General features: G+C 37.9%; 2 long non-coding RNA genes across 2 annotated transcripts; both read right to left on the minus strand.

The window, feature by feature from the left end:
- Positions 1-18061: 18061 nt before the first annotated feature.
- Positions 18062-20374, minus strand: LOC110742524. Its single transcript, XR_002520287.2, has 2 exons — positions 19736-20374; positions 18062-18224 (listed from the first exon to the last, which is right to left on the minus strand). It is a non-coding gene; the product is annotated as an uncharacterized LOC110742524 (long non-coding RNA).
- A 9842-nt stretch (positions 20375-30216) lies between these two features.
- LOC110742523 lies at positions 30217-80808 on the minus strand. Its single transcript, XR_002520286.2, has 2 exons — positions 80678-80808; positions 30217-30378 (listed from the first exon to the last, which is right to left on the minus strand). It is a non-coding gene; the product is annotated as an uncharacterized LOC110742523 (long non-coding RNA).
- Between the last annotated feature and the right edge of the window lie 63371 nt (positions 80809-144179).

Consider the following 144179-nt stretch of genomic DNA (forward strand, 5'->3'; position numbering starts at 1 on the left):
TTTACTCTTAGGCCTCATTTTACTGATAGCCCCATGGAGTTGATATTTATACCTGGGGACATTTCTTACTTTAAAACATTTTGCTAGCTGGAGATGTAAGAAATGAGAAACAGTTGTATTGTCTAACCCAGAAAGTCTTGAGCTGGAAATACTTCCTTTAAATTCTGTTAGAAAACTCAATAGTACTCTAGCTTCTCTCCATTTTTCTTGCAATATCTTATCACAGATAACTTAAAACACCAGTTGACACATTCAGTGTTTTGCTTGGAAATCTCTTTAGCTAAAATTTCAAGTTACTAGTTATATTCTTTTATCTTGCCTTCTATGTTACTGCAGGTGACAATCTCCTTCATTTTTCTACTAATATATAACACAGGTTCCTTTTTCTCTAGCTTTCAGTAGAAATTTTACTGTTCTTCCAGCCTCTACCCATCATTTTCTCATTTTTCAGGCCTCCTTCTTCTGTCTAGTCCCAAATCCTGTATTAATCATGTCTTTCATATTTTGTATTTGATGATGCTTTGACATCTTGAGGGACTTGCTCACATGGGAGAGACCGCCCCTTCCAGAGCTAGCTAATTCCTAGAGATAGCAAGAAATTCCCCCAAGAGCACACTTTTTCTATGCAAAAGAACTTTCTTCGTCTGCTTGGGCTACTCTAACAAAAGATCACAGACTAAATGGCTAAAACAACAAACATTTATTTTTCACATGGGAGGCTGGGAAATCCAAGATCAGGGTTCCAGCATGGTCCGATTGTTGGCAAGTCTTCTCTTCCTGGCTTGCAGATGGCTGTCTTCTCACACAGCCTGTCTTGGCAGAGACAGGGAAAGGTCTGGTCTTCTCTTCTTCTTCTTAAGTGGTCACTAATTCCATCTGGGAGGCCCCACACTTATGACCTCATCTAAACCTAATTACCTCCCAAAGGCCCAAACTCCAAATTCCCTCACATTGTGGGTTAGGGCTTCAACATATGAATTCTGGGTGTGACACAAGCATTCAACCTAAAATACCAATCAGTCTAGAGCCCACTCCCCAATTACCTCTTTTATGAAGATTTCACCTGTCATCTACTGCCCTAATCACCCCAGGGATAAATATGAGACAACTCAGGACAGCTCCTACATCCCAGAGCCCCCTAAAATCTTTCAAATTCTGCAATCCTAAACCTGCTTAGCCTAATTAGCCTGCCTCATTCATTGAGTACTATGAAAACCGTAATAAGGACTTTTGCCCATGCTTTACCCTCACTTCTTTTGCTTCCTGACAGACCCTGGTGCTTCCCCAGGTGGCCCTGGGTAGCATGGCATGCCATCTCCTCTTGACAACAGTGGGTAACCAATTGTCTTTTCCTGACATCTCTGTTGTCTTTCATTTAGACTTGAATTACAAAACAAACAAACAAAAAACATATCTTGAAACAAACAACAACAAAAGTATATTGAAAGACAATTCAGTGCCATTTGCTTTAGGTTTTTGTAGGTAATTGCTCTGTTAATTATTTGTTGCTACATAACAATTGTCCCAAACCCAATGGCTTAAAACATTAATGATTTATTATTTCTCAAAATTCTGTGGGTTGACTGGTTCAGCTGAGCATTCTTGTGCTTCATGTAGGAGAGCTTAGGTCACTTAAGTGACTGCATTCAGCTGGGAGTCAGCTGGGGCTGGATGTCCAAGGTGGTGCTTCAGGGCCCCTATCTACTTGTCTTCTCATTATTCATTGTCAAAATCAAGCTTCTTTAAAATGTGGTAGCTGGTTTTCAAAAGCAAATGTTCCAAAAGACAAGCTCAATCTGCAAATATTAGGCCTCTGCTTGAGTCATGCTTGCTAATGTCTCATTTTCTAAACTGTTGGGTTTCCAACTCCATGTAGGCAGGAACTACTGAAGGGCTGAATATTAAGAGGTGTGGGTCCTTGGGGCCCACCAATGTTGTTACAGTCCACCACACTGCTATACATAATGCTATTCCAAGTTTCTTTTTGCTTTGGGGGATAGCCCATGGACAATAGCAGAAAATGTATACACGCAAGGATGTAGTGAAGACAAAAGACCTGTGAAATAAGGATGTAGACAAAGTAACCCTAGTGGCTTGGTTTTTTACTACTCGACTGGGCATTTTGGCATCCTAAAGACACAACTTTGCATTTTGGTAGAATGTACCTTCATTTAGGAGTAATTGGTATTGCACTGCTGGTAAGCTTTTATTTAATTGATATCCCCATCACTATTAAATAGGCCTACTGTGGCTAACTATATTTGGGACTACCAGGTTTTCCTTCTAGTTATAAAAATGTTTTTCATTATTGTCATTTGTTTCTGTTCCCCTTTCCTACATAGATTCCTTTCGTTACATTGACATTCTGAGAAGAGATAGGCCTCAGCAATTATCCACATGGAAACATGCACTACTTATGGCAGGCTGCTCTTGCTTGTTTCCTGTCTTGCTAATTTTGTGAAGTTGGTTATTTATGAAGAGTTACTTGATTACGGAAATAACTTGCCTAAGCCTAGAATTGTGGTAAAGACTTGGACAATTAAGGTCATCTACATGAGTCTGAATCATTGAGATGAATAGAGGAAAATCCAGGCTACCATCTGACTATCAAACATCTAGATACTTGGGGATAGCTTTAGGGTTTTAGTCACATAGTGAAAGTCAAACTGATAGCTGCTTTATTGAGAGGATGAAAAATAGGAGGGCCTCTGTTCATCAGACAACTCACTCCAGAGGTAGTCTTGAGTCAGGCCTCTCTTAAACATAATTACTACTATACTCTGTACATTAACCTCTGCTTACACCTTCTATTTACGATGCATCGCCACTTCTATGTCTCAGATTAATTTACATAACCTCTGTCTTGGAGTCCTCTGCAAGTTTTGCAAAGTAGGATCTAGCAATAACATGCATGAAAATTACTTGAATTGCCATTTTAAAACATAGATCCCTGGGCCTTACCTCAGATTCGCAACATCAGAGTCTCTTAGGTTTGAATTCTGTAAACTGTGTTGTAACACGTGTCCATATTTGCTTTTATATATACTAAAGTTCAAGAATCACCATTCTTAGGGAAAAGACAAAAATAGAGCATGAAACCCAACCTGAGTGAAGTAATGTCTATGTTTGACTCTGAGAGGAGGGACAAGATCTGGTTTTGGCAAAATCCAGAATTGAGATTTGTCTGTGGGGACCTTCTCGTCTCCCTTTCATCTTTGCTCCCTTTCATTTTTCAACAGTTCATCAGTACTACGATTTGTCTTGCTTCCACTATGAGGTAGACACTGGGTCTTGGGCTTCACTAAATCCTGTGGGATGAGCAACAGTGTCATCCCTCCATTTTGCAAGTGAGGCTAGTTGAGCATTTGTTTAAGACCAGGAGCTAAGAAAAGGTAGAGCTGGGATTTAAACTGAAATCTGCTCCCTAGTCACCTGCTTGAGAAACTAATACACATCAGTGTGTTAGTGGCATTAGGTTTTCAGGTCCTTGAGTGTCCCCCCATCTGCCCTCTGGCTAACCCCCGTTTACCAGGACCTTCAACGGCAGCACCCCTCAGAAGTACCTTTCTCTCCTTTTTTTTTAAGCCTCTCTCCAGTTTCTTTTGTGTAAATATTTCCCAATTCTTTATACCAAAGGATTAGAGGTTCCCCTCCTCAGCCCTTTCTGGAATGTTTGTAGGCCAAATGCAGCCTCTTTGGTTAAACAACTAGCTAAATATCTCCAGGAAAAAAAAATGAGTACAGGGAGTCTTACTGCAGAAGCCCTGTCTTGTCCATACATGACTCCAAACAGCATAAACTCCATGTTTATGTTTCAGTCATTATTCTGGCTCCAGCACCCAGAAGAGTGTTTGGTGTATCAGGACTCACTAAATATTAATTGAATAAATGAATGAGCAAACCCATTTTAACTTTATGGCTCTCACCAGAAACTCAGAAGGTAGAATAACTCAGATCTGGATTTAAAGTTCTGGCAAGGGAAAGTTGACCTTCTAGACAGGGCAACCCTTGCCCTATGCATTTACCTCAGTAAGCAACAAGCTGTAGCTGTAACCCAATGTGTGGCCAAGGAATGGGAATTTCAATTGTTTCACTAGGAATATTTGGCCAAATGCTGATGGGTGTCTGTATTAAAGCTAAGCTATGCATTTTCTGATAAATGTATACATTTATTCTTTCCCTTATTAAACAAAAGTTTATTGAGCACCTGCTATGTACCAGGCACAGTTCCATGCACTGGGAATACATCAACTAACAAAATAATCGAAATTCCTAGCTTTCATGGAGTTTATTATATTCTATTTGGGGAGTGGGAATGAGGTAGCAGTTGGTGGAATGGAAACAGAGACCATGACTAGTCTGGTTAACAGAAAACTACAGAAGAACCAACACTCAGACTATGCACTGAGGAGGGAGGAAAAACCACTCGAGCATGATATCTGAGAGAGTTGTGCAGTGCATGGTCCCTTCTGCACAGGGCTATCACTCCAGAAAGGACTGGGCTCTTGGGGATGGGCTTGGTCTGAGGGAAAAAATGATGCCAGGAAGGTAGTTACCATGGTGATACTCTCCAGTTTCCCGTCCTCCTGTCTTCCCAACCCCTCTTCCTTTGCAGCCTGCATTTCTATGTTGAAAATGCAAGGGTAGAAAGACTGTTTCCTGTCCACTACGAAGCTTGTAGTGTAGGTTGATCTGCTTTGAATGCTACAGAAATCCCGAGCTTGTACATCAGGGTCTGCTGTAGAATGGGTGACATGCGCAGACAGAAAGGCTGTGCCTGCTTATCCTGGGCTGGTGGGGTGCATGAGGTGACTTTGCTGGGGAAGACTATGCTTCATCTTACACCCTCTCCTGGGCCCAGCCCTGCCTTATCTGGGCCTTGGCGACACAGAAAAGTTTTTGTTGCTCAAATAACAGAAATATTTTCCATTTTGAGACCCAGATATGCTTATTTGGGCAATCTCACACAGAATCAGCCTGGGCTCTCCTTCCTCCTCTGATGCATATGCATCTGAGATTACTCTGAACGTTTGAGTTTTTCTGTTCACCTGTTCTGTGAAAAGAACTGGGATTTATGGTTCCCGAATTATCATTTTGTCTTCTTCCAGAAAATATCCTGACCCACTCCTGCTTGAAGGACTGGTACATTTTTATCAGTGTCTCACTCTTTATTTCCTTTTAAAATGCAAATAGTCTAAGGAAAGTTAAATTATTAAATTCTTAACACATGCTCATGAATTAATTTCTCAGGTAGGTGACAAGAGAATTAAGAATAAGAAAACAGTTAGGATAGGTAAAAGGTGTATATGAGTGCAAAGAATTGGGAGACTGGGAGCAAGAGATTGAAAATAGAATAAAAATAAGCATGCATTCACTCACAGAGACACACACATGCACACAACCTGAGATCGCCAAAGCCAAACTTCTCTTTTGCTATTCTTGCTTGACATGCCCAAAGTGTGGCAGTTCAACAGTAAGCTGTAGGGATAAGTGCTTGAGCTCTGGAGTTAGAGAAAATGGGTTCTCACCCTAATTCATTTCTTTGTATCTATATTACCTGCTACAAGTTATTGAATCTTTCTGACCCTAAACTTCCTTATCTGCAAAAAGGGATAATAACACTTATTTCTTAGGAGTGTGGTGAAGATTACATAAGATGATGCATACTGAGTGATTGCCACAGTGCCTAATACATAATAAATCAAATTAAAGGGCAATGAGCTTCAGTATACATTTGGGAGGACTCTTGGCTTTTAGAAAAGAAGTCAGAAGACCCCAAGTCCCTCCCATTGCCTCTGTTGCATTATTTTACTGGAAGGGATTAGGGAGGGGGTGGCAAGAAAGAATAGATGATGTTGCTCTGCTATTCATTCTGGCCTAACCAGAATCTGCAAATATTTCTCTTCAAACTGGGCAGCACTGAGGCATTTACTTCATCGCACAGTGACTTTCTTCTCTAGCTACTGCTTCTCCAGCCAGCATGCAATTAGCATGATTGCTAGTTCTCCCTGGGGCCCTGCGCTCCAGGAGGTGTTAGGGTGAGGACAGGGCAGCCTTGCGGGAGATGCTTTCTCAAGGCCAGCCAGGCGCTTTCCTAGCTGGGAAATGCTGACACTCCAACAACAAATATACCGCCCCTCCCCCTTCAGTCTATTCTCTTCTTCTTCCTGTTTCCGCACAATATGCAGGCACACATTCTCTGGGGTTCTATTTCTAAATCTCATTTCACCTTTTGCTCTCAGCCTCAGGCTTTGCTAGAGAATTTTGGAGAATGAGAGCAGAATTTGGATTCACCTTTATAAACAGAAGCCAAGATTCTCAGAATCAGCTGCTGGCTCCCCAAATTCCCCAGCTTTGGCTTCAAACTTTGTCCTCAAGTGGCCTGGTTCATTGACCAGGGAACTTCCACTGAATCCATGGCAATGAAGAGAATGTGAGGCAGTCCCTTTGGGCTTTGAGCAGGAAGAGAGCAGTTGAAGTAGTAATTCCTCAGCTTGTTACCAAGGGTGGCTAATGGATTAATCAGTGCCTTTGTAGCAAGCCTTGAATATTAGTGTGAAATTAGCTTGGTTAAATACCCAAGGCAGGAATGTGCATGTTCATGCATACATGAAGGAAAGGGATTTAGTGAGTCTTCTGAGAAATGCTCTTTTTTCCAAGGCTTACCTTCTCCATCCACTTCTGCCCGACTCCAACCCCAGCAAGGTGCTTGGCTTTTAACCCCATGCTGACCCCAAGTGTAGATCTGGTCATCATTAGGAGAATGAGCAGGGTTTGTTCTTGTCCATCTGTAGACAATGGTCATTCAGCCATTTGGCAACTTCCATAACAATTGATGAGAAAAATGATTATGTGAGGACTGTAGAATATGGTTGCTCAAGTCTGAAATCTCTTTGGGACAATTACTTTTATGCAAATAGTTGAGGTAAAGCTGAGTTTCCTCCTCAATAAAATGTTGATAGCAGCATCTACCTTGGAGGGTTGCAGAAGAGTTAACTAAGCTAATGAATATAAACTGCCAGCACAATGCCTGGCACATCATAAGTACTTAATAAATGTCAGATGCTATTAATAATCCTCTACGTCTTTATAGCACTTAATTATTTTCAAAGTACTTTCACACAGTCTCACATGACTCTCCTAACCAACCCATGGGGCATAAGATGCAAAGTACATAGTATTATCCTCATTTTTACAATTAGAAAATTAAGTTAGCACAGGATTAAGTATCATAGCTGTAATTAATGAGAATCCATTCCTGTCGCACGCCCTTTCCACCCCCTACAGCTGCCTTAAGAAACCAGACTAGGAGAAATTCACTATTTACATCAGAAAAAGCAGTTGACCTGAATTATAACGTGTGCTTCTCATCAAATAACAATCTCTCTGAGTCTGACTTTTGCATTTGTGATGTTAGAGGGCTCCTTCCAGGGCTGATCATCTGTTGCCTTCAACTCTCTCTTAATAATGGGGCTGGGTCCAGAGATAAGCAGCAAGGAGAGAGAGCCACCGCTCACTGGTCCCCATCCTCTACCACTCCCATGACCCTGAGAATGTATTGCCTGTATCGCAGCTACTTCTGTGAATATATTATCTTCCCAAGTAAAGCTGAGCTCCAGGAGAGCAGGAGAACAATTTTATTTAATTATGCTTCCCCTAAAGCAGCTAGCACAATACTTTCCACACAGTTAGGACTCAGTAACTACTTGTAGATTGATGATTTTGTAATTTGGGGCTCTAATTCAGGACTAACTAATGCCTGTGTGAAGGTCAGCCTCGTTATCCCATCAAGTATTTGGCATTCTTATGATTCTAACCATTTCGGTTTGAAAACTGTAGCTTTAAATGCTGTGTGTGGTGTTGTGTGAAGGGCTGTGTGATTGTGAAGTTACCATTTTCTCCTTGTGTTAACAAAGTCTGTAAAGAGAGATTTTGAGGTTACATAAATATCCTGTTTCTTACCGAACTTTCAGCAATTGTTATAGTACCCATTGATGATTCTTACCTGATTGCCATGGATAACTAAAATGGTTTTACCAAAAGGGTAGAAGGGGAACACATCTCTATAATCTAATATATTGTTTAAAAAATGTGAGCTGCTCCACAGGTCCCAGAGATACCCATCATAATCCTTGTTAGTGAAAAGAACCAAAAGTAAAGTTTTCCTGTATATAGCAGCATTAATCTTTCAAGATATTAGTTAAAAATGTGCCCCGAGACATGTACTAGACAAAGTAAGAACACCCTCAATTAGGGGTAGCTGAAAATCATCTGTTACATGTGAGGGCAGGGATTGCAAAGAGGTGACACACTGCCATGCTCCATCAGGGCTCTTTACTCTACAGTACTCAAGTAGCCTCACAATCTTTTGCAACACAGAGTCTTAAGCAGCCATAATAAATGAACTGAAACTGACATGTCAGATCAAATCTATTTGGCATCTCTGATGTGAGGAACACGTTTATAAGGAAAAGCAACCGTATCAGTGGCATTTCTCCCCTTACGTGGACTTGGATTCCAAAGCAAATCACTTTGCAACTTTCAAATAAATTAGGTAACTTTCTCTGGACTATGATCATGAGTAATTGAAGGCCTGGGTTATTGTATATTCTATAGTCAACTTGTCTTTACTTTAAAATTGAACTTTAGCATGACAGCAAAGTTGAACAGTCAACTAATGAGAAGATGGTATACAAAAATAATAAACTACTTGAAGGAATACAAACAGATATATGCTAAAGAAATATAAATACATGATATAATAAGACACCAATATGTAACTCTTAACTATTATCGATGTATGTTTAATTTAATTCCAATTCTAGCCCTGGATAATTGTAAAACAATTCATCCTGAAATTTTTTTGAGGGATAAAATTTATATACAGCTTCTGCTTTTCCATGTTTGGCTTGCCATCAAAGACCTTTGAAAAAACTTTACTCCATTTTGCTTGGCACCCATACTATTTAATATTTCCATTGTTCTGTTTTCTCTTCAAATTCTTTAAATTTCAAAATGGTGATTTTTTTTGTTCATAATTCTGAAAGAATATTATAAAATAGTCATACAACATGACTGCAAAGATATATGTAAAATCCTTTTTCCAAATAATTTCCATCTAACAACTTTCCTCTACATAAGAACTTCTTTTGAAACCTTGGGCTGAACTTTAACTTAGAAATTAAATTTATTTATTTATTACTTCTTAACTACAAATTTCCAGGTTGGCCTCTATCAAAACCCATTGGCAAAAATGCTTCAAAAATTATTTTGAAAATACATTCAAACAGAGTACACCTAGGTTTTAAAAAAATTTTAACTCATTATTTTGAAATAATTTCAAATACAAAAAAGTTTCAAAAATAATAAAAGTAGCTCTGGTATTTTATTAATTCAAATATACTGATTGTTAACATTTTGCCACATATCCCTTTTCTCTTTCAAAGTATGTGAAAATAAGTTGCATAAATCAAGCCTTTTACTCCTAGATACTTCCATATCTCTTAAGAATAAGGACATGCTTTTACATAAACATTTAACTGAGAACATTTGATATTTATTCAGTACTATTATCTGTTATAAGAGTCACTGTATGAACTTTCACTATTAGGGTAATCCTTTCTGTCCCACTCCCAATTTAGAATCCAATCCAAGATAATACATTTCAATTAGTTGTCATAAGTTTTTAGTCTCCTTTAATCTGGAATAGTTTTTCAGCCTTTGTCTTTTATGATATTGGCTTTGTTAGAAAAGTACAGGCTAGCTGTTTGGAGCTTGATATTTCTTCATGTTCTCATGCAGGTGATGCATTTTCAGCAGCTACAGTGTGTAAGAAATGCTGTGTCCTTCCCAGTGCATGACATGAAGAGGGACATGATATCAGACTGTCCCATTGCTGGTGATGTAAACTGTGATTGCTTGGTTGAGGTGCTGTGTGTCAGCTATTTCATTGTAAGGTTACCATTTTCTCCTTCATGTTAACAAAGTCTGTGGAGAGATATTTTGAGATTATATAAATATCCTTTTTCTAACCAAACTTTCAGCAATTTTTATAGCACCCATTGATGATTCTTACCTAATTTCCATGGATGACTGAAAAACGGTGATTTTTAAATGCCATCATTCTTTCTACATTTATGATGTAACATGCTATCGTAAGGGTTTTCCTTTCTCCCCTCTTGTTTATTTATATATTTCCTTATTATCAATATGAACTCATTGGTTCTTATTCAATGGGCTATAATAAATTACCATAATTATGCCTTTCAATGCACAAATCATCACAGATTTGATCAGAGAGAACCCTTTCAAGTTGGTCATTGTGTCCTTTTAACAGGTGTACATCTTTCATTTAAAAAAAATTACTTCTTTACTTTGTAGCACTGTAAGATATTCTAAATTCATCTTGTATTTTCTCTGCCCCAACCCTAGAAACAGTCGTGTGTGTGTGTGTGTGTGTGTGTGTGTGTGTGTGTGTGTGTGTTTTAAATGAGAGAATGGTATTTACAAACCCAAATCTAGACATAAAATTAGATTTTAAAAGATATTTAGTGTTTCTTCTGTTGTGGCTAAGTGCCAGTTTGGACAAATTTAATTGTCCATATAGTCAAACAGTGGGTGATCTATATTGGCAGACCTAGTATTATAAATCTTAACAAAAATGTAAAATACTATGGCATTTCTTCTATTTTAAGATACTAAGATGCACCATAGTTTTAATAATAGCTTCTTGGAGGGTGGAAGGAGAGTAAAAAAACTCTACATTAAATGGTTCACATTGATTATAAGCATCTACTGGTTTCAAAAACATCAGGACGTGAAGAAATTTGCATCTAAGAATCAAGAAAATAAGCAATTTGTTTCAAAGAAAATCATATCATTATGGCTTCATGTAGAATCATTCAAATGATTTAAGGAAAGCATTGAATAATATTATAAATAGATTTATTTATGTTAATTCTTTCTCTTTTATCCTTAACTGTACATTCTTTCATATTTGGTAGGTTGTAACAAAAATTTAGGGGATAGGTCAAAAGAATCTATTTTATTTTTTAAAGATATATGAAAGATAAGAAGAAGCTACAGTCAGGTCTACCCCTCAATGACTGATCTTAAAGAAGATATTACTGGAAACATGTTGATTTGTTTTATATATTCTCATGTGTCTACATTTTAATGGGTCTGTTGTATCATCTCAATGGCTTGGAAAACTAAATGTATAGTAATAATAATAACAAGAATACTTTACATATAAATAGGACTTTATGTTAAACACATTACAAAGGCAATGGTATTAAGGGTAGCATAGTGCATTAACTAACTAGAATTTTATTGCCTAGGACAAGTTCCTACTCTGCTACTTACTAGATTTGTACCCTTAGGCAAATTACTTATCCTTTCTAAGCCTCAGTTTTCTCATCTGTCAGAAGAAAACAATATCCTAAAGGAAACATATCCTAAAAGGTCATTGTGAGGATAAAATGAGACAATTCAGGGAAAATGCACAGACTAGTACAGTGGTTGGTATTCAGTAAGCCTCTCAGTCAATATTAGGTAATGAAAAGTAGTTCAAAGACAGAGGTTTGTATCATTCCAATATCTCAAATGAATATTTTCTTTTTACATCCCTTATAAGACAATTTAGTACATTTTTCTATTTATGAACCCAAGTAGCGTCAATAGTGTCATGGCGCAACGGGTTCTCCTTGCCTACTGCCTAGACAGAGCTAATTTATCAAAGCAGGGGAATTGCAATAGAGAGTTTAATTCACACAGAGCTGGCTATACAGGAGACTGGAGTTTTATTATTACTCAAATCAGTCTCCCAGGGAATTCAGGGATCAGAGTTTTTAAGGATAATTAGGCAGACAGGACTGGTGAGTTGGGAGTGCTGATTGGTTGGGTCGGTGATGAAATCACAGGGAGTTGAACCTGTCCTCTTGCACCGAGTCAGTTCCCAGGTGGGGACAACAATACCAGCCAGTTTACAGATCTGGGTGGTGCCAGCTGATCCACTGCGTACAGGGTCTGCAAAATAACTCACTCACTGACCTTAGGTTTTACAATAGTGATGTTATCCACAGGGGCAATTTGGAGAGGTTCAGAATTTTGCAGCCTCCGGCTGCATGATTCCTAAACCATAATTTCTAATCTCATGCCTAATTTGTTAGTCCTTCGAAGGCAGTCTAGTCCTTAGGCAAGAAGGGGGTTTGTTTTGGGAAAGGGCTGTTATCATCTTTGTTTCAAAGTTAAACTATAAACTAAGTTCCTCCCAAAGTTAGTTAGGCCTATGCCCAGGGGTAAACAAGGGTAGCTTGGAGGTTAGAAGCAAGTTGGAGTCAGTTAGGTCAGATATCTTTCACTGTCATGGTTTTCTCAGTTATAATTTTTGCAAAAACAGTTTCAATAGGAAGAATCTTCTTAAGTTCTAAGACAGGAATATGAATTAGGAAGCCTCACCAAGGTGAACAAGTACGCTTACCTATGATGGTTTAATTATCTAGCTCTTTGTTTTACTCACCAGCAGCAGGTCCTAGGCTGACAAACCTATCCTGTGTTCTCATCTACTACTCTCCCATCTATAGGAAAACAATGATTCACAGAAGCCACTGGTTTAAAAGACCAAGCAAACATATTTGAGACACAGATAAGCAGAGAAAAGAAAAAAAGAGCACATACACAACAAGTTTAGATTGCCCTGTCTCCCTCTCGGGTTTAGATTGCCCTGTCTCTCTCTCGAGTTGTGTCGCTCTGGCTGACTCCCACTCTGTCATAGTGCTACTCATAAACAGTCCTGAGGGTACTTAACCCAGGACAATACCACACAGATGATTAACATCAAAGAAAGAAGAGAGACACTCTTTATCATCCATAATAAGAGATTCACCATTTCCCTTTTAATTCTTTAATTGGCCTTCTAATTAGAGGGATTTGCTGCTTTACTTGGCAGTAGTTGGCTATGATCTGTATGCTTTCTGCAACACTAAGCTTGATTGTTTGCATCTTAAAGGGATTCTGGGGACTCCCTACCCTTTCAGGGGTTCCTTTGATGCTCTTCGAGGGTTTTAGAGAACTGAGGTCAAGCATGATCCATTAGCATGCAGAAGGAAACTGGGACTCCACCACTTTTTCAGAGCAGTTACATCACTCACTCTGGCTCAGCTCCCATATTGTCAAGTGAAGCAGTGGATGAAGCAATAAGTGTGATCAGGCTGTCACAGGTCCCCTGCCATTTGCACAGGTCCTGTCCCAGGAAGTTTTAACATTGGATTTTTCAAAGTTTTCACCTAACTAAAAGCTGACAAAGAAAATAAATTGTTTGGAAAATGTTACAGCATGCGGAGGTATGTGGGAAATCAGCATGAAACATAGTTTACTAGGGGTTGTACTATAATGCTCCTTAAATACATAAGGATAGAACAGAAAATGTAATTATACAATCATCATAAGAAGTAATTTGTAACAATTAACTCTTCAGGGAGGCCTGTTTCCACCTCGCCCTGTGGAAGCCTCAGGTCTTTTTTCCGAGGGACCAAACCCACAAATGGCCAAAGTCCTTTTAAAACTGGGGAGCCAACAGCACTGAGTTTTGCACTTTACTGCTCAGGCATTTCTTGTCTGTTAACGCCCATCCTGCCCCCTCTTTCCCAGGCCCCCATCACCCAGCGTTCACTAAAGTTAGACTCAGAAGTGTCTCAAGTCCCATTTTTCTCTCATGCTTTGCACAGAAGCTTAATGCTTTGTAGAAGCTGGACATGTGGCTTCCTTTTCCCCTCTAGCTACCAGTTTACTGACCATGATCTGTTTGACCTTTGGCTATCAGCCTATATCCCTTCAGCCTCAGGGGTTTTCATGGCTATTCCTGGTCTCAGATTTTCATCTTTGAGTTCAGTGGCTTACCAAAGATCTAATTCAGCAGACTGTCTGCCTCTGGCTCCTTAATGAGCTCCCGGGAGGCTTTTCTTGAAAGTCTTTCTGGAACATTTTGAAAGGGGCATTTCCTGTGTCTAAAGCTCCCTCCCCATCAGGAGGTATAGCCTAAAGCTCAGCTTACTCACCCTAGACACAGCTCACCAAGGCCCCTGATTATAAAAACATGCTATGAGAAGGATCAAGGATGAAATAATTTTTCTCTTTATGCCTTTGTTTCCTCAAAGGATGTTACTTGGCCACCTCTTATATTTAATACACTGAAAAGGCTACAGTGATGAATGTATTTTGGTTCCTGCCTTAGAAGATGTACAGTGGTTCTTTAACTTCATTGTACATAAGAACCACCTGGAGAGCCTATTAAAAACAAGACACTCAATCTCCATAACTCAGATATTATGATTGCACTGTCTCAGTGTAGAAGGTGTAGATGGTGGCCTGAGAATCTGTTTTATTTTGTTTTGTTTGAAACAGAGTCCAGGCTGCAATGCAATGGCTCCATCACAGGCTCACTGCTGCCCTGACCTCCTGCGCTGGAGTGATCCTCCCACCAGTCCTACAAGTAGCTGGGACTACAGGCACAGGCTACCACACCGGGCTAATTTTTAAAATTTTTTTTGTAGGGAAGGGGTCTTACTCTATTGCCCAGGCTGGAGAATCTGTGTTTTGAATAAGCACCCCAAAGAACTGACATGGGATCCTGTGGATATTTAAACACAACTCTGTCAAAGAGGTATTTCAAGCTTACATTATCCACTCTCAGGTACACAGTTCTGGAAACCAATAGACAAAACATGGCCTATCTGTTTGGTTTTCCTAAATAAAATGTGGAACTTGTGTTCTATCTGTATTGTTTATTCCCTCCAAAATACTCATATTGCTTTATATCCTTTTACTTTCCTTTGTCACTGAAGTGAGCATGGTGTGTCTCTATTTTAGAGATGGGGAAGAAGTTACAAACTATCACTTGATCTACCCCCATTGCACAGCAAGTTGTAGCAAGTTCAGGTCTCCAGCAAGTAAACCCACCACCTTCACAACATAACAAGACAGCATTCTTTTTAACTTCAGAAAATACAGTGGCCACCCTAAGCTCCTGTGTGCATTGATTACTCAATGATGCAAAAATAAGAAACAATTTGACTTTCTCAGGTTCACCAAGCTATGGGTGTTGCCTAGGAATCTGAAATTTTTAGGAGGTCTCCAGTGAAGCATGCTGCTGGGAATGTATAGAGGGTTATGGAGGAGGAATGCATAGAGGGTTCAGAACAGAGTAGGTTGAGTCTCCTCACCTGCAAGTCCCACAGTGCTGTTCAACTTGTGGCCATTGACCTTTGTGCTCATGTCTATTCTTATTCTTTTCTGGGCTCCTTAACCTAAACCTTTCTTGTTTTTATTTCCCTTTAGAAATAAGCTTTCTTGTTTTTATTTCCCTTTAGAAAAATATTCAGGGCACAATTACCTCTGTCTATTTGGAGCAACAATTGTGGTCTTTCCATATGTGATTGCCCAAGTCCATTTATCTCTAGTGTGAATGAAGCCTGTGGATTCTCTGGTGTAATCTAAATTATTCTGGTATTAAAAGATAAACTTGGGAGTATAGAAAATTATAAATAAGGTAAATATGCATATATGTGTAAATATACGTGTGTGTGTGTGCGCGCGCGCATTTTGAGATCGGAGCTTGCTCTGTCACCCAGGCTTGAGTGCAGTGGTGCCATCACTGCTAGCTAACTGCAACCTCTGCCTCCAGGGCTCACACGATCATCCCACCGTGGCCACCTGAGCAGCTAGAACTACAGTTGTATGCCACCATGCCTGGATAATTTTTGTACTTTTTGTCAAAACAAAGTTTTGCCATGTTGCTCAGGCTGGTCTCAAACTCCTGGACTCAAGGGAACCACCCACCTAGGCCTCCCACAGTGCTGGGATTATGGCCGTGAGCCACAGCTTCTGGCCAAGTATGCACATGTTAAATAGATGTATATACCTATATATAATAGGTACACATTTCAATAACCTTTTGAAAGGTCCATTTGCCATCAGTTCTTTTATTGCAACCCCTTTTCCACCTTCAACTTCAAACATTATATGAAGCTTTTCTCAAAACAATTTGTAATGGAAACACAAGGATTTATTTGCTGGCTCTCATCCCAGTCAGAGAAATGCTTTGTAGATGGCCATGTCAAACTCATGTCAGGCATTCTAAAACTCTGGAGAAAGGCAGTGGAAAAAAAATCTCCAAGTATCCTCATCTGTATAATCTCTGCTTGCAAGACTGGTTCACAGTAAAACCATGAAGAGCACCAACATTCTACCGGGTTCCAGCTTCTCCTCTTCCTCTCAGCTCTGCAAATATTTCCCTGTTAACAATTCCTTTGGTCTATCTCAAGCATCAGCATCCTCTACCTTGATGAAAGCATAGATTTTTGTGTTTTCTTTGTAAAATGTAAATGATCACTTGAGGGGAATTGGAAAGTTCTTGATAAATGCAAAAAGGTTTCAGAATCTATAGACCTTCCTCTAGATCTTGCTTTTTTCCCCTGCTTTTCTCTTGAGCTTGGACAAATTGTGTGGCCTCTCTTAGCCTCAGTTTCTTCAGCTATAAAATGAGGTTAATAATAGTGCCTCCTTCAGAGGGGTGTTGTAATGAATAAATGAGAAAGGCACACAAAATGCTTAACATAGCATGGGTTCATAATATGCATTCATTAAAGGTTTAATAATTATTATTTGTCTTGGGAACATCTGTGTGTTTATTATCAGAACTTTAAGAAAAATAAAACTTTATTAAGATTATCAACAAGCAAATTGATGAGTATTTGTTGGGGGTGAGGGGACTCAATAAATGTTCTTGCTTGAAATAATACCGTTAGCTTTTTTCTTTTTTTCTTGACAGAGTCTGGCTCCATAGCCCAGGCTGGAGTGCAGTGGTGCAATCTCAGCTCACTGTAACCTCTGCCTCTAGAGTTCAAGCCATTCTCCTGCCTCAGTCTCCTGAGTAGCTGGGATTACAGGCATGCACCACCACGCCCAACTAATTTTTGGTACTTTTAGTAGAGATGGGGTTTCTCTATGTTGGCCAGGCTTGTTTCAAACTCCTGGCCTCCAGTGATCTGCCCACCTCGGCCTCCCAAAGTGCGGGGATTATAGTCGTGGGCCATCATGCCCAGAGCCACTGCTAGCATTTGATAATCTGGCTGCTGGATGTCTGAGGAAGTCATTGTTTCCTTCAGATCTATTTGTTCAGCAAAACTGTACCATGCATATGGTACATGAACTACATGTCAACAAGTTAAACACACACACCACAAACACAGAACTGTACTGTGCACTCTTCTATATGCAGAGTACTGAGATAAGTGCAAAGGATATTAAGATAAAGAAAGCATAGTTCCTGCCCCCTGGATGTGAATGGGAGATCATCAGAGTTTTGTTCATATCTTCACTCTCCATTTAATACATCCCTAGAGCACGCTTCAGCACTCAAAGGAGAATGTACCTGAATGAGTCAATGTTGAAGATGGTACACAAGGTCCCCCACTCTGAATCACCTAACAGCTTCTGTAGTCACCATGGGAGTCAAGAGAAGTCCTTTCTCATTTCACTTTCTTTCCTTGCCCAACCTGGTGTCGGAGTGACCTCTGTCAAGAGTCTCCTCAATAAGGAATTGGGAAGTGGTTATTATGGGAATGGAGATGGTAAGGACCAGATGATCAAAACGGGATTTCTACAAGTGCCATGGCAGGTTGGAGCAGTGGCATAAAAAGCAAAAAACATACATTTCCTGTCACTTTGAGTCTCAGACTTCACACAGTACGAGTTCTCCATTGCTACCAGGCTGCAGAGTGCTCCAGCTAATATTCCCTTGCCAGTGTGAAGCCACTTCTACCTCTCCTCTCCCTTGCCTCAGGGTTTAGAAATGCTGAAGTTATGAGTAGAAGTTTTCCATTGCTTTGCCGTTTTTCTTTTTTTCCCCCAAAGAAAGAAAAATGTTAGTTTTCAGGGCAAGATAAAATGAAAAACAGTTTGGTAAATCAGCCAGGCCAGCAAAGAATAGTTTTGGACCAGAAATTATTCTGGCTTTATGAAACGGAAATTAAACAAAAAAAAAAGATGATGACTCCTTGGCCAGAATGAGATGTCTTTTTTTCAGTAGCAGGGGAATGTTCTATAATACAGCAGAGGAGCCCTGAGCCGGGAGTTAGTTGAGAAGCATGGGTCTTATCCTGGCTATCAGTGGTTTCTGTGATCTTAGATAAGTTGTATCACCTCTCTTGCCTCAGACTCATCATCTAGAAAAGAAAACAATATGATCCTTGAGGTCTCTTCCATCTTAGACACACCATCTGTCTGTGAAGTATAAGAGTATAACATCACGCTCATGGAGCTATTTAGATTATTTGGTGGATTTTCTTCCCAAGTCTCATCACAATATAGACATGCAGTTATAACAGAATGTTGGATGCATACTTCTAACTCTAAATCTTGCCTTTTCAAACCCTCAGCCTAAATGATTCCTAAGACTGGCATTAAATTTCCCCCAGCCAACTATGTGTTGGCGGCTCACAAATCAATTTTCTATACATTGTTTTATGTAACTTTTATCACCACCCTGTGAGGTATTATCTTTCCATTTTACAGATGAGAAAAAAAATGAGCTCAAACAAGTGAAATACTCTATCTTCCACAGATGATAAGTGGCATAACTGGGACTCAGGTAAATATTTTGATTTTCATGTTAGTTCTCTTACGCTATGTCTTTGTGGTAATCCTGGTTAATGTGGAAAGAGCTATGAAGCCTTGGTTAAATAAAGTTTCAAGTTGAAATATTTTTGTCATCTGTTAACTGAGGTCCTGCCTATATCACTTCTAATAGAATGAATTAGCTGCCACTCATCCATATGAGACACTGACTGCGAAAGACCTAGAGACATTACTTTAATAATACCACTACATCAGATTATGGCAAATTATTCTTGTCCTCTTCTACTTCTCATCTTGTTAATATGTTATCACCATTTGTGCATTACCCAAGCCCAAACCTCCAGGATCCTTTCACTTCTTTTATTTTATCTGCTATGTCTAACAGGTCACTACATCTTGTACTTTTTTTCCCTTGGAAATATGTTAAATCCATCTCTCCCACCTATACCACTGCCAATTCCCAGGGTCAGCTCAAATCACCCAATCTCCTTGACTCAAGCTCTCCTGTCACTAGTCCATTTAGAACCCACAAACAATTATTTTTCAGAATCATAACTTTATGCTACTCCTGTTCTTAAGTACGTTTCATCCATACCCACCATGACCCCTGACCTCCAAATTAGACTCTATATCATGGCATTAACATCTTTCCTCAATCAGCTTCCAACTTAAATGTTCTGGCCTTATCTCTTCATTCTTCCCAATGTTCACCTTATACTTAGTCTCCAGTTCCCTCAGGAGAGATGATATAAACTGAGAAGAATAAAATTAAATGGTCTAATTCTAGAATCATCAACATTTAAATGTTAATTGAAAGAAGAGGAATCAGTGGAACTGAGATAAAGCAGCCCCAGAGGTAAAAGGTCCTGCATTCATTAAACAACAATGTGTAAGGTCTTTTTCAGAAAAGATCTGAACATAGCTACAATATTCTTGGTAAGAAAACAGGAGCTTCAGAGGGCACAAAGAACAGAGAACAGGAGGAAATGGGCCCAAAAAAGGAAGGGGCTGAACTGAGCAGAAACGGGAGAGTCAGAACAGACAGCTCAGTACATCTCAGGGATAGTAAAGGAACAAAAGCACTGTGACTGGATCCCACCTTAACACAAAAGTGTGGTTGCATTCTAACTACTTCCCATAATTAAATTATCCTCAACTGGTGATTCATCCATTCAACGAGTACTTTCTGTGTGCTTGGCATAAGAATAGGAAGTTCAGTTAAGCAATGTGACCCAGAAATCTAAAAGGAAAATGAAAAAACAGAAGAAAAGAGAAGTATGAAAAATTCCACAATCCTTCTATGAAGGAGCCTGTAACCCAGTGTTTGGGACTATTTTACGACTTTATCATAAAACAATGATGAATACAAACACAGGATTTGGGGATAGATAGAGACCTGAGGGATCCAGGAAGTTTTCTTTTTATGGAAGATGTTGTGGAACTGATTTCGGAAGCTTTACCTTCATTTCCTGGGTTTTGAAAGAGTTTGACTAGTTCACCTGTACTAAAGAAGGTAAGGAATGACATCCTATGACACTGACAGGGGGGCTGAGAATCATCATAATTGAGGTACTTAGGTTACTATAAATTTCTACTTTCAGACTTTCTTTCAACATATTCCATAAGAAGAAAACTTCCTGGATCTCTCAGGGCTCAAGCTACCCGAAAATCTGGTGTTTGCCTTTATGATTGTTCTATTTACTTGACAGTCCAAAAACACTGGGTCATAGGCTCCTTAAATATAAGCATTGTGGAATTTTTTAAACTTCTTCTCTTAGTCTGAAAGTATGGGCACATTTATAGCAACCTAAGTACCTCAATTATGATGGTTCTCAGCACCACCTGTCAGTGTAATAGGATGTCAGTCCTTACCCTTCCTCACCTAGTCCTCTCCTCCCCTAGTGTCCAGGATGGTGCTGTGCAACCAGGATCCTTTGTCATTCTGGGCCTCTGCCTCTTTTCCTAATCATTAGTGCTCTGGACTTACCAATTCTACACTTATCTATAGGCCTATTGCACATCTGCTGATTTCCTCCTGTGATCTGGGAAACCTGACCTCCCTGGTGAATTCTGCAACCATCCCACTAACCTTGGAGTGAGATGGAGATGGGGCCAGAGGCTGCCTTCCTGTATGACATTTCATTGAATAGATGGAATGCACCCTTTTCTTCACTTCCTATAGCAGAGTAGAGCCCAGGCTGTGTCTTTTAATAGGACTTTATTGAAGTTCCTCATCGACAAAAGGGAATCACAACTCATAGGGTAACACAACTGCTTCTGGATGTGGTTGTACTCAGAGCTCAAGGGCCAGTCATTGCACACCCAAATATTCCTTAGATAGTTCCTGATGAGTTGTGAGGCTCCCTCCCTTCTAAGCCTTCCTGTGAGGTAGAGACCAGCATAACCCTATCACCAGAAACCTACTCAAGCATCTCTAGAATTCTGGTTCCAAGGGTCAGAAGGCTCAGAGAAAAATAAAAACCTAGACTTGGTGATATGTTTATGTCATATATTCCAAGATCTCGTTACCTCTCCAAAGTCAGTGGCTTGCCAGGTTGATTGCTAATAGGAATAATGACCTTCCCTAAGAGAATTATCACCTTCTACTCTCTGGGGTGTGATCCTGTTCTCAGGTCCCAACAAGGTAACACATCAGTAAAGCTGATAATGATAATAATAGTAAATGGTTTTATTGTGCAAAGTGCAGGGTACTGTTCTGAGCACTTATGTTATTAATTAATCTTCAAGGATATCTCAAGAGGTGTGTACAATTATCCACCCCTTTTAAAGATGAAGAAATTGGGGCACAAAGTAGTCAAGTAACTTGCCCAAGATCACATAGCTTGTAAGTGGCAAAGTTGTACTCAAATCCAGGCGGTCTGATTCCAGAACCCATACTGTTACCCGGTGCATCATACTAGCTTACATCCAGGGGAAGTACTTTTCCTAAATTCTGAGTGGTTCATTTTTTTAAACTTGAGATTTAATTCACATACCTTATGATTAATCCATTTAAAATGTTTAGTTAAGAGGTTTTTGGTATATTTTCAAAGTTGCATGACCATCATCACAATCTAATTCTAAAATATTTTCATCACCCTCTCAAAAGCACTCATAACCATCAGCAGTTATTCTTCATTTATCCTCTGCCTCACATACCCCGTGGCAACTATCACTTTGTCTCTGTAGGTTTCCTTATTCTGGATATTTCATATAAATGGAAACATACACAATGTGGTCCTCTGGGATGGGCTTAATTCATATACCACAATATTTTTGAGATTCATCCATGTTGAGCAGATGTCAGAACTTCATTATTTTTCACTGCTAAATTATATTCCACTGTATTGATATGCCACATTTTAAATATCCATTCATCAGCAGGTGGACATGCTGATTGTTTCCACTTTCAGGTTGATATGATTAGGCTTTGTGTCTCCACCAAAATCTTATCTTGAATTATAATCTGAATTGTAATTCCCACATGTTAGGGGACAGACCCTGTGGGAGGTGATTGGATCATGAGGCATGGGGGAGGGGGTTCCCCCATGCTGTTCTTGTAATAGTGAGTGAGTTCTCACAAGATTTGATGGTTTTATAAGGGGCTCTTCCCCCTTTACTCTGCATTTCTCTTTCCTGCTGCCTTGTGAAGAAGGATGTGTTTGCTTCCCCTTCTGTCATGATTATAAGTTTCCTGAGGCCTCCCAGCCATGCTAAACTGTGACTGTATTAAACCTCTTTCCTTTATAAATTACCTAGTCTCAGGTATTTATTTATAGCAGTGTGAAAACAAGCTAATACAGGGGTATTATGCATAACACTGCTGTGAACATTCATGTACAATGTTTTGTTTGGCTATATGTTTTTATTTTTCTTGGGTGTATATTAGAAGAATTATTGGTAACTCTGTGCTACCAACAATTACTGGTAACTGTGTTTATTTGTTTTAAATTGTTCAAAATATAGGTCAACAGGAGCACAATCTAATAAAATTTACACTGGTTCGCTATTATTATTTACTTTCTTAAAATAGTTCTTACAGTGAGAAGTAAAAAATTCCACATGCTGATCTTCTGTTAGCTTCTGGGACTCAGCTCAGTGACTCAGGAATCCAAGAACACATTCACACACACACCTACATTCACACACACACACTTTTATATATACACATATCCTGCCATTTAAAGTGCAAAGTCAACTTTTCTATAATTGAAGGAAAATCGGGGATATAAAGTCTATGTACTAATAAGTAGACCTGGTAGTTTAACTATTTAGTCATGTGTTTCTTAGGCTTTATACTTGTGTTCCTCCCACATTAGATGGCTCATTCCTTTAATTTTCCCTTATCTTTGCATTCCTGTGGCACCAGTGCCACCCTGCAGCTTGAGGTCAGTGTTACTTTCCTCAAAGCCACCTGAACATGGCCCACGTTGGCTCCCTGCAATTCTGGTTGGCAAGCATCTCTTCCTCTGGAGATTTTCCTGAGGATTGAAAAATACAGGTTTGAAAATGGCCTACTGAACCTTCAGGTATTTTGTGCAAGGTAGGGAGAGTCTTGGAGAAAAACAAAGAATGAAAATTCCCCTCACAGCAATGATTTCCAGAGACAGGATATCAGTTTAAACATGATTCCCAAAGTCACAACCTCAAAATTTTTGAAGATTGTTGGGTGGATGCCATCTGATTTTGGTGATTTATCTGAATTTATCATCAAACAGGCTTTGGTTCTACATCTACCTTGAGCTGCTACCTCTTCTTTTCTTCTTTTCAGTCTGGTGACTGACCTCTCTCCCCAAATCTGCGAGTTCTAGGCTGTTCACATTAAGGATTTCTTTCCCAATCTGCAAGAAATTTCTGGATGAGATAGAATGATGCTGCACCAATAAAAGACTAATAGTTCCCTGGTTGCTGGGTATATATTTTTTTATTTTAATTTTTAAAATTTAAAATAATAACGGTACATATTCACAGGGTGCATAGTAATGTTTTGATACATATAATATACGGTGATCAGAGCAAAGTGATTGGCATATGCATCATCTCAAATATTTATCATTTCCTTGTGTTGGAAACATTCTATTTCCTCCTTCTAGTTATTCAAAACTATGTATTATTGTTAACTACAGTCATCTTAAGGTAGCATGGAGCGCTAAAATCTGTTCCTCCTATTTCGCTGTAATTTTGTATCCTTTAACAAATTTCTCCCCATTCCTCCTTTCCCACTATACTTCCCAGCCTATAATATCCTCTGTTCTACTTTTTACTTCTGGGAGATCACATTTTTTTTTAGATTCTGCATATAAATGGGAACATACAGTGGTTAACTCTTTGTTCCTGTCTTATTTCACTCAACATAACATCTTTCAATTCCATCCATGTTGCCATGAATGACAGGATTTCACTCTTTATTATGGCCTAATAGAATTCCATTGTATATATATGTCACATTTTCTTTATCCATTCATATGTTATTGGACACCTGGACTGATTCCATATCTTGGCTATTGTGAATAGTATTGCAATAAACATGGGGGTGCAGATGTTTCTGACAGAATGATTTCCTTTCCTTTGGATAAATTCCCAGTAGTAGAATTGCTGGATTATGTGGTCATTCTATTTGTAGTTTTTTGAGTAACCTCCATACTGTTCTCCATAGTAGCTGTACTAGTTTACATTCCCACCAACAGTGTTATAAAAATACTCTTTTCTTCACATCCTTACCAGCATTTGTTCTTGTTGTTGTGTCTGTTTGGAAATAGCCATCCTAACCGAGGTGAGATGATATCTCATTGTGGTTTTGATTTGCATGTCCTTGATGATTAATGATGTTGAGCATTTAAAAAATATATTTCTTATCCATTCGTATGTCTTCTTTTGGGAAATATCTATTCAGATCATTTGCCCATTTTAAAATCGGGTTTTTTTTACTGTTGAGATTTTGAGTTACTTGTCTATTCTAGATACTAATCCCCCACTGGATGAGTAGTTTGCATATATTTCCTCCTATTCTGTAGGTTATCTTTTCACTCCTTTGATTATTTCCTTTGCTGTGCAAAAGCTTTTTAGTTTGATATAATCCTACCTTATTTTTGCTTTTTTTGCCTGTGCTTTTAAGATCTTATTCATGCAATATTTTCCCACACCAATATCCTGAAGCATTTCCCCTATATTTTCTTCTAGTATCATTCTATTTCTTCTAGTATATTTTCTTCCTTTTATCACTTCAGGTCTTACATTTCAGCCTTTGATCCAACTTGAGTTGATTTTTGTTTAGGGTGAGAGGTAGAGATCTAGTTTTATTCTTCTTGCATATGGATATCCAGTTTTCCCAGCATCATTTATTAAACAGACTATCCTTTCTCCAGTGAGAATTCTTGGCACCTTTGTAAAAAATCAATTGGTTGAAAATATGTGGATTTCTGAGTTCTCTATTCTGTTCTATTGGTCTATGTGTCTGTTTTATGGCAGTATCCTGCTATTTTGGTTACTATACACCTTTGCAGTACATTTTGAGGTCTTTGTTATTTTTGCTCAGGATTGCTTTGGCTCTTTGGGGTCTTTTGTAATTTCCTACAAATTTTATAATTTTTTTCTATTTCTGTGAGGAATGTCATTGGTATCTTGATAGAGATTGGCTTGAATCTATAGATAGCTTTGGGTAGTATTGTCATTTTAACAATATTAATTCTTCCAACTGTAAGCATGGGATGCTTTTTCCATTTGTTTTGTATTCTCTTTAATTTCCTTTATCTGTATGAGTCTGTTTTCATACTGTTGATAAAAACATACCTGAGACTGAGTAACTTATAAAGAAAAAGAAGTTTAATGGACTCACAGTTCCATGTGGCTGGGGAAGCCTCACAATCATGGCTGAAGGTGAAAGGCATGTCTTACATGGTGGCAGGCAAGAGAGAAAATGAGAATCAAGTGCAAGGGGTTTCCCTTTATCAAACCATCAGATCTCATGAGACTTATTCACTACCATGAGAACAATACGGGGGAAACTGACCCTATAATTTAATTATCTCCCACCAGCTCCCTCCCACAACATATGAGAATTATGGGAACTACAATTCAAGAGGAAATTTGGGTGGTGACACAGCCAAACCATCTGACATCACTGTTTTTGTAGTTTTCCTTGTAGAGGTCTTTCACTTCCTTGGTTACATTTATTGTTGGGTACTTGTTTTTGTTTTTGTTTTGGTAGCTATTATAAATTGAACTACCTTCTTGATTTATTATTGATTGTTGTTCATGTATAGAAGCACTACTGATTTATACATGTTAATTGTGTGTTCTGCAACTTCACTGAATGTGTTTATCAGTCCTAAGAACTTTTTGGTAAAGCCTTTAGTTTTTTCTATATGTAAGATCATATCATCTGCAAACAGGAAGAGTTTGACTCCCCCTTTCCAATTTGGATGTCCCTTATTTCTTTATTTTGCCTAAATGTGCTGGCTAGCCCTTCCAGTTTTATGCTGAATAGGCGTAATGAGAGTAGGCATCCTTACCTTGTTCTAGTTCCTAGAGAAAAGCTTTCCCTTTCAGTAAGATGTTAGCTGTGGCTTTGTCATATATGGCCTTTATTGTGTTGAGGTACTTACCTTCTATACCTAATTTATTGAGAGTTTTTTGTTTGTTTGTTTGTTTTTTGAGACAGAGTTTTGCTCTTTCACCCAGGCTGGAGTGCAGTGGCATGACCTCGGCTCACTGCAACCTCCGCCTTCCACTTTCAAGCTATTCTCCTGCCTCAGCCTCCCTAGTAGCTGGGATTACAGGTGTCTGGCACCATGCCCGGCTAATTTTTGTATCTTTAGTGGAGACAGGGTTTTACCATGTAGGCCAGGCTGGTCTCGAACTCCTGACCTCGTGATCCACCCGCCTCAACCTCCCAAAGTGTTGGGATTACAGGCATGAGCCACCGTGCCCTACCTATTGAGAGTTTTTATCATGAATTTTGTAATACTGAATTTTATAAAATACTTTTTCTGCCTCTATTGAAATGATCACATGGTTTTTGTCCTTCATTCTATTGATGAGATATACAGCATTTATTGATTTACATATATTGATTATCTTTGAATTCCTGGGATACATCTCATTTGGACATGGTTTATCATCTTTTTGATGTGTTGTGGATTCAGTTTGCTAGTATTTGGTTGTGAAGATTTTTGTGTCTATGTTCATCAAAGATATTGGCCTGTAGTTTTCTTTTAAGGTTGTGTACTTGCTTGGTTTTGGTGTCAGGGTTATGCTGGCCTCATAGAATGAGTTAAGAAAAATTCACTCTGCTTTAATTTTTTTGGAATAGTTTGAGAAACATTGGTATTAAACATTTAATAGAATTCAATAGTAAATATTGCTTTTTGCTTATTTGACTTTTTTTTTTTTTTTTTTTTTTTTGAGACAGAGTCTTGCTCAGTCTCCCAGGCGGGAGTGCAGTGGCACGATCTCGGCTCACTGCAAGCTCCACCTCCTGGGTTCGCGCCATTCTCCTGTCTCAGCCTCCTGAGTAGCTGGGACTACAGGTGCCCGCCACTATGCCCGGCTAATTTTTTTTTTTGTATTTTTAGTAGAGATGGGGTTTCGCCATGTTAGCCAGGATGGTCTCAATCCCCTGACCTCGTGATCCACCCACCTCGGCCTCCCAAAGTGCTGAGATTACAAGTGTAAGCCACCGTGCCCAGCCACTTATTTGACTTCTTTACCCACTTCTTAGCCTGCTTCTCTCTTGGGTTCTTCACACCTGCTGCCTGCCTGAATATGTGGTTATGATTCATTTAATTTACTAGCCATCATTATGCTCTGCCCTTCTTTTCTGGTATTGAGGGTCCAGTCTCCTTCATCTCCTTCATCACTCAACTGCTGATGGTCTATTGTCATGTAGAAACATCACTACCCTTGTGGTCTGTTCACCATCCTGTGGGCTGTCCCCTGCTCTCCTTGTTCAAATATCCTCCTTTATCCTCTGGCTCTACTGCTGTTGATGGTGCCAGCATGACCTAGAACATTTACTCCTATTTTATCAAGTATCTGACCTCTGCTCTGCATTAAAAGATACTTGACCAAGATGAATTCAATTCTATTCCTTTTTCTATTCTGTTTCCACTTCAATAAAATCCATATAGGTTACCACAAAAAAAGAAAAAAGAGACAGAAAAGAAAATAGCAAAGGAATATCACAGGCAGCATTTTAAGGTGATTCAAAAATTTTCAGTGAATGTGTAATGAACCATCATTTGATTAAAAAGATACTGTTTCTCTAAGTCTAGCATAACTTAAATTCACGGAATTAAATAAATTTGAATACTATTTTTAAAAGGGAAACATCCAAGGGAAAATAGAAGAAAAATAATTTAAGCCTATGATTGCCTAACACTTTAATATTAATAGACTGATTCTGAAAGCATCAGCAAACCTAGTTTTACATATGAGGTAGTATCAGATGTACTATCAGACAAAGAATTGGAATGAGACATTTACTCCATTTTGTTCAACATAGCTGCCCGATCTAGACGTTAAACTAATAATGAATTCCATTGGGTTTCAAAATTAGATTGATTAGTCAAGTATTTTGACAATTATAAAATATAGTAACTAAGATTCCTTTATGTGCCAAGAACTGTGTTGAAAGTTTCACATGAACTTCCTGATTTAATTCTAACAATAACCATATGAGGTGGGTATTGTTTTTATCACCATTTTAAAGACAGAAATGCTGTTGCCTGGACAAATTAATTTCCTCTCTCAAGGCCACTCATCTGTTAAAAACTAGATTTGTGATTCCTGCACAGGCTACCGGACTCCAGAATAAGTGCAATTAACCACTAAGTGCAACAGTGAGATAATTCTTTTTTTGTTTGTTTGTTTTTGAGACAGGGTTTTCCTCTTGTTGCCCAAGCTAGAGTGCAATGGTGCGATCTTGGCTCACCGCAACCTCTGCCTCCCAGGTTCAAGCAATTCTCCCGCCTCAGCCTCCCAAGTAGCTCAGATTATAGGCATGTGCCACTACACTCGGCTAATTTTATATTTTTGGTAGAGATGTGGTTTCTCCATGTTGGTCAGGTTGGTCTTGAACTCCCAACCTTAGGTGATCTGTCTGCCTTGGCCTCCCAAAGTGTTGGGATTACAGACATGAGCCACAGTGCCCGGCCCAAGAATTCTTTGATTGTTCCTTTTTATTCTTCATGTTCCTATGCTATGTGTTCTGACCTTAACATGAAGGAAAACTACCTTTTTGATTTATTTGGGCTATGCTGCTTATGTCAATGGAGGGAGCAAAAGGTTAGGTCAGTGAGCATGTTCTTAAAATAAATAAAATGTCTTTTCCCAAGATATTTATTCCTCAGTACCTGAAGTGGCTATTAGTACTGGAGGACAAAAAGCAAGTTACATGTACATTTTTCTAGTCTTCAGAAGGAATTCATCACTCAGAATGTTCACAAGCTATAATGTGGCCACTGCAAAATGTATCATATTAAAATAACACTTCTCAGCACGCTTCATGATAACTATCACATGTTTAGTACACATGTTTAGTGTAATTTTTCTTCAGTTGAATTACTCATAGTAGGCACTCTCTTTCCTTTGATAGTTTTGGAATAGCATCTTTATCTAGTCTGACTTCCTCGTCTTTCCTTTTCCTGTTTTACCTTTACATAATCTTGCTCATCTGTCTCTCAGACTCCACCCAGCCCTCACCCTCACTATGTTTTCTCAGCATTCGTTTCCCCTGCATACTTTTTAGGCTAAACACATTTTCTTTCATGCCTTCTTTTCTTCTGAATCTATTCTCAGCATAAATTCAACAAATGGTTGGATTCAACTATCTTAAAAAGAAATCCATTTTGTTCTAAAATCTACTTTTTAAGTGAATTAAACTGTAATTTTTTTCCTTGTCAAATTCTGACCTCTCTGCTCACATGTTCCACTAATAGGTCCTTATGGTTTTGTTACCTACATCTCCCTCTGTTTATCATGTTCACATAAAGCCCCTTTCACCCATTCCTGAGTGTCTAAGCCATCCCATCTTTGGCAGTAGGCCCATCTGTATTCCAGCTGCCTTGTCCATCTAAGACTGTTATAGCCATTTCCATTTATGTCTGTCCCTGCAGCCATCTTGTACATTTTCCCTAAATGGTGCTCCCAGCCCAGCTGACCTTTCTTTCCTAGTTGCCCCCTTTCCCTTGTCTTCTAGAAAAGAACACTGACAGATGAGATCCATTTACAGTCCCTCCACGTTTTCTCTGCAGATCACAGGCATGATGTGTTTCAGAACATTCAAGGGATACAGAGTAGCTGTTGGACATGGCTGCCCGAAGAGGACCATGTGCCTGACATAAATCTAAAGGAAAGGGTCCTGATTCTTGATCTCTTGCCCCTTTCTTTCAGACTTTATATTAACACTGAATGCCTTTTTTCAATGTATTGCTCTGACACTAAATCAATGTATACAATAACCTGAAACTTCTACATATTAAAACTCACTATTAAGTTATGTGTGCAAAGGTAAGCTATTTTTAAAAGAAGGATTAATACTTTCCTTGCTGATAGTCATGCCAATAATTATGTTGCAAAGCATTCTTCTATTAAGTCGATTTCTTTGTATAATGCATTTAGAAGGATTAGAATGAAAAGATTTGGTCAAGTTCGGTATCCACTGCAGCCATTACCAGTGGTTTGTGACCTGCCCACACCAGCATCTCCAGGGACACAGTGGATTTCAGCTGCTGCATCACCAACCTGTTGCCAAGGAAACAAGAGAGGGCAAAAAAATCCTCAATGACATTCACTTTCAAGGCAGTCAAGATACCCCTGAAAAGGATTTCAGTAGTGCTATGAAGGAAGCTGAAATAGGCTTCTAATTATAAATTCTAAGCTATCTCCTCTTATATCAAGTATGCTGTTTGCTTAGATTTCAATCTTTCAGTCATTCTCTATTTACCAAGTCATATACTCCAGACTTCAGAATAGCAAGGATATTTCCTAAAGAAAGGAAGAAGCAGAGGGAGAAAAGAGAGAGAAGCTAGGGGGCAAACAGGTAATAGTAAAGCAGTTAAATGCTATAAGACACACTTACAAAGCAAGTGAAGTTGTAAGTCCTCACCAAAGTAGGGCTGGCATAAATTTCTCTATATTTTTAGGATTTTAAATGCATTCATAAGTATATTTGTGTAAAAGCAGTTGAGAAATTTTATACACATTTATGCCCATATTAGAAAGTGTAAACCCGGTCCAGTATTTTGAGTTTTCAACTTTTATTCAGGTACAAAATACACAGGGCAGAATGTTTATGTTACTGCTTTGTATGAGAGGCGTCCCCTTCTCTTCTCAATATACAGAAAACAGTATATTTAACTTATTAGTTTCATTAATGCTTGTAACTTTCAATGTTTGGGGACATATATATAATTGTGTAGAAGAGTGTGTAGATATGTAACATACATCTTTGTGAAGACATTGATGAATTCATCACTGTGTAAGCTAGTGGATATTGATGTCCTGCCCAGATACCCACACTGGCCCCTTTTTAATGTTCTCTCCTGGGCTTCTGGTCAGCTTCGTTCTCCCCAGCAGCACTTACCCATGCCTACCAACTTCCTGACCTCAGGCACTTGTCCTTGTAGAATTTGACTCTCAAATTCATGGGGCTCAGAATAATGTTCTTTGAAGATAGTAGCTATGAAATGCCCTACACTAGTGCTTCTTAACCTTTCACTTACATACGAATCATTTAGATTCTGATTCAGTAGTTCTGGGTTTCCCATAATCTCCCAGGTGATGCTGTAGATGATGGTTCAAGATAGTAGACCATAAATTTCCTGAAGATAGCAGCTGATTCTGGTTGATGTCTAATACAATGACTGCCAAGATGAATGTACTTAATACATCTCTTCTGAATGAAGTTAACCTTATTATACCTCCAGACCCCATCTCACTCTCATTGCTACCCCTGGAAAGGGGTGGAAAGCTTTCACACTTTGAGAAATTCATGGTCCAATAGCACTCTGGATGTACCTCTTGTGGTAGAATCTGGCTAACTGATTACCACATCCATCCTCTTTCTGAGTAAAGAGCATAACTACACTTCCTGGCTTCTCTTTCAGTACGATGTGGCCATATGATGGAGTTATAGCCAATGGGATGTGACTACAAGTGATGTGTGTATATCTATTTCCTCTTCTGTTTCTAACCACTACACCCAGGAGTAGAATAGCCTAAAAGAGGGAAGGATCCTGGATCCCTGAACTCTGTCTTGGAGAAAATTTACACACTGATCAATCATCCATTTTAAAGTATGAAATATTATGAATGAGAAATATTTACTATCATATTTGAACCATTATGTGATTTTTTTGTTACAGCAGCTAAAATTAGCTTAAATTGTGTATCTTTCTTATAGATTTTACATTTTATTGTAACTGTTTCTCACATTGAAATGTGAGCTTTCAAAGGGACTTAAATTTTTTATCATCCTATGCATATTACAATGACTGATTACAGTAGGAGATCAAATTTCCTTTATTAATTAGTAAATAAAGACGATGTTTTTATTTCATCATTCACCTTTCAAATTATAGAGCACCTGCTGTAAATATCATTTTACTCTCTTGTTCCATAAAAAAGAGAACTGGAGAAAGAATAAAGCTAATTTAATTATGCTTAGACTTTAGTTTCTTTCTTTGGGGCATATATGGTAATGAGTAGGGGAGAGGGAAAGATATGCTTCAAGGGTGTCTTTAGCTTTATTCTGTGGTTATGTGTGACCTTTCCATGACAGATTTGATGTCCATGAGAAATACGATTGTACCGAATGAAATAGGGGTGAGAAAAAGGGTGTAGAGAGTGGAGGAGAAACTTCAGTGAAGGTGAATGGGCACTGAGCATGATGAAATAGAAAATTATCAGGTAAATTAAGGCATTAAAGGGAAAAACATGTGAATACATATATAGGAATCATATATTATATGTTGCAATAGCTGGCTATACAATCTACCTTCTATATAGGCTTAGTCTTGTGTGGCACTGTGTTAGACTTTCCATACATTATTCATAATCTTTATAACAATTTTCATAAAGTATTATCTTCATTTTACAGTCCAGAAATTAAGTCTCAGAGAGGATAGATGAACTATCTGATGATTTGAACTCACATTCATCTGGTTTTGAAGCTCAGTTTTTTCCTGTTTCATTACATAGTGCAAAAAATGTGTTTAGGGAGACTTTGTGATGAAATATTTAAAACACAATTATCCTGAAAAATCCAGGCCTTGTGGTTGTTGTAGGTACTCTGTGGAACTTTATAAGCAAGCATACTAGAGAACTACATTGCTTGGATTACCTGCCTCTATGAGAGGCAGTCACACTGGATGTGTGAAATTCTTTGGGAATGGATGGAGGAGTAAGGGGCACTGTTTGGGAATCATCATATGCTTGCTGAAACAGAGGCAGAAATAACATTATTTGTTTTTTTTTTTTTACCAGTAAGGGAGGAGAGGGCTGTGATGGACATTATGACATCAAAACTTAGACAAGGTATTAAGAAGCAAAACCTTAGGTTTCTTGACTTCTAAACCCCTGCCTTTCCAAAGGACTAGCCCTTCCTACACTTGGAGATGTGGGTCAGATACTTGCATGGCCTGTGTGAAGAAGTGGCTTAATGGCCATTTTATATTCCTTTAAATGTTAAACCCTTTTACAGTATACTCCTTTGAAACTGCAATCTGGGTACAGGTTCCTCAGTGCATTTTCTAATAGATCTCACTGTATATATTTTTATAAGGAAACTCAATGGATCCCAAATTCTGAATCTAGCTTCATTATGTTATTTTATAATTTTATTTTCTACATAATCCATTTGGAAATAGTTCGTTCCTGAGTCCACCATGAATTTCCCTTGTATTTTTCAATAGCCATTGCAGGTCTCATTCTGAACTGTAATCTAATGAGTTCTTTAAGTAATATTCTTTCCCTCTTTCCAATTGCAACATTATTCCTACTTCACATAACACGATTATATTTGTATTATTCCCAAAATGCTTGGTGTATGTAAATCTTGTTGGCCTCATTGAATTGTAGGAGCTGGAAACATGTCTTGGTACTAGATGTAAACTTCTTAAGGGCAGAGCTCTTACTTCTATAAATCCCTGTAGCTCTAGAGTACATAAAAATATTTGGCTAAATGAATTTTACTTCTTTTGCAGTCTCATATTGCTTGGTACAATGCTAGGTCCATAGCAAAGTATCTACACAACTGTAATCCCCATATACACAGAGTCTTAATTTTTCTTTGCTGTGCCCTAGCTCTTAGCACAGTGAATGGCCCATAGAAGGCACCCAATAAATACAAGTTGAGTAAATGAATAGATGTTATGAATATTTATTGCATGGTTTCCCTGCATTCCCTTTCCATTCCTCTATAGCTACAAAGGAAATCTCATAGATCAAAGCTTCTCCATTTCTAGTGTGCATACATACAAATCGCCTGGGGAGCTTGATAAAACACAGATTCTGTCTTAGTAGATGTAGAATGAGTCTGGATTTCATAAGTGTGGGCAAGGCATCTCTAACTAGATCCCAGGTGATGCCCCAGGAGTCTACAGATCACATTCTCAGTAGCAAGGATATCAACAAGCTCCCAAAAGATGCAGCCTTCCACATTTAAGTTGAACACTATCACTGAAATTCAGCACATGTATTTCATAAAATATGTTTAAAGATCCTTACTTTTCAGCCTCTTGGGAAAGAGACTCTGGGGCACTAAATCTGAATGCACCAAGATGAGAATTATACAGTTATTGAAATATCACCATCAACAACCAGTCATCCAGATCTGCTACATAAGTATCGATCAAATTTAATTCTCCTCAGTGTTAGGCTGATGAAAATATAGCCATAAATGTAAGGGGAAAGCCCAGAGAGGCTGACATTTGAAGACTAACTAATGATGTTGCCACAAATTTTATGTGTATGACAAAGAAACAGTAACAATGCTGGGAGAAATTATACAGGAAGATTATCAATGAGAATGAAGATTTCTAGCTATTGAAAAAGGAAAGAAAAAAGTCTTCCGGTGCTGTGTGAGAGATCAGCTCAGCTTAGTATTCATTTTTGAATTTGTCTTACACCTGATACCAAAGAATGTCAAACTAATTGAATTGAGTTAAAGTCTTGGAACCAAGAAGAATTTGAATGTAAATGTTTAGCCATAATTGTGCTACAGAGTAGATAACAATTTAAAAATATATCTTGTTTTTTAGATACTTTATTTCAGGTGCAAATGTCTATAATTTACCACACCCAGAACTTAAAGAAGTGTATTTATTAGCTGTCATTTGATGACCTCTTATCTCCTCTCATAAAATAATCTTTTACAATTAGGGCTGCTGTCTATCCTCTAAATATTTTTAAATGCAAGTTGACAAGCTCCATGGTATGCAAGGTAAGGTAGAGAATAATAGGTTCTGCTGGTTATTAAGCAGTGCTATGTTGTAGTCAAAAGTCAAAGGGCTCAATTCGGTCATAAAAGGAGCTGATTTTTTATTTGTTGTTATTGCAGTAGAAACCATAGTAGTCATCATTATTGCTACTATTCTGTAGAAAGACATTCATTTGAGAAGCTCTGAGTACATTTTCAGAATGTGCAATCAAATTTACTTCACTCATTTGTACATATCATAGAATATTTTGAATCTATTCAGGTAACGCCTTGATATTGAGTCTCATGCATGCAACTTTACACCATGCCCAAGATGTAAATATATCAAGACCATGTCGGAACAGAGTTTAATGGATAGTTGAGTAGAACAGATCTTAGGAGGTGATAAAAATTGGATATGTCAGCCCCATTTTCCTCTCATATTTTTTGTCTCTGGCCCTAAATCTCTTTCTGGTCTTGATCATCCCAAACTTCACTCTCCCATTAATGAAACTTGAGCTATGGGAGAGAGATTATGGATAAAAAGAAGCAAAGACAGCATTAGTGTATTAGAAGAGGTGGTGGCAAAAGGAAAAGTGCAGGTGAGGGGGAAAGCAAAAGGTAGGGAAATTTAAGGTTTGAGAGAAGGATATCTCGACCTTGAAGAATCAGGGTAGGGGAAAGAAAGTAATCTGGATAAGGAAAGAAATAAAGCCAGTTTTAGTGTATTCCAAAAATCTCAAGACAGATTAAGACTTATTAAAAAAAACACACACAATAGCAACTTTTATTCTCTTCCACTCACTTTAACTTCAAAAACAAGTTCCGTGGAGATTTTGGTTATTGGATTAGTCATTATCCTAGACACTACTCGTATTGTAATTCTTGACAATTTCAATATCTATGTAGACGATCCTTCCAAATCCTTCACCCCCATGCCTTGACCATTTTTCAGTCTTAAGCCTCTTCCTCTTAGACTGTCATCATCATCTCTCCAGCTCATACTGCTAGAACCATGACTGCAAGGTTCCTTGGATATCACCAGATCATGTGACTTCATCACTGCCTTTTACCTCTGTCAAGTCAATAGTTGCCTCCTTATACAGCTTAATTCCATTGTCTATTGTTAGAATACATTCATACACTAGCCAAGCATTCTTCATTCCCTTTTCCCTCTCTTTCTTTGTAATACTAGTAATTTAACAAAACTTCATCTCTGGTTAATTCTAACTCTGCACTTACTCTTTATCTGCACTCCTGAGGTGAATAGAGAAAAATACACAAAAGCTTCACTATTATTCTCAAACAGCCCCTATTTCCCTGATCTGTTTATTCTTTCACTCTCCAAGATGGTCATTTCATTACTTTTTCTCTATCTAAAACTTCTGCCACCTCCTATCCAATCTTCCATCTCATCTCATGACTTTGCTTCCCTATTCACTGAGAAAATAGAAATAATCAGAAGAGAACTTCCATAAGCTTGCATCAGTGTGTTTAAGTAACCTACTAAAACCTGTGCCCACAAACGCTGCCTTTCTTTTTGTAACTGTGGTCCGTATTCCTAAGATTAACCTTCCACTTGTACTTTAGATACAGCATTTTCTTCTCTAATGGAAGATCTCATTTTTCCTTGCTATTAAATTATTCCTACCAGCTTAGAAAAATGATGATATTCCTTCAATTAAAAAAACAACAACAAAAATTTCTTGGCCTTGCTTCTCTCTCTAGCTACCTTCCTCTCTTAAATTCATTCCAAGTAAAATTAGTTTTCTTATAAAAGAGACCCCAGAGAGTTTCCTTGCTCCTTCTACTATGTGAGGTCACAGCGGGAAAGCAGCTGACTCTGAACCAGAAGAGGGTCCTCACCAGACACCAAATCTGCCAGTGCCTAGATCTTGGACTTCCCAGCCTCCAGAACTGTGAAAAATAAATTTCTGTTATTTTTTAAGCCACCCAGTTTATGGTATTTTGTTACAACAGCCTGAAAGACCAAGACAGTCTCTTAACTCTGACCTCCCTGTTTCATTCATTTTCCCACTGTGTTTGACTCTCAACAGCAAAGTTATTATTTAAAAATATAAATCGGGTGATATTACCCTGTTCATAACCTTCTGATTGCTTCTAATCTCATTCTAAATAAAAGAAAAATTCTATAATGTTTACAAGGCCCCTTGATACTTCTTTGACTTTCTTTCTTACTATTTTCTGCATTGCTTTGCTCTATTATTCCTCGAATATTCCAGGCTTATCTCACCTTAGGGCATTTACACTGTTTGTTTCTTCTGCATGGAATAGACCTCCTTCTAGATAGCCACATGATTTACTTTTTCACCTCTTTTTCATCTTATTTCCCAAGCCACCTTCTTATGACTTCTCTGACCAATCTCAAATTCTAACCCCTGACCTCTCCATTTCCATCTCCTGCTTTTATTTTCCTTCACGGTATTTATCATCATCTGATACTATTTGTTATTATTTGCTTTGTTTATTATCCCTCCTCTAGAATGTAAGTATTTTCTATTTGTGAACTATTGTAAGCCCAGGAATACAATTCTAGGTCCCCAATGAATGTTTATCAAATGAACCAGTAAAGTACAATTCTGGTGTTTTTCCTTGTGAGTAGCATATAGTATAAGGAAAATCTTAACCCCAGGTACTTTTGCAGGAAGATTCTAAGGTTATTCATCTAACACAGCACTAAACCATCCTAATTAAATAAGAACTATCCAGCTGGTTATCCAGCTGTTTTCATGGCTCACAGTAACCCACTATTTCCAATCTCTCCCTTTAGTTACTAGAATGGTTTTAGGATCACTGGATTCCTGGTAACTAAGCCTGGGTCACAATTTCACTGCACAGGCTGAAAAATCATAAGACCAAAGATTTCATTTAAAAGTAGAAACCAGTAGAAAATGGGATCCAAGATTAAAATTCACTTTCAGTTCATTGTAATCAATTGAGTAAACAGTAGTCAATTGAAATCAATCAATTACCTATCAGGTTATATATATAGTAGTCAGTAAAAACACAAATAGGTTCAGTCCCTCAACACAAGAAATACCTATGTGCTCAATTTCTATTTGAATCTCACTTTCTTCTACATAAATTTGGGAATATTTATGTAGATATTTATGTAGAAAATATTTACATTATATTTTGACTGAAAATGTATGAATAATTTATAAGCATACCTAATGCACTGTCAGGAATTTAGGTTATCTTTCCTCCTTCCTATTTTTATTGTTTGCAATGATTTTAACACTGCTTGTGCAGCAAAGTAGTTCTGTTTTCTGTCAGAATTTCAGCCAATATCAGTCAGGTGAGAGAGGCTTTTGGTTTGTGTTGTTTTCAATGGGAAGCTACTTCTTGCCTCTAAGCTGATATCAGACTTGGAGACTCATGTTAGTGACCTAGAAGAGGCCTGGTTACTACTTTATTTGTCCAAGGTAACAAACAGTAATCTTCCTACTTTTTAACCTTCCTAGGATGAAAAAAAGCAGGAAAATCCTAGATTCACAGAGCTTCACATGGAATGTAAAGGAAGGGAAGGAAGGGAAGAGGGAAAGGAGATGCTGGAGTCTTTCAGGACAGTTTTATCATTCTGAAGATTTCATTGAGATATTGACACTATTTATCTTCTTATGCAAATAGAATTTGGGCTCATGGGTATCTCTCTCTTGAGGAACTCAACATACTTGTATTTTTAGTGGCTGCTGTGTGTTTCACCTGGTATAGAATTGATTGATTCTAGTACAATCAACTAGAAAATGAATTTTCATGTTAATAACATGATGGCCAAATCCTCCCTCTCCATCTCTCCTTTACCTTAGCTCCTTGTGGGTTTGACCATTGCCTCAAGATGTCCTGAGGTAGAGGATATCCTTCCCCCTCTTACTGTGGTCTGTCCTCTCCCCTAGGCCATCTTAGACTTGGATCTCCCATTCCCTAGTTTCTCTCTAAGGATCAGACTTTTCCCCATAGCCTTTAACCTCAGCTTTCGCAGCCACTCTGCATTGTTCAGCAGTTCAGCTGCATACCTGTGGAAAAAAGTGGCCGAATATAGCCTCAGGTAGGAGGTGAGAGGCAGGGGAGGCATGGCAGACTGGGCTGGGCAGGAAGACAAGGGCAGGAATCCTGGTGCAGAGTTGGTCCAAACAAAAGGTAATCCAAGAAAAGTAAGATGAGTACTTATACTTTCAAAGTTTATGAGAGTCATTATTTTTTAGTAATAAATGATGAATAACAAAAAAATGCTCTCAGAGAAAAGTGTTATGGAACATACATATATGGGCACTAACAAGTGAGAAGAGAAACTAAATTTTACTTGCCTATTTAATTGTAATCTTGAGGGTTCACTGTGGTGTGCTCTACTTCTATGGGACGGTTAGCTTTCAGTGAATTTTCTGGACATGTGTACTTCTTACAAACATTTTAGCTAATTATTTCTATCTCTCTTGTTTGTGCATATCTTGGCTAACATTATAGAAAACATCATTTCTAAGGAGAAATTGAGATTTGTATTTTTTTCCTGTTTTTAAGATTGTGTGAAGGAATAAATGTCTAATTTTCTCTTGCAATGCTATAGCATGTGGGTTTTTAAAAGACCTTCACACAGTATGAATGAAAAACCAGAATGTTAGAAACTTGCTAATAATATAGTACTAATCAGAGTTAATTATGTGTTGAATGAATAATTGGTATGTTAGATAAATAATATATATTAGTTTGAAATCAGTATCCATTCCAAAAACATCTTTTGAGCATGTCCTGTGTGTTAAGTGGTAGAGAAAGAGAAGCATTAGATAGGGCCCTGCCCTTGAAAAAACCCACTGCAGTGATTCTTGGAGCTTAGTATATATAACAATCACTTGAAGAGTTGATTAAAGCAGAGATTCTCAGGCTCCACTCAGAAAGATTCTGATGCAAAGAGAATGAGAATGAGCCAGGAATCTACATTTTTAATAAATATCTCAGGAGATTCTAATGCAAGTGGTCTTATTATCATGCTTGGAGAAATGCAGGTCTAACAAGATAAACAGACGTATGAACTGGCAAATTACAAAATGCAGTAAATGCTCTAGCAGAGAGATGGTAATTGATAGCCATCAAGTCACCCTATCTAAAGAAGTCAAGGAGGGTCCCTTAAGAAGAAAACATTGGACCAGGGTCCTGAAAGGTGAGTCAGAGTTTTCCAGGTGCAGAAGAAGATGAAGAACATTCCAGGTCTTGGGCAAAAAAAAAAAAAAAAAAAGTATGGGAAATATGATGGTGGCATCAAGAGAATGGCATGACATTCATTGTGAAAGGAACAACCCAGGGTATGGAGGGCAGCAGCAGAGTGACGCCAGAAAATAGGTTGAATCCCAATCCAACATGTTTGTATATTTAAAACTATAAGCATTGGGTAATCAAAAAGGACTTTTGAATAGGAGCCAGAAAGAATCAAATTATGTCTGAGCGCCAAATCTCTCTTTCTGCATGATGAAAGATGGACTGGAGAGATAAAAGCCTAGTGACCAGTAGAAAAATACAGAACTGTGGCAATAATTCATGAAGTAGATTACCTTCAAACTCTGAAATGACACCAATACACACCCATTTTCTCAAGCAAGATACTTATGAATCATTTCTGATTCCTCCATTTTTCCCAACTACCACACACCATCCAACAATATCGAGTCCTATTGCTTATGCTGAAACATTCATATCAAATCCACTGGCTTCCATTCACATCTGCTGCCATCAGCTAGTTCAGTTATGCATCCCTCATTTGAACTCCAACAGCCTCTTAAGGGATCACTAATTCCACTTTCTTCTAAGTAGCAAGAGTAATAATAAAGAAGTGAATTACATTGCATCAATCCTTTGCTTAGAATAATTCAGTTCCTTTTAAATCTACCCAAAAGGGAATCCAAATTATTTTTCAGGACTTCAAGATCCTGCATTATCTCACTATTATGTTTTTCTCCAAACTAGTCTTACAATACCCTCTCCCAAGTTCATTTTCATCCATTTACCGAGGTCAGCAACATTTCCCCCCCTCAGCACCTTAGCATAAGCTTATGCTATTCCCTTCACTTAGAATGGTCTTAACTCTGAAGACTCTCACTAAGCTGTTTTATGTGTATCATTTAATTTATGCCCAAATGTTCCTTCCACAGAGTCCATCCTGACCATCCTATCTGATAGCAGATTTCATATGTTCTTATTCTTCTCCCCTTGTTTGTTTCATGCATGAAAATTGTTAAATTGTGAAAATTGCTAAAATGTGTTATTATTTTCATTCCTTTTCTTGTTCAGTTGTTCAGTTGTTTTTTGTCTGTCTCCTCCATTAGACTGTAATCTCCATGAGGGCAAAGATCATGTCCTTTTTACATATTCTTGAATTCCCCAGGGTAGTGGTTAGAAAAGAGTAAATGCTTGTATATATTTATTAAAGGAATAAATAAATGGATTATTGTGATATGATGGAGAGATAGAGTTATTAGGACATTAATGACAGTTAGAGACTCAGAAAGTCAGTGAGATCACAAATAAAGCATGTGGATCTAAGAGGACTGTGGACAAAATATAGAAGGAAAATCCTAATAAGTATGGAGCAGACAGAAAAGAAGGGGCTTGCTAAAGAGGGAGAGGAGGCCATCAGTGGCTTGAGAAAAGAGAGGACTGAGAAGATAAGGGGGTAGCTACAACATGCCACATACTCTGCTGAATCCCCAGCACCCAGCACAATGCCTGGAGTTTAGTAAGTACTCCCCAAACATTTGCCCATCTATGAGATGAAAGATAAAATAAGAATAGGCGCAACAATACCTCATGCTCAGAGGAAACCAAGAAAGGTAAGGTGTTGGTAATTAAGATGCTACCGGCCACCTTAACAAAAACATTTACTTCCCAGCATACTATAAAATGAATTTGTTTAATCCATTTATTTCTATTGTTTGCTTCCTCTTCTAGAATGTACACCCCATGAAGTCAGGAAATCTTTCATTGTTTACTGATGATACCAAGCTCCCAGAATAATTTCCGAAAAAGGCATGGAAATGAGTATCGACCTTTTCTTTAAAGCCTCAGTGTATATACAAAAATAACTGTTTTTAAGAATGCTTATTTCTTCAGTGAGCCCAGATAATAAGAATATCACCATATTACCAAATCAGCCCATTGTTCTACCAGTGGATCAGTTGAATATTAAATGATTCTAAGACTTGTGCTCAATCATCCCCACAGATTTACTGTGTGATCTGGAGATAGGTTTAAATGTCAGCAGCCATTATTTATTGTTCAATCTGCTCAGTGGAAGTCAGTCCTTTAAATCTTTTTATGCAACGACAATAGCAAAGACCAGAGGGCCCTATTTTGTCTTTATCATCATGGCACACATCCCTTCCTGCTCACTGAAGCTATTGCAGATAACATTTTCTCCCTCTCTCTCCACTATCCCAATTTATTTAAGGCCAAAAGAGACTGAAGTTTTATGCAGATCAAGGGTTCACTACCCCAGAGAAATCTACGACCACCTTTTCTAATCAATGTGACTAGTCGCACAATTGGCAGATTATTGTCAAATGTGATTTATTCATTTTTAAACTTAGACTATGCTTCTAAAGCCTCTATTTTCTTTCTTCACATTTTTCTTGAGCTTTCCTAAGAAACAGATCTGTTTATATTTCCTGGACTTACAGAGAAATGTGAAATTGCCTTTTTCATGTGTCTGGTGGTTGAACCCTCTTGTAGTTCTGAATATGTTTTTCAAGTACTTAAAAAAAATTAACTCTAAAATTGGACAAAGTTTTAAATGGACTCATGTTGATTTATATTTCTCCATGTTGAAGAAAATGCTACCTGCTAATAGACTAAGGAGGTTTGGGAAAGCAAAGGGGAGGGAAAGCAAGTGAGCTGGATGGTGTAAGGAAACAGCGAGTAAAAGGATTAGGAGTGACGGATGCAGAAGATATTTAGAAAATACTTTGGAGGGAGAAATAACTGCCTGTGAACATGTTTGTACAGAGAGATTGAATATTTTAAGACTAATCATTTATACATCTGATTTTTAAATAACAGGTGTGAGTCATATATTTAGATGTCAAAAAGCTATTGCTACAAGTGGCAACAGAGCCAAAAGGATTGCAAGAGCAGGACAGCAGTTCATCAGGACTGCAGAGGAGAGGAAGCATATGTTCTGACTACTCTCCATTGATTGGTCAGCTGCTGTTTCCATAGCAATCCATGTACAGCTCAGACATTTTTTTTCCCCTATCTGCATTACCTCCATTACATAGCAAACAACATCAAGATTAATAAACAGACATACTTGGTGAATGTAATAAGACACTGAAACCACTGTTCTTGTGGCTGATTTTCTAATTGTAGAAAGTTACAGTCTATAACAAACCCCAATCACTGACGAAGCAGCAAAGAAACCATATATTTTGTCATATTGTTGGGAAAAAAGACTTCTATCTAGATATTTTCTTGGACCACACCCATATATTTAGGAAAATAATGGAGTGTGCTTTAAGCTGGAAAGAGTGAATCCACTAGGGTTTCTTCAGATTTCTTCATTTACATGTATATTTAGATTTGTATGTAAAATGAACACATTTATTTAAGTTGTGGTTGGCATCTAAATAGTTCTTTCAGACTATTTAAAACTATTCCTTTGCATTGTGAATCTGAAAATGTATTAATTGCTAGTCCTCAGAATCTTGAACCAGAAAGATATGTTTCGTCCAAATAGCTTGATGCACTGTTTTCTCTAAATGCAACCAAAAATTTCTGAGTCCTCATTGTAGTGGGATTTGATGCTGTAGTGGAAGTGACCATCTGCTTTCCATTTACTCTGCTTTTGAAAACAGTACTTGGTTTATCTTTGGGGAAATATTCCATCCTTTACTCTGAGGTCATGTACTTTGAGGCAGCTAACTCCATTCCCAGCTCCAGGGGTGGGTAAGAGTTTAGCTCAGGAATGACATATCAGGGTCTAATGTTCCCCTAGCAATGGGGCCAAGAATGGGGTCAAGGCCAATCCAGGAGGCAGGACCAGAGTTAACTGTGAAACTTTTGCCTGAGCAAGTGGGAAAGAGGCAAGAGTCATTTTGTGGACTTTGGTCTGAGGGAATGAATCTGGAGCAGCTAGAGAGAGAGAACCTGCCTGGGAATGAGGCCATACAGAGGAGAGCAGAAACAGGAGATCAAGAGAAAGCTGTAAAATGGGAATCATAGTTGTATTTTCTTCATAGAATGCTGTGAAAGTTAAATGAGTTAGTTATATAAAGTACATAACAGTCCCTGACATGTAGAAACTGTTCAAGAAATATTCGCTGTTATTGATATTAACATTGTTAAAACCCTTGAGTCAAACCGTACCTAAAGTCAGGCTTATTTGAGTTATGTGGACCAAAAACTTTCTCCTACCTCATTCCCTCAGTTTTAATTGGTTTTCTGTCTTTCGTAAAGGAAAAAAAATTTTTTTTCTCTCTCTTTATATATGTAATGTATATATAATACTATATATATTACATATATGTAAGAAAGGAATATACATTAATCTAAAATTTGTATTTCTTACCCTACTATTCTACTTACAGGCACATATGTAAAATGTGGATGATGTTTATGCACAAAGACAGTGTTAAAATATAATAACAAAAAAGCTCAAACTCCTAATTTGTTGAAAAAACCAGGAAAGATGAAGTACTTTAAGGTCTATCTATAGAATCATATATTGTGCTGTTGTTAAAGTTATGTCCAGTAACTATTTTTAATGTGTTGGCTTATGATGTTGTGATGTTATGTTAAATGAAAAAAAGCAACAGAACAAACCACATGTGTTTATAGTATGTGTGCATGATCTCAAATATATTAAATAATTATATTAAAAAGACTGTTTTCTCTGTGTCTTGGAACTATGCATGACTTGTTTTCATTTTACTTTTCAGCATTTTATAAATTATATATAATAAGCACTTAGTACTGTAAATACTATTTATCTATACATTTATAGATTTTACATAGTCCAAAAATAGATTTGCTATTATTTTAGATCTATATTTAGAAAAGGGAATTTTGACAAATGAAGAAATAAAAAGAACATTTTGAAGTGTTCTCTAATTTCATCATTTTTAAGATTTTATTGGAAGTTCAGGCTAAGAAGTTGTAGCTTATTGAACATCTCCGTATTTGGCAGACATTTAAGACTCAGAAGACATGAATGTGAATCATATTTCAGTTTTTTTATTTCTATTATAGCATTTTTTTTTCTGTACGTGGTAAAAAGTGGACGCAGATCTAAATTTGCATCTGGTTTCCATAGTAACTGCTTTTTGGCTTTTAACATTAGGCACCACCTGTTGTTCAATGGACAAACCTCCAAATAACATCACAGGTTACAGAGGGGAAAAGGGATGCACACACCTGTCTAAAACAGCACTTCTCTGGTGTACTGTTTCTCATTAATAGCCACAAGGTATCATATACCTAAAATATCTTACACACTATCATATACCTTTTTACTATGTTTGTACATACAGCAACTGCATTTTATAAATTTAAAATATTAAATGTTTACTCTCATACATTGCTATGCCAATATGAATCTCACAACCAAGCAAAACAGAACATTATAGAACTGCAGAACTATGCTGTGTATTTTATGTGATACTTGAAGATTCTGAAAATTACAACATAGTTAAAACTCACACAAGCTCTCTGGTTTTCTAGATTTGCACAAGAAAACACACACAGAGTCACACTTCTAAATATATCAAGTTATTTTAGAAATTGTGCAAACCCTTTTTCTCTGATTCATTTTTAGTCTTTCCTACTTGCAAGCAAACCAGCTGTTGGGGAAGACTTAAGGGTTTTCCTTAATTAAGATGATTTCTCATTGCTCCAATTTAAAGACCCTAAATTATGATAGGAGGAGTCTCTCTCCCTAAAAAGACTTGTTTTGCAAAGGGCAAAATAATTTTCAGAAACTGGCTTACTCACGTTTTATCATCCCTTGGATATATGTGATTAAACTTTTAAGGTCAGTTAGAAAAAAACCTCAGATGCATTTTGAAGAAAAAAAAAAAAGATCAGCTGCTCAAAATAGTTTATAGCATATATTATGAAAGAATGTGGCTCACAGTCTAAAACAATCAATTTAAACAGGGTTATTTCAGCTGTAAATTGAGTATATGTATTATTTTTTATTTCTCTATTTGCTTCCCAACATCTAATTTTTCCTACCTTCAGGTTGTTAACACAGCCTCCTATCAATCCAGCATCTAAGTCAGGAATTCTGATCAGGTTCTGTCAGTCTTAACCTCTTAACTTCTGATGTTCACGTTGCTTTTGTAAATGCACAATTCCCCTCCCCACCATGCCTTTTTCTCTTCTTTCCTCTCCATTGTGAAGCAGAGGAAAAAGGTTTTTTTGGTTTTTTTTTTTTTTTGAAGGCTAACAGGACTAGTTCAAGCCCCAGTTTCACACGTATGTTGGTCCATTTTCTGCTGCTTGTAATAGAGTACCTGAAACTGGGTAATTTATAAAGAAAAGCAATTTATTTCTTACAGTTATGGAGGCTGAGAAGTCCATGGTCAAAGGGCTGCATCTTGTGAGGGCCTTCTTGATGGTGGGGACAATGCAGATTCCCGAGTTAGCAAAGAACATCACATAGCAAGGGGACTGATTGTGCTAGCTCAGATCTCTCTTCCCCTTCTTATAAAGCCACTAATCTTATTCCCATGATAACCCATTAATCCATTAACTAATGAATGGATTAATCCATTCATGAGGGCAGAGCCCTCATGACCCAATCACCTCTTAAAGGCACGCCTCTCAGTACCACCACATTGGAGATTACATTTCAACATGATTTTTGAAGGGCGCAAATATTCAAACCATAGCAACATGCATTAGCCATGTGACTTGTCTGAGCCTCAGGTTTCTCTGAAGAGAGAGGTAATAAGACCAATTTCACATAGTAAAGTGAGGATGAAATATAGCAAAGCATATATTACTAAGCATGATACTTAGGAGGCACTCACAAGTTTTATTTCCCTGATCCTTCTTCACTTCCAAGGTTTTCCAAGATCCTCAGTTGGAGGTTAAAGCAGTCAATTCCTGGTACTACTCAGAAACCCAGCAATTTTCCCTTCCATACAGCTGCTACATGGCCTTTGTCCTTATCTCCACTTTCTTACTAACCACCGAGGTAGCACAGCAGGGTGACCCCAAGGCTTCAGGGAAATGAAATGCATTTCTTTCTCACAAACAGTTATAACCTGTTGGTTCAAATCATGGTAAAGCAGAATATAACTTCCAGATCCCTGAAAAGAAGCAATCAAAATAGGATTAAAGGAGATGGTATTTGCAAAGTGTTTAGCACAGTACCCAGCACACAGTAAATGCTCAGTAAATGTTACCCCTTCCCATAGATTATTTTTGGAATGAATGGCTAAATAGGTCAGTAAGGGCACCACAAGATGTTTAGTTGAACAGTATTAAATGAACAAATAATAATGGTGACCATGAGTATGAAACCAATTTCTGGTTAAACAGGAATTTGCCGAGATGAAATTTCAGATGAAACATAAAAGGTAGGATATCTCATTTCTCTCAAGACAAAGTGGTAGATTAAATTAAGTAGAGACAGAAACCACAATACTTTTACTTCATTCACAGCTGAAGTCAATATAGAAAGACTCCCCCAAAATATTTCATCTTGGATTTTAGAAACATGATTCTGGAACATAATAATCTCTAATGTGAACAAGAGTAAGAGATGAAATTGTTCTGAACTTTTCATGTTAGCTTCAACACTCTATCAGCTTTACCATTAAAACAGAGAAAAATAATAAATTAAAAAGAAAAAGCTGTATTGCTGGTCTGAAAGCTGTAAACATGAAAGTTACTCATTCCACCCCCAAATCCTCCCACTGTAGTCTGAAGGAATACTGGTGATAAGAAAAATATTATAGCTTGCTTAGAATGATAACATTTAGCTAGGCATTATGGCTCACGCCTGTAATCTCCCAGCACTTTGGGAGGCTGAGGCAGGCAGATCTCTTGAGCTCAGGAGTTTGAGACAAGCCTAGGCAACAGGGCGAAACCCCATCTCTACAAAAAAAAAAAAAAAAATTTAGCCAGGCATGGTGGCATATACGTATAGTCCCAGACACTTAGGAGGTTAAGACTAAGGATGAGGATTGATTGAGTCCAGGAGTTTGAGGCTGCAGTGAGCCATGAGTTCACCACTGCACTCCAGCCCGGGCAATGGGAGTAAGGCCTTGTCTTTAAAAAAAAAAAAAAAGATGATAACATTTTAGATGTCAGAAACATCATAAAGATACTCCAGATCAGAGACTCTTAATCTGGAGTGCATGGGATAAATTTGGGGGAGTGTCTGAACTCTCTGAAATTATGTGCCAAACCATGCACTGTGTAGTGTGTGTATGTGGTGGTGGGGGGAGCGGGGAAGCGGGTGTGCGTGTGGGTGTGTGTGTATGTGTGGAAAGAAATGATTTATCTATTGAAAGTCTAAAACAGTTGATGTAGCGATCAGGGCATTGATTTTGCTTTTTCCCTAGATAAGACTGTGGCTGAGCTGATACCATTCGATTACAGAATAAAGAACCAATTTTCTGTAAAAAATTTTCTTAACTGGAAGTTCACAGGCTGTTAGTGTAAGCTCACCAATGGAGGTACAAGCCTTGAATATAAAGGAGAGTGACACAGCAAGAATTCCCCCTCTTGGATCAGGTGAGATTCTAATTTGCACAAATAGTGTAATTGGCCCCTGTTAGGCACCTTAGGCCCAAGAGAAACTACACTGGGATTGATTGCATCTATTTCTGGTTTGTGTGGCCACCTCATTTCTCAAATATTTTGTATTTTTGGGAAAATAAGTTAGAAATCCAATCTAACTATGCAGAGGATGCCTGCCTGTGTATGGTCACTTTTTGCTAATCTGTAATATTGCAACATGCATAAATCTAAGGAGAGAAGTTGTGGCTTTTATCAGATTCTCAAATGGCACTTGACCCAAAGGGCTTAAGAATCGTCTAGCTACAGGAATAAAATAATTTTATAGACATGAAAAGTGGAGTCTTAGAGAAGTTAGGGGTTTTCCCTCAGAACAATTGGCAGAACCATGACTAGTAAATAATTCTATCTAGTCCCACTTCATCACTTTTGCCACAAAACCCTAGGAGAAACTAAGGACTTTAGAGGCCTCATGGGTGATCAGGTGAGCTACTGTTAACATCACATCACTCTAAATTAGGAGTAGGATGTTATTCCATGGGTTGTGTTTCTCCTTTTTCTTAGTCTTTGTTTCAGAAAGAGCATGATAAACCAGAGCAATCAGATAACGAGACAACAGTCAAAGCACCAGGGACCTATGGAATCTTACACAGATATACAAGTACATGAATAGAGTTGAAGATCCTCTGCTATTACTCAGTGAATAAACCCTAGGCATAAAAACTAACATCTCTCCCTCTTGGTTTTAGCTGCATGATGGAATGACTTTGACAGCCAAAACTATTCTAGTGAATTTGTGTCTCCATCTCCAATGGTCTTGTCATTTGTGTCTCTGATGAGATTAACCCACTAGACTGTTTCTGGGAGTATTCCAGGGAATTTCATTTAGCACACTAACAGAACCTTTTTACTCAAACAACATCTCAACCCAATGGATTTTTGAGGTCTCTCCTTCTTCTAATAGCCTGCTCTTGGTTTTGGTGCCCTCTACATTTGTTTTTCTTCTTCTGACATCACCACCTCTTTCTGCTTGTGCCCATCTTTCTTGCTTCATTTGATTGCCTATCTTTCTTCACAGATTAAACGAGTATCTGACTGGGTTAACTAAATCACATAGCTTGATAAATAATTTCTTGAGCTATTCATCAGCATGGCAACAAAAAGGGTTTTCTGGAATATAATATTAGGTATGCTATTCTGAAGTCAGACAAATGGCCCATTTTGTGCAATGTTCATGTCATACAGAGTCACAGCAGGATGTTCGTAGAAACACATGGCAGCTCTCTATGAAGTAAAATTCTAATGGGTAAAATATTCTGAACATTCTCAACTTCCCCTTAGTAACTCATTCCATCAGTAACAATATACAAATAATGTTTATTGAGTAACTACTGTATGCCAGACATTGTGCAAGCTTCTTTAAATACATTTTCTTATTTAACTGTCAAAATTAAATATAATGAGTACCATAATCCTCCTAATTTTACAGATGAGGAAACCTATTTAGAGAGTTTAAGTAGGCACTAAGGGGCAAAGTAAACTCAATCCAGGTCAGTAGGTCTCCACAGATGGTTTTATCATTATGCATATCACATGCACACATTAAAATATCTTAAAACATACGTATCATTAGTTTCAGTTTTAACCACTTCTTGATGTTAAATTCCATTTTATGGCTATAGCATATACTGTTTCTGTGTGTCTTTCATAAAGGGAGTACTTTCAAATTTAATAATGCAATTCATCTGGGTTAGCATTTGGTGAATGAGTCTACATTCATCTTATCTCTCCAGGAGGCCCACAATCTAATTAGTAGGAGTCCCAGAAAAACAAAAAAGGAGATGGTAAGAAACAATTTCTTAAAGAAGTGATACAAGAACATTTTCTAGAATGAAAAGACGTGAATCTCAAGCCCACTGAATTCCTGGCATAGCAATTTTTAAAAAGATATTTCTGTCATGGAAATTCCAAACATTAGGAGTAAAAACAAGATCTTCAAAGTTTCCAGAGAGAAAGACAGATTACATAGAAAAGAAAAACTTCAAACTTCTTAGCAGACACATGCAAGAATCTGGAAGATAATGGAGACTTGCCTTCTACATTTTGAGGGAGACATGTTTGACCCAGAATTCTTTCTAGAGCTTCCAGAGTCTATACTTCACCAAAAATGGTAGATAAAACCAAGAATGAGGAAGACATGAAACACAGGAGACAAGAAATGCAATAGTATAGAGGCAAAGGCAAACCCCAGGGTAATTGGGAAGTGAATGCCCAGGGTGGTGATTTTGCAGAAGACCTAGGAGCAACAAGTATAATTGGTGTAGGAAGACAGAGGACTCTAGGAAACATATCACCAGAAAAAAAAATAGAACTGATGGGATATGTGACAGGTTTAAACACATGGACAACTGAGAGATACTTAATAGAGCCACTGGGGGAGTGTGGGGAAACTTAGCCAGTAGACATCTTAGCATATAAAATACATTATATATATATATATATATTTATGTATAATCACATATATAAATATATATATGAGGTAATTGATGGCTTCAGAAAAACAAAAACATTGTATATAGATAAAAGTGTGATGGTTTATTAGTTAGCACAACTATAAGCCATATTTATATAGACATAATAATAAAAATGCTAAATATGAACTAAACAAAATTAAGAAATGTGCAAGACTTGAATGAACAAACAAATAAACCTTATGAACAGAATAAAATATGTCTTGAGTAAGGAGAAATATGCCATGTTCCTGATAAGGAGACTGGGTTTTATATAGAAGATACATTTCCCAAATGCATCTGTAAGTGCAATGCTATCCTAAACAAAATGCCAAAGTGATATTTTTAATGTAAATTTTTCAGTTGTTACCAAATTTCCAAAAAGTAAATACATGAGAATTGCATTCAGGGTGCCTGCTCTCTAAAATTTAAAAATTTACTATAAAGTTTCAGTGATTTTGGCATCCGTTGAACACACAAAAAAAGGACCCAGGGTCAAATGTGGGAATTAAATGACTCATAATTGGGGTGTTTAAAAGCAGAAGGGGACAAACCAAATTAGTAAAAATCAAAAGAATTTTACAGCAAACTGCTAAAGAATAGCTAATGCTAATACAGAGAAAGAGACACTCTCGTACAGTGTGGGGACAGTGTTGCAACTTGGCAATATCTATCCAAATTACCCTTTGATCTTGCAATGGTCTTTGCTCAGGATTATTACTACAAAATATAACATATATGGGAATATTGGCGCAAGACTTTTTTATTACAGCAAAAGACTTAAAGTGACAAAAATCTGATAGGAAGTGATCTCTAAGAAATATTTTTAAGTGAAAAAGCAAAGTACAGAACAATATCTATACCATACAGGCATATATTGTTTTGTGTGCTTCACTTTATTATGCTTCAGAGTTATTTGGTTTTTTATAAATTGAAGGTTTGTGGCAACCCTGCATCAAGCAAGTCTATTGGTGCCATTTTTTTTTCAACAGCGTGTACTCACCTCATGTCTCTGTGTCACATTTTAATAATTCTTGCAATATTTCAAACTTTTTCATTGTTGTTATATCTGCTATGGTGACCTGTGATCACTGATCTTTCGTGTTACTTTGTAATTGTTTTGGGGCACCATGGACAGTGCCCATATAAGACATTGAATTTAACTGCACTGTTGTGTGTGCTCTGACTGCTCCATTGATCTGCCGTTCTTCCATCTCTCTCCCTCTCCTCAGGCCTCCCTTTTCCTTATGACACAATGATATTGAAGTTAGGCCAATTAATAACCCTACAATAGCCTTTAAGTGTTCAAGTGTAAGGAACAGTCACATCTCTCACTTTAAATCAAAAGCTAGACATGATTAAGCTTAGTGAGCAAAGCACACCAAAAGGTCAAATAGCCTGAAAGCTAGGGCTCTTGTACCAAACAGTTAGCCAAGTTATAAATGTAAATGAAAAGTTCTTAAAGGAAATTAAAAGCACTACTTCAGTGAACACAGGAATGATAAAGAAGTGAAATGGCCTTCTTGTTAATATGAGGAAAGTTTTAGTGGTCTGGATAGAAGATCAAATAAGCCATGACATTTCCTTAAGCCAAAGCGTAATAACCTAGAGGAAGGCCCTGATTCTCTTCAATTCTATAAAGGCTGAGAAAAGTGAGGAAGCCACAGAAGAAAAACATAAGGCTAGCAGAGATTGGTCCACGAGAGTTAAGGAAAAAAGTCACCTCCATAGCATAAAGGTGTAAAGGGAAGCAGCAAGGGCTACTGGAGAAGCTACAGCAAGTTATCTGGATCTAACTGATTCAGAAGATCTAATGTCATTGATCAAGATGGCTACAATAAACAACAGATTTTCAATGTAGATAAAAGAATCTTATATAGCACTGGAAGAAGACGCCATCTAAGACTTCCATAGCTAGAGAGGAGAAATCAAAACCTGGCTTCAAGGCTTCAAAGGACATGCTACCTTATGTTAGGGACTAATGTAGCTGGCAGCTTTAAGTGGAAGCCAATGCTCATTCACCATTCTGAAAATCCTAGAGCCCTTAAGAATGATGTTAAATCTGCTGTCTGTGTCCCATAAATTGAACAACAAAACCCGGATAACAGCACATCTGTTTACAGCATGTTTTACTGAATATTTTAAACCCACTGTTGAGATCTATTTTTCAGGAAAAAATAAAGATTTATTTCAAAGTATTACTGCTCAATGACAATGCACCTGGTCACCCAAGAGCTCTGATAGATATGTTAATGGAGATTAATGTTGTTTTCATTGCTGCCAATGCAACACACATTCTGCAGTCCATGGATCAAGCAGTCATTTGGACCTTCAAGTCTTATTAAAGAAATACATTTCATAAGACTATAGCCTCTATAGATAGTGATTACACTAATGGATATGGACAAAGTAAATTGAAAATATTCTGGAAATGATTTACCATTCTAAATCCTATTAAGAACATTTGTGATTCACGAGAAAAGGTCAAGATAACAACATGAGCAAGAGACTGGAAGAAGTTGATTCCAATTTTTATGGATAACTTTGTGGAGTTCAAGACTTCAGTGAAGAAAGTAACTGCAGATGTGGTGGAAATAGCAAGAGAACTAGAATTAAAACAGAGGCTGAAGATGTGACTGAATTGCTGCAATCTCATGAACAACTTAAACAGATGAGGCATTGCTTCTTATTGTTGAGCAAAGAAAATGGTTTCTAGAAATAGAATCTGCTCCTGTTGAAGATGCTGTGAACATTTGGAAATGGCACAAAAGATTCAGAATATTACGTAAGTTTAGTTGGTTAGGCAGTGACAGGGTTTGAGAGGATTGCCTCCAAATTTGAACTAAATTTGAAAGAAATTCTGTAAGCAGAATGCTATCAAACAGCATTGCATGCTACAGAGAAATATTTAATGAAAGGAAGAGGCAATTGGTGTAACAAACTTTATCCTTTATTCTTATCCAATCTTCAGCAACCACCACCCTGATCAGTCAGCAGCCATTAACCTCAAGACAAGACCCTCCATCAGCAAAAAGATTATGTCTTGCTAAAGGTTCAGGTGAATGCGAGCATTTTGGGCAGTATTTTAAATAAGGTTTATACTTTTTTTAGACATAGTACTTTACATACTTAATAGACTGCATTATAGTGTAAACATAACTTTTTTTTTTTTTTTTTGAGATGGAGTCTCGGGCTCTGTCACCCAGGCTGGAGTGCAGTGGCCGGATCTCAGCTCACTGCAAGCCTCGGCCCCGGTTCACGCCATTCTCCTGCCTCAGCCTCCCGAGTAGCTGGAACTACAGGCTTCCCACCTCGGGCCCGGGCTAGTTTTTTGTATTTTTTAGTAGAGACGGGGTTTCACCGGGTTCACCAGGATGGTCTCGATCTCCTGACCTTGTGATCCGCCCGTCTCGGTCTCCCAAAGTGCTGGGATTACAGGCTTGAGCCACCGCGCCCGGCCAAACATAACTTTTAAATGCACTTGAAAACCAAAAGCTTCACAGGACTCTCTTTATTTGCTTTGTTGCAGTGATCCAAACCCATGGAACCAAACCTACGATATGTCTAAGCTATACCTGTACTACTATTTATGGAAAAAAAAACAGGACAATTGTCAGTGCATACGTGCATGTGGATGTAACTGGAAGTGTACACACAGACTCTCCATATGTATTTGTTTGTCTTTGTGTAAAGTATCTTTGGATGCTGATTACACTGGATTCTCCAAGCTAAGGGAATGATGGATAACTAGGTGACAAATTTGGGATAAAAACCTTTCACACGTACCCTTTTGTGACTATTGGATTTTTAACCACAGTGCTGTAAGTAAGCCAACATTTTTAAAATATTGAAAAAAAATTAGTCAGTATATGATGGAATTTCTACATTGATTTTGAGGTTTGAGTTGGCTAGTTCTTTGATATCCTAGTTAAGCATCATTGTAGGAAGCATTTCCTGACACTGCTGCTAGGCAGAAATAATACGTGCCTTCTTCCATGGCACTTTGAATATCATTCTGTTATCACCTTTTCAATATTGTATTATAGTTAGCTATGTATAATTTTGTCTCCTCTATTAGAGTGTGAGGGCCTCTGTAGGACAGAGATAGATAGATATTCATAGATGCATTTATTCATTCACTTATTAAGTGAGTACTAGACAAGGTGTTTATTCAACCACGTATCTTTGGTACCTGGCCTGGTCACTGACATATAAGAATTCAATGCACTGCTTTTGAATGAATGTATGAATAAATGAATAATGTGAGTTCAGCAATTTATGATAAGATTCAGGATGATAGCTCCACCAAATCAGTATTGTTCATAATCCTGAGGACTTTCAAAAAATACTAACTCTTCTTGCCTCAAAAATTAAGCTGCAATTATGTTGAACACAAATTTCAAGTATTTGTTAAAAACAACTCTTAATCTACCTGTAGACAGATTAAATATATTCATTCAGACACAAAGGAGACCCTAAAGTGTCTTCAAATAATATTTCATTACTTTCCTTCCTGGTATATTTGCAAATACCATGATTAAATCTAACAGAATAAACTGACATAAGCAATTACCATTTTTAGTGCAAAATATTTTATAATTACAAGTATCACGCATCACTTGGGCAAAATCTTTCCCACAATAACTCTGGGAAATAAGAGATTTTGATAGAGATAACCAGATAAATGCAGCATGATTCCTACCAAGTCAAACAACATGTCAACAGCATTACTGGATTGAACACAAATGGATCTGTGCTCTAAAGCCACGGTTTAACCTGTTTCCTCTCTCAAATTAAAAAACATCTTTAGGCTGAAACAGAAGAGGTAGTAGAAGAATATTGGTAATCTCCAACCCAAACACCTCTGATAAGAGAGGATATGGTGCTGGAAGTACTGAGTCCAATCCTAAGTGACACACACAAAGGTAGGGACTGACTACCTGGGTGGTGATGGGTATTTTGCTTGAAAACCATGATTGTAAGTGGCTTTTCACAGAATTCCTGGGATCTATGAAAAAGAAGATTTGTTAAAACATTGACTTCCTGAAGGAGTCAAATGGTCTCGCAGCTTCCTTTGCAGAACTCTGTATTCACTACTGTATCTTACTGCAGTTTCATGGATTTACTCCTCCATCCCCATCCCCACCTCCCCTGAGAGTGCTTCTCAAGAATATATATTATCATTTTTTGTTTTTAATCCCCAGTGGTTTGCCTAGTGCTATGCAGAAAATAGGACTTAATAAATATGCAGACGAAATAATACAGTTCTTATTCAAAGTCAGTATGATATAGTAGAAAGTGGTCTACTCTTGGCTCTGTCCCTAAGAAGCAGATTCATCTAACACATGTCACAGTAAATCCAGTTTCAATCTACTCTTCTGAAAAATGAGTGGGTCAATAGTTGACTTCTAGTAATATTTTTGGTTTTAAAGTTCTATGATTTTATGTAAGTGTGACTATTGGAGCAAGAGAGAGGCAGGGTCATGACAGATCAATAAAGAAATAAAATCTAAAACAGTAAGGCTGTATTCAATCCTTACTATGTACCTGGAACTGTGCTGAGAAAGGTCTTTACTTTCATTTTTCTCATTTACTCTTCACAACAGCCCTGGGATTCAGAAACTATTGAAACCCCATTTCATGCATGGAGAAGTTGAGGTACAGGGAGATGAGTAATTTGGATGAGTTCACAAAACTAGTCTGACTAAGGAGTTTGAGCTTTTTAATCACAACTCGATTTGTACTCTACATAATTACAGTCCCAAAAAGATGGCTGGATTTACATCAACCTGAAAATGATGATCTAGCCAGTGGCATGTAAGTACTCATGACAGATAAATAACATAATTGATTTCTTATCAGGAAATCTAATTTGTGTAACTGTATAATATCCTTCTCTTCCCTTTTCCCAAGACTTTAAAAGGGCATAAATATTTAATCCTCTAGTTCTTTTTATCAGACTTACTGCATACTAAGATATGGGCAGCTCTGGGTGGGCTTAGTCAGCTCTAAGGATAGGTCTACAGTCAGGATGGATGAATTCAATATAATCCTTTCCATTAATACACCACTCTCATTTAAAATTACCAAAAGTGTTTAACACGACACAGCTTTCCTAAACTTTATTTGCGACTAAACTTTATATAGCCTTTGAATCATCACAGCATTTATGGGTTTTTCTGTTCCATCAATCCACCGCTATTGGGAGGCCTACCTAACTTGGGTGCCGTAAAAGAATAGATACCGAGAAAGTCATGGTCCCTGCTTTCAATAAACTCGTATCCTGCAATGGTTTGTACAAAAGTGTGCAATTGAAACATACATGTTGATTGAACAGGGAAATTGTTCTATAAAATGGCAGTACCACAACACAAATATAGATCTCTCTGTAGCTAAAGCTTAGACACACACACACTCTCTCTCTCTCTATCTGTATCTATCTATCTATCTATCTATCTATCTATCTATCTATCTATCTATCTATCTATCTATATGTTCTACAGGTAACATCTTGGTTGAGAAGTTCCTTGATATCAAGGACTGGATTATGTACTCTGTAATGAGGTCATAGTGTCATACACAGAGCAGAACTCAGTAAATGCGGTGGATGGTAGTGTGGAATAAAGTCAAACCAAACAGTGATATTAAAGGAAAATAATATTTCCTTACGGATGCACTAAAAAGAACATGACTTGTTTCCATAGAATTCTTGCAAAGAAATCATGACTGTGACCTGAAACATGTCATGAGGAAACATCAGGCAGACCTAGGTTGAGGATCATTCTGAAGACTAATCAGTGTCCAATAGAACTTTTTCCAATGATGAAAATGTCCTATGTTTTTAGCTGCACTGTCAAATTTGATAACCACATGTCAAATGTGCCTATTGAACACTTAAACATGGCTAGTATGACTGAGAGGTGGAATTTTAAATTTTATTTTAATTAGTTTTAACAACCACATGTACTTAGTGGCCACCATATTAGATGGCCCAGCTATAGACCCTCAACTATCTAATGAGAAGACGAAAAACAAGGGCAGAGTGAAGAACTGGTCACAGGTTGGAAAAGACCAAAGAGATATGACAAGTAAATGCACTGAGTTCCTGGATGAGATCCTGGAGCAGAAGGAAAAAAGAGTCATCGCTGGAACAGTTTGAATAACGTCTGTGTTTTAGATAGAAGTGTGGTATTACTATTTCTTGACTTCGAGCGTAAGAAAGTATCCTTGTTTTTGGTAAATGGGAGAATTCTGGGGTGATAGGAAATACTATTTGCAGTTTACTCTCAAATGGTTCATAAAAGGCTAATATTAAAAGAGCAATAAATACAATAAGAATTTACATTACATAAGGAAAATTCTAAATTGCATGAAGAGAAAGCTTATTTGGAAGATTTTATCTTTGTCTCAAAGGGTAAGAATCATTTTTATTTTTATTTTATTTACTCAATTTATTTATTTATTTTGAGACAGGATCTCGCTCTGTCACCCAGGCTGGAGTGCAGTGGCAGGATCTTAGCTCTCTGCAAACTTTGCCTCCCAGTTTCAAGTGATTCTCCTGCCTCAGCCTCCTGAGTAGCTGTAATTACAGTCATGCACCACCACGCCCGGCTAATTTTTGCATTTCTAGTAGAGATGGGGTTTCGCCATGTTGGCCAGGCTGGTCTCAAACTCCCAGCCTCAAGTGATCGGCCCATTTCTGCCTCCCAAAGTGCTGAGATTACAGGCATGAGCCACTGCGCCCAACCAGGAATGATTTTTAAAAGTGAAGATAGTGTAAGAGGTTATTCATGTCAGTGAAAATAGTATCCCTAAATAAACTTCAGAAGCCTAAAATAAAAATCATGGTAAAGCTCCAATTCCTTGTCTAGCAACTTCATAAGAAGTCACTCATCCCGTGCTTGAACACTTCTAGAAACAAAAAAAATCATTACCTACGCTGAGGAAGCTCATACTGTCATCAGACAGGTCTAACTTTTAGAAAATTATTCTTTATTTGAAAACAAAATCTATCTACATAAATTCCTCCACCTTCACTCCCTTGGTCATACTGCTTCTCTTTAAGGCCATAAAGAACAAGTCTGACCCCTGTTTGTCTTCCACATGATGGTTTTCTGCATATTTTAAAACAATGGACTCTTTCCTAAGCTAAATATCATAAATCCCCACTTTTTTTAGTCTTTTCAATCTTACTTTTCTGAACATGTAAAGATTTTTCTATATCTTTCTTAGAATGTGGTGAGCCTACAAGAGTCCAACATTCTTCATATCATCTGAGCAGGATGATAGGAATTCTGCTTTGGGAGAATTCTTCCATTGAGTTTAACAATAGCTAAAAGTTCTCTTGCTTGAGCTGTCTTGCATATTACTATGGGGTACTTGGTTTTTACAACTCAAATGTAGGAATTTACATTTTATCACTATTGCCTGAATTTTCTTGGAGTCCAGTAATCACTCCAGCTTGCAGAGATCCTTTTGGGTCCTGACTTGACATACAAAATATTTTATATCCCTCCCAGCTTTATATCATTTTTAATTATAATGAGATTAGTTGTTATGTGGTTATTATTAAAATTTAATTATAATAATTACTGTAAAATGAATTAGAAAATGATTTATATTAAGAGATAAATCACAAAGGATAATAAAATGCAGAATTATAAAAATTACTGACAAGACAATGGTTTGTATGAAGAGATATTGAGAGAAACTAGGAGTTAGAATATGTCAAAGAGAGAATCATAAAGTAAGCAATTGGTAAAACATAGAAGAACAAGAATTTTACTTATGAATTAAAAGTCACTGCTCCAGAAAGGCACAGGCATAAGTTCATCTAAATCTTAATGTATTTAATAACAAGAGCTATTTTGCTTCTATTTGATAAGATATTGGGATATGCCATCCAAAGTTGGTGTGCTTGAGCTATGTTGTAAATAAGGTCTTAAATCTGCTGCTAAAATTTTTTAGTGATTTCCCCTATCATCTAAAGAGAGAATTCATGATATGGAAAGTAACACTCTCTACACCTAGCTCAGGTGCCTTAATATCTTGCCACCCTTCTCTACATGGAGAAGTATATAATGTATATACATAAGATATATCATATATTAATTATATTATTGTATGTATTATGTACATCATATATATAATTTCTGGGCACCCTTCCTTCCTTCACTTGATAAACCCTTTGCTCAGCTTAGTTAAGGCACCACATACTTTCAAAATGACTATGTTTCTTCCTTTTGGCCTCCATTTATTTGCCATGTGTATGTATTTTGTGCATATGTTGACAGAGGACACCCTTATCATTACTTCTTTGTCTTTATAAGCTACTGCAGGGAGGCTAACAGAGGAATATTTGGCATATAGTAGATGGTTAATCTCTATGTGTTGAATGAATGAAGAAGGAATATAGAATATCGAGTATATAGATGCACCCAGGTGTAACAGCTGCCACTGAGGGATCGAGATGACTGGCTCACTCCTAATAGATCTTCAGAAGGAAGGCACTGAAAGTGGATGGAGGGAAGAAACAGAAGCTGAGCTGAAGGGAGAGGAAGCTGGGAATCCTGCACAGAGCAACTGTCCACCGGGACTCATTCCTGGCCCCTGACAACTCTGGGGGAAGGAGTGAGTTCAACTGGCAAGGAGTAACCTGCTTTTGCCAAAGGCCTCTAGAATCCCAGCAGGAGGAGACTCTTCAACCACCACGAAGACTTGAGTTGGTGAGGAGAACTGCTTAGAGAAGTAGCAGGGGCAGCATGCCAGGTTTTGCAGAGCTAAGGGGATTTGGTGCAGGAGTATCAGTAAGGGAGCATGGTGAGGGATGCCCATCCCTCCAGGCTCCACTTGCTTCCAGAGGAGACTTTAGCCCTAGGGGAACTGTCAACCTGAACTCTGCAGGGCAGTCTTGCCCATCAGATGGGGCTGGTCTGACCTGAGCACCTCTTGGTCTGCTGACCTCTCCCCGGGCCCCAGTCTGGCCAAGCCTGCTGACAGTGCAGACGCAGGTGCCCTGGGGGCCCACACTGTAGCTCCTACACAGGCAGACTGCACCTGACCAGCAGAGAGCTCCAGCAGAGTGGTCCCCAGAGCAACGCACCAACTCACCTGATCTCTCCCCCATGGAGCTTGCCTGGGCCCACTGCCACCCCACATATTGCTCTGCCAGCACGTGTGTGTACCTGTGGATTTTGCCTTCCCTGACCCACCAGCATGCATGTGTGTGTGTGCTACCTTACCACCATTGCACTTTGCTCCCCCTCCCTCGCCTTACCACCACTGCATTCAAGCCTTGGAGGGCACAGAGCCCACTAGCTCCATCCCCACCTGTGCCCTGCCCTTGCACCAACACTGCTGCCAGAATGAAAGTAGGCAAGGAGAACAGAGTCCCTCCTCCACCCTGACTAGCCACCTGGGCTAGGTTAACATACAGAAATTACACATTCAGACCCACTCCTGCCAGCACCCTGCCCCTGTGCTAACAACACCACCAGAGCAACTGTGTGCACAGTCACCAGTGGGAGACCCCTGACCCCCCAACTGTACTGCCTCTGCCAGTGTTGTGAATGCCCACAGAGAGGCTGGCACCCTGAAGCCAGTTTTTCACTCTGCCACAGCTGACAAGCATATGCCCTGTAGCACTGCCGCTGCTGGAACATGTAAACGAAGACGGATCCTGCTGCCACTGCCCTACAAAATGCTTTGGCTGGCAACACCCACTGGAGTGTAGAGACTAGTGGTCTTGGAGCAGCTAGGCTCCTCTAGTGAAGTGGGTTCCTGACCTTGAGGAACCAGAGAACAAATTCAGGACCAACACAAGTCCCCCAGAGTTAGAGCATATAGTCCAGCAGTTGAGAGCTGAGCCTTGGCCCCCTAAAATTGCCCAGAAATGAATCCAGTCGACTGAACCCACCTTATACTATAATCAAACTCTCAAGGGAATAAAATACAATGAAGTAAGAAAAAAAAAAACCCTTCCAAAGAAAAGAAATTCCAACGCCAAATTTAATATCTGGCCAAACTAAGCTTCACAAGCAAAGGAGAAATAAGATCCTTCTCAGACAAGCAAATGCTGAGGGAATTTGCTATCACCAGACCTACCTTACGAGAGCTCCCAAGGGAATACTAAATATGGAAAAGAACAACCGTTACCAGCCATGATAAAAACACACTGAAGTACACAGACCAGTGACACTATAAAGCAACCACATAAACAGGTCTGCAAAATAACCAGTTAACATCATGATGACAGGATCAAATCCACACATATCAATACTAACCTTAAATGTAAATGGGCTAAATGCCCCAATTAAAAGACACAGAGTGGCAAGCTGGATAAAGAACCAAGACCTATTGGTATGCTGTCTTCAAGAGCCTCCAATGCAATGACAAACATGGACTCAAAATAAAGGGATGGAGAAAAATCTACCAAGCAAATGAAAAACAGAAAAAAAGCAGAGGTTGCAATCCTAGTTTCTGACAAAACAGACTTTAAACCAACAAAGATAAAAAAAAGACAAAGAAGGGCATTACATTATGATAAAGGGTTCAATTCAACAAGAAGATCTAACTATCCTAAATATATATGTAACCAACACAGGAGCACCCAGATTCATAAAGCAAGTTTTTTTTTAGAGACCTTCAAAGAGACTTAGACTCACACACAATAATAGGGGAGACTTTAACAGCCCACTGACAATATGAGATGCATCATTGAGAAAGAAAATTAAAGATATTCAGGACCCGAACTCACCACTGGATCAAATGGACCTGATGGATATCTATAGAACTCTCCACATTAAAATAATAGAATATACATTCTTCTCATAGTCACATGGCACATACTCTACAATCAGTCACATAATCAAAAGTAAAACATTCCTCAGTAAAGCAAAATAACTGAAATCATAACAAACAGTCTCTTGGACCACAGTGTAATCAGATTAGAAATCAAGACTAAGACATATACTAAAAACCATACAATTACATGAAAATAGAATAACCTGTTCCTGAATGACTCCTGGGTAAATAATAAAACTAAGGTTGAAATTAAGAAGTTCTTTGGAGCTAATGAGAACAAAGATACAACATACCAGAATCTCTGGGACATAGCTAAGGCAGTGATAAGACAGAAACTGATAGCACTAAATGCCCACATAACAAAGTTAGGAGGATCTCAAGTTAACAACTTAATGTAACAACTAAAAGAACTAGGGAACCAAGAACAAACTAATCTCAAATTAGCGGAAGACAACAAGTAACCAAAATCAGAGCTGAATTGAAGGAGACTGAGACAGTATGAAAAGCATTCAATAGATCAACAAATCCAGAAATTGGTTGTTTGAAAAAATCAATAAGATATATAGGCCACTAGTTAGACAAATAAAGAAGAAAAGAGAGAAGATCCAAATAAACATAATTAGAAACAAAAAAGAGGATATTGACCCCACAGCAATACAAGCAATCATCAGAGAATATTATACACATAGAACATCTCCATGTACATAAGCTAGAAAATCTAGAAGAAATTGATAAATTCCTAGACATATACATATTCCCAAGACTGAACCAGGAATAAATTGAATCCCTGAACAGACCAATAACAAGCTGTGAAATTAAATCAGTAATAAATAGCTTACCAACAACAACAACAACAAAAAACCAAAACCAAAAATCCCAGGACCAGATGGAATCGTGGCCAAATTCTACTTGAACTATGAGGAAGAGTTGGTACCATTACCATTCCAACTGAAACTCTTCCAAAAAATTAAAGAGGAAGGACTTCTCCTCAACTCATTTAATGAAACCAGCATCATCCTGATACCAAAACCTGGGAGAGACACAACAAAAAAAGAAAACTTTAGGCCAATATTATTGACAAACATTGATGCAAAAATCCTCAACAAAATATTTGAAAACCAAATCCAGCTTATCCACCACTATAAAGTAGGCTGTAATCCCTAGGATGCAATTTTGGTTCAACATATGCAAATCAATAAATGTGATTCATCACATAACCAGAACTAAAGAGAAAAACCACGTGGTGATCTCAACATGTGCAGAAAAGGCTCTCCATAAAATTCAACACCCCTTCATGTTAAAAACTCTCAATAAACTAGATATTGAAGGAACACACCTCAAAACAATAACAGCATCTATGGCAAACCCACAGCCAACTCATGCTGAATGGACAAAAGCTAGAAGAATTCTCCTTTAAAACTGGTACAAGACAAGGATGCCCTCTCTCGCCACTTTTATTCAACATAGAATCCCTGGCCAGAGCGATCAGGCAAGAGAAAGAAATAAAGGGCATCCAAATAGGAAGAGAGGAAGTCAAACTATGCCTGTTTGCAGACAACATGATTCCATATCTACAAAGTCCCATAGGCTTGACCCAAAAGTTCCTTCAGCTGACAAACAACTTCAGCGAAGTCTCAGGATACAAAATCAACCTACAAAAATCACTAGTGTTCCTATACACCAACAATAGTGAAACTCAATCCCATTCACAATTGTCACAAGAAGAATAAATACCTAGAAATACAGTTAACCAGGGAAGTTAAAGATCTCTACAATTTAGATCTACAAAACACTGTTCAAAGATACCAGAGATAATGCAAACAGGTGGAAAAACATGCCATGCTCATGGATAGGAAAAATCAACATCATTAAAATGGCCATACTGCCCAAATAAATTTATAGATTAAATGCTATCAAACTACCAATTATATTCTTTATAGAACTAGAAAAAACTATTTTAAAAAACTATTTTAAATTTTAAAATTCATTTGGAACCAAGAGAAGCCCAAACAGAAATTAACTGGAGGCATCACACTACCTGACTTCAAACTACACAAGACTACAGTAATCAAAATAACATGGCAGTGGTACAAAAATAGATACATAGACTCCCAATGAACAGAACAGAGAGCCCAGAAATAAGGCCATACACCTACAACCATCTGATCTTCAACAAAGCAGACAAAAACAAGCAATGTGGAAAGGACTCCCTATTCAATAAATGGTGCTGAGATAACTGGGTAGCCATATGCAAAAGATTGAAACTGGATCCCTTCCTTACATCATAAAAAATCTACTCAAGTAAATTAAATACTTAAATGTAAAACCAAAAACTATAAAAACCCTAGGACAATCTAGGCAATACTATTCTGGACATAGAGACAAGGAAAGATGTCATGATGAAGATACCAAAAGCAATTGAAACAAAAGCAAAAATTGACAAATGTGATCTAATTAAAATAAAGAGCTTCTGCACAGCAAAGTAACTATCCATAGAGTAAACAGATAACCTGAAGAGTGGAGGAAAATATTTGCAAACTATGCCTCTGACAAAAGTCTAATATCCAATATCTATAAGGCCCTTAAACAAATTTACAAGAAAAAAACTGTTAAAAAGTGGGCAAAGGACATAAACAGATACTTTTCAAAAGAAAACATACATGCAGCCAGCAAGCATATGAAAGAAAGCTCAACATCACTGGTCATTAGAGAAATGCAAATAAAAACCACAACGAGTATTAGTCCATTTTCACACTACTAATAAAGACATCCCTGAGACTGGGTAATTTGTAAAGGAAAGAGGTTTAATTGATTCATAGTTCTGCATGACTGAGGAAGCCTCCGGAAACTTACAATCTTGGCAGAAGGCGAGAGAGAAGTAAGGCACCTTCTTCACAAGGCAGCAGGAAGGAGAAGTGCCTGCAGGGGAAATGGGAGATGCTTATAAAACCATCAGATCTTGTGAGAACTCAGTCACTACCATGAGAACAGCATGATCTAATCACTTCCCACCAGGTCCCTCCCACGACACATGAGGATTATAGGAACTACAATTCAAGATGAGTTTTGGGTGAGGACACAGCCAAACCACATCAGGTACCATCTCATACCAGTCAGAACAGCTATTACTAAAATGTCAAAAAATAACAGATGCTGGCAAGGTTTCAGAGAAAAGAGAATGGCCTATACACTATTGGTAGGAGTTGAAATTAGTTCAACCATTGTGGAAAGCAGTGTGGCAATTCCTCAAAGAGCTAAAAATAGAACTACCATTTAACCCAGCAGTCCCATTATTGGGTATATACCCAAAGGTACATAAGTTGTTCTATCATAAAGACACATGCACACATATGTTCATTGCAACACCATTCACAATAGCAAAGACATAGAATCAACCTAAATGCTCATCAGTGACAGACTGGATAAAGAAAACATGGTACATATACACCATGGAATACTATGCAGCCATAGAAAAGAATGAGATTGTATCTTTTCCAGGAACATGGATGGAATTGGAGGCCATTATTCTTAGCATACTAATGCAGGAAAAGAAAACCAAATATCACATACTCTCACTTATAATTGGGAGCTAAATGATGAGAATACATGGACACACAGAGGGGAACAACAGACACTGGTATCTACTAGAGGGTGGAGGGTGACAGGAGGGAGAGGATCAGGAAAAGTAACTAAGGGGTACTAGGCCTCATACCTGGGTGATAAAAATAATGTGTACGACAAACCACATGACACAGGCTTGTCTATATAACAAACCTGCACATGTACCCCTGAACTTAAAAGTTTTTTGAAAAGAATATTGAGTCTGGAATCAAGTTATTGTATTATTTAGGACTCTCTTTTATTGCCAGCGTGAGATACCAAATCAAATTAGTGGAAGCACTAAAGAAAAGGGGGAAGGGTATAGATTTGTAGAGATGGGAAAGTATCTCTCAGAAAACTTAAGAGAGCAAACCAGATCCCTGGAAGATCTGAGATCAGGACCTAAAAGGACATGAAGACACTGTCATTCTCTTTTATTTCTACTTTTTTCAGATAATTTGTTGTGTTCTTTCTCACTGCAAAACAGCTTTTTCATCCACCTGTCAGCTCTTGGATTTACATCTAAGAGCTTCAGCTGCATATTATGGCTGTCTCACAATCTTTCTATTCCAATTCCAAATGTGTGAGAAGGAACTGTGATTGATCCAGGTTGAGCCAGGTATCACCATTTTCCAATCAGCCAAGATCAGGAAGGAGGTGATATTGCAGTGCAATATGGCTGCTAGCCAGGCATCCTCAGAATGAGAGAGTGGCTCTAGAACTCAGCAGGCACTCCAATATGATCTACTACAGGCTATCAAGTCTTCAAAGAATGCAGGGAATTGCAGCAAAAAGGAGAGTTTTGGTTAAAAACTTGGATTTAAAAAAAAAATTTGGGAATTTTAAGTTGAAACAGTGACAAACATTACCGTTTCTTTCTTTTTTTTTTTTTTTTTCCTTAATCATGGGTGATCTGGGAAAGATCTGTCTTGAACATCCACTCTTTAACTCAGATAATTATAAATTATGTGTGAAAGACGATATGCCTATTGTAAGCACTTGGTCTCTGAGATTCTCTGAGGTTCTCATGGGACAAGCATGTGGATGTGGGGCAGATACCTCTTTTTTTAACGTTTATTATGAGTCAGGCAGTTGATGTATTTTACTCACTAGATGGTCACTTTAACCGTAGGAGAAAACATTTTCTTCATTTTACAGATAAAGGCTCTGAAGCTTTGAGACTAAGTAAATTGCTCAAAATCATACAGTTCATCAAACAGCAGAGTGAGACTTGGAATCTAGGTCTCCTGGACTAAAACCTGTGCTCTTATACCATACCAGAGTGCCTCCCTGCAGGCAGTTAGGAAGCCAGGACAGAGCCTAAAATTGTCATTCTAGTCAGTGCCAAGCAGTTTAGAGTTGAATTGTTCTGTAAATGTTTTTGTGTTTGCCAGGTCTTCACACAGAGGATATAAATTCTTTAAGGGTAGTGATGGTGTTATACATTTCTCTTGCCTCCTTCCACAGCATCTCATGCAGCTCTGGATACTGAAGAGGCCTTACTGAATACTTAGACTGATCAATGATTCTGATCCCTGGTGATAATTGCATAGCATCTTCACACTGAGGTTGTAATCCTCATGAATCTTTTATTTAGAAGCCTCCCTCCTTGGGTACAGTGGCAGGTACAGCATAGGGGAAGATGGAGCATTGTAATAATAGTAGCTAAACAACCAGTTTTATTCTCCAAACTTACCACCTCCCAGTCTGAATCTTTGTCCTTTTTCATGTCATGCGGCGTCATTATAGGGAATACCAAGGAGCAGTGCTTAGCTGTGTTTTCCAGAGTCTTGGAGCATCCCTAAGCTATATTGTCAGTGCTCCTGCCACAGATATTCACTATTCCTTCCCATATAATTCGTTAAATAACTCAGCCATGACTGAGCTGCAGTCTGACATTTGACCAATTCAAGTCTGCTGACCTCACGCCTCTTCCCAGAAGCAACTGATGACTACTGCCTAAAGTAAGGACTTAGAAAAGTGATTTGAAGAGATCAACAGATTCACATGAGAGTTATTGATAGCCAACATATATTTCCAACACCAAAAATAATTCAAAATTGTCAGCTGGGCCAATTTTTCCCCATGATTTCTTAAATAGCATAATGGTACTATCACTAACAGCTATTATTTGTCTTACCTACTTCTGAGGGGAGCTTGCTAAATACTTTAAATATATTGACTTATTGAATAATTCCCTGGGTTACCCTAAAGTCTGTGCAATGGACTATAGAGGGAATCAAAGAAGGTAGGACAGAGACAACCTGTGCAGCTTACAGATAGAGCTGTTCAAAAGCCCCCAGATAATCCACACATCCCTGAAACTTCCTATTTTGTTAGGACCCAGAGGGCCCTGTAAACAACGTCTTACCTAACAAGTAGGACTGTATCTGTCTTGTTTACTATTACATTCCCAGTGCTTGAAACACAGTAGTTGTTAAAAATGTGTGTAGAATGGATAAGTAATTTATTAAATGAATGATTCCATGAAAGGTCTTCATCACATGTAGAAAATATGGGTGATATCTTAAGCTACCAATCTGAGGAATAAAGAGAAATACCTGTAGCATTGCCTGCATCCCATTACCTGTATCCCATGATTAGAGAGTGTCTGTTTTAAAACAGTAAATGTCTGCCTACCAGCAAAATCATATTAAGCTCTTGGCAATCATTTAGAGCTTAGAGAGAATCGGGTTATCAAATTCCTTTCTGCCCAAGCTACTAGCTGAGGCATGACTATGGCCAGAGAGTTCAAGGGGAGACAGGGAGGTAGGCCTGCAATTCTGTGGTTCCAAGAAAAATTGGACAGATGCTCTGCCTGCACCATCTAAGCTGTAGCTGGTCCTGGGAGAATCTAAAGGTCCGGAGTGCATGAGTTGGTTCTCAAGACGTAGAGCTGAAAGCATAACCTGGAGCTATTCCACCGCCAATGGGCTTTTGAGCAAGCAAAGTTGATCCAAAAGGAATTTCTGCCAAGAGCAGCTGTCATAGAAGCAGAGAGCAGCCACTGAGAGGTCACCCAGGAGAGAATGGCTGACGTCATTTTACACTAGAGATACCCATCCTCTTTTTAAACATAGCTAAGTAGAGAAAACAAGAGATAATTGATCAACTGCAATTCTCTCAGAAAAAGAAGATAATGACAATTTCCTGCAAGTTAGTGAGGCAAGGGAAAGGAAGGAAGATCATGTTTTAAACAGTTTCTTTGCATCTCGATTCATATTCCAATATCTTTAGTGGATAGCAAGAGGTAGGCAGAGGCTACAAATACCTAAGACAGAGAATGCTAAATGTTCACCAAATTGTCATTTTCTTTTTGATCTTGGTCCATAGACAGACTACATTTCTTAGCCTTCCTTGCATTTGTTCTCACAAACAGTATGAATGTAAGGGATATCTGCCACTTCCAGAACCAAGGTATTTTAACAAGCAAATGAACTACTTCTATCCTCTCTTTCCCACTTGTATTCAGCCATGGAAGATGGCAAATCCCTAAAGGATGGCAAAGCCACAATACAGAAGAAGCCTGGGTCTCTGAATCACCACATGGAGAAAGCCATTTGCTGACAAGGAGTACCAATGTTGAACTTTTGGGTGAACAAGAAATATGCTTTCATTGTGTGAAGCCACTACACAATTGAGATGTGCTGGTTACAACAAACACTGTCATCTTAACTAATATATACCCTAAAATACACCCACTAGACTTATGACAATAGATTATTGAGCAAAGTTTAATGAGACAAAACCCTTGGTAATGAAGACCTATGATCTCATTTAACAAGATCATACACGATACGAAAGAGGATCATCATCAACAAGAGTCATTTTCTAAAGTTATATTCTCTCTTCACATGAGTACTTTGGAGACTCATTGCTGGTATCATCAGGGCTCTAGGAGTAAGTGAAATGAAGGAAACATTCAAGGTAAGATAAGAACATATAACAGGGATGTGATTATATTGCCAATGCGTAATTGCTCCAGGATGAGCTGGAAAACTGAGTTTCTAAGTCTACAAACCCAAGAATAAGACCACAGGATTTAAATGGAAAGCAAAACATGGAGAATTTCAGCATAGTCAAGCTAAATCTGCCTCTAGCCTTTTGATCATATCAGATGTTCACAAAGAAGAGGATGTCATATCAGAAAAAAAATCATGGCTAACTGCTGGTCAACTTCCAGTCTACTGGTATAAATTAGGTAGGGAACCAATTCCTTTAAATATTCAAAAATAATCTACCTGTAAAACCCAAAAATTATTTTATTTTAGGGTTTTGGAGTATGGAGTAAAGAGCTGGCCTTTCAGGAAATGGTAAAATCATAACAAAATTCTTGTAATTGTAATATCATTTAAGGGGTTGTTTCCAAGTTGGGATTCTGATCACCATAATAAATTCTCAAAAGTCGAATGGAGATGAGGGCTGATGAGCTATTTTCAGAATTTCAAAATGCCCTAATAAAATCCACATATCTATAGAAGATTGTGTAGCAGTCACTATTTGAAATACTTGTGTTCTTTGATTTGACAGGAAATATATTGTCTAGCATGGCAACAATGCTGGTTATCTTACATCAATCAGAGAATCAGACAAACCATTTTAGATGTCTTAAAATATACTAGAAAAACATTAATTGTTATTTAACTAATGTTAGATCAAACCATTTAAAATATGGAACCATTATTTTTAAAACAACAATAAAAGACCTTTTGTAGAGAAAAAGGATAACCAGAATCAAAATCAGGTTAGAATTGAGTCATTCAGCTGCCATTTTATTTTATTTTTTTGTTTTTTATTTTTGCAAGACAGAGTGTCACTCTGTTGCTCAGGCTGGAGTGCAGTGGCACAATCTTGGCTCACTGCAACCTCCCCTTACTGGGTTCAAGCCATCCTTCTGCCTCAACCTCCCAAGTAGCTGAGATTGTAAGCGTGTGCCACCATACCTGGCTAATTTTTGTATTTTTAGTAGAGATAGGGTTTCACCACATTGCCCAGGCTGGTGTCGAATTCCCGAGCTCAACTGATCCACCCACCTCAGCCTCCCAAAATGCTGGAGTTACAGGTGTGAGCCACCACACCTGGCTCAGCTGCCACTTTAGATTCAAAGAAAATTTATAAATGTCCTCAGCATAGACTACCTTGAATACCTCATTCTATTCACCTTTGAAATGGAAGTGATAGCTTCCTCAACACCTGTCTTTTTTAAGAGCATTCTTGGGAGACTGGTAAGAAAGCCTACAGAAAAGTAGATAGTGGGAAGGAAGGAGGAACAGTGGTAGGGAGAAAGAGAACTCTGTGTGTGTGTGTGCGTGTGTGTGTGTGTAGTTGTGTAATAGCAAAAGAGAAACGGACTGTCATGGGTGTGTGCCTTTCCCACTGTGGACACAAATTAAGACCACCCAGACCCCCCAGATGAGAACAAGCAGAGGCCATTTACTTAGAGCTTGCTATATAACAAGAGATTCAGCCACCATCACTGGTGTTTGGCAGAGACTCAAAGGCAGGCAGAGGAGTAAGAAAGCTTTATAATGAGAAAAAGGGAAGGTGATAAGTATGCTCTGATTTGAGGCTATTGGCATGGGAAGCTGGATGCAGCCTAACTAGAAGTGGGGTGTTCTATGTGATTGGTTTGGGGAGCATATTTGGCTTTCTCTCCTTGGTCCTGAGTTGGAAGTGGTGGGAGTCGGTTGAGGGGAGGGGAAGGGAGGCAAAAAATAGGGAAGCTGGTGGTCATTCACCACTTGCTGCCTGTTCTGGGTTGTTTGCTGCAGAGGCTGTGGTTTGGCTTCCTGCACACTGGTTGCTGCAGAGGTTGTAGATCAGAGTTCTATTGTCATATGTGATCTGCCCATTGTTTATTTGCATATGGCCTCTCACCCCTCCTCTACATTATCTCTCACACAAATATACTAAAACTCAGTTTTAGGCCAGAGGTTTTATTTTTTCACCTTCCACTACTTACTGTTTCTACCTCCTCCCTATTTCTTGCCATCAGCGTTTGACATGCAATCCCCCAAGCCTGGCTAGTCTGGTACCTTCACCTGACTACGTAAACACTATCCTCACATCATAGGCAGCTTATGCTCCATTTCTGTCATTAAGTTTCCTTGGGCAACATTTGCTTCAAGAAATTTTACTTTTCTCTAAACTCCTGCTTCATTTAGAATTTGTGCCACATCATTAAACACTTGATTATAACATGTTTTTAACTGATTTCCATTAATTTGTGCATGTTAATCTTATCTCTCCAACAAAATGATAAAGTTGAAGGCTAGTATTATAGCATATGCTTTCTCTTATATTTCACGATAGTTTGCAGTGCTGAGTTCATGTAGTAAATGCTCAGTAGATAGTTGGTAATTGAATATTTTCTATACATACTATTCAATTGAAGGGATAAAATAGAACTGACTCATAATTGTATCCATTGCCATTCTGGGTACCGATTTTACCTCTGATCATCCCAATTTTCTTTTTTAAAAAGTGTATTTATTATTTCTTTTTTTAGATGGAGTCTTGCTCTTTCACCCAGGTTGGAGTGCAGTAGCATGATATCAGCTGACTGCAACCTCCGCCTCCTGGGCTGAAGCGATTCTCCTGCCTCAGCCTCCCGAGTGGCTGAAATTACAGGTGCCCACCACCACTCCTGGCTAATTTTTTTTTGAGTTTTTTTAGTAGACATGGGTATTTCACCACATTGGCCATGCTGGTCTGGAACTCCCAACCTTAAGTGATCCACCCACCTCAGCCTCCCAGACTGTTGGGATTACAGGCTGAGCCACTGCACCCAGCCCTAATTTTCTTGAAATTGGAAGATTTTGCACATTAAAATTTCAGAATCCCAAAGGATTTCTTTCACACCCAGTGAAAAGGAGGAAGGATTCCAGTGATTCTTTTTCAAATTTTAAACCCTGTATAGCAAAAGCGAATCTTCTGAACATTCATGAGATGCATATTGGTTTTTCCAACAGAAAGAATATGGGGTCCGAGGGGTCAGAAGAAAATATGAAGGGTCAAATGGCTCCCTGAACATCCCTGGGAGCATCAGAGCAGTGGTGGAAGAAATGGGAATTCATATGAAGAGCTATATAAACTGGACAGTTTCCTAATAAGAATTCACATGTTTTCTGAGAGGGTTTCACATAAATTAAGAATAGCAACTGGAATAGAATCAAAGAGAAGTTGTGAATATCTTTTCATCCATAACCAAAACAAAGATATATATGGCACATATCTTAGTGTGTGAACAATCCAGTTATGTGTCTACATACGGGAGACTATTCATTGATGCAGCTTTATCTAGATGGGAGAGAACTAGTGGTGTACTGGAGCAACTCATACTAGCCCATAGAAGCTAATTGTTCAATTTTCAAAAGTTTTGCTAATTATTAAAGCATTGACAGCTTGAAATCAGCCATGTTGAGAATACTTACACCAGGAAAATTAGCAAACTCTACAACACAGTGCTCTTCTTTTCAAAGCACACTAATGGCAGAAGAGTGGGGTTATCCGTCTCTCCTTCCATAGAGCACCATCAGGGAAGAGGCAGTGATGACCTGTCAAATTCTGTATCTTCTCATTTTCATAAAGCATTCTTTAGAGTCAGAAGTATATGATATTAGAGTCGCATAGGACTTTAGAGGAACTAAAGTCCAGAAACAAGAAGTACCTTGCCCAAGGTATGTATCTTACCTGATCACATAGGAAGTCTGAAGAAACACCCAGATTTTCTTACCCTCACCCATTACTTTCAGGAAATGTAATGTCTGATTATTCACAATGCTATACTCTCTTCCCTCCTTCCCCTCACATCAAGGAAAGCTCCCGCTGGTAAGGCCAGATCACTCTCTTTTGTCAGAGCCCAGCTCATAAAATGCTATTAAGTAAATTACTGATGACCTAATTCCCAGCTGCAGGACACGTTCCATTAGAGGCAGGCTGCCTGCCAAGAAGTGTCAGCGATGACTGGATGGCAGGAGTGATTGAAACCATCCTGCCAGGGATGGCTGGGCCTCTGAGAGTGCAGTTCGTGGTAGGGAGGAGGTACTCCTATTCCCCAACATCAGTCCTATGTCTTTTTCTGGGAACCGAATTCATCAGCTTCAAAGAGAACTTTCTCAAGATAACAAGGATCACTACTGCAGAAACAACTGGAGGTAATACCTCCTCTATTACAGATGTCTAGAATAACAAGCAAATTTAACCACTATCATCTATGGCACAAACTTGCAAAAGCTGTGCACACCATTTGTTCTCTCTTGCTTGCTTTAATTGTCAGGCTCTCCATTCCTCCCACTTCTGTTTTATTTTCTTAAAGCATAACGAGTTCCTAGTTGATAGTATGGTGGAGAAGAGTAGAAAGAGCATGGTCTATTTATCTTATTTTTAATTCACCTAGTATTCACAAATAAGAAATGGGTATTTGTGGGAAAAATATATCATATATAAAAAGTAGATAAGTCCCATGTAGGCCATTTTTTAGCTGGTATTTACTTATTGCAGATTGATACAAGGGTTAAATTAGATAAAACACTTTGCATGCTGCAAATAAACAATAGAAATGGAAAAATACAATACAGTTAGTTGTTAAAGTACAAATGGAAAAGTATTTACATTTCAAAGGAACTTTGGATTCAGTCAGCCTTTATAGGTATAAGAAATGATGTAGCAGAACTATCACTGGACTAGCAGTAAGGAAACCTGGGCTCTAACCTTGCCTTTGTCTCTAAATGACTGTGATATTAGAAAAGTCCCTCATTTCCTCCTGGCTCTTGCTTTCTCATCTGTGAAATGAAAAGATTTCCATCTCAAATTAAAATGAGAGTAAACAAGAGGATCAATATGGTTTGGAACTGTGTCTGCATCCAAATCTCATGTCAAATTGCAATCCCCAGTGATGGAGGTGGGGCCTGGTGGGAAATGATTAGATCATGGGAGGGGATTTCCCCCTTGGTAATGTGTTGTGATAGTGACTGTGTTCTCGTGAGATGTAGTTGTTTGAAAGTGTGTAGCACCTCCCCCTGACCTTCCTGTCTTCCTCCTGCTCCAGCCATATTAAGTGTCTCACTCCCCCTTTGCCTTCCACCATGATTGTAAGCTTCCTGAGGCCTCCGCAGAAGCAGAAGCTGCTATGCGTCCCACACAGCCTGTGGAACTCTGAGCCAATTAAACCTCTTTTCTTTATAAATTACCTAGTCTCAAGTATTTCTTTATAGCAGTGCAAGAATGAACTAATACAGAAAAGTGGTACCATGAGTGAGGCATTGCTATAAAGATACCTGAAAATGTGAAAGTGATTTTGGAGCTGGGTAATGAGCAGAGGTTGGAAGAGTGTGAAAAGCTCAGAAGAAAGGAAGATGAGGGAAAATTTGGAACTTCCTAGAGACTTGTTGAATGGTTGTGACCCAAATGCTGATAGTGATATGGATAATGAAGTCCAGGCTAAGGAGGTCTCAGATGGAAATGAGAAACTTATTGGGAACTGGAGTAAAGGTCACTTTTGATGCGCTTTAGCAAACAGCCTGGTTGCATTGTGCCCCTGCCCTAGGGATCTGTGGAACTTTGCACTTGAGAGTGATGATTTAGGGTATGTGGCCGAAGAAATTTCTAAGCAGCAAAGTGTTCAAGATGTGACCTCGCTAACAACCTATGCTCATATGTGTGAGTCAATAAATGACCTAAAGTTGAAACTTACATTAAAAGGAAAGCAGAGCATAAAAGTTTAGAAAATTTGCAGCCTAGCCATGTGGTAGAAAAGAAAAGCCCATTTTCAGAGGAGGAATTCCAGCAAGTTGCAGAAATTTGCATAAGTAAAATGGAACCAAGTACTAATAGCTAAGACTATGGGGAAAAGGCCACAAAGACATTCAGGAGACCTTCACAGCAGCCCCTCCTGTAACATGCTCAGAGGCCTGGGAAGGAAGAATGGTTTCATAGGCCAAGCCTAGGGCCCCGCTGGCCTACATAGCCTCAGGATACTGCTCCCTAAATCCTAGCCACTCCAGCTCCAACCATGGCTAAAAGGGGCCCAGGTATAGCTCAAGCTGCTGCTTCAGTGGGTGCAAGTCATAGGCCTTGGTGTCTTCCATGTGGTGTTAAGCATGCAGGTGCTCAGAATGTAAGAGTTGAGGCTTTGGAGCCTCCACCTATATTTCAGAGGATGTACAGAAAAGTCTGGATGTCCAGGCAGAAACCTGCTGCAGTGGCAGAGTCCTCACAGAGAACCTCTGCTAGCTCAATGCAGAGGGAAAATGTGGGGGTTGGAGCCCCCACACAGAGTCCCCACTAATGGAACTGTAAGACCCCTGACCCAGAATGGTAGATCCACCAGCAGCTTGCACCCTGAACCTAGAAAAGCCACAGGCACTCAACGCCAGCCCATGAGAGCAACTACAGGGGCGGTTCCCTGTAAAGCCACAGGGGTGAAGATGCCCAAGGCCTTGGGAGCCCACCTCTTATACCAGTGTGTCCTGGATTTGGGATATGGAGTCAAGGAAGATTATTTTGGAGCTTTAAAATTTAATGACTGCCCTGCTGGGTTTCAAATTTGCATGGGGCCTGCAGTCCCCTTCTTTTGGCTCCCTTTTGAAATGGGATTATTTACCCAATGCCTATACCCACACTGTATCTTAGGAGTAACTAACCTGTTTTTTATTTTACATGCTCATAGGCAGAAGTGCCTAGCCTTGTCTCACATGAGACTTTGAGCTGTGGACTTTTGAGTTAATGCTGGAAAGAGTTAAGATTTTGGGGGACTGTTGGGAAGGCATGATTGGATTTTGCAATGTGAGAAAGACATGAGATTTGGGAGGGACCAGGGGGAGAATGATATAGTTCAGATCTGTATTCCCACCCAAATCTCATCCTAAGTTCCAACTTTAGATCATTTCTTGGCTCACACATATGAGCATAGGCTATTAGCCATGTCATATCTTGAACACTTTGCTGCTTGGAAACTTCTCTGCCACATACCCTAAATCATCACTCTTAAGTGCAAAGTTTCACAGATCCCTAGAGTCGGGGCACAATGCAGCCAGGCTTTTTGCTAAAGCATAGCAAAAGTAATCTCTACTCCAGTTCCCAATAAGTTCCTCATTTCCATATGAAACCTCCTCAGCCTGTACTTCATTGTCCATATCACTATCAGCATTTGGGTTACAACTATTCAACAAGTCTCTAGGAAATTGCAAATGTGGAGCTGTAATCCCCAATGTTGGAGGTAGAGCCTGGTGGGAGATAACTGGTTCATGGGAGCGGATTTCCGCCTTGGTACTGTGTTGCCATAGTGAGAGAGTTCTCCTGAGATCTGGTTGTTTAAAAGTGTGTGGCACCTTCCCCACCTCTCTCGCTTCCTTCTGCTCTGGCTAGGTAAAGTGCCTCACTCTCCCTTTGCCTTATGTCATGATTGTAAGCTTCCTGAGGTCTACCCAGAAACAGAAGCTGCTATGCCTCAGGTACAGCCTGTGGAACCATGAGGCAATTGAACTTCTTTTCCTTATAAATTATCCAGTCTCAGGTATTTCTTTATAGCAGTGTGAGAACAGACTAATACAAGGATCCTAACCTCTTCAAGGGATTAAGACATCCTGTTCTATATAATTTTTTCCCTTAATGTCTTGTTTCACTACTTATTTTTCCCCCTCCATCTTTTCTACTATTTATGACCCAATTTCTTTTTTATGTGTTTATTTTATCCCTTCTGCCTCTTCTTTAAGCTATTAGTGATGTCAAGTGGTCATTCTTTAAATTACTAAACTCATTTCTAGGAATTGTCATGCCATATTGACTACCATTAAAAAGTGTCTCATGTAAATACATTTGACTGTGTTCAGATGACTGAGGTACCCACATGTCTATGGGTGTTTATTTGAAGTAAAGAAGCTAGAGGGTTATCTTCAGTTATCCCGAAACTTGGCAGAATGGCATTAAAGAAAGTAAATTAAGAGTCCAAAGATTCTGTAGTGAACCATGTGAGACGAACGAAACAATAAAAATAAAATAATTTGACTCTCGGCTTTCTGCATTTTTTCATTAAAAAATTGCTAATATTCTGCTTCATTGCCAAAACTCTGGGAAGATGTTTTTTATTATAGGTATATTCCTCAGCCAACTGACAGTAGGACCTTGAAAACAAGCCCTTAGTAACTAATACCTCAATGACACAGAAACTATGACTAGTTTGAGCACATATGGCTTCCTTTTCCCGTCCTTTCTAGAAATAATTGCCCTCCTTTCATTTCATTTCTGCCTGGTATCTTCCATCCAAAGGCCAAGACTTAGCCTTTGGCTTCTGAGTCCTTTAATGTATTCCTGAATATCTTCTTATTTTCTAATGAAAACTTGATAGTTCATGACTGAGCAACATGCACTAAGTTCAGACCATAAGTGTCACATATTCTAAAAACCATTTGTGATGGAGCTGCCAGTCATCTCTTAATTCCTATGTGCCATGACTCTGAAAATGAGCCCCAAATGGCACAAATACCTTCCTTATTTCAGTCCTGTCTCAACTACAAAAGAATCTCAATGCCCTTCACATACCTATGGTTCTTACTCAGCCTAAACCCAAATACATTTTAAAGCATTCTTTCTCACAATTCTACCTTCTGGGTTTATTTTTAAATGAAACCATTAAAGCTTGAACCTCTAATATCAAAATAAAATGGGTTAGGCAAGTGGTAAAAATGGAATAGAGGCCAAGCCAAAGTTTCCTATAAGTTGCAGCAATAGCAATACATCATCAGAGAGGGAAAAAATAGGAAAATTAGCTTTCTATGTCACTTGACAGACAATTTTACAGAACTGGAATTTTATATGGAATGGGCAATTGGGTTAAACTTTTTCTATTCTACCCCTGTAGAACTTTTCCCTGTACTTCTCTCTTCTGCATCTATTATAAAAGTCTAGACCTCAGAAGCATCTAATATAAACTGCTTCCCCCAACAGCCTTGTATCTAATTAATTTCACTTTCCTTGGAGTGCCCATGGTATATATTACCTGCTGCCAGGCACCATGAGTCATCTGTGAACATATCCCCCTCCCCAGTCAGAGTGTATGCACCTTGAAGGCAAAGAACATCTCACTCTTTTTTCATACACTTAGCTCCAAGTAGACCTCTGAAAGTGTTTATTAAATTGAATTGCTTTCACTTTGTAAGATTAGCAGGCACTTTGATTAATGGCTTTTTCTTTTTTCAAAGACTTCCTTTTTTTGGTGCAAACTCCACGTGACCTGCAGTTATCTAGGGCAGTAAGTAATGTTCAAGTGATTATAGCAGAAAGCTGAGATTCCACCAGAGCTCTGGGAGTTGCAGGGGAGATCAGCAGAATCACATGCTTAATGTTTTAAAGAAGTGGCATGGTCCTTTCAGGGAGGTTTCTGCCATCGATCCCTTCCGAGGATTCAGTCACTCAGCCACATTTAACATTCACTAGGTCAGACCTTTATTCAAGCTGACGTCATCTGAACCCTAGTGCAATTCAATCGTAGCGTACATTCTGCCCAACCTCCTCCTATTCCTCCCCCAGGCTCTTGCTAGGGTGTCAGCCAATAAACAACAGTTAATCCAGACCCTAGAGCTTTTGGAATCCTTCTTTCCAGAGCTTCTATTTAGATATGTTGCAGGGAAAGGGTCGAGAGTGAAAGACAGAGGTGTGGCCCCTCCCATAGCAGCAATGAATCTTTAAGACTTGAGACTCTGGGCAGAGCGAGAACTCTCCCTTGCTTCTTGGAAATGAAACTGAGCAGCACTATCAGCCAGGAGCCAGCCACATGAAAAGGGATCCCTAGTTGCCTGTCCTTTACTCCGGATGTCAGAAAGAAGGCGGATATTTCTCACGCAAGAAATAAACACCCCTCTGCCCCCTGCTGCTTCCTCTGATTTCTCCCCAAGCGTGAGATGACTGAGTAACCCAGCTGGATTTTTCTAGTCCCCTGAGTTCATGAACACCCGCGGCTCACCTCCACCATCCTCTCTTCTGTTCCCTTCCTCTTTTACTTCCCCTTCCCCCCACTTTCCCTCATTTAAATACAAACGCTTAGGTTTCCCTTGCGCTCCGCAGCCGCCATTGACACCAAGCAGGGTCTCCATGGAAACCAGGAGGCGCGCAGCGGGCTTCTGCAGCCCCAGCACAGGATTCCCAGGCAGAGGTGTGGCTGGGTCCAGAGGGGCTGTGGGGAGACCTTCTCCTTATTAATGTGAACCTGGGGAGGAGGAGACAGGGTTTAGGCAGAGAGGGCACGAGACGAGGTAGAAACAGAAGGGGCTAAGGGAACAGATTATCTATTAAAAATGTTTGGTTTTAGCCTAGGAACATTCAGAGAAGTAGTTCAAGACACCCCAGGATCAGAGTCCTCCTCCTCTCAATTTTTCATGTACTCAACAGATCTCAGCTTAATGTGGAGATTATTTAGGGGAGCCAGTTTCCAGTGTTTAGTTACAATGAAACAGCTGCCACGCCCTGGACTGCAGCAAAACATTCTTCCTGAAAGCACTTAAAATGGGCAAGAGAACGACACATTTGCCCTCATCTTTTTTGCCTAGACATTTTACATGGTACCTCATTTTATCCTCACGAAGGTGGCGTTATGACCCCCATTTCATAGACAAGGATGCACATGAGAGGGTGGTTTATAGTTATTCTGTCCATAGCCTTACATCTAATGTCTTGAAGACATTGCACCTCCAGAGTAGAAAAGTCTTTATTTTCCCTTCTCATCCTCATTCTTCTTTGGCGGTCACTCCTCTGACCTTCTCCCATCTTTCTCCTCTCACCCATGGTCATAAAAAAATTCCTCTGAAAGTAAATCATAAGGCCCCATTCCAGAAGAGGGGTCTGGCCCTATTCCTGGAAGCAAAGAAGAATTTGAATAAACAGGACTTGCTGAATTCCCCCCATTTTATTACCACTAGAACATAGGGTTTTGTTCTCCAATCACACTTCTGTATGGCTGTCCATAAAAATACCAGTTTTCCCTGGAGTCTTTGGGTCTTCATTTATGATGCCTGCCATGTCACATAAAACTTTGGTCAAATAAATTTGTTATGCTTTTCTCTTGTTAATCTGTCTCTGTTACGGGAGTGTCAGCTGTGACCCTTTGATGGCTGAAGAAAAGATATTACCTGCTGTCCCTTACTTTTTTTTTTTTTTTTTTTTGCTTCACGTATTAAAGATTCTTGTACTAGTTTCCTATTGGTGCTATAACAAATTATCACAAAGTTTTTGGCTGAAAACAACACAAATTTATCTTTATCTCACAGTTCTGAAAGGATGTCAGAAGTCTCACTGCTCTAAAACCAAGGTGTCTGCAGCGCTGTGTTCCTTTCGGATGCTCTAAGATAAGAATCAGTTTCTTGCCTTTTTTGGCTCTTGGGGGCTGCTGGCATTTCTTGGCTCACAGCACTCTTTCTTCTTCAAAACCAGCAATAGCATCCCTCCAACCTCTGTTGTCACATTTCCTTCTCTGGTCCTGACCCTCCAGCCTCCTTCTTTGAAGGATCTTTGTGATTACACACGGCACACCTGGATAATCCAAGGATAATCTCTCCATCTCAAAATTCTTAATTTAAACACAGCTGCCAAGTACTGTTTGCCATCAAAGAAACTATATTTACAGTTCCAGGGGATTAGGAAAGAAGGAATTATTCTACCTACCACAAACATCATGTCTTTTATAATCTTAAAAATAATGACACTTTAAAAATCTTTGTCTTTCCTGAATTGTCACCCAATTTGTCTGTTTCCTAATACGGTCAAGTGTTTTGTTGTTGTTGTTGTTTATAAACAAACAAACAACATCCATTCTCACTATGTCTATTTCCTTAACTACCATTTGTTTCCTTACTGTTAATTAGCTCCCCACTATAATTTACTTCTCCCTCCATGGTACAAAAACTCTTCTGTCAAAGTTCAAAATTACTTTCAAATTGCCAATTTCGTAGACATTTACCAGTCCCTTCTTACTCTATTTGTTAGTAACCTTTGACTTTGTTGAACATTTTCTTCTTTATGAAATTCTCTCTTTTCTTGGATTCCAAGACAATACTCCTATTTACTGTGCCCCACTGCCCTCTCCACACCCACCCACCCCCCGCCCCACCAACTCTCTTCTTAAATCTTTGACTTCTACTCAATCCTTTTTGTGGACTTCTCTTCATCTTCCTGTCCTTAAACACTAGTGTTTTCTACAATATTGCTACTCAAAGTGTGGTCTGCATACTTGCAGAATCAACATCACCTGGAAGCTTGCTGGAAATTATGGCGATTAGACCCCACTCCAGGGCTACTGAACCAGAACTTGTATTTTGACAGGATCCTCAGGTGACTTGCACACACACTAAAGCTTGAGAAACACTGTCTTGAATTTCATACTTGATCCTTTAATATACTCCCTGAAAGAGCTGATCTACCATTCCATGTCTGGCCATAAGCCTCAAATTTATATCTTCAGCCTATATAACCTTTTCAGATTTAACTTGTATATTGAACTATCCATCAGACATCTTTCTCCAGATGTTCCTAAAGCACTTCAAATTCACCCTATTCAAAATGAGCTCATCATCTCCAACTCCCAATGTTCTATTTTAGTAAACAACAACGTTTTCACCTAAATATCCAAGCCAGGATATTAAAAAAAAACCCTTCCTTTCTTCATTCCTACATCCTCACAATCATCTTGTCATGTTAATTTTCAGAAATGCCTTCTCTCATCTTCAACCATCGCCAGTGATCTATGTCATAGTGGCATCATCTATCACCTTTGAATTGGTGTATTTTTCTGCAATAATACAAGAGCCTCTTGACTACTACCACTCCCAAGTGTTTGAAAGATTCCTAACACACACACACACACACACACACACACACACAGACATTTGATCCAAGCAGTCTGTGGTTTTATAACTTTCCTATCGTGTGCAGACTAATGTCCCAACTTTTCAGCATGGTGACGAAGGCCCCCTTGATTTGGCCCCTAACTCTCTTTCTCACCAGCGGCCCCCTTGCCACACAGGTATTCTGAACTGTGTGCATTATTTGACCACATAACTTTATACTTCTCCAGCCTGTGTAATTCCTGCCACTTGACACAAGCTCCCTAACATTTTGCAACTGATATGACAAAATCCTTATAAAGTCCTTCAAAACTGAGGCACCATATCTTTTTCTGACTTAATCTCTCCTTCTTCTCATAGAAAGGAGTATTCATTCTTTTATACACATACTGTACTTCTTCTTTATAAATACATAGATATACTTCTCTGTTGTTTACAACACTTACAGCAATGTTTTGAAACTGTAACTACATGTTTCCTTGTCTACAGCAAAATTTCACTGAGATGGTGATTTTTTTTCTTATCTTTACCACTTTGCATAATGCTTAGCAAATAATAGGCACTCAGTACATGTTTTATGAATTAATGAATAAAATCAATTAATCAATTAATCAATTAATCAAACAGCAGCCCTTGGGTCTCAGATTACAGAGACATGAAAGTAAGAACCCCTGAACCCACTCACCCCACTCAGCTTTCCACTAGCAACTTAAAATGAAAGAGAGCCTCAAGCCAGTGCTTTAGAGAGTGCCTGGATATCGAAATAAATTCCACTGTATAATGATACTTTGTCTGGTTGTTGGATTTTCTCTTAAATTAGCTGGAAGACTAAAGGACATAAATATAAATGAGTGCTGCAATGTGATTATAATTCAGCACCTTGACTTTACATGTAAACATGTTTAAAATGTAAGAATGTGCACAATTTATAGTTACATGCTTTTAAGAAAGTGGTGGGTGGATTTCTTGTGATTGAGCATCCTAACCACTGGTTGCCTGTACACACTCAGGAAGGTGTGGCTTTCTGCATAAAGAGGCCTGTCACTACAGCTATCTCTCTGAAGCAGAGTACACCCCTGGTCTATGAAGCCACCATGGGATCTACTGAGACTCACAGAGAAAAGTGCTTTTCCTCCCATGTCTGGACAAGGCAGTTCTTGGTTTCCACGAGGAGATTCAGGCTGCCATGGCAACTCCCAGTCCTTTCTTTACTCTTTATGTGTGCTATTTTACCAGGAGAGGTAGAAAGCTACAATCTTTTTCACTTCCCTTTTGCTCCTCTCCTTTCTTCTGTACTTGGTCCAGGATGGCAAGAGGTTAACACTAAATTCTGCTTGTGATTGTTCATTCCTTATGAGTCTGTGTCTGTGCAAACGTCAGTGATAGAGACAAAAAACACCTGGATTCTAGCTTTTTCTCTAGAATGATGATGTGAACTCTTAATCGGAACAACACACCGTTCTAGCCCTGGCTTTTCTAGTCAACATGGAGAATGGGAGTAAAGGGGTCTAGGCTATGGTGGAGAGAAACTAACTGGGTAAATGCCAAGTATTAGGATGAGCTTACTGGTATGTATAATCCATTTCAATTCAAAATGGGTGGGGTCATAGAAGACCCTAGAGCAGAAGTTCTCAAACAGGTCTGCATGTTAGAACCTACATCACAGGCTTTTAGAAACACAGATACCCTGCTTCAGAATGCACTATATCCAAACAGGAGGTGACCCTGAACGGTCAGCACCAGAAAAAAACAGACAAAGAAATAAAGTGCCTGGAACGAAATTCTTTGAGGGATAAAAACCAAATCAAAGGCTGGTTGGAAAAACTGAAGTAGGATGTCAGGACAGAGAAAAAGGGAGTGGATTATTTTATCAATATTGTGAAATCAAGGTCTAAGAAGCCAAAAATAGAACAAAAAATGAACGAGGCCCTCAAAGTGAGTTAGGATGTCACTATCAATATTGTACATTCCACATACCCCAATCCTTAGGCTTAGTGATTCCTCTCTCTAATGCTGCACTGTTTTTAATTGTATTATATAGGGTACTACTTTTTGAATTGTAATTTGCTCATTTATTTGTTTTAATCACAAGGGGCTAATACTTCCTTGCCAAGAGTAGGTTGTCAAAAAGAAAAGGCTGAATGAGCTATTTAATAATCAATGCTTTCGGTGCTGGACATGATAGTGTGGCAACAACTGAAGGTCAAAAGTCAAAAATATTTACAAGGAACAAAAACACCCCAACTGTAATCCTTGGCATGTAAGAATGAGATGCTTCTATACATTTTTATTAAAACCAACATGCCCACTTCTGGAAGACACTGACTAGATTTGGGTTACTGTTTTGGAGACCTGAAGTCAATGTTAACTTTCTTTCATTCTATCAAGAATGTCAGTAGTAACTAGAGGTATCAATGAGTTGATAATTTTGTAGTAAATAATGTACCATCATTTTTCCAATTTTAAATTCATTCAGTCATTAAACAAACATTTTATTTGAGCAAGGAACTGTGCTAAACATTTGAGAATAAAGTGATAATTGTGTTTGTGTATGTTGTGGATAGGGTGTGATTTTATAACCTTTTTAAAATGAGGGACTATTGTGTATGATACATGTAAACATGAGTATTTACAGATATTAATTTACAACAAATATACCTTACAGGAGGTGGTATATGTCAAGTACTGTGAATGATCCATGATTTTGCCTTACTTGCAAAATAATATGTTAGTCTGCATAGTTTTTGTTTTTTTGTTTGTTTGTTTTTGAGACGGAGTCTTGCTCTGTCGCCCAGGCTGGAGTGCAGTGGCCGGATCTCAGCTCACTGCAAGCTCCGCCTCCTGGGTTCACGCCATTCTCCTGCCTCAGCCTCCCGAGTATGGATGCTGACAGAAGATATGAAACTCTTGGTTCAGAGAGAAAGGACTTTATTACTAACAGTACAGCAGGTAGCATGAAGTTCATGTTTGTGTCAGCTCTCCACATCCTCTAAGACTCCCAAAGGTGACATAGGTAGCTATACATAAATGCTGTTGGTTAGACACGGTTGGTTTTTGGAACGGCTGAATCTGAGCTTACAAAAGCACATTTTTTTATAGTGGGCTGCAAGAAAATCTACCCAATCTTTGCCCTAGAGGGAGGCTGTATTAGTTTGTTCTCATGCTGCTAATAAAGACATACCTGAGGCTGGTAATGTATATAAAAAAGGAGATTTAATGGACTCACAGTTCCACATGGCTAGGGAGGCCTTACAATCATGGCAGCAGGCAAAGGAGGAGAAAGATACATCTTACACGGTAGCAGGCAAGAGAGCTTGTGCAGGAGAATTGCCCTTTGTAAAACCATCAAATCTCGTGAGACTTATTCACTACCACAAGAACAGTATGGGGGAAACCACCCCCATGATTCAATGATCTCCACCCAGCCCCGTCCTTGACATGTGGGGATTATTACAATTCAAGGTGAGATTTGAGTAGGGACACAGTCATACCATATTATTCTGTACCTGGCCGCTCCCAAATCTCATGTCCTCACATTTCAAAACCAATCATGCCTTCCCAACAGTCCCCCAAAGTCTTAACTTATTTCAGTATTAACTAAAAGGCCACAGCCCAGCCTCATCTTAGACAAGGCAAGTCCCTTCAGCCTATGAGCCTATAAAATTGAAAACAAGTTAGTTACTTCCTAGATACAATGGGGGTACAGGCATTGGGTAAATACAGTTATTCCAAATGGGAGAAATTGGCCAAAACAAAGGGGCTACGGGTGCCATGCAAGTATGAAATCTAACAGGGCAGTCATTAAATCTTAAAGTTCCAAAATGATCTCTTCTGACTCCGTGTCTTATATCCAGGTCATGCTGATGCAAGAGGTGGACTCCCATGACCTTGGGCAGCTCCACCCCTGTGGCTTTGCAGGGTACACCCTCCACATTCCCCCATCCCTGGCTGCTTTCACAGGCTGGCGTTGAGTGCCTGCAGCTTTTCCAGGTGTACGGTGCAAGCTGTCAGTGGATCAACCATTCTGGGGTCTGGAGGATGGTGGCCTTCTTCTCACAGCTCTACTAGGCAGTGTCTCAGTGGGGACTCTGTGTGGGGGCTCCAACATCATATTTCCCTTCTGCACTGCCCTAGTAAATGTTCTCCCTAAGTGCTCTATCCCTGTAGCACACCTCTGCCTGGACATCCAGGTGTTTCTATATGTCCTCTAAAATCTAGGGGGAGGTTTCCAAAACTTCCAATTTTGTCTTCTGCATATCCACAGAACCAGCACCACATAGAAGCTGCCAAGGGTTGAGGCTTGCACCCCCTGAAGCCATGGCATGACTCTATGTTGGCCCCTTTTAGGCATGGCTGGAGCAGCTGGGATGCAGAGCACCAAGTCTCAAGGCTGCATATAGCAGGGGTGCCCTGGACCCCCCAGCCCAGGAAACCATGTTTTCCTTCTAGGCCTCTGGACCTGTGATGGGAGGGCCTGCTGTGAAGGTCTCTGACACGTCCAGGAGACATTTTCCCCATTGTCTTGGTGATTAAAATTCAGCTCCTTGTTACTTACGCAAATTTATGCAGCTGGCTTGAATTTATCCCCAGAAAATGGGTTTTTCTTTTCTACTGCATCATCAGGCTGCAAATTTTTGAAATTTTTATGCTCTGCTTCCTCTCAAATGCTTTGCTGCTTAGAAATTTCTTCTGCCAGATACCCTAAATCATCTCTTAAGTTCAAAGTTCCACACATCTCTAGGGCAGGGGCAAAATGCTAGCAGTCACTTTGCATAGCAAGAGTCACCTTTACTCCAGTTCCCAACAAGTTCCTCATCTTCATCTGAGACTACTTCAGCCTGGACTTTATATTTCACATCACCATGAGCATTTTGGTGAAAGCCAATCAACAAGTCTCTAGGGAGTTCCAAGCTTTCCCACATCTTCCTGTCTTCTGAGTTCTCCAAGTCTGTAGGAAGTTCCAAACTTTCCCACATTTTCCTGTCTTCTTCTGAGCCCTCCAAACTGTTCCAAGCTCTGCCTGTTACTCCGTTCCAAATTCACTTCCACATTTTTGGGTATCTTTATAGCAGCACCCCACTCTACCAGTACCAATTTTCTTTATTAGTCTGTTCTCATGCTGCTATAAAGACATATATGAGACTGAGTAATTTATAAAGAACAAGGGGTTTAATGGACTCACAGTTCCATGTGGCTAGGGAGGCCTCAGAATCATGGCAGGATGCAAAGGAGGAGAAAGGCACACCTTACATGGTTGCAGGCAGGAGAGCTTCTGCAGGGAAACTGTCTCTTATAAAACCTTCAGATCTCAGGAGATGTATTCACTACCATGAGAACAGTATGGGGGAAACCACCCCCATGATTCAATTATCTCCACATGTCTCTGCCCTTGACAGATGGAATTATTACAATTCAAGGTTAGATTTGGGTGGGGACACAGCCAAACCATATTAGAGGTATTATTTTTATTATAATGGACAGCAAACAATTTTTGCTCTTTGTCTGGAGCATGACACTATATTTTCCAAGACTGCTATATAAACATCCTTGAAAAAGATAGTCTAGAAAAAAAAACTGTCAGCTCTTCTGCACTCAAGATGTGCAGAAACTCGAGGGATTCATGAAGAACTGTCTTCCAATAGTATAATGATAAAGGATACTGTTAACTTTGATATATAAAGAGGAGGACATTAAAAGGAAGAGTAATTTGAGAAAAGCAGATACCAAAAAATAAACACAGCTAAAATAAGAAATCCTAGGTCTCATTAAGCAAGAGCAGGAGCTAGAGAAATGCAGGTAGAACAGTTGACCTATGCTTAAATCATGGAGAGAAAATAACTCAAAAGCTTTCTGTGGGAAACAGAAAGTATAAGAAATTTTTTGGAGAATACAGAGGTTATCTGAAAGGGCATCTTCAGGTTGCAGTGGCAGCTTGAAAGGACGTTATTCCTTTTAAAATTATGTTTCTAAGAAATAATACCTAGCAAATCTGGGAATAAATTAGGGTAAAGGTAAAAAGAAAATCCAGGTTTATCTATGTGGCTGTTACAAAGATACAGTCTAAAGCTACTATTCTCTGCTTATAATGTGCTGACTTACAGAAAATGGGGGTGGTGGATGGTCACTACTGTCCAGCTTTTTGGAGAAATTTCAAACTGGATCCTTTTAATCCTACCCAGTTTGAGGAGCTTGGGACTTTCCCTTTCATGGCATCATAGCCCTTCAGTTTGAGGGGCTAAGGTATTGAAAGTGGGGAGGAATTATTATATGAAGGTAATTATAACAAATAACTCAAAAACCTTAAGGGCTTAAAGTTCATTTGTCATTCACAAAATCCATTTCGAATGCCCCTAGTCAGGTGATATTTTAGTCCATTTTGCTGCATTCGTAAAGAAACCCAAAATCCTAGTGACTTACAACAATAGTCCACATTATATAGTGGTGGTGGCTGCAGATGTTTTGTCTCTGCTCGATTCCATTTGGCTCTGCTCCAAGTGTCTTTTTATTCCTGGGTCCAGAATAAAGAAGAAATCTCTCTGTGGGATGTACCATTCTCATAGCAGGAGGCAGAAGCAAAAGAACTGGCAGAATTTCACAGTGCCTCCGAAAGCTTCTGGAAAGTGGTAGCATGTATCATGTATGCTCACATTGCATTAGCTCAAGCACATAGCACAGCTGAGCTTGACATCAATAGGTAGGGGTTCTTCCAGGGAAGTGAATATACCTGTGAGTGATAATATAACTTATGATGGATTTTTGTCTTGGAAAACATTTCTTCAAACTGTCACCCAGGGATCTTTCCTCCATCTTAGGGTAAAATCATTGTCTAGGGTCTCTCTGAGAAAAAGATACAAATAATGAGTAGGAAACCTTCTAGAAAACAATAGACATGAGCTGTGTGTATGGTGGGAAGGGAGGGTCCTAATCCAAAAGGAAGTTCAAAAAAATATATATGAAAGGAGGGAAGAGGTACCAGTCGAAACATGGCTTAGCAATTACTGACCATTACCATGGTGCCCTGAGGGTTGGGTCACTCAGGACACTCAGGGGAACTTTTCTAAATACTAGACAGGGAAGAGGCACCTGCAATATGTTTTGCAATATGTTTTTCTGTTTCTAACAGTTCACCAGCTATCCCAGGCAAGATTCAGTAGACAGAGTTCCTTTTCCTTGACTCAAGTTGTTCAGTGGGGATCTCTAGTTGAAACCCATCCTTCTGGTTCTCTCAACTTCACGGGAAGGTACACCTATTTCCTTTACTCTGTAATCCTGAGTAGTTCTGCTTTTAAATGAACTTTTCTCTTTATATTTATTAAATGGGCAGAGTTGCCACAGTAGAATTAGAAAAATAACAAAATGCAGTAAGCCAGAGAATCATCGTTTTTGAAGAAAGAATTTCTCCTTTATTTTTAGGTAGAAGCAATAGAAAAAGTTAGACTGACAGCAAGTGATAGGCAGAAGGTACCTGAGGAAGCCGTCAGTCTTTTAGAGGTTGCTCTTTCTCTGGACTGGAGTCCTACAACCTAACTCATCATATGGGTAAACAAGAGGAATGTGCAGCTAGATTAAGATTCAAATATGAAACAAGATCTTGAGGAAATTCTTTACTCACCAGAGTCCCAGTTTTATTTGTTCCCCAGTCTTTAACTAACTTTCAGTTTCCCACGATTATATTCCAAACATACAGAGGTTCATTATTAGTCTATTTATTTGTTTATTAACCTCATTTCAACATCCTGGCTTTAAATTGAGAGCCCAAAGCTGTTTAAATAGACCCATTATGCTAGTAAAATCCTAGTGTTTTCAGTAACATGCAATGGGACCTGGCACTTTAATTGAAATTACTTGTGTGCATCAATGAATAAAAGAACTCCATGGTGACTAAAAGCATTGCTCATCATGATCCCTCAATTCTTTATACCTTTTCTCCAAAAAAATTACTCTGTTGATTCTTTGACTATTTAAATGTCATTGTCATTCTAGCCACAAATGAGTTTTGACATTCTGAATAAACAGTTGGCTTGCATGCTCCAAATGGGAGGAGGAATGTCAAGAAGATGCTCCTGAGAGTGACAGAGAGCATGGGAGGACATGGTGCATGAGACCATCTGAGTCACTTTCGTGAAATGGTTGGAAGCAGCAGCTTTATCTGCACTGTAATGGATAAACTCCAGACCGCAGTGGCTTTATAGAAGGGCATAAAATCCAAATGGTTGCAGGGGAGGGACCCTCTTGTTTGGTAGACTACTTAAGTAGTTCATATAAGGGGACCTAGACTCTATATGTCTTGGGGCACTTTCCTTCTCTAGAGTCTCAGATTCCTCCCCATTCAGTCTATGGATAAGGAAAGAGACAGAAGGGGATCCTGAGTCAGGCCTGGAAAATTGCATCAATCACTTCTTCCCATATTCCATTGGCCACATCTCACTGCATGACCCCACCTAACTGGAGGCAGGGGATGGCTGGGAAACATAATTTAGGTGAATGCTCAAAATAAACAGGATAGGACTGTAATGAACAGGACAGTTTTTGCAACCAGTTAGTCCTAAAATTAAGAATGCAATGAAAGCATTCTTACTTTAGTTCTTCAGTGTTTACAAATTATCGCTAAACACCTTTTCCTCCATCTTTCTGGGTAAAGCTGCTGCCTGAGAAGATTCTACAGTGCTTACAGACCCCCGAAGGCCAGGTCTCTCCCCTACTCACTCACCCCTGTCCCAAGCCCCACATGGTAAAGGTATTGCTGATGACAGTAAAGTGCTTCTTTGAGTAGGTGTGGGGCAGTCAATCTACTATAAAATGTTGCTTGGGCCTCCGAATTTATAATAGTACCACTGTCCACTTTTCTAGCTTCATCCACTTCCATGGTATTCCAGAGCTAATTTCTTTCTGTTTTCTTAGCCTACAGTGTAAGCTTATTTTGAATACCAGTGCCCATCCTCAGGATTTCCTGACACTCTATGGGCAAGACTGCATGTCCATTTGAGGATATAAAATAGGTGTAAAAATAGTCTTTCTGTCCCCACCTATAACTTTTAAGAGAATAAATATAGGGATATTCTTGTGGGAGATAAAATTGATGCTTATCCCCTGCCCCAAGCTTCCCCCTCATTTTTAATTACTTCCTTCCTCCCACTGTTTTCCAGACTATCTGAATTGTATCAGTCCCAGGCATATGGGAAAGTGGGTACCACCGGATGGCTATTGTCAGTCAGGAAATAGCTACCATTCAAACACTGTTTGCTAATGATCATATTTGATGTGATAAAGTGGATGTGAATATTAAATTTGAACCATCTAGGCACCATCTCAGATTTTAAAAGCAGGCATGAGAACTGACAGCTTTGAATAAACCTCTTTCTTTCTATTTTCTGTGATTCTGACATATTCACATTCCACTAAATAAGAGTGAACACCACCACCCACCCACTCACCAGGCGTTCACTTTATATATAGCTATAGATATTCAATGCAAAACAAAGAATAAATGGATTCACGTAACACAGCATTTGTGGTGGGGTTTTGAGGAAAGCAGGGGCTTAAATATCTGTATTTAATTTTTGGTCTTGGTCTTGGTTCTACAAAGTTCTCTTAGTTAAGGCACTATACATGCTTGTATCTATTACTCATGCATTCAATATTTATTGTTTATTTTATGAGTACCTGAGACTATGCTAAAATTCTAGGGATACAAAGTGGAATGATCTTGTTTTTGCATAAGGAGCTTCATGGGTGCTATTACGGAAGCATACAATAGTAATTGTAATGTCTGGGGAAGGAGGAGAATGCTGAATGTTTGTAGCCCTGAATGGTCTTTAAAGATGTGGTATTTTCCAGACAGGAGACTTTATCCTACATACCTTTGTACTGAGTGCTCTTCCTGGTCTGGCTACATTGTTTGGGAAACTACAAATGTGATGAGACCTAAGACCACAGAGGTTGTTAGGCTTTCAATTTTAGAAGGCCTTATATATTGTGTAGGAATTCTGGCCTTCATATCTAAAGATTTTCTGAGTAGAGAATCACAGGATGGGTTTCTCAGAACTCCTTTCTTACTCGCTGTCATGGTGGGGAACACAAAAGAATTACATAGATTCAGAGGTTATGTCAGTATTTGGCAACTCTTTCATTTGTTCACTCTTGGGTCCTTAACTTCATAAAATGAGACATTTCACATAGTCAGGGTTATTCACTTCTATTTGTGTTCTCACCCTGAACACATTCCACATTTTAATTATGGTGAGCGAAAACATTACGCTTGGCTGAAAGTTCTATTCTTCATTTCTTTTCACTCCTTGGGTATTGTGAAGTCTCTGAAATCAAAGCTCTTGGTGCTTAATTTGAGACATCTGGGAAGTATAACCCCCTACAAAAGAGATAGGATGTCATGGCATGTGCCTTGGATTCTCTGCAGACATCAAAACGTAGAACATGAAAAGGGAAGGCGTGGAAGGCCTTCATTTTGCATGCTTCCAAGAGCATGGGCCTAGCATTCTAAACAGGTTACACTTAGTTCCAACCACAGTGGGACTCCCTGCTTGCTTTCAAGTTCTGGTTATAACCTATTGACTTCAACCACTGACCACCAACCACTCTCATCTCAAGAAATTCTGGCTCAATAGTCACCTAATTCTGGCCTAGGTAAGTTAGTCTTTAGGAAGCATATGTTTTCCACACAATGTCTGGAATATAGTGATTTGTTGTCACCCACTAAGAATGCCCACTGCCTTCTCCTTGCCCTTGCCCTTCTCTCCTTGCTACCTCTACTCAGAGGTCCCAGTAGTCCTGGAAAAAATTAAAGCTTACAAGACAGCCTAGCATGGACCTCTTTTCCTTGCTGTCCAGGAAAGGTCCATGATCTGCTCTCAAATCCCCAAGTCTTCCAGTGATATTGGGTCTGGAGGACCTCCCTTGTCACACTCCCTCTACAGGTGTTCTGAACCACGCCAGTGAGAACTGGCTGGGTTGGTTTCCTCTCAGAGGATATCAGAATCCACTGTCCTCAGCAGCTGTCTAACAGCCTGTAGCCAAGTACACCAGCAGCTGACTCCAAGAGAGCCTATATGTCTGTGTTCTAGGCCTTTTCAGCTCTTGTTGTATTTTCCTTTCACACCAATTCCTGTGGATAGGTGGGCAGAAGGAAATATTTTGCAGGAAATAGCCACACTTTATTCTTTTCTATTTCTTTGAGCAGTCTTCAACCATTTGGGGGACTGTTTAGTTTTCAACTGAGTTCGTTTAGAATGGAAAGTTCACTGAGAAATCCCAGCCCACGTTAATCCCAGGTAGAATAATTTACAATTCCTATGCTTAAAGCTAATTGCACCAGTATTCTCTGAGCCAGTTCTCCAGTGCAGGGTATATGAAGGTCACCTCCTACTAACCTCACAGACATTCCAGAGGGTGACTTACCCAGCTTTTCAGTTCTCTTCTTGTCCAAAGATTTGCTCAACAATGCTTAGGCATTAAGACCAAAGACCAAAATGTTAATTCAGTTTGGGAAAGTTGATGACCTCAACCCCTGAGAGTGGGAGGCTGATGGCTCTGAGACATGTCATTTGCCTTCAGCATTTCTTAAGCTCATGAATCTGGTATTTTTGAAGCATTATAATGCTATTCCCTAGTTAAGGTTTACATGCTTTCTCACCAGCACCAGAAAAGCACTCCTCCTCACCAAATCTTAACTTGCTACTTGCAATAATGTCCTTCTCCCTAACTATATTTGCTATGTCATCCAAGGTCCAGAGCTCTCCCTTCAAAAATAAGCTCATCCTTTTTTAAGATGGATGAAGAGGGATGAATTTGTGGATCATGTTTCATGGCCCGCTTAGAGAAATCAATTAGGGTCAATAGACTGGGGTACCTTATAAAAATTACATCAAAATCGCTATCCTTCTCATATAGTAGCCACAAGAAACGTATTTCTTGCATGATTTTAATTCTGACCTTATGATGCCTGTTATCTTCTAGTCTTAATCATAAATCGAAGATTACTCTGACATCCAAACACCTAGGAAGAGTTTCTTTCTGTCCTCCTAAACCATTCTGTTGACGATAGAGTCTTATATAGTATTAAGAGTGGTGTTGGAAAAAATACTTTGTTCTAGTCTATCTGTGCTAGTATGCCGTTGATGTAACTTAAGCCTCAGCCAGACTGACATGTTAATATTATCATGAATGATGGCTACATACAATAACAGTATCCATCCCCTACTGGCCCAGCTCAGTCTCTTCACGGCTATTCCCAAGCCAAAATTCCTTGCAAATTCCTTGATTGGTATCCAGGGGCTATTACCGGAATACGGCTGTCCCAGAAGACTCTGCAAAGAAAAGGGCTGGGTGCAGATGAAGAGACAGGTCCTCTCTTTTAAAGACCAGATAATTGAAGTACTCAAGTCCTAGATGAATGCAACCTGAAAGTCCCTCCTACAGGAAGACAGTCTTTTACTGGAAAGAATTCTAATTCAACAAGATTCCTTGGGGTTTCCACAGTGCCTTTCATAGCAACTCAGCAACTTCAAGGCTCTTCTATCCCTTTTTATCAATGTTTATGTATGTTCTCAACAAATAATGATTTAACACCCAGTATATGGAAGGAATAATTCTAGGCCAGTGGTTCTCAAACATTAACTTGCACCAGAATTGCCTGGGGGGCTTCTTAAAACACAAATTGCCAGAGTCTTGTTGCCAGAATCTCTAATTCAGTAGATGGGGGTGAGAACCAATAATCTGTGTTCCTGATGAGTTCCCAAATGATAAACATGCTGGTCTGGAGCACACCTTGAGAACCATTGTTCTAGCTACTATAAAGAAGGAAAAAAGATACAGACAAATTTCTATTCTCCTGAAAATGACATTCTTTTCTATTCTGTCACAATAGCTACCTTGATGGGTTAAAACTATAGTTAAACAGTCCAAACCATTAGCATGAGGAAAGTTGGCTTTCTTTCCTTCAGTGCATGATGGACTGTATCTTCAAAAAAACAAAACTGCTTGGCCTCCATTCCCTAGGAGATGAAATGGTTTCATCCTTTCCTACAGAATGGGTCAAATCACTTTTTATAGTGGTATAAAGCAAAAGAGAAAACAGGTTTAATCTTCACTTTAAAAACAAATAAACATTTCATTTCACATGAGTTTTGCAAAGAATTCTATTGTGAAGAGTGGATTGGAAGAAATAAGATGAAAGGTGTGAAAATCTAGGAGACAATTATAGTAAGCTTGATGAATAAAAGATCAAATTCTGAGATAATACAATAATAATGTAGATTGGTAATGGGAAAATCCTGGCATGGCTACTGAGAAATAAGGCTGAAAAGCAGGTTAGACATATCAGAACAGGTAGTTAGAGGATTCTGAAAAATATGTTTTCACAAAGAAAATATATTCTTTGTAACAAGCAGTATACATAGGAAATGTGAGGATAAAGTAAGTTTATATGAGTATTTTAACTACAATAAAAAGTAAAAACAACTAGAAGTTTTAAGAGAAGCATATGTGAGAGTATAAAAGTCATAGTACATATCTGAAGTAAATAAAAATGAGGCAGGATTTTGAGCAATTGATATTCCTCCAAAAGATATTCTTCTCCAGGAGGACTTTCTTTGGCTTTTGACCCAAAGAAAACATCACCTTCTTCATAGGTCATTCATCTTCAGCGAATAACGTTTACACAATTTATATAATTCTAATTTTTACAATAAATCACCTTCATAACCAAAGTATAGATATATAATAGACACTTACATTTTACCTTGCATGGTAAAGAGTCAAAAATAGTGTCTATAGTAGACCTACATAGGTAGGTAGGTATTAGATAGGCAGATGGGTAGATAATTTGATAAGTAATAGATAGATGATAGACAGATATGATAGATAGATAGATAGATAGATAGATAGATAGATAGATAGATAGATAGAATTGATATGGCTTTAAATCTACTGTTTAAAGTTATAAAGGTAACCAATGGAAGAGCTAAAAAAATTAAATTGTACATGAAGAGGGGAGGGAACAGGAAAGTGTCAAGGGGATAAATTCTTCATCTTTCATAGTTGATAGGTGAGATGTAACTGTTTAGAGTTGCTAAATAAAAGAGCAGAGATATATTATTTGTAGTAATGTAGCTTACCAACAGAAATCTAAAAACAAAAGTGTCCACAAGTGTCTTTGACGTAACACTATGGGAGAGGGAGAGAGTTTATTCTTATTTCATGCCTATATATGATTCTTGGATTTTTATTACCACTGCTTTTATGACTTAAGAAACCAGTCAAGATGGGCTAGAAAAGTGAAATTTTTTTTCTACATAGACTACGCCCAGTTTCCACAGTTGTAAGACGAGCCTAGATAACCAACGTGTGGATAATCCATAAGCCTCATTATATCCAGTAGCTTCCACATTCTCTCCACTGTCACAATAGTTTATTTTCTTATCCATTACCAGTAAAATAGACAGAATTGATTTTTACATCTTCTTTCCTGGCCACATACTGGGGGATTCTAATGAGCAGCAAAAAGACCAAAAGCAAAGCTACTGTAGAAAGGGAAAAAAAAATCTAAAGACCTCACTGATTCTCTGACTTGAAAATAAGTCCCTGAATAAGTGGGAACTGCATCAGGGAAGGCATGACTACCATAATTCAGAGCTCCTTCACACAAGGATGGATTCCTTTATGAATCCAGTAGGAAGTTAATATGGTCTATAGCATGATGAAGATATTTTAAGGTCAGGATTAGGGTAGATCTACTACAAAATTTTATTATCGTCTCTAATAAAATTCCAATGGCCAAGTCTGGGGCAAAACTTAGGAGGTGAGCTATGGGTGCATTTCATCATGGGTGGGGCTCAAATGTACTTTCATGACAGAGGTGGGAGATTGGTAAGTAAATTCACAAACACTGTTTTCAGCTGAACTTTGGGTAATCGCTGATTCAGATCTTTGTATTGAACAAGTACCAAATGCCTCTCACATTGTATCTAACGGTCTGGTGATCAACTGAATGGAGTGTTACGGGAAGGAACAAGAATTCCTACTGGCTAATGTACGAGTGCAGACAGGGAAAGTGTACCTTCCCATCTGCTGCCTCTGGCACTCATTAATCACGCTGGCATTTAAGAAATGGCAGGGCAGGTGCAAGAGCAAACGCTGGTGGGTAAGGGAAGCTATAATAAGGAAGAAAATGAAAGGAGGATTTGTTTTTCTGAAAACTGTCTTATGTACTATGAGAAAGGAATGAGGGAAAGTGTGCCTGGCCCAATGGTGAATACACCTGCAGCAAGAATGTATTGGTATTTACCAACTTCCTGCCTCCACCCCAGAACCAGGGAAGAAAAGTATGTGGAAATTTTAGAAAAATGTTTTTTATTCCTGCTTCTAGTTATTAATGATTCAGAAGTTTTGAGGTTTAATCTCAAAACAACCTACTATGGGATCAAGTAAATTTGTTGTTTAATGATTAAAGAATGGCTATTTATATCTGGTTTAAATTTTCTATTACTCCGAAAAATCCCCAAATATCAGACTATTAGAATTGATACCAGGCTCCGGAAAATCTTATTTCAGGCTAGAGTGGTGAAATTTTTCTATAATAATTATTGGAGTTTGTACAATTTAATACTATAGGGAAAGGAAAATTCTTTTGATGACAAAAGGAACAATAAGGATGAGCACTAAATTTAGAGCCAGGTGGCTTTTGCTTAATCTCAGTACTACGAGTCTCTATAATCATTATCTCTCTGAGTCTAAATTTTCTCATCCAATTTTATATTTAAAAAGATGGACTAGGCAGTGTCTTTCTTTACATACCTAAGAATACATAGTAGTGTGTGTGTGTGTGTGTGTGTGCGCTTTGAAGGATAATTTATTAAATCTTTTAATGCAGAGAGCTGAAATGTTGGAAGTGTGGATTCCACACATAGTAAAAGTGAATTCACTATAGAGTTATTTAATGAACAAAATAGAGAGGAAGACATAGTTGTGATTGCAGGTTTAGCTTGCAAAGCTAAGAAGATAGAATCAGTAATTGAATAATGCATAACTGTAACTTACGTAATCCAATTATAGTTTCAACCCTCATATTCCTTTGCAGTAAAGTGAAATAGTCATGCCCATTACAATAGCATACTGCAGGAAACAACACAAGATAGTGATGTTTGAAAAGATATAAAAAGGGGAAAGACCTTCAGTCTCGGTGTCACATTCTTTGGAGGAGAACTTAACACAGTACGGAAAGTAGTGGCAATAAAAACTTACACCAAGAATCCGGGAGATTTCTTTTTGGCAGAGTGAATGATGGCAAAAGCAGAACAGAAAGAGAAAGGGAAGCTGTTTCATCTTAATTTATTAATTAGAAAAAGAGAGCAAAGAGGATGGAAGATTTTGAGCTCAAAACCTTTGACTAGAAGAATCATTATCTACCTGGCCCCAACACCACTACTATAGCCTCATTGCTAATTATTTACTACAACACAGTACTTTAACATTAGACTTAACCTGCGATCCATAAACATTTTAGAAAGCTTCAGTTGAAATTTCTCTCTCTTCGTTTCCTATTTCTTCTCCTATATTAGTTACATTTCCCTGGCTCTTCTTGCCACATGAACCAAAAAAGATCTTACACCTGAGAGTCTAATGTTATAAATTATATTACAAAATTATAAATAATGTTACAATGTGTAAATTCTAATGTAATATAATAAACTCTATATTGTATGTCAAGGAATGCCCTATATAGAAATGTCACCAAAACCTCTACATTAAGGGAGACCTGAGTTGAATTATCAAAAAGGATGTGCTGCAGGTTTTAAATAATGTACAGACAACTCTCTTCCATATAACAATCTGTGGGGTAGATTGGATAGCTTCCTCTGAAAAGATCAGTTAGATTCGTTAATTGTTTTGGCAGTTAATATCATGCTGTTTTAGACCATCATTTTTCATAGTCTTTTTCACTATGATTTAAAGCTTTTTAGTTAAATATTACACGTTTATACCTCACTTCCCCTATCTAAGTTCACTGAGAGCAAAGGCCACTTACACTTTCTTGTATTGTACAAAGAGCTCCATACCTTGCAGTAATAGGTGCACAACCACTAAATGAGTGCTTCGATTGGCTGACCTATCAGTTATCTAACAACCCAGAAATTCTGATTTTATCACTCTGGTGATTCTTTGATTTGTTCACAATATTATGTCTGAATATCAAACTTATGAAACAGCTTTAATGAACAAATGAGACTCATTTCTATAAACATTTTCTGTTTATATGTCAACAGACATTAAGTAGCAAAGGCCTTGAAAATACTTTCTCTTATGTAACATTGTTTACTTTATCAAAGTGTTTAGCAAACATACTCTGGCAGATACTGTTAATAAAACCCTAAATTCCTAAATCCTTGTGTTCAAATTAATACATTATAAATTAGAAGTGTCAGAATTAACTACTTTTACTGAAATATAAACAATTGATCCCAAGTCCAGAGCATTATAAGAAACAAGACGTATACTCAACTTTTAACATAGACCAGAAATTTTCAAAGAGTTTTTGAGAGCAGTGGGAGCTTTTCCAAATAAAATGTATTCAAATCCTTTCAAGTAAAACTGACAAATGTATGTCATTAATGTGAAAGGATTTCATAGCATCAAATTCACATCACTAACTTATAAATTCCATTAATAAGACCAAGCCATTTTATGAAGACAAAAAATTAAAATTAGTAACCATAAAATCTTAGTCTCAACAATAGAGTTTACTTCCATACTTTATTTTGGGTATGTGGTAGTAGGAAAAATCTGACTCACAGGCTAAGAAGTAACAATGAACAATAAAATATTTTCTTAAGGATTGTTGCTTCTTCATCAGGATATTTCTCAATTAAACCCAGTAAGAAACTTGAAAAGGGAGCAGGTGAGAAGATCTTTTACGTAGGAATATAACACTAATATCAACCAAACAACAGGATTATTCTGAAATTATTTGAATGATCATTCACTCCTAATAATCCTACTATTGTAACAACTTTAAAAACCATTTGCTAAAATACAGGCACATATTGAGGGTGTAAGTCTGACTGAAACTGACCATCAGTGAGGAGGGCCCAATCAAACACAATTGAATTGAATGGTCCAAATCTGTAATGATTGAATCGAAAAATTAGTCTCTCAGAGGCAGTGAAAATCACTTGGCATTTTATGGAACAAAAGTCATTAACTGCTGGGGAGGAGATAGTGCTCTTATGCAACTAAAAGGTAGGCACAACAAGGAAAGCTCGAGCAAGAACAAGCACATGATGTGCTCTATCTGACCTTTTCCAAAGGGCGTTTACATCATCTTCTCTTTTTGTGTCTGCTGAAGGTATAAAAACAGATCTCAGTGTAAATGGTTTTGCTGTACTTCCATCTACAGACCAAGAATTTCTCAGCAAATAGAAGTTCCATTAAAAACTTATTTCATGGTACTTTTATGATGATTGAGGAAATGAATGGGCTTTGCAAATTCATACTTTGGGAAGAAAAATTGATTAACAAAAAATGCTATTATATTCCCATCATTAAATATTTAAGATATCGTATAGTTTTCTGTCTTCTCAAACATCCTAGATACTTGTGATGAATGTGAAAGGACAACAGTTGTTTCAATTGTTTTCTAAATAATTTACATGATTTGCCTACATTAAGTTACAGGTTTCTAAGACAAATATTCTTTTTAAACTCATTCATTTCTTATTATATCTTATATACTATATTACCTTATGAATTCAAAAGTTATTACCTGTGGCTCCTGGCTCTGGGAGCAGAAGTGTGTGTGTTTGTGTGTGTGTGCCCATAGGGATGTGGTTGTATAGAAAAGGTGTTACTTTATTGTCACCCTTGTAATCTGCCTTGGGTTTCACTGGCTGTGGAAGTTCAGTGCTGACTCCTAAAATCAGAAGTGTTATGGATTGTGCAGACACCCCCTCCTCTTAAGTACTGGGGAATCTTCTAGCTGAAGTTCCCTTGACAGTACAAATGTATCTGCCCAAGCTGGTCTCTTTTTTTGCCATTAACCCTAGGCCTATTGGCCGATGTCTCCTAGCTTTTACAAACAACCCTTGCAGGCAGCATTGGTGAGAACTCTAGGCAAATTTCCCTAGACCGTACGCACCAGTCTATGGAAAATAGCTGCATATCTTTGGCTCATCGAACTCAGCATGCAGTCTCTCCCAGACACAGCTACCTCTATTTGCCTCTTGTGAGAGCAAGAAGTTCCAGATGTGGCCTCTTGCTTGTGTCAAACACAAGTTCACTGTTCTTCAAACCACAGTTTTAAGCTGTTTGGTTGGTTCCATTGAAGTCTCTTGCACTTGTAATTGGGGGACAAAGCCCCATCTTCCACCTTCGGCAGGGTAGGGGTGGTGAATTGACACAACTTGAACAACTCTCTAGGGAAAACCTTTCTCAAGCTCCCAACTTCCCTTTTCTGTATTTTCTTTTATAAGCTAAAAGTATATAGTCAGCTAAGGATCATAAGACCAGTATTTTCAAGCTGCCTTTGCAAACCCTTCAAGTATGGTTCAACCTCTCACTTTGAGCTATGAATTTAGAATTTGGCAACTTTGTTTTGCTCCTGACCTTTCGAGGGTTCAGTGTAAACAATGAGTTTAAAAGAGATTCATTTTAACATATTGCTATATGTAAAGGTTTTTTCTATAATGATTTCTAAATACACAAATAGTATGTGATGTTTTCCATAATCACTAGTTTGTACCCATGTGACTTCTAAACCAGAAGTAGAGCCTGCACCGAAGCAATGTGCCTGAGCCTTGCTTGGCCTTTGAATGAGCTCTGTAGACATGGGCAGGAAAGATGTGCAGGTGTAGTTTTTTAAAAAAGGTTAATAAAATATTAGAGTTTTCTTAATCTGTGGCATGTTACGCAAAGCTCAAATGTATGCAGAGTAATGACAAAATCATCATTCTGAGGATTTGCATAAAATCCAGGTCATCTCATAACATAAATAATGGGTGCAGTGTCCAATACATTAATTTATATAACGTGTTTGTGTGTATTTGGTAGCATTTACTATATGATTACAGTTTTATAATTAAAAGTACATTTAAAAGATGAAAATATAATGAGACATTTTTAAAACAAGGTACAAAGGAGAAGACGATGGCTTCTGGTTATTTTTATTTAACTGTTATTTTAAAATTTGTTAAGTTCTTTTCTGCATTTTTATTATCACCATAAATAAAGAGTATTAACTAAATAGGTATGGTAGAGTCCCTACCATTACAAAAGTTGAGGTCTATAATTGTGTGAGTATATTAAAAGTAAAGAATTGATATAAATACAGGAAATTTTCATTTTTTGATTTGTGGTATACATATTGGATAGTGGGTCTACCCCTACAACTTGTCTTTAAGTCCCATGGAATACAGAAATATTTACAGGGGTCCCAACAGTGGGCATATCAAGCAAAGCTGACCCATTGTGAAGCTGGTTTATTAAAGGAAGAGTAGAGGTGGGGAGATGTCTGAACCTTGGGAAAAGGCTTTCCTCCCAGCATCTATCTTAAATCTAGACCATCAACTAATGTTTCACTTAGGTTAAAAAGTGCAAATAATTTCAGGAGTTGTTAAATCCCGGTTTTTAATAATTTAATGTGAATTAGCATAATTGAATACTTTCAAGAATGAACTGAACTGTATTCCGAATCTCCTTTTCCAATCTGTTACACCCCTACCCCACTGCATTAAAGTGAGAAGATAAAACAGCTTATTCAAAATAATTGAACAGTAGGCACCTGTTGTTATATTCCTTCATTTCCTGAGATAATTTGGCAGCCATTTATCCACTCAGTTTGGGAGTTTACTTTCAAATTTTCTCTCTACTAGGAGAAGAAAAAGATTAAGCTTCACCATTTGCAGCCATCATGAAGCTAGAAATTTAATGGATTATTGGAGCTTGTGGGGAGCTAGTATGTATTGTAAAATTAGCTTCCTTCAAAGCTGATTATAAAACCATTCCTGCTCCCATCTCACCTCCTGCCCTCCCCCGGCCACCCAACACATATACATAAATCACAACTTTTTCTTAAGCTTTCATCTAATCAATCATATTAGTAGCCTTGAAAATAAATTAACTTGCTGATTTACCAGGGGTATAAAATAAATCAAGTATGAAATAATCTTTTTGAATCTACGGATAGATGGGCAAATGTGTGTCTGAATGTGTCTGGGGCAGTGGGGATGAAGGGTGGAGTTCTGTATGTTTGTTGTATTTTTCATTTAATAGAAACATTAAGGGGATAGAGGAAAGTAAATTTGTCCTCTGGAAATGAAAGCAACCCTGAAAATTTGGAGTGAGACAAACGCAAATTTGATAAACAAAACAGATTTTTTCCAGGTTTAATTATTTTAGAGGACCATATAAAATGCTGATATGGCATTTTTGTCTTGCAAGCCCCCTTTAGGGCCTCTGCCTCCAAACAAATAATACAGGATAAACCTATCAAAAAAGAGGCTCAATTCCAGATTTCTACCTTAAAAGAATGGAAATGGCAGGATTGTCATTTCTATTTTAACTCATGGATATTATTTGCTGCTAAAGACTTATGCAAAAATAAAAAGAGAGTGAGTTAAGGGGTGAGAGGGAGAAAGGCCTCACTTGTTTTGAGTGCCTATAGTGAACCAGTTACTACATTGGTATTTTGCATGCATATTATCCTTTATCCTGGAATTACTAGGCTGATAAAGAGCATGAATGATTCAACAAACTATGTGTAGCAACAACAATCTAGAAGTGACATTAGCAATGAAAGCCTTTATGATTTTAACATTTAACATCCAGGGCAGGTCCTGTGTGGCTAATTAACAACTAAGGTCATTCTGACACTGTGTGGGCAAGTGCCTTCTCACAGCTCATCGGGATTATCCTAGGTCATATATGCTGTCTCACACCATGCATTAAATCTTTGCAAGAGCACATAATTTCCACCTTTGAAACCTTTACATTTATTTAAAATCAACACAGTAACAATGCTTCTCTCAAAGGTAGGCAATCTTAAACCAGCTTTTGTCTCACTCCCACATTTTCTACGATTTGGGTATAATTTCTACTCTCTTTTTGTCATGTGATATTAGGTGTCAGATTAAAAATACAATTACACATAGTTTAAAGTTTGGCTAGAACAGCAGAATTTATGTGAAGACACTGAGCACAGTGGAGCATTCTCAGAGGGATGGAAAATGGCCGACACGTGGAAGCTGAACATAGCAGAAATGGCAAGTAGGAAGTATTCACATGACTGAAATCAAGGAAGAGCCTTTAACCTGACAAACTAGGATTCTTTTCTCCAAAACAAAAGCGTGACCCAATTTTGTGTTGGGTTGTAGAGATCTGTGAGAAATTGTATTTCAACTTGATAACTTGGTAGATGGGAAAAGAAATTTGAGGAATTACGGGAATAAGGCAAGACTTCCTTTTAGTTCCTTTTAATGCCAATGTTGTCCTTAATTTTTTGATGTCAGTTCATGCTAAATGAAAAAAATTGTGGAAAAAAAAATGAGATTTGGGGATGCAGCTAAGACTAATCATAGTCCTGAGAGCTCGTAGCACTACTAATAACAGAAAGAAATGTATGCATTGGAAAGGTGGAAACAAAAGTCCAGCACTGCAAAGTGCAAAGTCATAATGGGTGGGGGTAGGAGAGGAGAAATGCGACCATCCTGAAGAGGTTAATTTGGTGGCTATGCTAGGGAAGTTTTATTTTATTTCATTTAATTTAGTTTTTAATTTAATTTCACTATTTTTGCTTAGACTTTGGAGAAGGAGATGAAAAGAAAATTTGAAAACATCCTTTCAGAATGATGCCCTCTGAGGGTTGGGAGGGATCTGGGAGGAGTCAGTCCTTTAGGCTGTGACACTGCAGCCTTGGCATTCTTTCTCCAGGACTGCTGACGAATGGACAGTTCCCACCTTGGCATTTCCAGGGACTGTCACATTGTTGTTGTTGTTGTTGTTGTTAGAAAACTCCTCCAGAAACGGAGTTACAATTTTTCCCTCTCACTTCCTATTATTGATCTTCACTCTGTCTTCTGGAGCTACACAGAACAATCACAATCCTTCTTTCCTTCTTTCCCAGGGGAACAACCCAAACAACCTTGGAGAGAAAAGTCAACGCAAAATAGCAAAGTGGTGGGACTGTCACTATTAAGGAAGGATTGTGAGGTCCTTTCTCAGGTAGATCTAACTTTGAAAGGAAGAGCTAGGAAAGATGCCTGATGGAGGGAGAGGGAGCGGAAGACTAAGTCAATTTCCAAATGAAGAGAAATTACAATAAAACACATGAGCAAAGTGGTATTCTTATAAATATAAATTGGAAGAAAGGAAGCTGTTCCTAGAATGAAGGATGCAGAAAATAATGCTTGGAATCTAATTGGAGAGATAGGAAAATATATAATCAGCATGCATAACAATACAATGCATTGAAGCTAAGATTAAACTACAGCAGGTCATTGTCATTAAATCATGATTCATGTGGCTACTGTTGTACTTTTAGGTTTTGGAGTCAAAAAGATGGTCTAAACTGCATTCAAGCTTCATTCTGTAGAAGGAAAGAAATGAGAACTTAGGCAGCACTATCAGCATCTCCAGGATAAGAGTAAACCCGTGTGGCCCCTGTGATCTCCACTTCATGGTAGTCATGTTTTTCTGTATGTAATCTCCTATTCCTTGAGTGTAGGTAAGACTGTGACTTTTTTTCTGATTGATAGAATACAGAAAAGGTAATGGGAACTATGTAATTATGTTACGTAAGATTAGTATGCCTGTCTTGCTGGAAGACTCACTTTACCCTTGCTTTCAAGAAGCAAACTACCATGTTGTAAGCAGCTCCCTGGGACCCTCAGCCTAGCAGTCCACAAGTCACTGAATGCTGTCCACAAATAAGCAAGCAAGTAAACCCTTCCTAGGTTGAGTCTCAGATATGAGACCACAGCCTGGCTGACACCTTGATGGCATCCTTCCATAGAATCCTGCTAAGCCATAGCTGGATTCCCAACCCACAGAATCTGTGAGATGATAAATGTACATTGCTTCAGCTTCAATGGGTGTAGATTGTTGTAATATTATCACATAACAATGGGTGATTAATATTGCCAGTTCAATACTCTTCAGGCAAAGGAGCCACAGGAAGAGTTGATAAGTATTGGCAACTAGACTGTGTTCCCAAGCAGAGAGTTGTACCTTATTCTGGACTACACTATTCTGAACTTCTACAGGAACCTTTAGACAGGACTTTTACTATTAATACCAAATATATGACTTATAAATGCATATCTTTGTGTTGATTTAGCATATGGAATTTTCCTACTTATAAATGTTCCTTCTGAGAATGGGGCTATATCATGGACAGTCTCTCTTTTATTAAATTTTGAAACCCAGCTGGTTGGGATGGTTTCTACTCTTTTTTTTTTTTTTTAACAAAGCTTCAAAGGACTGGAAAGGAAGTGGGCAGTAAAAATGAAATCTTTTCTTCCTGTATGGAGATTAGAAACAACGTGTCTATCACCTGTAGTTTTCTTAGAAGCTTCAGGGTAGAGAAAAATAAGTTAAAAAGAAATTGAGTTCCAGTGGCTTCTTATCTCACCCCCATGACCATGGAAGCCTCAAGAGAACTGAGGGATAAAGAGAATAACTCTTTATTAAAGCAATAATTTCAGGAAATTGAAATAAAAGATAGCAAACAATATTTAGATTTGTTCTCATTTGTCCTTAACCCACAGAAATTATTATTGGTAAAACGTCACCACTAACTCAGAAAGAAAAACTGTTATTAATTGAGCTTATAGTTTAGTGTTCGCTTGCATAATGATCTGCTTTAATGCATTTCTCTCTATGGTAGAAACCACTTAACTTTTGTCTGTAAATTCAGTTTTTTATGGGCATCCCACATCTGAATCTAAACATAAAAGCAGTCCCACCACAGCTCCCTCTCTTAATCTCAACCTAATTTCAATGAAATGAGGTTTACTAGTTCTACTGTGACCCAGGCCCTCCTTTGTATTCAAGGAACTTGTCCCCTTTCTTGCCTCACCCTCTTTACTGTTGAGTTCCCATCTTCAGTCTTCCAGGAAAGTAATAGTTCCTGTTAGGTACCAGAAGGCATTTGGGAGCCTGGAATCCTTACCCTAGACTCTAATGCAGGGTAAGTCCCTAGTCCTCACGGCTGGTTCTTTCCAGTGACTTCTGCTCTGCCTATGCCCTCTCCTTGCTGTCAGCTGTTAGACCACTAACCATCTGCCCCTAATGTTCTCTCCAGCTGAAGCTCTCCCTAGATTGCCCAGCCAAAAAATCACCAAGCTTCTAGGGTGTGTGGTCATTCATACATTGCAAATTATTCAGAGAAATAAAGCAATTCATTTCACAACACTATTGAAAACATATTAATCCCAAATACTTTCATTTTTACTAGAGAAATTATTTTAGGTAAAGAGTGCCTCACAGAACTTAAACCATTCTCCATTAAGAAGAAGCATGATGTAGTAGAAAATTCAATGACTTTGAAGTCAGAACTGGATTTCAATTTAGGCTTTCTCATTTACTACAGGATCTTGGCTTAATCATATTTTTTCCCTGAGCCTCATGGGGTAAGATAATAGTTTCTACCCCCTTTACCTAAAATGTGAAAATAAAATCAATTATACGTAAGTGCTGTGTGCAACAGACTATAAATTTTATGTAGAATAAATTAGTGTTACTAAGAGAGAGAAGTAATATGTTGAAATAGTGTGAGTCATTCTTTCCAGTCTTTTTCTTCAGTAGTTTAACTGAGATAGAATTTACATGTTGTAGAATTTTCCTATATAATTACAGGGTTATATAATTATCACCAAAATCTATACTTAGAACATTTTAATCACCCCCAGGACACTCCGTGCCCGTGAGCGGTAATGTTCTAGTCCCAACATCCTACTTCCAGCCCCAGGAGAGCACTAGTGTACTTTCTGTCTCTATATTTACCTATTCTGGACGTATTGTGGTTATGTCATTTTCTGTGACTGGCTTCTTTCATTTTAGAATAATGTTTTTTGTTTTTGTTGTTATTGTTTGTTTTTTTAAGTTTGTTTATATTGTAGCAGGTATCAGTACTTCTTTTTTTCAAATTATTTAAAAAATCGTAGTAAAATACCCATGACATAAACTTGAATGTTTTAGCCATATTTAAAAATACAGTTCAGTGGTATTAAGTACATCCATATTGTTGTGCAACCATTACCAACATATATCTCTAGAACTTTTTAATCTTGCAAATCTAAAACTTCATATCCATGAAATAATAAGTACCCATTTCTTTTTTCCCATAAGTCCCTGGTGATCACCATTCTATTTTCTGCCTCTACGAATTTGACCACTCTGTGTACCTCATGTAAGTGGAATTGTACAGTGTTTGCCTTTTCCCAAATGACTTACTTCACTTAGCATAATGTCCTCAAGATTATCCATGTTGCAGTGTACATCTGAATTTTCTCCTTTTAAAGGCTGAATAATATTCCAATGTGTGTTTATAGCATATTTTGCTTATTCATTCATCCATCAATGGGCACTTGAGTTGCTTCACATTTTAGCTATTGTGAATAATGCTGCTTTGCATATGGGTGTATGAATAACTCTTTGAGACCCTGTTTTCAATTCTTTTCAGTATATTCCCTGAAATGGAATTGCTGAATCATATGGTTTCTATTTTTTTTTTTACTTTTTGAGGAACTGCAAAACTGTTTTTCACAGTAGCTATACCATTTTATGGTTTTATCAACAATGCACTAGGGTCCCAATTTCTTTTGAACTGGGTTTTTGTTGTTGTTGTTGTTGTTGTGTCTTTTATGAGTTATCTGGTAGTTCATTCCTTTTATTGCAGAGTAGTATTCCATTGTATAGATTTATCACATTTTGTTCTCAATTTCTAGTCTTTTAAAATTAGAATGCCTTTTATAGTGTTACTGTTAACACAAAAAGATGGCCACTGAACATCCTCATGTGACCACTACTGCAAGAAAACCACTCATTCATTCAACAGACGTCTGTCAAATATCTATAATATGTCGAGAACTGTGCTAGTCATATAATTTTCATAAGGACATGGATTTTAGGCCATAATATACACAAACATTCAAATATCTCATGCTTCTCAGGACTTCATACCTGCAAGGATATAGTTTAAACACATCTTAGATTGATATTATCACAGACTCTTTGAGGAAAGCTTTTCTAAAATCTAGAGAAGAAAGTGACAAAGTCTGTACCAGAATCATCAATAAATTGCTGTATGCTATAGTACCTGCAAATGGATAGATGAAAGCATAAGAAAACGTCATTATAAACTTTGTGATATCTGCCAGAGTTTTTACCAAAAGGGTGAAATTATAAAAAATAAAACATTGCAATTGCAAAACATGTGAAATACTATAAAAGATAAAGAAAAGATATAAAATATAGTTTCCTGAGTAGATACGTCAGATAAAAGTAGACCATCATGAACAAAGCTTTCATAATAATCAGAATGTGCAACCATTTTTAATGATATGCAATTAAGTAGTTTAAGAAGACCTAAATATAATAAAACCCCAGAGTCAATACACTTGTAGATATTTTATATTTATATAATGTCTTCAATAAGACAGTGAAGTAAATTAATAAAACAAGGAGGCTTTCACTCTCATAAAATAAAAGGTTATTTACCAAAAACAAAAAAGCATAAAGTAGCAAAAACAAAATGGCTGAATAACTGATGAATAACCCCATTACACACACACACACACACACAAACTCTTTAGAAGTACATTAACATATTCAAAAACATTGAACATGCTTTCCTTTCTACCACCCTCTATACATATGTTGTGCTGAGTCCACCTCTAAATAGAAAATATTTCATCTTTCTATTTCTTTCTGTCTTTTTCTTTCCACCTTAGTCTGGGACGCCATCTATGCTCACCTGGATTACAGCAACAGCTGCTTACCCACCTCCTTGCATCCACTGTTGCCTCATATTCCATTTCACAGTAGCGAGAGTTTTTACGATTTTTTGTTTTGTTTTGTTTTTTGCTGTTGTTGTTGTTGTTTTAAGACAGGTCACTCTGTTGCCCAAGTTGGAGTGCAGTGGTGCAATCATAGCTCAGTACAGCCTTGATCTCTTGGGCTCAAGCCATCCTCCCACCTCAGCCTCCTGAGTAGCTGGGACTATAGGCATGCACCACCACACCTGGTTAATTAATTAATTAATTTTTAATAGAGACAAGGTCTCCCTTTGTTGCCCAGGCTGGTCTCAAATTCCTGAACCCAAGCGATCCTCCTGCCTCAGCCTCCCAAAGTGTTTACAGGCATAAGCCACCACACCCCGCCCAAGAGTATTCTTCTTAAAATGTAAGCCAGATCATGTAAAGTCTCTGCTTGAAATCTTTCTATGCTCTTGTACTTTACATCTTTTCTAAGGCTCTATGCCATCTGGTCCATGCTCCCAATCTCATCTTTTGCCTCTCTTGCCCCTCTCACTTTGCTCTCCAGACTCCAGCCGTGCTGGCCTTCTTTCAGTATCTCAACACCTTGGGTCGTTTGCACTTTCTGTTCTTCAGCCTGGACTGCTTGTTCCTCCCTACACTTTCTATGATTAGCTCTTTCAGATCTCACTTCCTAAGAGAGGTCTTTCAAACTACTCTATCTGAAGTAGCAACCCAGTACTCATTCATTTTTAATATTAACAAAATATTGCTCTCCTTTTTGACATTTATCCCAATTTGCAATTTTTGTCATTTATTTGTTAATTTCTTTGTCATATGTAATGTCCTACTAGACTATATGCCCCATAAGACTGTGTCTTTCTCATTTACCATTGAATTCCCAGAGCTTAGCACAACATGTGGCATATAGCAGACATCAATAATTATTTATTAAATGAATATTTAATGGTGACTATGTTATCTAGGTTTACCTTCCTTAATATTATAACCACATTTTTTATAACATCTAAATCAGACAGTGCATTATTCTCAGACATTTGTATTGACAAATCAAGATAAAACCAACTCATTTGGAGAATCTGTATCTCTGCTGACAACCAAATTATTTGTGTTTCATAAGATATTTACTCTCTATGATTCTATACTTGAAAGGAAAAACATATGGCTGAAAATGCATTTGTCTCAAGAATTAAAAATCCATAACATAAAACTATGGAGTATTAGAATTAGCTGAAAGGCAGTAGGTCATCTGCCCAGTATGTTACTCAGTTTAGGCAAGGATCATCTCTCTGTACATCTCTTGCAAAAACTATCAAGCTTCGACATTTGCTAGATTAAAGAGTGTATTAATTCACAAGACAGTCTGAGGTCCAATTCCTAGAAAATTCTTCATTTACTTGATGACGGTACCTACCACTAGTCCTTGTTCCATCTTCTGAAACATTACAGTAGATACTCTCTTTCACCTCATGGCATCTTGGTTTTTTGAAAATAGTTTTAAATTAAGTAATGACAGCACTAAGACTACCTTTACCTGGATTTCAGAAGAAATGGCATGTTCAGGACTTGTGATGCAAACACAGGGCACCTTCAAAGTACCGGTCTCTGCACAAAATAAACTCTGTCTCTTCTGCTCCTCATTTACCATAGAGTCTTCCATCTTAGTTAGGCCAGGGAAGAAACTGGTCTATTTTGTGATGATACCTGAAATTGAGAAAAATACGTTGAATGATTGAGGAAGGCTGACTTTTCTGAACTCAATAAGGCTATATAATAAAGATTGGACAGCAGCACCAACTAAAGAGAATGACCATCCCCAGAACGGGACTGACTGCTCTATACTTCATGGGTTTTAATTAATAAATTTAGGCATTTTGTTTTTATTTTTTTTTTCTAAGTCCTTTACTGTGAATTACTTACCACCCTACTAAGAGATGCTCATTAGCTTAGAAATTGTCACTTCATAATTCTATTTAATAATAAAAATGGGGCCGGGCGCGGTGGCTCAAGCCTGTAATCCCAGCACTTTGGGAGGCCGAGACGGGCGGATCATGAGGTCAGGAGATCGAGACCATCCTGGCTAACCCAGTGAAACCCCGTCTCTACTAAAAAATACAAAAAATTAGCCGGGCGAGGTAGCGGGCGCCTGTAGTCCCAGCTACTTGGGAGGCTGAGGCAGGAGAATGGCGTGAACCTGGGAGGCGGAGCTTGCAGTGAGCTGAGATCCGGCCACTGTACTCCAGCCTGGGCGACAGAGCCAGACTCCGTCTCAAAAAAAAAAAAAAAAAAAAAATAATAATAATAATAATAATAAAAATGGAAAACTAACAAAAATAGACTAAATTAGTGAGCTTGTAATTATAAAAAATAACTTTTTCTCTTAAAGTTAGGCTCAAAAATATTTTAGAAGCTATCGAGGGGGTGTACATTTAGATCTATATCTTATGTTCCTAAACAATTTAAATGACCTGTAAATGACAGTGAACAGAAGCCACAGAAGGAGTCTTGCATTCCATATTTCTCCATATTTCAATATTTCCCCAAAACTACACATATTTCATGACTCCAGGACTTTTATACTGATCTCTACTTATCGTTTTTAGCAATTGAGACTGAATTATGTCATGATCCTTCTTACTTTTCAACCAGTGAAGACTTCAAGTTTCCTCACACAAATTATAGAATGACTTCTAGATATATACTACAAGGAAGAGAAAGTCATCTTTTTTATTTAAAAAAAAAGACAGCAAAATCTTTCTGATTCAAAGTGTCTGGGGGGAAGAGAACACGAATTAGTATACATTGTTGAATTGCAGCATATAAAGAAACTAAGTTTTATTGATCTCAATTGTCCAGTGAATCTGTAATTTAGGAACATACTGCCAAGCACTGGCCCCACTGAGATGAATAAATTAAAATTGGAGAATGCTTTATGATGAAAATATCAAACCCCAGCACACACAGCTTTAGTTTCTCTTTATTTCTCAATTACATTCATTTATAAGTAAGCTGCCCTCTCAGTTCTCTTAAATGGGTAAATCATCTTTTCAGCTGAGTGTTTACTTTTGTCACTTTACTCCCCAGTTTACTCCCTTTATGAAGAAGAAAGACAAATTTTCCTAGCTGCAGTCCAGTTCATAGAGAGTGTGACTTAATGACTTCTAAGAGCCCTCCTAACGCTGAGACACTGAAGGTACGGGGCAGCAAATTAATGAATTTCTACTGGTACTCACAATCTGAGTTAAAACATTCTTCCGTATTTGCTATCACTAAACATTTCTTCAGCACCTATTTGTGCCCTTCAGAACAAAGGTTAGGAAACTTTTAAAATAAAAGTTGTTAAAGCAAACTAAATATGGCCTGAGAAGGACTCTGCTTGATGCCTTGTGGATGAACTGCAACCTAACTCAACGGGTAAACAAGATTGAAAACCTAACTTAGGAGTAAAGGTTGGAAACCTAACTTAGGAGTATGTGCCTGTAACAATAGCTGAGTCTTGGCCAATCACACCCGCGGTACTTCAACCACTGATAACACTGCTGAGTGTTCAAACTGTGTTCAAATAAGGCAAATGCCAACTTCTAACCAATCCAACTGTTCCTGTACCTCACTTCCGAGTTCTGTACGTCACCTCCCTTTTTTGTCCATAAATTTGTTCTGACCACAAGGCATCCCTGGAGTCTCTCTGAATCTGCTAACTCTGCGGGCTCCCTGATTCGCGAATCATTCATTGCTCAATTAAACTCCTTTAAATTTAATTGGGCTGAATTAATTTTTTTCTTTTGCAAGGTCCAGAGAGTAAATATTTTAGGCTTTGTGTGCCATACAGTCTCTGCAAAACTACTCAACTCTGGTTGGAGATCTGTTGCCCTTTTATATACTGTTCTTTACCTGGATAAAGGCACCAGTATAAGCTTGCTTCCACATTATTATTTTTTAAAATTAGGACTAGTTAGCAGTTTATAACAGTCCTTCCAGGGTTTGAAATCTGTTTTCTTGTTTTATTTTCAAAGTGCAAAGCAATTTTAAAAAGTTTTAGTTTCTTTGGGACATTCAAGGTTTCTTCTTAAATGTGATGAAATGGCCACATTGTAGAGACTGACTTTGGAATCTTAGTAATATCATTGTATGAGTAAACTGGACCTATTAGTTCATTAGAACTCAATCTACTGAGTTCTCCCCATATTTTCCATAACGTCAAAGTTCTCCTAACAGAAATGCCTGTGTCCTTTACTCTTTGTTCGTGATCATTTCCTTGAAGATGACGAGCCCCCGTAAAACCTGTATGTTACAATTCAGTGTAATCATACTAGAGTTGTTGCAAAGGAAGTCCATCTAGGGCAAATATTTTTATAAGTAATGAGAGTCTAAAATTATTTCCTAGAAGACAAAATAACAGCAGAGGGAGAGGCCACAACTGAGAAAACAGCCTTTAAAAAAAATTTTACCTTAGAATAATAGACAAGCATCTTCATCAATTAAGAATGTTTGCAATGCAATGTGGTAACTTCATTAGCCAAGAGTATACAGAACAAGACTGCTATGCTAGCCCTCAGTGGCCAAGAGAGAATGAAGCCATAAAGCATATATGTCTATATAAATATGTGCACTGTGCTGAGTAAATTATTACATATGTGCCAATTTTATTGGAAATTATTTCAGAAACATATAGTGTTAGATCAGCACTGTGCAGAGGTAAAAGGAACATATATATTATACTTTGTGAAACTTATCTAATAGAGAACAGAATCTTTATACTCATGGAAGGAACTTGTAATGCAGCAGCCTTTAAAAATGGGGATAACATATTCAAATATATAAACATATATTTAATACTTCAGCAATTTGTGGTCAGCCTGAATATAACCTTTTTTGAAAGAACCAACCATAGAACACGTAAGACTTGATTTGACAGGCCTTCTTTTCCATGGCTTTGCTTATGTTTGCTCTTGTTCAGCTCTTTGCACTGTTTTGGAAACATAATAGTTGTTCACTGAATATGTATTCAACATCTGTCTTGGTACTTCCCTCCACACCTCCTTTCTCTCTCTTTCTCCCTCTTCCTCATTTTCCCTTTCAATTTCTACTTTATTTCTGGGTTTTGTTTTGTTTTGTTTTGTTTTGTTGAGACTGGAGTGCAGTGGCATGATCATGACCCACTGCAGCCTTCACCTCCTGGGCTCAAGCAATTTTCCCACCTCAGCTGGGACTACAGCTGCTCATTTTTCCATCTCCCTTGCTCTTATCTGTATGTCTTTCTTTTTTTCCTAACTTTAAGGCTAAACAAAGAAACTAAACTATATTTCTAATTCCTTCTTACAGGTACTGAATTTACTGTGTGAACTCGGTTTCTAATTTTAAAGTAAATGATGATATTAGTGTGTGTGTATATACACATATATACATACCTACGGACAAAACCACATATATAGTCATTACCTATGTCACTTAATGTTATATGTGTTCACACTATATGTGTTGCTTAGCAACGGGGATACATTCTGAAGGATGCATCATTAGGTGATTTTGTCATTTTGTGAACATCATAGAGTGTACTTACAGAGACCTAGATGGCATACTCTACTATACACCTAGGCTATATGGTATAACCTATTGCTCCTAGTCTACAAAACATACACAGCATGTTACTGTGCTGAATACTGTAAGGAACTGTAATGCAGTTACAATTCTACATTTAGATACATAGAATCTAAACATAGAAAAGGTATAGGGAAAATACCGTACTGTAATCTTATGAGACCGCCATCATATGTGCAGTCTGTCATAGACTGAAGCATCATTATGCAGTGCACGACTGTGTATATAAAACGTTATGTTTTTCTCTAAAAACAAAGGCAACAAAATGGAGTTATTTTATGTATGGGGCATTCCTTTGTGTTTTTTTTTTTTTCATATTGTTTCTTCCTGTGGTCCCTCCCCTAACATAGTGTCTTAGCTATTCAGAAATAACACCTTGACCTATGAATCTTCTCCTGACCTTTCAAGGATCAATACATCTCTACATTAGCCACTTTTTATCCTTTGAAATGAATGGAAACTAATGCCAAACTTTTCCTTTGCAAACATAAGCATTTTGGAAAGGTGAGAGGAAAGAACTGTTCAGTCTTACATTTTACACAATTAAACAATCCGCCACCTTGGCACAGTACACCAGGAAAATATATCATACCTCTGAATAGTTCTTTTCTAATGTCATTATCTACTCCAGCCACACAGCATCCAAATACCTCCTCCGTCAGGAGAGCCCAGGGCCCTTCACGTAGTATAGAGCTCTATGACATTACAACACTTCTTATCTCACAACCTATTTCTGGGCTCATTTATATGCATGCAAAAGAGGGTTTCTGTCCTCTGGAGAGCTGGCAGGCACCCTGCGGTCTGATTCCTCTTGTCCCTGAACATTAGACACTCTGTTGCCAATGAAAAGCCGCCAGAGAAATCATGTAGATCGACAGTCTTAGAAATTCCACTTTTATCTCAGTCGATTAGCATGTTTTTTTTCTTCCTACTGTCAGCACGAAAAGATGACAAGTTAAGGAAAATGTAAAGTTAATGCTGATGGAAAGGCAACTTAGAAACAGAGAATTATACAGCTCAGTTTTCAGGAGCAAAAGGACACATTTCTACGCTAGTTTCTCTCCCACAGATTATAGGAGTTCCAGCAATATCTCACCTTTCTATTGTCTTTGATTATGAAATAGCTGGTGTGTTATACTACAACACTTTGATTTCTCTTTTCAGTGCCAAAGTTCTTAAGCTAGGGACCCATGTTAATTGCCCTCGCATTCCTGCCTGAATACTCCCTGCTGTGTTCTTACCCCTTTTGTGTTATTGAATTCTTTCTCAAGCGTCACCAATGACCTCCTATTTATCAGATGCAGTCTCTCCTCAGTTTTCATCCTCCTGACCTCTTTATGGTTTTTGACACTGTTGAGCACCTGCTCCTTCTTTCTTAGTCTTCTCTTGGTTTCCGTGACACTGCACTCCTTTGTCCTCCAACCTTGGCGAATAGTTCTTCCTTGTCTTTGTTGCTGGCTCTTCTCCCTCCTCCCACAACTATAGATTTCCTCCAAAGCTATGATTTTGGCTTTCTACTCTTCCTCATCAACAGTTATTCCATCTTCCCATCTTCAAAATCCATCCATATATATACATATATAGTGTGTGATGTTGGGCAAGTTAGTTAGCCTCTCTAGGCCTATATTATATATATATATAAAAATATAATAAACATAATATAATATAATATATAAATTACATTTATTATATTTATATATATATTGCACTCCAAGCACTGGAGTTGGGATTTTGTGTGTGTTTGTGTGTGTGTGTATATATATATGAGAGAGAGAGAGAGAGAGAAAGAGTGTGTGTGTGTGTGTGTGTGTGTATGTATATATACCCACACTGGAGTATATAGACCCCACCAATCACCAATTCCAGTGCTGCTCATCCGAACTACAATATCTTAATTCAAACTAACAGAGCATATTTACTTGGATATAGAGCCACTAACATCTTAAATTCAACTTAATGTCAATGTTCTTAAAGTTTCCCTGCTTATTTTTCCTTCTCTTCTCCCATTTGGTGCACTGTAATGTTTAATTTTATGTTTTACATTGACTGGGCTTAGGGACACCCAGAGAGCTAGTAAAATATTATTTTGCTGTATGTCTGTGAGAATGTTTCAGAAGAGATTATAATTTGAATCAGTACATTGAGTGAAGAAGATCAGCCTCACCAAATATGGGTGGGCATTGTCCAATCTGTTGAGGATCTGAGTAGAACAAAAAGGCAGAGGAAGAGTGACTTTGCTCTTTTCTGGAGCTAGGATATCTGTCTTCTCCTTCCCTGGGATATTGGTCTTCCTGGCAATTGGGCCTTAGGACTTGGACTCAGATTTGCCCTCTTGATTTCCCTGGTTCTCATGTCTTTGGGCTTGCTCTGGAACTATCCCCAGCTTTCCTGATCCTCCAGTTTCAGGCAGCAGATAGTAGGACTTCTCAGGCTCTATCATCACATAAGCCAATCTCTCATAATAAATCTCTTCCTGTATATATCTGTATCCCTTATTGGCTCTGCTTCTCTGGAGAACCCTGAGTGACACATGCACTCTATGTCTCTCCCAGACACCATTAGCCAAAGGCAACCTACCAAATAATCTTTACTACATCCTGCAAACTGCTGCCTTAGTTTAAGGAATTCTCTGACACTTTAATGCCAGCTTCATAAATTCAAACTCTTTAGGGTGACTTCTAAGGCTTTCCACATATGATGTTAATCTATCTAATCTTGATTTCCATGACTCTTCAATATGGGCCATCATTGTTGACCAAGAAAGTCTCTTCAATAAGCATATTGAAGAGACTTGGTAAGGCTACTCCACCAACCTCTAAATCAGTTCTGATTCTCCAGCTTTTCTTCTTTCCTTCTAGGTGAAACTACTTTGTCTAGTCAATATATCTATTGGCTGATTCTAATTTCTTATAAGACAGACAGTTGTGTGATAACCAAGTATCACCTGGCAATAATCAGTGGTTTTCTGGAGACGCATTGTTTACTAGCGTTAAGAACTTAGCCTTAAGAGTGAGTCAGGGTTGTGTTGGAACCCCTGTTCTGTTATTTACTTATGATGTGATGTTGGGCAAGTTACTTAACCTCTCTAGGCCCCTGTTTTCTCATTTGTAAAATGAGGATAATATACTACCTACCACACAGGTTATTGGGAGGAATACATGAAATAATGCATATATTTCTCTTAGAAATGACCCTTTAGCACAGGGCCCACCCCTCAATAAGTGCTAAATAAAGTTAGCAATTGTCATTTTTTTTACTTTAAGTTCCGGGGTACATGTGCAGAATGTGCAAGTTTGTTCTATAGGTATACATGTGCCATGGTGGTTTGCTGCACCCATCAACCCATGATCTACATTAGGTATTTCTCCTAATGCTCTCCCTCCCCTAGCCTGCCACCCCCTGACAGGCTCCCGTGTGTGATGTTCCCCTCCCTGCGTCCATGTGTTCTCGTTGATCAACTCCCACTTATGAGTGAGAACATGTGGTATTTGGTTTTCTGTTCTTGTATCAGTTTGCTAAGAATGATGGTTTCCAACGTCATCCATGTTCCTGCAAAGGACACAAACTCATTCTTTTTTATAGCAATTATCTTAAATGTATCTGTCTTCACCCTGCTTCACCCAATTTTATAATTTGTTTATTTAACAGATCAATTCTATGTGGGACTGAACATAACAATAAGCATTCTTGGAGACTGAAAATGTACAAACGCTGGATGTTAATGAGTTGCTGGAGACTGAAAGGTCATACAGGTGCAGGATGGTAGGCAGATGCTGGCACCATAACGGTACGCTCTGTCTCTGCTTTGTTGGTCATTGTATCTAAGGTGGGTACAGTGATTCAAAAATGTTTAGCTCCTCATACATATGTATTGAATGAACTACAAATAATCCCCAAATCTGAAATTTGAATTTAAAACTTAATGAATTCCTCAAGTTAGGGCTTCTAATTAAGGCATTTCTGCTAAGCCAAGGGAGCCCTTGAGAAAGTGGTCTAGAGTTCTTTCTCATTGTGGATCATAAAGAGCTTCTCCCATTGGGTGACTGAGAGGATGGGAGGAGTCACTGGGTTTATGTTCGGGATCTTCATTCACTAGCTTGGCTTCTGACTTCCGTTGCATATTGTTAAGAGGTACTGCTTGAAAATAGTCCAGCAGTAATGCTTCATAAATGATTACTAGTTTCAAGTAGTTTCTTAGGAAAGAACATGATGCAACCACAGAAATGTATGTAATAAATCTTAAACGATTCTGTAACAGTTCTTTCCATCAAAGTATCTTCAACATCAAAATTAAGATAACAAGATATTCTCATTGCTTTTCTAATTACATGGAAGCAGTACTTTCTTAGTATCCTCTACATATCTTTCTGGATGCTTCTTCCACATCTTAAAGGTAACTATTTTTTATCTGTTTCACTCTTAAACACAGTTCTCAGACTGACAAAAATAAAAGCCACACATGATATTGCCCTTGTCCAACGTTTTTAAGGGTTCAATATCACGCTTTCTTTTTTACTCTCCTATTCTTCCTTTGCTGACATCTCCCATGTTCAGCAAGAGCTGAACAAAAAGAGTTATCTGATTATGATAGTAAAAACTATTGAGGTATAAATGAGTGAGAGGCTCAGCACTCTCAGAGAGGCTTTTAAAATATGAGCCAATTAACACACTTGAATCTCTAACTTTTGAGTGGTTAGAATCTTAGATATTTCACGTAATCCTCAATAGTCAAATGACTCTTTGAAACTTTATTACAAGGAGGGAGTTTATCACTGACAATGCTATTAAGCGCAAGCTGATTAACTGTTCTCAGAGTCATTGTAGTGATCCATTTGTGATGGGTGGTCACTATCAGTAAGCTACCCCTCCTCCCACATGCCATCCTATTTTTGTCGGTTCAGTTTTCTAGGTGCTTCCATTTACAGAGACTTTTTCGAGGTACTGTCCTACATGATTACTAAAAATAGTAATAAGACAGAATCTCTTTTTTTCAGGAAAGATTAGTCAGTTTTCCATTCTAATTGTTCTAGGATGGGGATTAGAAAACACAATTTGAAAAGGTCCAGATTACAAATATTTCAGTCATTATTGGCCAAGAGGCAAAATCAAGGATATTATGTAGGTACTTACATAACAAGAGAGAAAACAAATTTTTGCACATATTTTATGCATGAAATTAAAAACTTTATTTATGAACACTGAAATGTGAATTTCAGTGATGATATTATGTGCCACAAAATATTCTTTTTTCCCAATCATATGAAAATGTAAAACCCATTCTTAGCTTGTGCACTGTAAAAAACAGACTGGAAAGGGTGAATGGGAGTGGGGCAGGGTGGTAGGAGTGGTGAATTTGGCCACAGTTTGTCAAAGTCTGCTTTAGGAAATGCTTTAGGTTGCCCAAATTTATTAATCCAGGTTCTGAAAGAAATACAATTTACCACCAAATATCTTAGAATTGGGCACCTGTGATATGCTAGGTTCAGTAAATAATTTACATGGTATATTGGTTAGGGTCCTCTTTACTGGTTGCAAATAACAAAATGCTAAATTAAATCAGCAGAAGCAAAAAAGGGAACGTATACTGGCTAAAATAAAAGGAGCCGTGGTGGAGCTGATGTTAGGGATGATTTCAAGTGAACCTGAGGCACTCATTGTCAGGATTTTCTATCCGTATCTCCTCTCAGCTTTTCTCTGAGTACAGATTTCATTCTCTGCCACTGCAAAAAGGTCTCCTCTACACAGTGGAGAAGACATCTACGGGCAACTTTAGGCTCACATTATGCAAACTCAACCCATCTCAAGAGGATGGTTTTTCCATCTCTGCTTCAGTAGATCAAGTCCCATGCAGGATAGCTGTAGCAAGAGCTGTCAGTACCTCACCTATACTTCCTCGAGGTTACGTCCATTTTCAATGCGCATGTCTCCCACTGAACCATCACTCCCAACAGCCAGCACCTGCATCACTTTGTTGGAGGACTTGCCCTCAGGCAGCTGGAACCAACTGAGCCTGCACATACAGATTGCTAGAAGTGCCTGAAAATCTATGACCCTGGCAGGTAGCCTTTAAACAATGACTGACAGTTAGGGAAACACATTCCACCTCCTGCATCCAAAGGTGAGGTATAATCTACACAGTTTTCAGAGCTTTCCTATGGCATTGAGCCAAAAGTACCTGCGCAGAAAAGAGTTAGCAAGGCTGAAAATGCTAGCCTTAGGAAGGTCTGCTTGCAAGGTTAGCCCTTGGCTGGCATCTGGGAACTTTTATTTCAGGAGGATTTCCACCATTCTCTGATAAAAGTCACTTTTCCTAAATTATTTGTACAAATAATGTGATTTATGCTAACACCTGCTTTCTTTTAGGGAGCTTGAAATTCTTGTACGTGCTTGGCAAAGCGGCCCCTATGTGACCTCGATAAAAGCCTTGACTCTCAACCTCTGATGAGCTTCCCTTTTTGGCAACATTTCATAAGTAGTCACAATTTGTTTACTGGAAAAATTAAGAGTGTCCTGTGTGACTCCACAGGAGGAGGGTCCTTGAAAGCTTATGCCTTGTTTCCTGTGAGCTTCACTCTATGCGCCCTTTCTCTTTGCTGATTTTGCTTTGTATCCTTTCACTTTAATAAATCATAGTTGTAAGTACAACTATATGCTGAATCCTGTGAGTCCTCCTAGTGAATCACTGAACCTAGGGGTAGTTTGAGGGGCTCCCCCAACACAGCACCCATCATAGGCCACTTCTTAACACTGCACCCTTTCACGGCTTTCCCAGGACCACTTCCTTCCTCCCCAACTTTTCTCTAGATTTTTCTTGAGAACTTTTCCTATTAAATCACTTTTACATGACTCCCCATCTTAACATCCACTTTCTGGGAACCACGTCTAAGATTAATTCTGATTGTCCCAAGTCTTAACTAATTACTGTGATCAGGAAAATGAGGTCCTATGACTGCCTGAATCTTTGCCATATGCTCATAATTGTAGCCAGGAAGAAAAGGACCTTTCACCAGAAGGTGGGGGAAGGAAGGGCAAGTGCTGGACTAACATAAATAATAGCTAAACCACAGGCAATATGGTCATGTTCCAAAATATAATGGCTTATTGGCTAACACAACATAATATTCTCAAGTGAACAGTCTCACATGATAATTAATACCTTTCTTCTCCCTTATTGGCTTCTTTTTCTTTTTCACAAAGTGGGATTGTATTATTTCACAAAGACTACAGTATATGAAATTTTTTTAAAAAAACTAAAGCCTTATTGAAATGAAATCAAGGCCTCTTGCAAACCTTGCTAATAGCTAAGTGACTTGCTTCCCATATACCAGCTTTTTAGCACCTAACTCAACTGGGAAAAATGATCAATTATTTGCATCACAAAATTTCAGTGAAAATTCTGAATGTTAAACCCATAAAATACAAATATTTAATTTATCAAGCTAAAATTTCATGATGAGTTTACTACTATTTGTGTTAGGAAAAAAAAAATCCTCAGGAGGTGGAGTTTCACACATGCCTCATGCATCCCAAATCCATAAGCATTTTCTCAGTAGGTGTTTCTCTCCTATCCTTCAACAATTCCCTCCTGGAGCATCTGCCTTTTGTTTTGCTTTTTCATAACTAGGATTTCTTTTATCCTTTTTTGAAAAAATCTAATTATAAAAAGAAATACATTCACATTGAAAACATTTCAAAAGATACAGATATGTGCAAATGAAAAACAAAAGTCATTCATAATCTCACCTGCCAGAGATAAGCATTGTTAAGGCTTTTTAATGAATATGTATTTGCTTAGAAAGAAAGGATCATACTACTAGCACCATCCTGTGATTCACTTTTTTACAGCTAAAAATATGTCACAAGTACCTGCCTATGTCATACTACTTACATAGAAATCCACCTCATTTATTTATGATGACCACATAGTATTCCAAGTTATGACCATCATCATCATTCATTTAATGACTTCTCAATTAATTGTGGCATGCAGGTTGTTTCAGATTTTTCACCATTCAAACAACCACGCAGTAAAACATCATGGTACATATTTATTTATAAATTTGTGAGAGGTTACTGTAGGGCAAATTTCTACAAGTTGATTGGCTAAATCAAAACATGTACTTTTAAATTTTTAAAAATAATTTTTAAATTGATTCAAAAGAGACCAGACCTATTTGAATCCCCTGAGTAGTATATCAGAGTACCAGTTTCCCTGTACTTTCATGAACATTAAACATATTTTAGGTCTCTAAAAACTTTTGTAACCATGTAAGAAAAATATAGTTCTAATTTGCATGTTTTGATAATTAGTGACTTTGAGCATCTTTTCAACTGTTTGTTGGTCATTAATATGTCTACCTTAATATGTTATTTTTCATGTAATTTTTCTATTTAAAATTATGCTGAAAACTTTTTTCTAATAGAAGAACTTTATACATTTTGGATATTAACCCTTTATTGTTCATATATGATATAACATTTTTCTATTTTTATTTCTCCTTTAGTGTTTTTAATGCAAAACATTTAAAGTTAAGACTCTAAAATGTCTCTGTTATCTAATTTGTTCATTTTACTCTTATGGCTTCTCATTTTGTTGCCATGTTAATAAAGTTCTATCCCATTTCCATATTACAAAAATATTTTCCTATTTTTATAATAAAACTGGTACAATACATGCATCTTTCTCTTTGTATTACCTTACTTCTTCTTTGAAGCTTCACCTTTAAAATATTGTCCCTTATCAAATTCCACTTAATTATCACTTAGTCTAGCTAAGTACATTTCTTTCCTTTCATCTTTACTCAAAGCCAACCCTCCATTCTCATAAATTCCTTATCTGAATGTCACCCAATTTACCTAATTGGTTCCTCTCTATCCATCTAAAGCTTAAGGGAGTCAGTGTGCTTTTCAAGTACAGATTCATTAGTTACAAGCAGAGGATAAGTTCTCCCATTTTTACATAATGCTTTCCTTTCCAACTAAATTAATGAGGACAATGTTCCCTGCTATATCACACAAAAATTTCAATTTGCACACATGTCTCTTATGCTTCCGTTTTAATGAATCAGTTATGCCAGAAATTGAAGCACTGTCTTCCATCTCTCCTCTTCTCTTCACATCAGTTGGGTTCCCACTCTTGGCTTCCTTACATTTATTGATGGCATTTAGTTGCCTAGTGTATTAGTTTCCTGAGTCTGCCATAACAAAGTATCATAAACTAGGTGGCTTAAACAATAGAAGTTTATTTTCTCATAGTTATAGAAGCTAGAATCCAAGATCAAGGTGTCAGTAGTGTTGGTTCCTTCTGAGGGCTATGAGGGAGAAACCTGTTCCATGCTTGTCTCCTGGCTCTTGGTGGATGGCTAACAGTCTGTAGTATTCCTACATCTTGGAAATGTATTGATCCTCCTAAATTACAAATTGTAAACTTTCAGTTACTCTTCATTACCTATAGATAAAATGAAAGTAGTTTACCTTGGTATTCAGACGTTGATTGGTCTTGGCTCCCCTGAAAAGAAAAGCCTGAGACAAGGACTAGAATTTATGTAAATTATTTTTGGAAGATATCTTAAAGAACATAACTGTGATCTAAGAAGGATGAAACCAGAAAGGAGGAAATGCCAATTCAAATTGTGTTATCGAGCAGGTTACTTACTGCTGTGGGCAACTGGGGCTTGATCCAGTCCTCTTGAGGACTCTGAGAACATCCATGGAGAACAGGCCCTAGAAATGTCTACCTTATAGGCAAAATAAATGAGCATTTATCCATAAGCTCCCAACTCTCCATTTCCTATTTGTCAAAGGTTGCCCCATATACTTGTGTCAGAATGGCTGAGCAGGTTCTGTAGAAGTCCTGTAAAGCCTAGGAACCCCAGATCAGGAAGTGACATAAATGCAGTGCAGCTAATTTAAGGTGTCTTCAGGTTGTAACTTTGTGCAGCTGGTTGCTGTAGCAATGACTAGAGTACACAGGTGGACCATTAAGATGTGAAGTAGGGGTATTAGGGGTATGCAGTACAAATGGGAAGAAATACAGGCTTTGCCTTGAAATCAGAGTTACGTATCTCTACAGCCCATGTTTGTAATCTGCACAAAGACCACAGATTAAGCCACCGGAGAGGTCCTTTCCAGCACAGAAAAATGATTTCCACTTTCCTGGGGCAAAATTTGAAAAGTTTTCTTGCCTAATGACAAAACGGAACAAACAGAACACAGAACATGTTCCGTATGTTCAGGTTTGTCAATAGGCAAGAGAATAAAAAATTTGATGTTCACATTATTGATGCTGGTGGGGTCCTGATAAAAAAAATAGGGAGCACAAAACAAGAAAGAGATATGGGTTATGAGAGGAGAAAAGATGATAAGTTCTGTTTGGGGACTGCTGAGTTAGAAGTGCCACAGAGAAGTTAAGATGGCAATGTTCATTAGACAGTTAGAAATAAAAGCTTAAGAGCTTAGGTGTGGCTTGGAACTGAAGATGAAAGGCCATTTGCAAAGATGTCTTAATTTTAAAAAGTCAGCATTATCATTGAGATTATCAATGAAATTAGAAGAAAAAGGAAGAAGCCAAATAAAATAATTTAAGGAATATTTATATTTAGAGTTTAGAAAGATGAAGGGAATGAGTCATATGATAGATGAAAGAACTAGGGGAATCAAAAGAGTATTTTGTCTCAGAAGTCAAGAAAAATAGGAAATTTTAAAGAAAAGGAAGAGGCCAATAATATCAAATGCTGCAGAGCTGCAAAAACACTAAAGGAATTGAATGTAAATAGTCTGCTGTTGTAGGTTTTTTATGCTAATACACCAAGAGTCATTGTTGGAGCAAACATCTGGATAATTTACAAAACATTTATTGAATGCCTACCAAGGACTCAGTATTGTGCTACTCATAACTTCATGTATCCTCTCAAAAAGTATACATTATGATTGGGACTGGAAGACAGAACCTATTATATCAGGTAACAACATAATCAAAATAAGCTCTGTCTACTTAACATTTTAGGGATTTAGAGAGAGAGTTGGCTATATAGTATCTCATGTATTAAAGCAATAATTTTTTTAAAGAAACCCTTTTCAATTTTGAGATAATTATGAATTCAAAGGCAGTTATAAAAAATAATTCAGAGAGATTCTGTGTGCTCTTTACCTGTTTTTTCCCAATGTTAACATATTGCAAAACTATAGTAAAATATTACAACCAAGGTATTGGCATTGATATGGTTAAGATACAGACATCTCAATTCTTTTTTATTGCTGAGTAGTATTCCATGATATGAATTTACCACAGTTTGTTTAACCATTCACTATCTGGGTTGTTTCCAATTTTGGCTATTATGAATAAAGCTACAATAAACATTGGTATACAGGTTTTTATATGAATATGTCTTCATTTCTCTAGGATACTCAGGTGGGCAATTGCTGGGTCATATTTAGTTGGATGTTTAGTTTTCTGACCATTCTTTCTTTAACTTCTTCATTAAAATGATCACTTTCTGCAATTACATTATATATTCACTTATTTGTTTTTTATTATTTGTATCTCCCAGTGGCCTATAAGGTCTGTAAAGGTAGGAACTTTGCCTTGTCTACTGCTGCATCCCTAGCACCTAGAACAGTACTGATATATAATACACATACAATAAATATTTGACAAGTGAAAGAGTAGTTAAAGGAGTCTTGTATGTAATGACATGGAAATATTTTGAAAAAAAATTATTCTTAAAATCTGATCTAGTTTTTACCTGTTGTAATTGTTTTCTAATTCAAATCACACAAAATAAGTTTTGAAAATAATAGAGAACTATAGTTAGTTCTTTTACATTTTCAATAGGTTATATATCTATAGGATACATGAGATACTTTGAGACAGGCATATAATGCATAATAATCACCTCAGGGTAAATGGGGTACCCATAACCTCAAGTATTTATCCTTTCTTTGTGTTATTTTATCCACTAACTTAAACATTCAACAAACCCTTGCTAACACCTGACACTGTGCTGAAGTCTTGGAGAGATACCAAATGGAGTAAAGCTCTGACACATAAGTAGCTTAGAAATTGTTACTTCTGTCCTTGCAACATGAGAAAAGCTGAAACAGCTGAAAATCAATAACTATTCTTGGGCAGGCCTATCAAAGAATTAAAGTGTAGGAGCCAAGACTTGGCCCTGTGAAGGGTGGTTGTACACTCAACTCATGAAAGTGGAGAAAAGGCATACAAATTTATTTAACGTGCATATGTGGGAGCCTTCAGAATGACAACCTAAAGATACAGGGGAAATTGTCCATTTTTATGCTTAGGTTCAACAAAGTATAGACAGCATGTAGAAATATGATTGGACAAAAAGGGTGTGCTGTAATGCTAATAGACTGAATGGGACACTCAGCAAGGCCTGACTATCCTGATTCTTCCTGGCCTCTCTGAGCTTGTGTTCCTTCCTTCTGGCTATGAGACAAGACCCTCTCTGGAATGAGGGTCTTAGACCTATAGTCAAATAAGGTAGGTCAGATAATTTCTTTATGACCAGTTTTTACAGAGAAAGGCAGAGGAAAAATTAGAGTAATACTTTTAGGTTTTATGGCTGGCCATAGGGAAAGGGGGTTCTGGTTTCTATGCTCTGTCTTGGAGAAGAGGATTCTAGTTTCTATGGCTAGCCTTGGAGGAGAATAGGGCCTAGAGACAACAGGACAGGAGAAGGTTAGAGAAAAATTTTTGCTTCTGAGGCCTTTATTATGGGGTATTATCTTCTGAGCCCCAACACAAGTCACTGGGCAAGCTGTCATCCTGAAATCTGGGGAGACAGGAAATTACAGAGAATTACAGCCAAGATTATTTTATCTGGAGTAGGAGTCACTGGAGCCATTCACTGGTAGAAATGCTTAAATTGTAATTTTGATGAATTGCTGGAGGCTGAGAGTAGACTATCCTGAAAATGAGAAATTCCTAGAAGCTTCAGTCTTAGGGAGGCTCCCATACTTTAATGGGCTTATACCTCAAGGGACCTTATCATGTTCTCATGGTGATGAGCCAAGAAAAAAAAATTACCATTTCTCTGGTAAGGGGAAGGGAAAAGGGCATTCTCCATCACAGAACCTACTTTGCAGTGAAAAAGACCTTATCAGAAGCCTATCTGCCGAAGGAGAGACTTTTCCCCAAAATTCAACTTCATCTATCCCTCTTGTCTTATGTAAAGGGTTGAGGGTGAAAAAATATATTTTTGAAGGTTACAGCCCATTGGCACAGACACCCTATAAGACTGAAATTTAATAAGATGTAGGATAATTCCTCTTCCTCACTCCTTACCACCTCATCAACAGGGCTCTAGTGTAATAAAATGGATTATAGCTGAAAGAGCTGCAAGGCTCAGACTATGTTTAAGAGGGAATTCCTAGGTAAATCTAAAGACAACACGGAAGAAAAAATAAGGACACTAGAAAAATTTGAAGCTCCTAGAACCTACAGCTATGGCAGATATTAAAACAGTCTACCTGCTGACCGAATTAACATAAAGCTTCACACTATAGGCCTATTTACCTCAGTTCCTGTGCTATTACCCCATATTTCATGTCTGCCTTTAAACAAAAAAATTATACAGCATACTAAAAACCAAGAAAAAGTACAGTCTGAAGAGAGAAAGGAAGCATCAGAACCAGACCCAGATTCATGCAGGTTTTGCAATTATCAGACAGTAAATTTAATATAAGCATGATTAATATGTTAAGGGCTTTAATGGAAAAAGTAGACAACAGGCAGAAACAGATTGATAATACCATAATGGAGATGGAAATTCTAAGAAAGTATCAAAAGGATACTAGAAATAATAATAATAATAGTAAGAAGAAGAAGGTGGAGTAGGAGGAGGGAGAAGAAGAAGAGGAGGAAGAGGAGGGGGAAGAAGAGGAGGAGGAGGAAGAGAAAGCTTTGTAACAAAAATGAAGAATGTCTTTGATGGGATTATTAGTAGCCTGGAATAGCCTGGTAACGAATCAGTGAACTTGAAAATATGTTGATAGAAACTTCTGAAGCTAAAATAAAAAAGGAAAAAGTAATTTTACAAAAATAGAACAGAAGATCCAAGAACCATGGGACAATTTCAAAAGATATCAAATTGCATAATTGGAATACCAGTGGAAAAGAGGAAATATTGAAGTAATAATTGCTTAGAACTTTAGCAAACTAATGACAGACATCAAACCACAGATCCAGGAAGCTCAAAGAACAACACAGAGAATGCATACCAAAAAGTCTACACCCAAACATATAGCAGACTGCAGACAAATCAAAGAAAAGAGGCTATCTTAAAAGCAACCAAGAGAATAGGGAGAACACCTTCCTTCTAGAGGGAAAGAAGTTAAATATTACATCAGACTTCTCATCAGAAACCATGCAAGCAAGAAGAGAGTAGAATAAATTTAAAGAGTTAAAATAATCAAACCAATAATTTAAAATTCTATATCCAGTAAAACTATCCCTTAAAAGTGAAAGAGAAATAAAGAGTTTCTCAAACAAATAAAAACTGAGGGAATTCACTGATAGCATACCTACCCTGAATGAAATGTTTAAAGAAGCTCTTCAGGGAGAAGGAAAATGATATAGGTCAGGAACCTGGATCAACATTAAAAAAAAAAAGCCTCAGAGAAGAAATAAAAGTAGATTAAAAGCTTTTATTTTTCTTATCTTTCATTAATCTAATGGATAACTGTTAAAAATAATAACAATGTATTGTCTAATTATAGTACATTGATAAGTAAAAATAATTGTAGTAATTTCATAAGGGATGGGAGAGAAGAATTGGGACTACTTCATTAAAAGGTACCTGCATAATCTGTGAAGCAGGATAGTGTTACTTTAAGGTTTATTTAGAGTAGTTGTAAATGCACATTACAAACTCTTGGGCAACACTAATTTTTTTTTTTTTTTTTTGAGACAGAGTCTCACTCTGTTGCACGCAGTGGTGTGATCTTGGCTCACTGCAACCACTCCCTCTCAGTTTCAGCCTCCTGAGTAGCTGGGATTAAAGGCATGCTCCACCACAGTCGGCCAATTATTTTCGTATATCTAGTAAAGACGGGGTTTCACCATGTTGGTCAGGCTGGTCTCAAACTCCTGGCCTCAGATGATCCACCGCCTTGGCCTCCCAAAGCGCTGGGATTACAGGCATGAGCCACTGCGCCTGGCCCTAAAATTTTTTGAAACAAATATAATTTGTATGCTAAGAGAAAGAGGAAAATGGAATAATATAAAATGCTTAATTAAAATGAGAGAAGGCGGAAAAAACAAAAGAAAAAAAGTGCAAACAACAGAGAATAGTAATAAACATGGCAAATATTAATCAATGGTCTAAGTATATCACTTAAAGACAGAGATTGTCAGAGTGGATAAAAAACAAGCTACAACTATACATGCTGTCTACAAGAAATTCACTTTAAATATAAACACACAAATACGTTAAAAATAAAGGGGTGGAGAAAGATATAAGACAATGAGATTACCTATATTAATTTTAGATGAAGCAGACTTCAGAAAAAGGAAAACTATCATAAAGAGAGGCATTACTTATGATAAAGGGGTCAATTCCCTAAGAAGACATACAATCTTTAATGTGTATATACCCAACAGAACATCAAAATACACAAGGAAAATACAGACCAAACTACAAGGAGAAATAGACAAATCCACTCTCATAGCTAGAGAGTCAACACTCCTCTTACAGTAATTAATAGATCAAGCAGGCAGAAAATCAGTAAAGACAAAGTTAACCCAAACAGCGCTATCAATCAACTTGATCTAACAGACATTTTTATAGAATTATCCATCCAACAACAGAATATGCATTCTTCTTAAGCTCACATAGAAAATTCACCAAGTAGACCACATTCTGAGCTATAAAACACACCTTAACAAATTAAAAAGAATTAGAAATCATACAAGTATGCTCTCAGACCTTAACTGAATTAACATAGAAATCAGTAATAGAAAGATAGCTGAAAAATCCCAACATATTTGGAAATTATATTATATACTTTTAAATAACACATAGATCAATGGAAAAAATCTCAAAAGAGACTTAGAAAACATTTTGAAGTAAATGAAAATAAAACATTAAAATGTGTGGGATGCAATGAAGGCAGTACATAGAGGAAAATGTATAGCATTAAATGAAAACATTTGAAAAGAAATAACAAATTAATAGTTTGAGTTTCCATTTTAAGAATAAAGAAAAAAGAGTATCTTAAGCCCAAAAAAATCAGAAGAAAAAAATTAGAGCAGAAATCAAGGAAATTGAAAACAGAAAAACAACAGACAAAATCAACAAAATAAAATTTGTTTTTTAACATCTAGTAAGGCTAACCAAGAAAAAAGGAGAGAAGACATAAATCATTACTGTCAGAAATTAAAGAGTGGCCATCAGTATTGATCTCATGGACATTAAAAGGATTGAAAATAAATACTATGAATTATTTTACAACCACACATTCGATACCTTAGATGAAATGGACCAATTCCTTGAAAGACACAAACTACAAAACTAAAAGAAGGAGAAACAGATTGTCATAATAGATATAAGAAGGTATCTATTAAAAATATTGAATCAATAAATAATAATCTTCCTAAACAGTAAGGACTAGGCCCAGATGTCTTCAGTGGTGGATTCTACCAAAGGTTTAAGGAAGAAATGATACCAAATCTCTACAATCTATTTCAGAAATTAGAAACAGAGGGAACACACCTATTTCATTCTATGAGGCAAACATTACATTAACACTCAAACCAGATAAAGACATGACACAAATAGAAAACTATAGAGCAATATAGATGCAAAAGTCCTCAACAAAATATTAGCAAATCAAATTCAGCAATGAATAAAAAACAATTTTCCACTATCACCAAGAGAAGTTTACTTTAGGTATGGAATGCTGATCAGCATCTGAAAATTGTATATTGATAAAATTACGTGGAAAATTAGTGTGATCTGCCACATCAACATGCTACAGAAAAAAACACATATGATCACATTGATTCACCTAGAAAAAGCATTTGACAAAAATTCAACATCTATTCATTATGCAAACTCTTAGCAAACTAGGAATAGATAAGAACTTCCTCAACTTGATACAGAACATCTACCAAAAATCTACAGGTAACGTCAAACTTAATGATGAGAAACTGAAGGCTTTCTCCCTTATTGGGAAAAGGCAAGGATGTTCCTTCTCACTACTCTCACTCAGCATTATACTGGAATTTCTAGACAGTCCAATAATACAAGAAAAGGAAACCAAAGGTATACAAATTGGGAAGAAATAATAATGTTATTGCCTCCAGATGACATGATTTTCAATGTAGAAAATCCCAAAGAATTTAAAAAAACAAACATACCTGGAACTAATAATAAGATCTTGCAATACAAATTTAATATACACAAATTTCCTATGTACTAGCAGTGAACAATTGTAATTTGAAATTAAGAACACAATACCATTTAAAATAGTAACAAAAGACTGAAATTCTTAGGTATAAATATAATGAAATATGTACAATATTTATATATAGGAAACTATACAATTCTGATGAAAGAAATCAAAGGAGCTTTAAACATATAGAGGGGTATTCCATGTTTGCATATTGAAAGACTCAATATTATTAAGATATCAATTCTTCCAACTCACCTACATATTCAGTGTGATCCCAATCAAATCTTAGCAAGCTATTTTGTAGATATTAACACACTGATTATTAAGTTTATGTGGAAAGGGAAAAGACCCACAATACCCAACAGAATCAGAAGGACAGAGTTGGAGGGCTGACACTAACCAATGTCAAGACTCAATATAAAAGTTACAGTGATTAATACAGTTTACACCATTGAAAGAATAGGGGCATAGATAAGTGGAAAAGAATAGAGATTACAGAATTAGACCCCCATAAATATAGTGAACTGAACTTTGACAAAGCCAGGAAACTATTTCAATTGACAAAATAAGGCCTATTCAACAAATGATGCTGAACAATTAAATGTCCATTTGCAAATATATATATAGTAATCTACACAGAGTTTATACCTTTCATAAAAATTAATTCAAAGTGGATCATACACCGAAATGTAAAATGCAGTCTTGTAAAACTTATAGAAGAAACATACAGACAATGTAGGTAACTCTGGGATTGGCGATGAATTTTTAGACACAATATCAAAAGCATGATCCACTAAAGAAAAACAAATAATAAGTTGGACTTCATTAAAACCAAAAACTTCTACTCCATGAAAAATACTGTTAAAAGAATGAAAAGACAATCCACTAGGAGAAAATGTTCATAAAACACATATCTGGAAAAGGCCTTATATCTGAAATAAAAATAAAAATATTAAAATTCAACAATAAAAAAACAAACAACCCAATTAAAAATGGGCAAAAGATCTGAACAGACACTTTACAAAAGAACAGATGTAGAGAGCAAATAAGCATGTAGAAAGATGTTCAACATCGTATATGAGGGAATTGCAAATTAAAACATTAATGAATCACTGCTACACACTTATTAGAATGGATACAATGACAAAACACTGACAACACCAAATGCTAGTGAGGATGTGCAGCAACAGGAACTTTTATTCATTGCTGATGGAAATGCAAAATGACACAGCCACTTTAAAAGATAGTTTGGCAGTTTCTTACAAAGTTTAACTTAATCTTACCATAAGATCCAACAATTGCACCCCTAGATATTTATTCAACTGATTTGAAAACTTATGGTCACACAGAAATCTGCCTGCAAATATGGCAACTTTATTCCTAAGTACCAAAACCCAGAAGTAACTAAGATGTCCTTCAATTGGTGAACGGACACAAAAACAAACTACTGTATATCTGTACAACAGAATATTATAGATTCAGCAGTAAAAAGGAGTGAGCTATCAAGATATAAAAAGACATGGGGAAACCGTAAATATATGGCTAAGTGAAGACAGCCAGTTTGAAAAGGTTACATATTTAAGATTCCAATTGTACAGCATTCTTGAAAAGGCAAAACCTTAGAGACAGTAAAAAGACCATTGGTTTTCAGGAGTTTGGGGAAAGGAGGAAAGGACTGAATAGATAAAGGAGAGGGGATTTTTACAGCGTGAAACTATTCTGTATGATGCCAGATATTCTCTTTTTTTTTTTTTTGAGACGGAGTCTCTCTCGGTCGCCCAGGCTGGAGTGCAGTGGCGCGATCTGGGCTCACTGCAAGCTCCGCCACCCGGGTTCACGCCATTCTCCTGCCTCAGTCTCCCGAGTAGCTGGGACTACAGGCGCCCGCCACCACGCCCGGCTAATTTTTTGTATATTTTAGTAGAGACGGGGTTTCACCGTGTTAGCCAGGATGGTCTCGATCTCCTGACCTCGTGATCCGCCCGTCTCGGCCTCCCAAAGTGCTGGGATTACAGGCTTGAGCCACTGCACCCGGCCGATGACAGATACTATCTTTCAAAACCTTTATAACTTTATAGCACAAAGAGTGAATGTTATGCAAATTAAACACTATTTACAAGGTCAGAAGATCTCATAAAGCAATGCAGACTGTGAAAAAGGACCTAACTGTACAAATGTATGAAAGTATCATACTGAAGGAGACAGGGTAGGGATGGGGGACTATAGGCAAAAGAAACTGCACATAAGCACTATACTCTAGTTAATTAAGTTGTGCCCACGGAGGTATGGGTTAATAATTCTGGAAACATTGTCTGTGTAAGTGGATGGTGGATGGTGACAACCAGGTTTCTTTTTGTTGTTTTCATTTTTCTTTTGTGACTCAACTGAAGTAGCAACCAGGTTTCATACTAATGAAGTGAGAATTTGCAAATAGATAAACAAGAGGAGGCTAGAATGATTCATGTGATAATGGGTCAGAGCTGGAGACATAAGTATGAACTCATGTTTTTGCTTAATAAAGATACAGATGGTTATGTAGAGAAATATTCATAGATATGTGTATATACATAAGATAATATATACATGTCTATATTTCTTTGCTATGTCAGCTGACAGGGCCTAGAAGCAGCAATATCCCGGTAACAATGAGTACATCTACCACCAAGATCTTGGATTCTAATACCATTTTTCAGTAACAGGAACCAGGACTCTTTGGAGAAAAGGCTGATTTTATCACTGGGACAGGAAACGTGTACGATGAGCCTGGAGCATTTTATAGTGCCAGGAAGTGAGGAAGTGCTTAAAAAACAAAACTAAACTTAAACAAACAAAAAATCCATACATTGATGAGGGTATGTCAAAGAGATAACTCAAGAGCCAACTGAAAGCTCCCAACAGCCAAAGCGGGAACAATTTGAAGAATAAAATAAAGTAATATTGGACTATAACACAAAGTGTAAAACAAATATCCGTAAGTCCTTAGTGGTATGAATAAATTATTGAATAACTTAATAAATAGGGGAGAAGGAGCAAATATCCCTTGTAAAAGAACTCAAAATTATTGATGTCAATACTCTGCCCTCAAGAAGGGGCCCCATAAATCCTCACTCCCTAAGTGTGGGCTGCACATGTGACTTCTTTCCAAATAGTACAGTATGGGAAAGAAGTAGGAGGCAACTTTACAGTAGACAAACCTGAAAAACACTACCTCAGCTAGGAGAACAAGGTCAATATCAACAACCATAAATCATACTGACTCTATTCACCTTTGATATGATGCAATGAAAATGGTACTTTTTCTCTGAGGTTTTTTCCCGAAGACCGGTAACCCCCGTCTAACCATTAATAAAACACCAGACAAATTCCAGTATGGGGGAATCCCATAAAACACTTACCCAGTTCTCAAAAACTGTCAATGTCAAAAAAAAAACAAAAAACAAAAACAAAAAACAAAAAACAAAACAAAACAAAAAAACCTAAGAAAATCTGGGAAACTGTTGCAGCCAAGAGGAGCCTGGAGAGACATGAAAACTGTGATATGGAATCGTGGATGCGATCCTGGAACAGAAAAAGACATTCGGTAAAAACTAAGGAAAGCTGAGTAAACTATGGACTTTAGGACTTTAGGCAATAACAATGTATCAGTACTGGTTTATTAATTGTGACAAAAGTGCCATACTAATCATGTGAAATGCTAATAGGAGAAATCTGAGTGCAGGATGCATGGGAAATCTTTGTACTATCTTCTTAATTTCTCTGTATATCTAAAACTGTTCTTCAAACTAAACTCTACTCTAAAAATCTGGTTTGAGAACTAAATCTATTCCAATATGGATGACATAGAATGGGGAAAAATGAGGAATAAAACATTTTGTTGGCAAAAAAAAAGGAAGAAATCTAGTTTTGCTAAAGATGTTTATAACCACTGAGAAAAAGATGTTGGACAATGATAGAACAAGATAGTTCTGTATATGGAGAGTCAAAAACAACACAAGAAGATGTGAAGAACGGAAGGGAATGAGCAGGAGAAAAGACATTTCAGATGGAATACAACACAGAAACCTGATCTGGAGACCAATTTGACTGAAAAATAGTGCTATACAATAAGGAAAAAGGAAATAAATTTGGACACAACTACACAAATCTTTGAGTAACTAATTTAGAAGTTGCTACTTTATCAAAAGGTACTGTATTTATACTACATATCAATGCTATTTGCGACTAATAGTTTAAATCATTTTATTTTTTACTCAAATTTGGGACTTACGTAAGAACTTACTGAGCAGAGAGTTACACCTTTGATTAGACAAGATAAATGAAATATTTTTGAATAATTTACAGAGATTTCTTCCATATCCATAGTTACAGGTAAAAATTTGCTTCTTAAGTTTTAGAGCTAAAAAATAAATTTTGCATGCTAATACAAAAGTGTGTAAGGTGTTTGGTTAGTAATATTTCTCTTATTTATGTCATTACTCTGTTGTAAGAGCATGATGCTTTTTCTAATGAAAAATCAAGCATAGCAAAGTGTTATCCAGATTTCTCTTACTCCAACAAAAATCAGAAAATAAAAAAGCAATCAATTTTAAAATGTTTACATAATATCTTTAAAAAGTTATCACAGAGGTAACTATACAGTGACTCAAAACAGGACATTCAAAATTACATTTGGATAAAACATTTATTTGGAGTCAAAAAGCGCTGAGTTTCAAACTTGGCCCTGTCAGCTACTACCTATGTGGCCTCAAGTGAGTTATGTCACATATTTGAACTCCATTTTCTCTTCTGTAAATTGGTAACAACAGCTTTTTCTCAGTTTTCTCATTACATTTAAATAAGAAAATAGGTATGTAACACATCTCAACCTCTTGCACATAGTAAGCCCCAATAAATGGAAGGTATTATTATTTTAAAATAATAATTAACAAGGCCCTTCATTAATGTTCTAAAATAGTATTTATCATTTTCCACCATATTCTTCTATACATAAGTATAAATAACCTTCTTGAAAATGGAATGGATAAAGACACGTTTAGGTCTTAAAAGCCTCACTTGGTAAAGCTCTACATTTCTTCTTTTTTTTTTTTTTTTATACTTTAAGTTCTAGGGTACATGTGCACAATGTGCAGGTTTGTTACATATGTATACATGTGCCATGTTGGTGTGCTGTACCCATTAACTTGTCATTTATATTAGGTATATCTCCTAATGCTAAATTTTTAAAGTCTTTATCCAGCATTCTTGGAAAACCTCACTTTCAGTTGGTCACTATGATAAATAAAAGCATACAAACACTATTCTTTCCCATCTCATCCTAAAACTAAGACGCTGCTGCTGCCTCTGAATTGCAGGATATTGGGTGGTGTGAAGTGCAATTAATGAAGGAAAGTTTAAATGAACATTGATTCCAAAAATATAGGGTGATAATTCAAGCCCAAACTTGTTTTCAAACTGTGGCACCTCAGAAATAATGAAATCATGAGCAGTGCAAATGAGAGGAATATCAGATCAGATGATCCCCACGGTCTTTGCCTTTTTAAAAAAATTTCCAGTGAAAGACCAAGTTTCCAGAACCTGTGAACAATAATGACTAACTAATAAGAGGAGCAGCTGTGAGACCAGAGGTTTATCTAAGCCCTCTCAACCTGCATGCCTTTTTTGGAGCATCTGAAATTCAGATTCTATTTATCAAAGACTCAGAAGACTTTTCTCCATCTAAAGCAATGACAACGCTTGTGTGAGCATCACTGGAAATGGACATTTAAATTTTTAGTTGCAGAGTACCAGTCATACATTAATCTTAGAAATTTATGAGATCATGGCTATACAGGTGATGATTCCAGAATACAAACATAGAAAAGGAAGAAAGCTTAAACATAATAGAAGAATGAGTCCCATGTTAACTAAAGGAATATTAGGAGGGAAAGAAATAAATAAAAAAATGAAAACATAAAATAATTATTTTTAGAGCCAATTTTTAAAATGCCACAATAAGAATATGTAACAGAAGGCTTGACATTGTCTGAGTGTATGATCCCATACATGTTGTGCTTGAGACATAAAATACCAGAGGGAAAAAAGAGAGAGTAAGAAAAGAGCATGCGTGAAGGGAGAATACATTTTTTAAATTGAAGCAATAAATTACCTGGGATTTCCCTAGAGACCTGTAAATAGGAAACTGAAAGCATTTCCTTCTATTTATTTTATAAGTACAATAAACTTTATCAGCTTTTAGTATTGGAAACTTGTGCAATATTTATAGGCTGCTTACATTCAATGTTATTCAGGAGATAGTATCAGGAGACTAATGAAAAAGAAAATCGGGGTAAGGTTAGGGGTCTTTTTCCCTCCTGTCTGACAATCAGGATTTATCATAAAGATTTATCATTTTGCTTCCTGGCCCATTCGCCAGGGCCAGCATAAAGGGCCCTGTCTAGCCTGTGATATAATTGGGCTAGCCACAGACATACAGCTTCCTGGCTCTATAGAAGGTCATTAGAGACAGATATCTTGCACCAACACAGTAACAGGTGTCCTCTATGTCTCCGAGGAAGAGAAATGAGGAAAGGAAAGACTGAACAGGCAAGAGACTTCAGGTGGCTCTGTGTCACACATAGCCAGATAAACAGAGAAAGGTTCTTTGTAAAGCCATTGTCTAACAGAAACCTTCAGTCGTCAATGACATCAGTTGATGCGGCACACACTGGACCTTAAGAGCAGGCAGGGTATACAGTTAGAAGTGGTTAAGGACAGTTCATCTAGGATTTAAATTTCTTTATATCATACAAATTTCAAGTTTGTTGATCAAGGTCCATAAACTTAAAACTTAGGCACTCTCAAACTTTACAAAATTATTTTCAGTGTCCTTCCATTTCTGATGTGTCAGAAATGTTCTTCCCATTTATGACTTTCATGGATTCCTCAGACCTTCCATGGGTTAAAGGGTGGTGGCTGCTTCCATTCCTGAATCTTTATAGAAGTTTGTACAGATTGGTCTGCTTTCATCTTTTCATCCATTGGCACTATCTTGCCATTGCCATCAATTTAGCAAATTATGCTCACAATTTTATCTCAAGCTGTTTCTAAATCTCTTTTAACATGTCTCTTTCTCATATTTTTATAGGTAAAGATTAATCTTTTCATAAATATAGAATATTAAGAACCAATAAAAGCAAACCTTGCTATAACATTTTATATAATTGCTAGGAATTTATAAAAATAATTCAAAATCGCAGGGTGCAGTGGCTCATGCTTGTAATCCCAGCATTTTGGGAGGCCGAGGTGGGCGGATCACTTGAGATCAGGAGTTCGAGACCAGCCTGGCCAACATGGTGAAACCCTGTCTCTACTAAAAACACAAAAATTAGTCGGGCATGGTGACAGGCACCTGTAATCCCAGCTGCTCTGGAGGCTGAGGCAGAAGAATCGCTTGAACCTAGAAAGCGGAGCTTGCAGTGAGCTGAGATGGAGCCACTGCATTCCAGCCTGGGTGACAAAGTGAGACTCTGTCTCAAAAAATAATAATAATTCAAAACCAACACTTTAAAATCTCAAATCCTTTGACAGTCTGCTTTGTAATATTAAAATAAAACATAAAGAAACTCTTATCAGCATAAGTAATGAATATTTTCTATGAATTCAAACCAGAGAAAATTACAGAGAGAAATCTAGACAGAAGTCTTACTTGATATTATTATACAAACATCTGACAAGGGCACCAAGTACAAAAAACCTACAAGCAATGATCAACTTTAGCCAGCTGATCTGTGTAGGGATAAAGATTGCACAAGAAAATTGCATAAGTCATTGTATTTCACACCCAAATCTCTTTATAATTTTCTAAATCTCACATCCCTAAGTAAAGAGGGGTTGTGCTGTCAGCCAAACTATAATAATAATTCCTAAGATCCTGCAAGGCAAGGACAAAGTCTGTACAATACGCTTGTATGGCACCTAGAACTGTAATGAGAAATAGATATTTAACGAAGTTTGTTTTGATTTCGTTTTTGCTTTTTTTGTTGTTTTTATTTTATTATTTCAGCTTGGATAAACAATTCCACGCATCCCTCAGGGCCCACTTCAACAACCTGAGTGACAGTGAGATGGGGAGACTATATTATATCTTCCACCCCTGTGGTCCCACTGAAAGATAAGATTTCCAATCTCTAGTCCATTCCAGATTTCCAACTCTCTAAGAAAATAGAATCTGAATTGGAATTTGGATCAGCTGTTTTTGCAGATTATTGAACCTGGTGGAGAATTTTGTTTAGGCCTCTGCAGGATGCTGTCAGTCCTGGGAAGTCCATGGAGTCTGATTTCATTCAAATTCCCACTAGGATGAATGCTCCAGGAGAGCAGGGAATTTTATACTTTGTCCAGTACTGTATTCCCCATGTCTTATGCTCAATCTATGTTTGTTCAACAAATGAATAAATCCTGTGAACTTTCTTAGAGTCTGCCAGAATATTTCACTACATCTCAGGTTTTCTGGGAATTCTGAAAAGGCCCCAACACCCTGCAGTGGCTGAATTGGAAAGGGAATGTTGGTGGGTGCAACACTAGTTATAGGGTCCGTTGCAGCCATTATTAAGAATACTGCACCAATATTACAGGTCCTTGGAAATAATAAGCTGTACATTTAATACATTATGAAATTGTAGTCCATATAACATTTCTGTTCTCTTTGTCTTTTAGCTAGGCCCAAGAACAAAGAGGGTAAAATTCAGCAAGTAATAAGGAAGAGCAAGGCATATGCAAATTAATTCAATTGTTTTTACTTGACAGACATTATCAAATATAAACAGTAGAGATGGTTTTAATGAAGCATTTGTTTTAGTGCTTGTCCAAACTTCCCCTGTAAAGAATATTTTTAGCCATTGTTAGAGACCACTTTTACTAAAATTGCGACAGGCTGGGTCAAATTCAAACAAAATCAAATGTCACTAACACAGAACATACAGCTGTGTAACTGAACGGAGAAAACTTTTTTGGGACTAATTTTCCAAATATAAACTATTATCATAGTTAGCCATTTTGTCTATCTGATGTTCTTTTTCTATTGAAATTTTTCTATTGTTCAGCTAGCCACTGAATTCTTCTCAAGGTTACCTTGTGGCTGTTCTCAACCTGAGAGGTTGTCATGTTTTCATCTGGAAACAGACACACTATTCCAATGACAACCTTTGATTGTCCATAAACCACATGTGAAGAACCTTAAAGCATCCTGAAAAAAAACTTTTGTGACCTAAAATATACCAGCCCATAGTAATCTAGCCAAGTGACACAAAAACACCGTGTTAAATCACTAGCAATCACACCTCATTTCAAGGAGAACTGATCTTCCAGACATTTGCTCTTTCAAGCATAACCTGTGGCTCATGAGGGTTCCATACTGCTGGGGACATCCTGGTGGAAAACGAACCCTCAGTAATATGTAGGTCTGCATGTGCTCTCTTGCGCCAGTTTCAAATGTCATGCCACAAACTGAATTGGTGGTAGTCTAAATGCTTTCTTGCTAAACCAATATGCACAAATTTCTTTGTCATCATTACTGATGGCCTGTACATCTAAGCTCTCTTTACTCTGTACAAATTACTATACATAAATAAGGAGTATATAT

This window comes from Papio anubis, chromosome 2, assembly GCF_008728515.1.
Source record: "Papio anubis isolate 15944 chromosome 2, Panubis1.0, whole genome shotgun sequence".
Lineage (NCBI taxonomy): Eukaryota > Metazoa > Chordata > Mammalia > Primates > Cercopithecidae > Papio > Papio anubis.